The 144,179-nt window shown below is 37.1% G+C and overlaps 2 protein-coding genes across 6 annotated transcripts in view; one reads left to right on the top strand and one right to left on the bottom strand.

Annotated features, from left to right (window-relative positions):
* Positions 1–17,839, bottom strand: part of LOC131034844 (polygalacturonase-like) — a 26,765-nt gene extending 8,926 nt beyond the window's left edge. Inside the window, exon 1 of the mRNA XM_059208556.1 lies at positions 17,705–17,839. Within this exon, the coding sequence (XP_059064539.1) occupies positions 17,705–17,839 (135 nt within the window). The remainder of the gene's footprint in view (positions 1–17,704) is intronic.
* A 7,526-nt stretch (positions 17,840–25,365) lies between these two features.
* On the top strand, positions 25,366–118,354 carry LOC131067292 (uncharacterized). Of its 5 annotated transcripts, none has more exons than XM_058002248.2 (11): positions 25,368–25,909; positions 26,669–26,858; positions 27,676–27,778; positions 41,416–41,528; positions 69,065–69,133; positions 71,301–71,416; positions 72,188–72,242; positions 72,427–72,547; positions 117,512–117,559; positions 117,707–117,801; positions 117,900–118,354. In XM_058002248.2, exons 2-11 carry the CDS (start codon positions 26,712–26,714, stop codon positions 117,999–118,001), a joined length of 969 nt encoding a protein of 322 aa, XP_057858231.2. In that variant the 5' UTR covers positions 25,368–25,909; positions 26,669–26,711; the 3' UTR covers positions 118,002–118,354. The 5 variants fall into 5 exon arrangements, with proteins under 5 accessions (XP_057858234.2, XP_057858233.2, XP_057858231.2 ...); XM_058002249.2 differs by having other exon boundaries at positions 25,368–26,067; XM_058002251.2 differs by lacking the exon at positions 26,669–26,858 and having other exon boundaries at positions 25,366–26,067.
* The last annotated feature ends 25,825 nt before the right edge of the window (positions 118,355–144,179 follow it).

The following is a 144,179-nucleotide window of genomic DNA, read 5'->3' as shown; positions in this document are numbered from 1 at the left end:
TCCTCCCATGTTCTCAATTGGCCATTCTCCAGAATCTGGTCAAAATACTTAATTCCCATATTGTGCCACTTTAGTGCAAAGCAGCCTTGCAGAGCTGCCAATGGTTTCCCATTATGAATTAGAGTCTACCATATATAGAAAGGTCTAGAGCTGAGGGAGACAAAGAGCATGAGGTATAGAGATAGGAAGAGAATGATGATAGGAGCCCACTCATTAATGAAATTTGACTAAGTCTTTATTTATATAATTATAAGATCTCCTAAAATCTAAAATTTGCATTATGACTCTTAGAGATTTGAAACCATTTTCGAATATCTTGGCAATATATACATAAAATATAAAAAAGACAAAGGGAAAATCGAAAAGGGGAGGCAAAGGAATTAATGAAGAACACAAGATACCATTGAGAGGACCCGGGTGAATCAGTGGTTATCAACAACCTTAAGCCTTTTAATCCTAAAAATGTGTACTGGTAAGCAATTCCAAGACTAAGGGAGTATACCAGTGAGATAAAAGAAATGATAAAAAAATCAAGCACACACAAAGACACGTCACACAACATCGGATATACGAGGAAAACCCAAAGTGGGAAAAACCTTGGTGAGAAATGTTGCTGGAGTTTACTGCTCCAATCTAGCCTCACAATGAAACACCAGTTTTAAAAAGTTTAGGCCATCAACCCAAAGGAGAACCAACCCCTACACTAAGAACCAACTCAATGAAATATCAATGAATTATTGAATCAATACAAAAGGAGCACCTTGTTACAAATGAGTTTTGTCACCTCTGTACACTTCACCCTGTCGGTTCAACTATTCTATCTTTCTCTGCTTCTCATCACTGTCAGTTGTGTTCACTCTTCCCAATTTCTCTTCTACTCAGCCTCTACCTTGACTAACATCTTCTCTCTCTCTCTCTCTCTCTCTCTCTCTCTCTTCTCTCTCTCTCTCTCTCTCTCTCTCTCTCTCTCTCTCTCTCTCTCTCTCTCTCTCTCTCTCTCTCTCTCTCATCTCTCTCTCTCTCTCTCTCTCTCATTGCTATTGACTTACAGTTTCAAATTTTGTCAGTTAGATGAACTGTCATACTGTGTAACTGGTTACCTTTTAATCTGTGCCTTAACCGGTTAAACCCCCTCTTACCAGTTCATCTATCAACATTCAGTCGCTTTAGTAAAATGCGATGAACTCTTAGACTGATTACCTCTCTGCTTGCACATTCACACTCTCTTCTTCGACATCTAATTTCCAGCATCTGACCTCCTTCATCACAAACTTAGATCTTCAATCTGCATCTTTATACTCATGCTTTCCCGCCAACACGAGAATTCAAACTTCGTTCCCTAGGGTTTTCTTCACCAACCGCAAATCTTATCAAATCATATCTGATCTTGTTTCTAGAATTGACATCCTGCAACAAATCAGATAACACCGCCATCTTTCATCCTTTCAATACATGTTTTCTAAACTTGGCAAACTGCAACCTATTTTTTGGCCTCGCTCTTTGTCAATCATAATAGATGATCTTGTTGTTTCCTACTCCAAATCAGATCTGTCAACCAGATGTCTTGCATTGATCCTTGCATCACAATTTTTTGTCGTTTGATCTGCTTCAAGCCGCAATCCTCTACACTTGACCCATGATTTTTGTAGTCTGCATTAAATGTCGACCCAATCACCAACTACCTCGATGATGCACCGTTCACTTGCCACTGCATGTTTGCCACCTAGAATCCACACATTATCTTTGTCAACATCCAGCTCAGTTCACTATGTCGGTTCAAGCTCAGACGCCGACCAAAAACTCACTCACTGGTAATCACCTTATACTACCTACCGGTTCATCTGCCCTACCAGTTATATAATAACTGGTTAACCTTCAAGCCATGCTCTTCTTTGTTCGGCTAGTTAGGACACAATACCTTTTCACTGCATATGACCCGATGTCATGTTCCTCTATGTTCTGCTTGTCCCTTGCATGCTTATCAGTGGACATGTTTATCGGTTGATACAACACCTACCTGCATACCAGTAGCATACCATACATACTGGTTGACATCAATGACAACATAATGCCAACAATCTCCCCCTTTGCAATTGATGTCAAGACAATGCCAACAATCTCCCCCTTTGGCATTGATGTCAACACACAATATTTACTATCATATCGGTTCCTTCCTCCCCCTTTGACAACAATGACAAAGAGAACAAACAAAAAGCTTTCTCCCATGGTCAAATCTCCCCCTTTTTGTTCAATCTTATTGACTTACCAGTTCAGATTCTATTGGTTAGATGAACTGCTAGAATGTGTAACTGGTTACCAGTTACTCTATGTGTTACCGGTTAAACCCCTCTTACCGGTTTATCTATCAACATTCAGTCACTTCAGTATTCTGCGATGAACTCTCAGGTTGATTACCTCTCTGCTTGCACACTCACACTCTCTTCTTCGACATCTGGTTTCTAGCATCCAACCTCCTTCATCACAAACATAGATCTTCAGTCTGCATCTTTATACTCATGCTTTCCTGCCAACACAAGAATTCAAACTTCACACCCTAGGGTTTTCTTCACTGACCACGAACTGTATCAAATCATATCTAATCTTGTTTCTAGAATTGATAGCCTGCAACAAATCAGATAACTCAGCCATCTTTTATCCTTTCAATACACATTTTCAAAAATTTGCAAACTGCAACTTGTTTTTTGGCCTCGCTCTTTGTCAATCATAATAAATGATCTCACTGTTTCCTACTCCAAATCAGATCTGTCAACCAGATGTCCTGCATCGATCCTTGCATCACAAGTCAGTGTCATTCGATCTTCTTCGAGCCACAATCCTGAGCTCACTTCAACCTTGGTTTTAGCTCAAAAAGCCAGGACTATAACCTAGTGCCTTAGTCCTCTTGGACTTGGCACCTAACACCCTATTCCAACCTTTTCAGGTCCAAATTTAAACTTCAAATAGTTGGGAAAATGTAGAGTAGTAAAGTGCTCCCCGATATCAGCCTTCTTCAAAATTTAAACACAAAACATGTAAGTTGCATATAAATACAACTCCCTCACCCTCATTTGAACATCTCTTAACATCAAGAAAATTCCAATTAAGCATCACAATCAAGCATCTTCAAGGCAGTGGAGGATTTTTGAAGTCAAGCATTAAAGAATTTTGATTCAATGTGTTTCTCCATGAAAGAAGGCATCCATTAACTCCTATCGAGCAACATTAGTTTTGTGAGGCTTTAAGGAAAGAAGTTCATAGCAAAGGCATCAGTTGTCAATTTTGCATTTCCTTTAAGGTTTTAGCCTTTGCCCTACCATTGGTAATCTCTCTCACACCATATGGTAGCTCTATAGTGTAGGTTAATTCCTACTTGGGATTTGACATAGGCAAGCCTATACATACGAGAAAACATTTCCCCCTCTTTTCCATGTGCAAGTTGTAGATCTAACAACTAGAAGTTGCGAAGTTGTAGAGAGCAGACTGAGAAATATAATTCCAAATTTTGAATAATCAAAAACTCATGGACTATGTCAATTATCACATGTGACCCACACTTTTTAGTTGAATTTCAAAGGAGTATTCTATAGAGCATCCTGATCCAAAATCCAAAGTTTTAGTTAATAGAAAAATCACCAAGGTAAGTGCACCAATATGGTGAACAAAAAGGGGGTATAAGTAGCTACTCAAAATTTGAAGAAACCAAAAGAACAAAAATTGTATTTTTTTTGAATCTAGTTTCTAAACTACTAATTGTTTTCAAAAATGGATAAGATTAAAAGAGGGTAAAATCCTTCCTACACATAAAATTGTTCCTATTTTTAAAAAAAAAATGTAATGTAGTGTCTAGTGTGCAAGTCAAAAAATTTAGAACTTTGCATTTATTATTTTGAAAAACCCATTAGTAGAAATATAGATCTAAAAGTGAGTACCAGAAATTGTTGTGTGTGTTTTTGTAATTGTCTAATAAGTTTTTTTTTTTTCAAAGTAGATACGTCCTAAAAATTATATATTGAGCATGCAAATCACATAAACTTGAGCAACATAATCTAAAATGCAAAAAAATTAAAATGTGTAAGGAATTAAGTGTAGAAGAATAATATATAATAAAAAAAATTTTAAAAATTGGACAAGTAGGTCAAAAGTTTTTAAAAAAATTCAACACGTCTCTAATAAGTGGCAAGTGCAAGGTAATGAGTCACAAATTCGCGGAAGTCCGCGCATTGGAAAATGCGCTCTTATAAACGGGGGCCCGTTTTCAAAAAACGGGGGCCCGTTTGTGCTTCGGGCTCCCGAGCCGAAAGGTAACGGGGGCCCGTTTTGTTTAAAAACGGGCCCCCCGTTTTGTTCTAAAACGGGGGCCCGCTTTAAACAAAACGGGGGCCCATTTTTTAGAAACGGGGGCCCGTTTTTAAAAACGGGGGCCTGTTTCTAAAAAACGGGCCCTCGTTTGTTTAAAAGCAGGCCCCCGTTTCTAAAATGGCATTTTTCCTTTTTTTTCCACAATCCGCCCTTGTTTGAAAACGGGGGCCCGTTTTGTGGAAGTTGATTCCACAACCCACCACTTGGCTCGGGATTAGGGTCGGGATAGGCCTGGGATGGCCACACCTGAGACATGGACCTGCAAATTCAAATCTCCATGAATGAAAGCACAAATATGAACTTCAGAAATAGTTTACGTGCCTCTAATTAGAGAATTTTTATACGAAATTAAAAACCCATTTCAGATTATACTGTCTAGATTCTAAATATGTAAATTTATTTAAAAATTGATTATTTTAACTATTTTTCATTTAATTTATACTAAATCGGGTCCATAAATTTGAAATATTAACTAATTTTGTTAATATAATAACTTTTTTATTTAAAGAATTTTCGAAAAAAAATTATATGTCATCAATCTACACAAAATTCTTTTGTATTTAAAAAAAAAAAAAATCAAAAAATGTTAAGTTTACATCAAATTATGTGGGTCGTACACGTCAAATTTTTAAAAAGATAATTACGGCCATTAAAAAATTAATTAAAAAAAAAATATTAGAAAAAAAAATACAAAAAAATATGCTCATCAATCTTCAGTGTGTTACAAACCATTTCCCAAAACGGTTTGAGAAAATAATTTTAATTGTGTCAAAAAGTGTGGGTCGTACACATGCATGGTATGGTCCTGAAACAGGCATTTTTAAAACATAGTTTTCAGAACTCCATTTAAAAAGTTATTTTTTATTATGTGGGTATTAAAATAAATTATATATTTGGAAACTACACTCAGAGGGCTATCTTTTATATTAATGACTTTTTCCAAGATTCAATCTCTAAGTGTTTCAAAATTTAAGCTCAAATGAGACAAAATCTGAAAATCAGGGAAAACACTTCCACTTTTTGGCCAAAAAGTGGACTCATCTTCTTGCACTGACCCAAGTATGGAAACATTAGTGAAAGAAATTAAAAAATAAATACGTTAACGTAGTTCAAATCTAAATAAAATTATATGGTTAGAAGCTTAAAATATGTGTGAAAACATGGTGGTAATTTTACTAAGACCCATTTTATAATCTATAAACTTGATGCCAAGGAAGTTAAGAAACAAGAATAGGAAAAAAGAAATATCAAAATGAGCCAATATAGCTTACAATCCTAAGACTTGTCATCCAAGCCTAAATACAAGCTCATATATGTGTACATGTTAAGAATAAGATAAATGTTTTGCTCATACTAAGCCACAAAAAAATATGCTCCTACTCAAGTTTTTAGTTCCACAAAGAACGAACGTGTTTTGAATGTTAACTCATTTTGTCCTCCCCTTTTTTATTTTCCCTGTGTCTTTTACCTTTCTTATACTTTAGTTTATATTTTATGTACATATATTGGTAGGATGTTTAAGAATGATTTAGATCTCTAGGAGTCATAATGAAGATTCTAGATTTTGGGAGGTCTTATAATTTTTCATTAGCAGGCTCATATCATCATTCTCTTGCTATCTTTGTATCTCACACTCTTTGTCTCCCTCAAGATCTTAGAGACCTATCTATTTTCCTACTACTCTCCTACCCCCACTCTACCTCTCTCTATCTCACTCTCTCCTCTCTCCCCAAGCTATAGATCAGATTATAATTTTTCAGACAGTCAAATTTCAATAATCACCAAGATCCTAGATCATCATTCTTAGACAAACAAATTTTAATAATCACCAAGATCCTATCATCATTTTCTACCTCTATTTCACTCTCTTTGCCTCCCATGATCTTTAGACCTATCTCTCTTCCTATCACTCTTCCTCTCCTCCTCTCTCCCCCTCTATCTCCTCTCTCCACAAGCTCTAAACTTACCTCTCTCACCCTTCACTATGATCTTTATCTCCCCTCTCTTCTCTACCTACCTCACATACATTATCTCCTCTCTATCTCACCTCTCTCTCCCCCTCCCCACCTCTCTCTCTCTCTATCCCTTACCTCTCTCTACTTATATCTATCTCCTCTCTCCCCTTCCCTACATACTTACCTTCACTCCCTCCCTACCTCTATTTCTCTAAACACCTCCCCCTCTCTCCCTCCCTTTCTCTCCCTCCCACCCTCCCATGTTCCTCATTAACTTATCTCTCCTAGCCTTTCCCTCTCTAGATACTTATCTCTATCCCTTCTCTATCTTTCTCTACATACCTATACCTCCCTCCCTCCCTACCTCTATTTATCTACAATTTATCCCCCTCTCTCATTCCCTCCCTACTTCCCTCTTTATTTCTCTTTATCTCACTTCTTTGTCTCCCTTGATATTCATACCTCTCTCTCTCTCTCTCTCTCTCTCTCTCTCTCTCTCTCTCTCTCTCTCTCTCTCTCTCTCTCTCTCTCTCTCTCTCTCTCTCTCTGTATCCATATATATATACCTTTTATTCCCTCCTCCCCCTCTCTCTCCTCTTATATCTCTACTTATATCCATCTCTTTCTCGCTCTCTTTATACATACCTCTTCCTCCTTTCCTACCTACTCTATTTATCTACATACATCTCCCTCCAACCCTATCTCTTTATACCTCCCTCCCTCCCCTCTCTCTACCTCTCTACCTATCCATCTATCTCTACTCTCAACATTCTCTCTCCCTTTCTCTCTTTATCTCCTATCTATCTACCCTCTTACTATCTTTATCTCCCATCTTGCTCTCTCTACCACCTCTCCTTTGATCCCTCTCTACTTCTATTTCCCCTTACTCTCTACCTCATTCCCTCCATACTACTCTCTATCTCACGTCACTCTCTCTCTCTACCTCTCCCTCCCTCGCTCCTCCCCTCTCCATATTCTACTCTACATCTTTCCCCACTCTCAATATCTCTACTTACATCTTTCTCCCCTCATACCTCTCTCTATCTTTCTCTCCTTTCCAAACTACATGTCTCTATCTCCACTCTCCATCTCACCTTCTCTCTCTCCCTCCAAGATTCTCTGAACACTTCTCTATATCTCACCTCTCTCCCTCCATACCTCTCTCTCCCTCTCTCTACACACCTTTCCTTCCCTCCTTTCTCTTTCTCTCTCTACATACCTTTGTCTCCCTCTACTTCTCTCTACCTACCCCTCCCTCATTCCCTCTCCCCTCTCCCTCTCTCTCTACAAACCTCTCTATCTCCCTCTCATTCCCTCTCCTTCCCTCTCTATCTACCTATATGTCCCTTACTCTATAATCTATTTTTCTATATATGCATATCACTCCCTCCTTCTGTCCCTCTGTCATTACTTCCATCTCTCTCTCTCTCTCTTCTCTCTCTCTCTCTCTCTCTCTCTCTCTCTCTCTCTCTCTCTCTCTTCTTATCTCTATATTATCTCTCCCTCTCTCCCCCTACATACCTCTCCCTCCCTCCTTCCCTCTTCACTTCTCTTTATATCACCTCTCTCTCTCTTGCTCCTTCCTTTTCTAATTCTCTCTATCTCCCATCACTCATTCCTTACCTCTCCCCCCTCTCTACTATGTTATTAACCATAATAAATCCTAAAAAACACTAACCCTAGGATACCTCTCCTTCCCTCCTCTCTCTAATTATCTACTTCTATCTCCCCTTTCTCTACCTCTTTCTCTCCCTCCATCTCTTTCTCTCCCTCTCTCCCCACATTCCTCTCTCTACTTAGCTACCTCTCCCACTTGAGGTAGGGAGGGAGATGTATGTAAAGATAATTTTACTATCTCATTAGTGTTTTTTCTAGGGTTTATTTAGGTTAATGAGGAATTATTTCAGTTTATCAACATTGGCGTTTATTAGGAATTATTAAGCTTATTTAGGGTTTGTTAGGGTTAGTGTTTATTAAGGTTTATTAGGACTAATTCATGTTTATTTAGGTTTATGAACTTAAATTAACCCTAGTTAACCTTAATAAACAATAACTCTTCATCTCTACCTCTTCCTACATGTTTCATTATCCACCTCTCTCCCCCGCTCTAGGTCTCTCACCTCTCTACCTCTACCCCTATTTATCTCTCTATCAATCTTCCCCTTTTCTCCTTCCTCTCTTCTCTCTAGTATTACCTCTATATATGTCCCCTCTCCAAGTCTCTCACTCCCTCCCACTTTACCTCTCTAACTCTCCATCTATGCCTCATTACACACATTTATCACCTCCCCCCCTCTCTCTCTCTAGGTCTTTCATCACTCTATCCTCCTTTAGGTCTCTCACCTCTCTCCCCCTGTCCCTATTTATTGATCCTCTACTTTACCCCTCCCGAGCTATTCTCTCTCACCTCTTTATAATTCCCCTCTCCAACTCTCTCCCTCCCTTCCTCATTACCTCTCTACCACTCCCTCACTATCTCATTACACACATTTCTCACTCCTCTTTATATCTCTCACCTCTCTAGCTCTCTCCCTTTGTCCCTCTTTTTTTATAAGTAGAGAGTGAAGGGGAGAGAAAGAGAGAGAGGTGAGATAGGAAAAGAGAGAGATACATAAATAAATATGGAAGAAGGGAGGGAGAGGCATACATAGATAAAGAGAGTATGGGAGGAATGAGGGAAGGGCATGGAGAGAGAGAGAGAGAGAGGGGGGGGCAGGAGAGGTATGTAGGGAGAGGGAGGGTAAATATAGATAAGTAGTATGGGAAGGAGAGGGAGAGGTAAGGAGGGAGAGACATGTAGTAGAGAGAGATAGGTAGAGAGGTTGAGAGAGAGAGAGAGAGAGAGAGAGAGAGAGAGAGAGAGAGAGATGGATAAATAGAGAGGGAGGAGATAAAGAGGGAAAGGAGAGGGGAGATAGATAGTAGAGGTAGATGGATAAGTAGAGAGGCGAAGAGAGCGAAGGAGGGAGGGAGGTAGGTATAAAGAGAGGGTGGGAGGGAGATGTATGTAGAGAAATAAAGGTAGGTAGGGAAGGAGGGAGATGTATGCATATAGAGAGGGAGATGGGAGATAACTATAAGTAGAGATAGAAGGGGAGATAAATATGGATGAAGGAGCGAAGGAGAGCTACGTAGAGAAATATAGGTAGGGAGTGAGGGGGAGGTATGCAAAGAGAGGGATAGGGTGAGAGAGAGAGGTAGAAAGATAGGTCTATATCTCGGGGGAGAGAGGAGAGAGTGAGATAACACTCAATAGGTAGAGAGATGGAGAAAGAGAGAGAGATAGGGAGAGAGATGGGTATATAGGTCGAGGGAGATAAAGAGAGTGAGATAGGGAGAGAGATGGGTATAAAGCTCGAGGGAGACAAAGAGAGTGAGATAGGGAGAGAGATGGGTATAAAGCTTGAGGGAGACAAATAGAGTGAGATAAAGAGAAATAGAGAGGGAATGAGCGAGGGAGAAAGAGAGAGGGAGATTTATGTAGATAAATAGAGGTAGGGAGGGAGGGTGGTGGAGGTATGTAGAGAAAGGGAGAGAGGAGATAGAGATAAGTAGAGAAAGAAAAGGTTAGAGAGATAAGTGGAGCTCGGGAGCATGGGTGGGTGGGATAGAGAGAAAGGGAGAGATAGGGAGAGCTATGTAAAGAACTAGAAGGAGGGAGGGAGTGAGTGGGGGTATGTAGGGAAAGGGAGAAAGATAAAGATAAGTAAAGAGAGGGAAGGAGAGTGAGAGGTGGGGAGGGGCAGAGAGAGGCGAGATAAAGAGGGGAGAATATGTTTGAGGTAGGTAGAGAAGAAAGGGGAGATAAAGAGTAGACTGAAGGGTGAGAGAGATAGGTTTAGAGCTTGCGGGGAGAGGATAGAGTGAGTTAGAGGTTGAGAGAGGGGGAGAGGGAGAGTGATAGGAAAAGAGATAATTCTAGAGATCGAGAGAGAGAAAGAGACTGAAATTGAGATAAAGAGAGTGATGATAGGATATTGGTGATTATTGAAATTTGACTAAGTTTGAGAAATTATAATATCTAAAGCTTGGGGAGAGAGAAGAGAGTGAGATAGATATAGGTGGAGAGGGGGGAGGTGAGAGATAGGGAAGTAGAAAGGTCTAGAGCTTGAGGGAGACAAAGAGCATGAGATATAGAGATAGGAAGAGAATGATGATAGAAGCCCACTGATTAATGAAATTTGACTAAGTCTTTATTTATATAATTATAAGATCTCCTAAAATCTAAAATCTGCATTATGACTCTTAGAGATTTGAAACCATTTTCGAATATCCTGGCAATATATACATAAAATATAAAAAAGACAAAGGGAAAATCTAAAAGGGGAGGACAAAGGAATTAATGAAGAACACAAGATACCACTGAGAGGGCCCGGGTGAATCAGTGGTTATCAACAACCTTAAGCCTTTTAATCCTACAAATGTGTACCAGTAAGCAATTCCAAGACTAAGGGAGTATACCAGTGAGATAAAAGAAATAATAAAAAAAGAAATCACACACAAAGACACATCACACAACATCAAATATACGAGGAAAACCCAAAGTGGGAGAAACCTCAGTGAGAAATGTTGCTGGAGTCTACTGCTCCAATCTAGCCTCACAATGAAACAACAGTTTTACAAAGTTTAGGGCACCAACCCAAGGAGAACCAACCCCAAATGATTTATGAGCACCAACCCAAACAAGCACCAACCCCTAATGATTTATGGGCACCAACCCAAAGGAGCACCAACCCCTAATGATTTATGGGCACCAACCCCTACACTGAGCACCAACTCAATGAAATATCAATGAATTATTGAATCAATACAAAATGAGCACCTTGCTACAAATGAGTTTTGTAACCTTTGTACACTTCACCCTGTCGGTTCAACTATTCTATGTTTCTCTGTTTTGTTCACTCTTCCCGATTCCTCTTCTGCTCAACCTCTACCTTGCCTAACATCTTCTCTCTCTCTCTCTCTCTCTCTCTCTCTCTCTCTCTCTCTCTCTCTCTCTCTCTCTCTCTCTCACATTGCTATTGAATTACCAGTTTAAATTCCATCGATTAGATGAACTATCAAACTGTGTAACTGGTTACCGGTTAATCTGTGCCTTATCGGTTAAACCCCTCTTACCAGTCCATCTATCAACATTCAGTCACTTTAGTAAACTACGATGAACTCTTAGACTAATTACCTCTCTGCTTGCACATTCACACTCTCTTCTCCGACATCCAGTTTCTAGCATCTGACCTCCTTCATCACAAACTTAGACTTTCAATCTGCATCTTTATACTCATGCTTTCCCGCCAACACGAGAATTCAAACTTCATGCCCTAGGGTTTTCTTCATTGACCGTGAACCGTATCAAATCATATCTGATCTTGTTTCTAGAATTGACATCGTGCAACAAATTAGATAACACCGCCATCTTTCATCCTTTCAATACATGTTTTCTAAACTTGGCAAACTGCAACCTATTTTTTGGCCTTGTTCTTTGTAAATCATAATAGATGATCTTGTTGTTTCCTACTCCAAATCAAATCTATCAACCAGATGTCCTACATCAATCCTTGTATCACAAGTTTGTGTCATTTGATCTTCTTCAAGCCGCAATCCTCTACACTCGACCCGTGATTTTTGTAGTCTGCATTAAATATCGACCCAATCATCAACTACCTCGATGATGCACCATTCACTTGCCACTGCATGTTTTCCACTTAGAATCCACATGTTATCTTTGTCAGCATCCAGCTCAGTTCATTGTGTTGGTTCAAGCTTAGGCACCGACCAAAAAATCACTACTGGTAATCACCTTATACTACTGGTTCATTTGCCCTACCAGTTATATAATAACTATATAACTGGTTAACCTTCAAGCCATGGTCTTCTTTGTTCGGCTAGTTAGGACACAATACCTTTTCACTGCATATGACTCGATGTCATGTTCCTCTATGTTTTGCTTGTCCCTTGCATGCTTATCGGTGGACATGTTTACTGGTTGATACAACACCTACCTGCATAGCAGTAGCATGCCATACATACTGGTTGACATCAATGACAACATAATGCCAACAATCTCCCCCTTTGGCATTGATGTCAACACACAGTATTTACTATCATATTGGTTCCTTCTCCCGCTTTGACAATAATGACAAAGAGAACAAACAAAAAGCTTTCTCCCTTGGTCAAATCTCCCCCTTTTTGTTCAACCTTGTTGACTTACCGGTTCGGATTTTGCCAGTTAGATGAATTGCCAGAATGTGTAACTGGTTACCGGTTACTCTATGCGTTACCGGTTAAACCCCTCTTACTGGTTCATTTATCAATATTCAGTCGCTTCAGTATTCTACGATGAACTCTCAGGTTGATTACCTCTTTGCTTTCACATTCACACTCTCTTCTTCGACATCTGGTTTCTAGCATCTGACCTCCTTCATCACAAACATAGATCTTCAGCCTCCATCTTTATATTCATGCTTTCCCGCCAACACGGGAATTCAAACTTCATGCCCTAGGTTTTTCTTCACCGACTACAAACCGTATCAAATCATATCTGATCTTGTTTCTAGAATTGATAGCTTGCAACAAATCAGATAACACTGCCATCTTTCATCCTTTCAATACACATTTTCTAAACTTGGCAAACTTCAACTTGTTTTTCAGCCTCGCTCTTTGTCAATCATAATAAATGATCTGACTGTTTCCTACTCCAAATCAGATCTGTCAACCGGATGTCCTACATCGATCCTTACATCACAAGTCTGTGTCATTCGATCTTCTTCGAGCCACAATCCTCGACACTCGACCTGTGATTTTTGCAGTTTGCATTAAATGTCGAACCAATCACCAACTACCTCGACGATGCACCATTCACTTGCCACTGCATGTTTGTCACTTGGAATCCACGTGTTAACTTTGTCGGTATCTAGCTCAATTCACTGTGTCAGTTGGTCCAGGAGCACCTAGGACTTAGGCTAATATTCCTTCTTCAATTTTGGCTTGTACTGACCTTAGCCAAGTTAGATTTGTAATAAGGACTCCAGGAGGGTCCAATGTGTGTGATTAGAGTCTAGGTTGATCCAAGTGTATGCCTAGTTTAGTTGGTTTTCTCCTAGGTTTGCACTTTGTTGGTTGTTCTTGGTTTGAGCAGTCAATGATGCCTTCTAGATGGTCAAAAGAGGCATAGTTTGGTTAAAGTATTAGAGGGGTTAAAAATATCCTTAGAAATGTTTAAAAAGAAGTTAGTAATGACTTGTAATAGGATGCCTACGTGGGAAAGGCAAGATGTGGAAAATTGTAAAAGTTGTCATGACAACTTTGGTCCTAAAAGAGCTTAGCGGTGGAGTTAGGGTTAAAACATTGACCTAAGATGCCTCCACACGTGGGGAAGACTATTTAAACCCTCTCTTTCATAGATACCAAGGTTGGAAGCATTGATTTTTGTGAATGACAATCTGAAACCACTCATTTTCGGACTGTTATCATTGTTTTTGTCTTATTTTGCATAAAAGAGTGAATACAAATAGATTTGTGAGATTTTGCCAAGATCAAGAGCTCAATGAAATGTACAAAATAGAGACATAATATGGAACAAGAATAAACTGTATTCTCATCAATAGAAAATGATCAATAATCAAAATTACATACAATGTAGATGAACTTGCTTATATAGGCAAGGCTAGGGATATGTGAGCACACAAACATGACATGTGGCTCCATAAGAAACAAGGGTAGGTAGGAAATAGGTGTGGGTAGGTAGGAGAAATAATATAATAGTCCACATGAGGTGGATCACCCACTGAATGTGGAGTGTAACAACAACAGTGGAGTGTAACAACAAGAGTGGAGTGTAACAACAAGATCAACACAAAAAAGGTGGAATTTCTCCTATACACACTATCCCAATGTGGCACAAACACCCAAGTGTCTCATACCCAAACTACTATGAAATGCATTATCCTAAGTAAATTTAAGTAAGTGTAATAATATCCAAGATGAATAATTATTTACACCAACACCCCCCCTTAAGTGCAACTTAGGGGAATGCACTTAAGTCTACAATGCAACTAAGCAATGCAAGATGGGTGCCGACTACTAGGCCATGTTAGGTACCCATGTACAAATGCAAATGCATGTAAACCAATGCAAAGAAATCTCTCACAAAGTGGGGAAAGAGAGAAAAACCCAATGGGAAAAAACCCTCCCCCAAAAGAGAGATGAAAATCATACAAGAGAACTCTCATAGAAGAATGTGAAGGACAAAACCCCATGTGAGGAAAAAGTCCCCCCCATATGAGAGAAGAAGAGAAGCTAGGAAGCCCCCCCTCAATGTGGAATCTGCACCAATGATAGAAGCTCGATGTATGAAGAAACTGCTCCATGAACGTCGAACAACATTCCTCCCCTTAGGAAGAAACAAAACCAAAGGTGTATCCATGAAGTCTCCCCAATCATGAAGGGAAGATGTATGAAAAAAACTCATGATGAAAGGAATCTCTGAAAACTGCTCAAATGTCCCCATGTCGATGCTAAAAGATACCCCCTCCAAAGGTGGTAAACTGTGCCACACTGTTGAAAAAGGCACTCCAAGATCTAGTGGAGATGGATGTAGAACATTTCCCAAAGACTCACATGTCTCCTCAAAATATAAAGAGACCTCCTCCAACTGTTGTACATAAGTATCCACAATCATGTCAACCTCAAAAGAATGATCATGTAGAGAATGAACAAGAGGGCCAGAGTGTGCCCTCACAACAATTGAAGAAGGATCACCTTCATCAAAGAGAAGATGAATGTCATCAATGATGTCTCCCAAATCTGCAATGTAGGATTCCACAAACAAACCTGCAATGTCTGTCAAGTAATCATCCCATGAATCTGAAGCTAGAAGACAATGAATATCTTGTTGCACTGAATCACATGAAAGCAAAACTGTCGCACTATCCACATTATCAGGTGCAATAGGTGATGTGATATCAATATGAGGAGATGAAATACAAGACTCAAGAACGGGGTCACATGTGAGAATCCCCATGTTCAAGTGTCCAAAGTTCTCCTCAAAATCTGAACCATCATAAGAAGTGTGATCATAATGTGGAGAATCATCAAATGTGAAATCATCATCATCAACAAAATCTGAAAAGGAGTATAACCGAGATGCATGATCAACCACCCCGGTCACAATGATAGCTCTAGTCTCCAAGTCTCTAATGAAAACTGAGTCAGGTGTGAACTCCACAACTCTCTTAGTTGCGCCATGTGTGATTTGATAGATAGAAAGGAGATTGTTTGTCAAGTGGGGTACACACAACACATCATTGAAGGAGTTATCCCCAATGTCAATAGATCCTTTCCCAATCACATCCATGTATGTATGATTGCCCATCAAAATCTGTGGCATGGTGCAAGGCTCAAATGTAGAGAACATAGACTACGAAGATGCCATATGATGAGAAGCCCCTGAATCTAGAAGCCATCTTTCTGAATCATGACTAATAGTAGCACATAGAGCTTTTCCTTTTCTTGTTCCAAAAGAGTGAGTCTTCCCACTTGTAGAAGCCATGAATGCTTGCCCTTTTCCTTTTGAATGTGAGGAAGTGGAAGTTGATGAATCATCCTTCTTATAGACTTTAGGCAAATCAATGTTATGCTTTTTGATGATGTGTGTGAGCTCATCAATCTTCTTAGAATGGCAACGATGCTCCTCATGACCAATCTTTTTACAATAAGCACAAGTAGGTCTCTCCCTCTTTGGTGAATTATCTCTCTTGGAAGAGGATGAATCTCCTTGTTGTGGAGAAGATGGTGCTTTTTCTTTAGGCTTTGATTGCCATTTCTTCTTGTTTGAGTTGTCCTTTCCTTGATTTCCTTTGTTCCCTTGATTTGCCACTAATGCTTGAGACTTAGAAGCCTTAAGAATACCCATGCTTATCAACTTAGTTTGTTCCATCATCAACATTTCATTGAAAGCATCAAATGTAGGCATTTTGTAGCTTGAACCCATTGTCATCCTATGGGTTTGGAAACTAGAAACAAATGCTGCATATTCTTGTGGAAGCTTGCCTATCAAGTTGAATATCAATTGAGTATCCTTCTTATCAATGCCACAATCTTTGAGTTGTGCCCTCAACTCATTTGCCTTAGTGACATAATCTTGTATAGTATCAAAGTTCTTAGGATCTAACATGGTGAGATCACTATCAATTTGATATCCCCTAATCTCATCAACTTGACCATACAAGTCTTGAAACTTTTGCCAAGCATCCTTGATTAGAGTACATTTCTCAATATGAAAAATGAGATCCTTTGATACATACTTTCTTAAGGTACCAATTGCCATGATATTTTTAGTGAGCCAATCCAAGTGACCAATTGGATCAACCTTAGGATCAGCGGGAGCAACAATAGTTCCATCAATGTAATGAGTGAGTCCTTTTTCCATAAGTTTACTCCATGCATCAATTTTCCAAGTAGCATAATTATGTGGAGTTAAGAGAGGAAACTTAGAAGAACCCATAGCAGCAAAAAGGAAGGAACACAAGAGCACAAAAGCACAAGAGACACCCCCCCAAATTCAATCAATCAAAGTACCCCCCCCAAAGTGATGATTTTGGCACTTTATACTTAGTGCGATTACAATGAGCCACTTGCAAAACAAGGCAAAGTGGACTTATGATGCAAATTTTACAACTTCTCAAATGAGATACAAGAGACTTTAATCAATAGTGCAATGAATCTAACTGAGATTCAAGCAAATATACAAGTAACAAGAGAGCCAAAAAAGGCCAAAATCTGAAAGTACAATTTCTACTTACAATGACATCAATCTAATAGCATCATGTGAAAGTAGACAAAAAAATACGCACTTTCAAAAAAAACTGCACCTGAAAAGGAGGTCGTATGACCCCAAACGAAGTCTCTGAAGTTGCAAAAACTAGGATTACTCAGGTACAGTCACCAAAAACTGCATTTTCTGAAAAATCAATGCATCAAAATTAAAAAAATTCTTCACCACTGCGGAGAGCACAAAATTCTAGCCCATTTCAAAAAAAATTGCACCCAAAAAGGAGCAAAAATGAGCAAGTTATGGCCATTTGAAGTTGAACTGCAAAATCAAAAATGCAAATGAGAGAGGCTTGCAAATTTTTTGAAAAATGATGATGTGGCACTGACATCATCAAGTCACTAGGTTAAATTTGACGGTCGTATGACTGTCGCAAAAACTTTGCCTCTCTGTTGAGTAGGCGTCTGTACTGTACGGACTGATGACATGGCAGATGACTGTGCAGGCCGTACCGTACGAATTTGCTGACTGGGCACTATACAGTGGCGTACGGAAAGCTGATTGTGTGAGCCACGTGGCGTCTGCGTGGCGACCGTACGGGTATGACGTGTAAGGGTTGTACCCGTGGGCCAGTGGCTGCCTGCCACGTGGTGGGCGCGGGTCCTCCGATCTGGGTTGTCGCCGGCGGAGGAAGCGGCCGGAGCCGAGGGAAGCCGGCGGCGGCGGGGGAGCTGAGGCACTCAGGCAGTGGCGGCATGTGGTAGCGGGCGTCGAAGAGGAGGAGCGGGCGCAGCGGTAGATGCAGAGCGGCTGGCAAGAAACCTGGGCGCCGGCGACGGACTGTGTCGGGAGGAGTCGACGCGGTGGCGTCGAATTGCGGGACGTTCTGCGAGGTAGCGTGTGGAACGAGGCGACGGGTACGGGCGGCGCCTGCAACGCTGCAGACCTGCAGGTACACTCTGCACGGGGGGGGGTCTGCGGACCCCCCAAAAACACTTTTGTTTTTTTTGATTTTTTTGATTTTTTGAAAAGATTTTTCAGAAAATGAATTTTTTTTTTTGATTTTTGATTTTTTGAAAAAAATTTCAGAAAATGAAATTTTTTTTTCGAAAAATATATAAATTTTTTTTCGAAAATCCGTACAATACTAGCAAAATTGGCGAAAAAAATTTTCTCACCAAAATAGGCTGACTTTATAACCAAAATTCATGGAAACGGCCTTTTGGACGCAATGGCGGGGTCGGATCTGGTCTAGGACGCCTCCAAAAGATGCTGCTCCTCAGATCTGCCTCTTGACATCGCAATAATGCCTCTTCAAGACGAATCAATGAAGCCCCAAAAGCTCTGATACCATGTGAGATTTTGCCAAGATCAAGAGCTCAATGAAATGTACAAAATAGAGACATAATATGGGACACGAATAAACTGTATTCTCATCAATAGAAAATGATCAATAATCAAAATTACATACAATGTAGATGAGCTTGCTTATATAGGCAAGGCTAGGGATATGTGAACACACAAACATGACATGTGGCTCAATAAGAAACAAGGGTAGGTAGGAAATAGGTGTGGGTAGGTAGGAGAAATAATATAATAGTCCACATGAGGTGGATCACCCACTGAATGTGGAGTGTAACAACAAGATCAACACCAAAAAAGGTGGAATTTCTCCTACACACACTATCCCAATGTGGCACAAACACCCAAGTATCTCATACCCAAACTACTATGAAATGCATTATCCTAAGTAAACTTAAGTAAGTGTAATAATATTCAAGATGAATAGTTATTTACACCAACAAGATTGAATCCATCGATCCAAACTTGGATAGTTGTTCTTTGGTGCATTATAGTGCCAATCAATCCATTTCATGCTTTGTACATAGGTCTTGTTAGTTCTTTTACTGTTTTGTTTTCAAACAACCAGTTTTGGCTTGTAAATAGCTTATCAGTGAAAAATGGTTGCCCCATAAAATCCCACTATGCTACCATCACGACCTGTTGGGACATGGTAGGAAATCCAATGTACATTGTAAGTATGTAGGGAGGAGTTCTGGGAGTGAAGTTTACCATTGTTGCCACCTTGCTCTAGGCGAGTCCTGTTGCAACCCGACTAGGAAGATAAGGTGGAGAAATGACAAAAGAATGCAGGGGTGAAACCAAAACCTTAGCCTAAGCATTTGAAATTATTTATTAGGTCCATACAGAGTTTCAGATGGAAGGAGAAGCTTTGACAAATCCATTTGATGCCCTTTTCACAAAGTTGGACAGTCAAAGTCCTAAAAGCCATTGAAACCCTAGCAAAACCTCATTTTTGGGTTAGGGCATTGTACGAACACTTGGGGGTCTAAAACCAACCAAATCTCTTGGGGTTCAATGAGTGATTGAAGAATCATAAAACTCTTTGTAGGGTCATTTGGACCGTATGACCAAAAATCCCTAAAAACCCGGATTAGGACGCCTAACTGGGGCTCTTTCCTCATATCCCTCTTTTGAGCATTTTCTTGAAATCGGTAAGGAAGATGAATTTGGCAATAGAACAAATGGATCTAGTTGACCAAATCCCATGTTGAAAGAACACCTCCACACCTCTACAAAACACATGAGAATATTGGGGGTGAGAGTGACAAAATGTCAGTTTGAAGGATTGAGAACTAGTAGAGAACATTGAATTGGTAGAGTTCCTAGTGAAGACACTTGTTGAAAGTCACCTTAAGGTGGACAAAGCAATAGTCGTAGCAGAGTTTGAGAAGGACTAGTGGGTCTTGAAGCATAGCAAGGCCTAGTGGAGTTGGTGGAGTGAGCAACACCAATAGGAGAAGTGTGAGCAAGCTAGGTAAACCCTATCATTAGTTCAGGCTTAGACACTGACCAAAAACTCACTACCGATAATCACCTTATACTACCAGTTCATCTTCCCTACTGGTTATATAATAACCAGTTAACCTTCAAGCCATGATCTTCTCTGTTCGGCCGGTTAGGACACAATACCTTTTCACTGCATATGACCTGATGCCATGTTCCTCTATGTTTTGCTTTTCCCTTGCATGCTTACTAGTGGACATGTTTACCGGTTGATACAACACCTACCTGCATACTAGTAGCATACCATACATACCGGTTATGCTATACCGGTTGACAACGCCGGTTGACATCAATGACAACATAATGCCAACACTAAGAGGGGGGTGAATCAACGATTATGAACAATTTTCAACTGTGTGTGCAACCGATAAAGTAATGAAAACACTAATAATCAATCACACACAATGAATGCCAGCAATTAACATTCAAAATGCATTTGTACTTTGTGGAACTAAAAACCCAAGTAGGAGCATGTTTTTTGTGGCTTAGTATCAACAAAAATGTATGTGTTTTGCTTGTTCAACATAACACATACTTGTTATTCTTATTGAGCAAAACATGTATGTGTTTTACTCTCATAAAAGCACATACATGTTTTGATTTCAAATAACATGTGTAACATGGTTTTGATTCAAAAACCACATACATGCTTTATGGATAGAATTTTTAAGCCATAACACATATGTGGTGTTTGAATTTTTCAAAACCACATACACATTTAGCTTTTTTTTTCTTTTTTCTTTTTTTTTTGTGAGTGGCCACTTTTTTGTTCACCATCTTGGTGCACATACCCACTAGGTCTAGGGTGCCTAGCAGACTTCACTAACATTTCCAGGCTCATATTTCAATGATAGGTTCCTTCCTATTTTTTATTTCTAGATTTGTACTTCTGTGTTTACTTTCTGATATGTTTATGTCTATTTTATTTTGAATTTGGTCAGTTTCCTAGCATTTTACCTAGTTCTTACATCATTGCTCATTCTAATCACATCCAATCACAATCAATAAAAAATAGAACAGTTGATCCAAGTGTTAGCTCTCTTAAGGGACAAGAGTTGAGCCTAATTGATTGTTCCCTAATGAAAGTGAGGCTGGAAATGATTCGTAGTTTACATGTTTAAGCTAGTGAACCATATTTCCTACATTTCAAAATTACAAAATAATAAAGTTGTTCCAAGATTATAGATGGAGGCCATCAACACCATATCAACAATAAGAAAAAATTGTCTATGGTGTTGTGGTTTAAGCAATTTGCATTACAATAGCAAGAAGGAACAATGATTTGAAATAAGTAATCACTCTAATGCGAGATGAGTTGGCCATAAATTATTCGAATGAATAATGTCTAGTACCTAGTCAAGCTATTGTACCTTGTAATTACCTAGTGAGGGACATATTCACATGTTAAGTTTACTTAGGTCCTAGGTGACATTCTAGAAGTTAATTATAATAGGGTCATGCAACCCTCATTTACTTTTAGTTTTCTAGACATTTAATATTTGCACTAGGCAATTAATGCTTGTGCCATGTTAGTTGTTCTTACTACATCACATATTGCCTTTATAACCAAGGCATCTCATTGTATATTTCATATTCAATCAATCATCTTTAATATACACGTTATTCTTATTATTCTCTCTTGTGGGAGTATTTTCATCTTGTAGGAATTTTGAGGGTTTTGAGGGTGTTGAAGAGTCACCTATCTACTCCTACATAAACAACATGGAGACTTATTCATTCTTTATGACTCATTACGACAACCTTCTCACACCAACACAAATAAAAAGACTACAAGAAATGATCTCCAAATTGTGTATTCTAATCCTTACCAAACTTATGATCAATATTGTATAAATAAGTAACTTTTTGAACCATATTTGTAACTTATAAATATGGTTACAGGCCGTCAATTTCAAGAACCCATTTGTATCCTAATGATGGCTGCCTGTCCTTAATGCCGCATTGTTATCCCACCTATTCCACGTTTCTCATGAAAGCTCTTGTTTTATTTTAGAATTTAGTGAGCTAAGAAGAATTGTACACAATACTAGCATATTTTTTTAAACTTTAGTGATTGATGAAACATTTCCTTAATTACAATGCAAAACAGCATTGCTCTTTTTCAAGATTTCTAGACATAATAATAATAATCAACACAATCAATGCTAAGAATTATGTACATTTAGCTCATGCAAGTTCGAAGCTACCTACTTAAATCAAATGGGACCCCAAAAAATTTGTCATAAGGTGACATCATTGTCCATCATGTACATTCCATGAAATGAAATTTATGAATTTACTTGTCCCCACCTTGAAAACACTTGTCAAACAAAAAAACAAACCTAGAGAGGTGTGTAAATGCTTGTTGGGCTCACTCACCAAACGGCATATAAGAGCCTAGTCATTACACTATTGATTGGACATCTGATTTAAACCGGTTTCAATGTATTGGGATTACAAAAAGCCACCATTATAAAAAGGTACAAGATGAAGAAACGACAAGAAAAAGATAGGATGGTGTGAATATGAGCATTGATTGGACATCCAATCAAGAAATCAGATAACCTTATTTTTAATTGATTAAATTAACAAGGTCATAATTAAGGATCCCTAAGGAATTAAACAATAATATTTTCATTACTGAGAATGATTGTTATTTATTAAAGTTTAATTTTTGTTAAATATGATGTAACCAAATTTGATCTGATTTTGAGGGTCCGATTTACTTAATAGAAATAAAATTCAAATTAAAGATGCTTTATAATATTATAATATAGTAGATGAAAACGAAATGTTAATAAACAATTATTATTATAGAAAAAGTATGGAGAACATTTTTGGATAAATTTGGTCATGGATTCGTTCCGTGCAAGTGCTATGCTCGCATCTTTGTATAGTGGGAGATAAGTCACGCAGCGCTGCTTTTCTGACTTTTGTATTTTAACTTTTGACAGAGTATGTTGTATTTCATAATGCGTCGTCTCATACAAGAATTTATGTTGAGGCTGTATTATTTCAACTTTCTTTTTCTGCCCATACATGGTTTGATTTGTTTTATTTTTTCTCTTTTCTCCTTATATTCATGCATATCATTGGAAAAGGAATAAGCGTGTGAAGCATCATAATATTTATAGCTAATTTTGTGTATTTATAGATTTTAAATGATAAATTGAATTTTGATGATTTTTGTTGTTGTATGTATATGAGGTTTAATTATTTAAAGCTATTATTTTGGTTTTTGGCAGTAAAGATTCATGCTGTGGGATTTGTTATGCATGCAAGGGTCAAAAAGTACACATTTCAATGTGTCGCACAAAACCTACTTAAAGATGTCCCAAAACCGTGCACTTAAAATTGCTAATGCTTATGCACAAATGCTCTAGTAGTTGTGTGCTATGCGTATCAATAAAGATGCAAAAATGGTCAATTATGCACAAATGCTCTAGTAGTTGTGTGCTATGCGTATCAATAAAGGTGTAAAAATGGCCAATTATGATCTAAAAATGCTAAAAAATGAGTGACTCTTGATACATGTGAAATTTATTAATGAAATTTTAGCTGTTTCTGGTTTCTTTAAAGTTAGTAATTAGGAGGTTGGGTGTGCAAGGAGTGAATGATTATTGGAACATGAACGCTAATTGTGTTCTTCCCCTAATTAAAGTGCTAAACAAATGAACAAGAAAGAATGATCATGGAGGTACTCAAAGGGCACCTAAAATTTGTTAACGGTAGTAATAAAAGGAGAAACAGTATATGCTTAGGTTTTTATTTTTTTATACTGAGTAAAGTAAATTATATATATAATATAATAGAGAAAGTTATAAAAGTAGCGAAAGAAATATGTTAAGGTGTGCAAATTTTCGAATGTTAAAGATGTAGTTTTATTTGAGAGAGTTTGAAATGCATTCAATATGATTTAGATTTTAAGATTTTATCTAAAAAGTGTTGTGCAAATTTTTAAATACTAAAGCTGTAGATTTATTTGAGAGAGTTTGGAATGCATTCAATAGGATTTGGACTTTATGTAAAAAATATTGTATGATATTTTTAATAGGAAATTTACATAATTTTAGACAATTCTAATGAATATAGTCAATTAAGTAGACTTATAGACATGAGAATTGTATGAACAAGTAAAGTGTGAATCATATGAATAAGTAATGTGTCTTGATTACAAACTCTTCTTAATTTATATATATTGAAAATTGTAAAGGTATGCTAATAGAGTTTTTTTCAATTAAAAATTTAGATATGTTAATTCTTATAATTAAATAAAGTTGTTTAAAGGCTGATTTATGTGTATTTAATGAGTGCCAATATTAACAATTATTATTATTTTTAATTAATACCCTCACCCCACCCCCAATACCTCCTATTCTCCCCTAAAAAACAAAACAAAAAACAATCAAACACTATTTTGTTGGGTATCAATTATAACATATAAAAATTATTCAAAGATTTTTACATTATGCAATAGAAAAATTAAAGTGATATAATTAAATACAAAATCATAATAATATAGACCTATTATTAAAAAACATAAATATTACAATTAGCCAAAATATATCAAGATCTTCAAATTTATTATAGAATTATGTGAGTCAATATACAAATGGATATAATGATATGTGATTTAAGATACTATTAGATATGTTTTTACTTTAGTAATTTGAATGGGTTAATGAGGTGAGAGTTTGATGTAAACTGTCTTACAATACAATGAAATCTTGGAAAAATTGCAAGCTAAGTTAGATCTGATATAAAAGCTTGAAGAACAAAATAGTTATTTTCAAGTTAATTGCTAACAACTCCATTCTAATAAGAATTACATTCACATCTTAAAATTATTGTTTTGGAAATTTGTCCAATCTTGCAAAGTCATACATCATAATGTTGCGAAAAATTTGTTGGCATATGTTATAGAGCATATCATATGATATCAACTTTGTCACCATCATCTCATTTTATTTATGTTTAGTCAACTACTAATAAGTGAAAGAGATAGACTCAATAATTAAAGTGTTAAAGTGAATCCAACACTTACCAAGATTTGTGATATTACAGAGCTATTTTTTTTTATCAAATTTATAAATATAATTTTCATTATTAATAATTACATAAAAATACTCTTAAATATAATAGAAACCAACTAATAGTATATAAATATATTAAAATAATCATTTACAAATTATAAAGAAGTTTTCTATTAATGGTTTCCGTTGATTGACTTTTTATTGAATAAATAACAAACTGAATAATAAAAGAACTCATTGAAAAAATTTAGAATATTACTTTAATATCCTTTTTAGCTTTTAAAATTTAAAAGTAAAATGGAGCTGATTTATTATAATAACGTTTAAATAAAGTCAAAACTGCATTATTATTAGTTTATTCCATTAGAGAAATTTAATTAAAGATGGAATGTTTAGTTTCTATATGGCGAAGATAAATGCTGCATGAGTGTGCATGGTCCAGGTTTCGAACCTCACCGATGCGTGCATATCTTTTGCCAACCAGAAAGCCCGCAATTTATTTGGCCATTTTTAAAAAGGGTTGGGATTGAGCTTGAATACGGCATAGATGTACCTGTGTCAAATAACCGTATAATCTGTATCAATCGGAGCCATTATTTCCTTCGATCCGGCAGATATACTACAGATTTCTTAATCATCGTTTGCAATTGCAAGGATCCTTTAAACCCTAGCAAAAAAAAGAGATTCCTTTGTAGCTTAGCCTAAAGGCTTGAAATTAGCTTTATTTTGGCTGTCGATTTTATTGCTTATGATGGTAGCATCATCATTTCAGATGCTCGAGGTTTTGACTTTTTGGCCTGAAATTTCATCTACAATGTCGAAATGATGACCTCTGTTAAAAAATTAAGAAAGTAGATACATCTGTAAGAAAGCGGCCACGAGCTTCAATCATTTCTTCCATAGTCCTGTAGCGCTTTGTCATAAAAGTATTATGAGCTTCCTAAACCGTCCTGCCTTTCTTTAAGCTTCTCGATCTTCCATTTTTTTCTGTTTAAATTCTCTGAATTATGATGAATTTTTTGATAAGATGAGAAAAATAGGGCAATGTATGCCTTTGTGTGCTTCCTTCGGATTAACTGAGGGGGTGAGAATACTTCATCTTCATGTTCATCTGTAATATTGATTCTTTACCATGAATTTCATCTTACATTTTTTCTTTGTCTTTTCGTGAAGACTTTTTGCACCAAGATAGTATAAAATCACTACATGCCATTAAAATTATACGTCATTAAGCTAAACCATAGAAGTACACGCTATAAATATATGGAACCTGTATGTAGGTTGTTAACCTGTTATAGACACAGATTCAGTTCAGATCTACTTAGCTGGGAAGAAAATAAGAACAATTTATATGGTTGTTGAGATCCATTTAACATTTGTCCTGCCTGAAACGGAGAGGAATTAGCAACACCAAGCTACATTAATTTGCTTCTAAGTTATTCGTTATTAAATTCCCCATTGCTGAACACCATCCAATTTTGTCTTTCCACAATTCAATGCCTGCTCATTCTGGCGAAAACCGCTAGTGGTTTTGAGTCACGTCTTGTGACATATCTCAGTAGTTAAGGCTTTCGTTCCCTATAATACTCTTAACTAGTTATTTTCAAGACGCCTGAGATCCTTTAGTATAATAATTTATTATAGAATTCTTTTTCCGGTGTTCAGAAGTTTTTTTGGGTGTGCAGAGACAATAATTTATTACCATAATTATATTACTATTTTTGAGATATGACCACTGGCAATTTGAGGAAAAGAGTGTGGCATGGGGGAGGAAAATTTGAGCGGCTTGATTCATCAGATGACTCTGATGGCATAAATGAATCCCTTCTCAACCACAACCACAAATTAGCTGACAGCTCTGGAAGGTGCTTAGATGTAAGTCCCTGCATTTGTAGTGCTTTGAATTTTTTTTCTGCAGAATATGGATTTTTTCCCTATACATTAGTTTTATCCACAGTGCATCATTGTGTAATATCAGTTTGCAGGAATCAGTAGCATTGACATCGAGGCAGTCTTCATGATCCATATCTATGAGTACTACTGTACTAGTTTAATTGAACTCATCTCTTGTGAGCACGAATTATCTATTTAGAACTCATTTCATGTAGGTGATGTTCATAGTCATGAAATACTGAGAATTTCTAAGAGGTCAGTCATCCCAGTACACTCTGACTCAAGGGGTTTAACAATAGATTTCATTTTTCCCTTATAGATCTGTTTATTACTATCCCACAAATATATAGGGATCTTTAGAAAAACTGGTAATTCTTGAACACACTAAGAAAGTTATAAGGTACGGAGATGTCATGTAAATCGACGATTTAAAAGTAAGCTGTGGTCAATAGGACACATAGCTAATGACACTCTCAAAAACTGCTAGAATTTCAAAAATATTGATAATGTAATATTCTTGGCGTAATTCATCAAATGTAATCCAATATGTGAATCTGAATTCAGTATCTTCTCTGATGGGAGATGTATCATTGACATGAAAATCTCTATTCCATGCATATCTTTCTCTCAGTTTAAGTTTTTCCTGGTTGTGGGAATCTTTAAATAACTCAAGAGTTGGTTGCACTTGACATCACTCGATCAACTTGCTTTTTCATCTTACCAAGCAAGGTTTTCTATGTGTTCTTTTGTAGTAAAATGATTTTTTATAAGTTCAAGTATTCTCATATTCCATTTGCAGGTTGACGACGATGAAAGATACTGGCGAGAAAGAGAAAGAAATGCAGAACTGGCATGGACCCGGAATTTCTCTCACTTGTTAACACAATGGGGTCAATGTTTCAGTAAGTGCTTCCAGTTTGTTATTAAATATGGTTGGGCCTTAATACAAGTTATATTTCTAGTTTATGGCTTTTTTCTTGTATCAGTTGGATTTAAATAAATATTTGGCCTGCATCTATGAAGCAATTCCTATAAGAACCTCTTTCTCTTAGCTTGGTAAATGTTAGGAAATGTTATTAGTCAGCTTTAATGAAGTGTGGGATAGAGTTTGGACCACTTAAGACCTTCACACTTGGGCCACCTTAATGTAATGAGGGGAATTTGATCCATATGAATACCATTACCAATTTAACATTACAATAGAACCCCTTGGATTCCATGGACTGCATTTGTTATTTTTTTGCAATTCAATGAAATTCTAACAAAATAGACTAGAGTGCAACTGAGAAAGTTTGCTACTATTCTATCTGAAAGCAAAGCTTATCTGGTATTTGACAATGAACTGAGATGGTATTACACTTTTTGTATTTCTTTTGCATTGAAAACCAGAAATTATGGATATAAAAATGTTGTACAGAACCTCATATTAGATTGAAAATAACTTATATATTTTTACATTTATTGTTTTTACATTTTTTTTGCCAAGTCAAGCAAGTGTTGTTGGGTCCCAAAATCGTAGTTCTAAAATTCTAGAGTAATAACCTGTCCTCAAGGCCAAGGAGTTGTCTTTAAGAGGATAGGACAAGGTCTCATCAATAGATCATCAATGATTAAAGGCCAATTTCTATGAGTGCGTATTCTCTCCTTCATTTTTGGCCTCGCTTAACCCAGCCAGGTGTTCCTAGAGCTATCCTTAATAGGGCATCCAATCAAGTAAGATGAATCATGATTTAAACACGAACAGTTATACCCAACACATGTTTGAACTCTATATTTGTCACTAGGCTAGAGACTAACTAGCTGCCTATAAAACCTCTTATTAATTTAATAACTGTAACAGTGCATATGCGCCTATTGATGACAGCAGTTTTGTTTCTTCACAAGTGAATCCGCTTAACATTTCATACTCTAGTGTAAGGTGTGGGCATGCATGGTATGATTCCTGAATAATCTTATTTGTTTGAGGTTTTTTAGAATGTTCCTTGAGTTATAATACTAAACCGCAACAACAGGTAAGAGTAGTCTACTCCTCTACTAGGACAAAGGAATGATTAAATCAAAGATGTTTGGCTTCTCATCAGACAAACCAATGCTTACTCCGTTGGTCAAAGGAGTCATGACCTGCAAGGAAAAGGGAAATACACTTGCTAAGTGTAAATGGAACCAAATGTGCATATGCAAATAAGTCAAAGATAACACTTAATGCAAATTGACATACTCAATAATCCATCCTAATACTACAAGAACCCACGTGGAACAAACAAGAGACCATCATTAAAGATTTGGAATGAATTAGAAGTTAGTCACACATGCATCTAACCCCTATTGCATTCATACTAATAAATCGGGCAAGAGAGGATTGATTACTAGGCTCAAGCATCCACCTAAATAATTACAAACTGCCATGGAGACACACCACTTACATGCATTGTGTTCATTAAATACCCTTCTTGTGATTTACAAAATGTATCCTCTCCCCTTGACTAGACCTTCATCCCCAAATGCCCTAGAACAATCTTGAGACACTTTAGTCAAGAAATTGGCTCAATGACCAACCCTTGTTACATTTTTCATTCTTGCATTTATAGCATTATAATTACATGCATTTTGGCAACTTGTTGAGGTCGCAAGCTTCTTCTACTAGTCAAACATTTATTGCATCCAGACATCCCTTTGTGATAAAATAGGCCTTGGATTTGGTGCTTGACAATCTAGGACAATTGGAAAATCCTTCTCACATTTAGAGAGTAGCTTAGGATCTATTTGTAATTGGGCAATGGCTAGGGTTTGCATTATGATGCTTAGTCACCCATACGCGTTTTTAGCCCCTTCACATGGCCTTGTGTGGATCTATGCCTTTGATGAGCTTAATGTCATTTTGGCAGGATTTCAGTATGTACATGTCCTTTGCAATCAATTTCGGTCATAAATGACATCCTTGGAGTAGTAGCGGAGGTAGGTAGGGTTTCTAGCTTGAACATTGGGATTCCATGTTTCCTCATGCTTGAAAAATGTGCTTTGGTTAAAATGCCTTAGAAGTGTGATGAATGGAGTTTTAGGATGGTGTGTGCCTAGATGCAAGAAGGATAGGAGGAATTGGAGTCAAAGACATAAGACATTGAATGAATGTTTTCTTTAGGTAGGATGGCAATCTGAATCTCAAGAATTTGAAAAAAAGGTGTAAGAGGAGTGGTGATGTAGGAGATTGCATAGCCACTACCACTATGGAAGAGGGAACGTGGTAGGAGAATCTTAGGGCATCAACAAGAGGAAATAGTGAAGGGGAGTGGGGATTAAGAATGGAGGATGCCAACTACTATGGGAATAAGTGCAAAGAGGAATAGGGAATCCTAGAAGCCCAAAAGAAGAGTGAGAATGAAATGGTGGGGCTCAAGAATCGAGCTCACTAAGTGTCAAATGAACTTTTGGGAAGAAGGGATGCGAGAGATTGAAAACTTGGAATAGAAGGAAAAAGGAATGAGGTCTGGTTTTGGGAATACCAAGTGTCTGACACATTTTTGGGAAGGGGGGACAAGGAAATCCAAAAGCTCAATGTTAGAAAGAAATGGAGCAAGGGAAAGAAGGGGTTAACAAAATTTGGGGTTTGGGGAAAACTTATAGCATAATACATACCTTCTGGGTAAGGCAATAAGGGTAAGCCTACAAGTCTAGATTTGACTAATGAGAAAGAAAGAAAGAAGAAAACAAGTGTGCGGAAATGATGTTGGGGAGACAAGTAGGTAAACTCCTAGAAGCCCAAGATCTTGGGACTTAGAGGAAAATAGATTTTAGGGTTTGGGGATTGGGGATGTGGGACGCAACATGATTATGAAGCATGATGGTAGGAGCAAACCGAAAGCCCGAGAATGAAAACAAAAGAAGTAGGTGATAAGTAGGGATCACAAAAAGTACATGACAAGACACCTACTTAACAAGAATTCCAAAAGCTTGACAAAGTATATAAATAGACACAAACACCCCTAATGCATAGATTTTTCTACACTTTGAGACATTTAGGCATGTGAAAAGTATGAAGGGAGGCAACGCATTTCTACAAGCACATGTTTGACCAAGGGGCCTATTGATGTGCTTTTTAGGCACATGCGAACACAGAATAAAATACCATAAGTATCTTTTCCCTTTGAACAAAATCTCTTGGATGCTGAAGATTTAGCTTAAGGATCATATATGCAGGATCACTACGTGTGGATAAGCTTAGTTGGTCGTTGTGATTGTTGTTTCATCAAGGGGCATTTATGATTCGAAAAGATCTCATGAAGTAATTGGGAGATGGCATGCGATGGGATTTTCTCCTAAGACTACTAAATGATTACCCAAAAAAATGGCAAAAGATGAGGGTTTAGAGGAATTCTAAGCTATTCTAAAATGAATGAATGAAGAAATTGACACAAGTGAAACCCAACTAGTTATAGCTTTGCCATACACAAACAACTCCACTTGAAGTAGTGCAATCTTCTAAGGATGTTTGAAGATTTTCAAATCACTACTAACCATAGACACCATCAATTGAATGCATATCAATGATTAAGCAATAATCGAACTTAACACTTTAAAATGTTCCAGTTGACCACACAAGGCTTGCTTACAATCAACAAGAAAGCTAGTGGTATGGATAACGAGCTTCACAATATATCAAATGCAACATTCCATCATGTAATCTAATGCTTAAAACTAACATAAAAGATTGACTTGAGATGACAAAAGAACCATGCACTAAGCTTCAAGGATTGAGCAAAAACACCATAACTTCAATGTTTCATTAATCCAATAGCCAAACAACAACAATTCTTCAAGTGTTTCTCTTGCCAATATTCTAGCATTATTACTCTCTCTTCTACTCTATTGCTATTACTAACATCATTAACATTGCTATTATTATTAACCTCTTCAAATGAAATGAGTGGAGCTTATATAGGACTCCCAAATATAATGAAGGGCCGAGATCGAATGAAGATCAAGGGCCAAGATCTTGCCACCTAAACCCTAATTAGGGTTTAATACAAATGAAAACCCTATCAAGATAATCACCATCATGAATCAACCAATAAGAAGACAACATGTGCTGACACGGAAATTGAGGAAGCATCCTCCAATAGGGAAATGAAATGCCAAGTGGACTCATAACAAACTTTCTTCTAGAATTTTGTTTCCTTTCTCCTTCTCCTTTCTGGCATATTCAATGAATCTGGACGTCATGCTTTCCACTTCAGAAATTGGAATCTCAGGTAGATTCTTCATACGTTCTTCTAGGTGGATTACTTCATCAAAAGCTGCAAGAAGCGTGACCTCTCATCCATGCTCAAGTTCTTTTGTCTTATCAATAAGGAACATAGTGGCATGCATAAGATCTAACTGTTTTTTTGTGATCGGTCCACCTTCTCCTTGAAAGATAACTTTTATCTTGCCCTCCAGTTCATGAATATCCACATCTATTTCAATTTACGCCCTTTTGTCAAGAATGATGCATATCACCTCAATTATCTTGTCATGAAAAGGATGAACAGTATCTTCGACTTGACTACATTTGTTACTCACATCTTCAAAAAGGAGTTTCTTCATTTGAAGCAATGTCGACCATTGTAACAGATTAGGAGTTGATTCTTTTCTGATTACCCCTTCTTGTGCCAATATTTGTCTAGGTGCTTTCCTTATTGCTTGCAATACTGGAATGGTGACGTCCTTAGCATGAGTGAAGGCATCAATTGTCACCATGAGGTTATGAACTATCTCAAGAACTCGAATGGCTCTACCAAGTATTTTCATCATATTTCTTACAAACTCATTAGCCATTGTGAAGGATTTGCTGATCCATGCATCTAGAAGTTGTGCTTAGTTCCTCATTTATTCCATATGATCAACTGACTCTGCAGGAAGCAAGGGAGGTGGTGTGGCTGCTGGACTTTGATGTGTCAATGGTTGCTGAAATTGTTGAACATAGTTCCTCCATGCATTCACCTCCTTTTCTAACCTTTTGTCCTTCTCTATTTCGGCCTTTAGCTTCTCATTGACCGCCTTTACTAAGTCGGTTGCTTCCTCCATGGCTTGCTTAGAAGTGAGTGGACCTAAGTCAATGTCTCCAAATCATATTCTTCTGCCATAATCTCATCTTCATATTTATCTATTGCTGGAGTGGCAATCTGTATCTTTATAGAGCCTACATCATCTTTTATTATTTTAGACATCTTTGGAGCTTTCCTTCTCTCAATGACTTCTTGAGGTCTGCGTAGAAGACTTTCTAAATCAAATGCTTGTTGTTGTTCTTCTTCTATTACTTCTTTGGTAAGCCTCTCTTTGAGCCATTCGGGAATAGAAGATCTTCCTTCTTTTACTTGCACTTCATCGGGCAATAGTTCATTCCTGGGAGGGGAAGTTACTTCATTATTGTTTCCTTGTTCTTCATCGTCACAAATCTGGATATGAAGGGCTGGATTTGATGATTCTTGAGGCATTTTTTCTTTATCTTGCCTATCATTCTTGTCATTTTGTATTGTAGACTCTATCGATTCATCTACTTCGTGGACCATACCTTCATCCATTCTTTGATCTTCGCCTTGATTTTCTTTCTCGTGTCTAGAAGAAGCACTAGGAGACTGATCAGAATTTGTCTTTTGCTTCTTCTCGGAAGTCTCCTCCTTTCCTTGTTCATTCTTCCTTTTTGATCCTTTGGAATGAGAGGTGTTTTCACTGACACTTGCCCTTTCTTCTTCTTTTGTCCTTGTCTCCAAATTGAATGTCATTGTCACATCTTGCTCCTTCAATTTCTGATGTTGAATATCTACCCATCTCCGTGTGCAAGTTAAAACTTGATTCATCAATTCTCTCAAATCTGTGACTTCCTTTTCATCCCAATCAATCTTTATTTCTTTATCTTCCTTCTCATAGGTGGATTGGATATATTGGCCACTCTATAGATTTTGCATTTCCCGATGAGATCAAGGGGCAGCTGGGAGTGCATCTTTTTCTTTATCTCGAAGTCATCTTGTGTATTCATCCAAAAGTCTTCTACTTGAAACACATGCCTATGCTTCCTTCTAGCCATTTCTTCTACATTGCCATAGGGATCAAAGTTATCTCTAGAAGCAAATGGTGTAAACAAATAGATAGATAACTCTGGCTCGACACTTTCAGCTATTTGAAGGGAAGGACAAACTTCTATTGAATTCCCAAGTGAAATGGAATTAGTGATGATATGTTAATTTTAGAATCAGACTGTTAAATTTAGATAGCAATGACAGAAAATCAACACAAAGAGCACACAGAACACAAGGGTACCCTGGAAAAACCTCCCTCTTGGAGGTGAAAAACCCAGCAACAAATTCTCAGTTTGTACTATGTCAAAATCAGTAGAAGTCTTACAACTTTGCTACACACCTAAAGCAATATAATCAATAGATAATAATCTGAATTAGAGCATATAGTGAGATGAACAACACTCAGACTTATCTGAAGGATTCCTGCTGTAGGTGATTGCTGATCAGACACAGAAGTGCAGATCCTTCGCTTGGCAGGAGGACAGATTGCTATGGTGATTCGCTAGACATGAATATGATTTATTGCATCAAAAGACACCTTCGCTATCCCTGAGAGAGAGTTCGCTGTCCTTGGATCAGGTCACTTGTTGAAGGTATAAGATCACTGCTTGCAGAAAGAATTCGCTAACCAAGAATGCTGCTCCAGGTTTGCTGATCAATGAAGCTGATCAATCACAGCCTCAAGGAGAAGTTCGCTGCCCCTATACATGCATTTCTTGCCCTAGATAATGCAGTCTTCAATCTTGAATGATGTCGCTGATGCAGAGGAACCAATTTGCTGATTACAGGATAGTAGTCGCTGATTGTTGAACAGATGTATTTGATACTTGCAAAAGACTTCAAATATATATGTGTCCAATTCACCTAGACACCTCAGGTCGGCCCTTTCAACTTGGCGCCAAAACATAGGGTTAAATTACAAGTTACAACTATAGGGTCGGACCAATATAAATTCTGAGTTACATGTGATAGGGTCTGCCCTATTTCCATTTACAAGCTACAATGCCCATTATAGGGTTGGACTCATTTACAAGTTACAATGCCCATTATAGGGTTGGATTCATTTACAAGTTACATTAATCATTATAGGGTTAGCCCTATTCACAAGTTACATCGCCCATTATAGGGCCAGACCAAATTACAAGTTACATAATGCGTTAGGGTCCAGCCCAGTACAAGTAATACTTATATTTGATCCGAACTAGCTATTATTTCAACAAATAGGTCCATGTTTGTACCTCAAGGATCTGGTACATGCTAACAATTGTCTTGCCACTTCGAGAAGTACTATCCTGTCTGTGGGATAATGTTGCAACATATAAGGAGGAGAAGGACATCCTTGGATCCTTATATAGGTGAATTTGGGAAATTGAATAAACCATGCACTATATTGTTTGACAAGTTCTTGTGCCTCCGGAGACAATCTTTGATGGATCCCACCTTGTAGAGTCCTAGTGATGTGCATCGTGAAAGTATCATTGACCAATCTATAGTGTTGTTTAGGTGGGTGGTGCAATATTTCATAAGAATCACAAACCCTTGTCTCTCCGGGCCCTCTTCCAACTCAGCCTCTATGTAGTAGCCTCGCATATTCATAACTCCTTGCTAGAGAATATATGATATATGAGCTCATTTGGAATGACTTGGTAGGAATCAACCTTCTCAATTGTACATCTAGGCAATTACTAATGATTCTTGCCCAATTAATCATCCCTTTCCCTTGAATAATTATTTGAATGAAGAAAAACATCCATTTGTCAAAACAAAAGGCTTGAGGAGCACCTATAACTCGACCAAGCAAGGTGATTAAATCCCTAAACTCTTCTTGAAAGCCAATTCAGTGTGGCCCATTAGGTATCTTGTTTAGATGGGGTCTACTCTTTTGCAACCAATCCCTATTGATGATTGATAGGCATGCATCAGGATCATCTTCATAAATCGATTTGGCTCCTTCTAGGCTTCTATAGATCATGTCCCTCTGTTCTGGTAGATGGAAGGCTTCACTTATGGCTCTTTCTGATAGGTAGGCAAGAACGGTTCCATCCTCAGCCACAATTGTCCTTGAGTGTGAATCATAGTGCTTGGCGCATTCGATCATCAATTCATGACATCTAATTGCAGGAGGGAAGCCGACTGCCTTGATGATGCTGCTCTCTATTATCCTCTTGGCTATAGGTGATGGTTTGCCAATGTATGGTGCCTCACGAAACTTCTTCACATTGAAGTTCCCAAGGTTTGTATCTCCAGTGTTGCTCCACCGGGACGTAATCTTGGTCTCCAAGTCATCACTCTTCTGATCTTCTTTGATGAGAGTCTGCCTTGAGGATGATCCGCTTGTCCTAGGCGCTGCCATGGTTTATCTATGAGAGATGCTTCAGTTAGGGTCTTGGTGAATTATCAATGCATTGAAATCTATGAACCGAACCTTGCATCTAAAATATGAAATCAATCACTATATGCATTAAGAGGGTTTAATTGGCTTTAACAAAATCATTACCAATCCTAAATCAGACCTGCTCCTGACCTTATATCAGTCTAAATGACACACTTACTTCTGATTTCAGAACTTTAACCTCAAAATCTGATTGTGACTGCTATCAATGATTCACTGTCTCCTTAATCTTTTGCTGCTCAAATGATGATTTTGCCTTCCAATCTGCTAAAATTTGCCCTTGTGAGAATGATGTTGCTGCTTCTTTGGGTAAATTCGCCTTGCTAATGATTGAATTCTCCTTCCTTAATGTACTTCGCTGTCTTGAATTTGGATTTCGCTGATTGCTGGAGAAGTTCGCTCAACCTGCTAACAAAATTCACTGATAGAGAAAGATAATGTTTTGGTTTGATGTTAAAATGATCTTGCGACTTAGGGTAGAGTTATGTCTTTTGGGATGCAAGGTCGACCTGGTTTAGTGTAAATAAAAATGTAAATTGTCCTTCTTGATGCTGGTCGACTTGATAAATCATACTCTCCCTTCTACCAATTCGAATTTTTGAATTAGTTTAGGCGCCCAAATGCTTGCCTTGTTGAATTTCGCTCTAGGTCTCTTGCAAGGTACACACAATTCGCTTAAGGTAGTGATTTCGCTCTATGCCCTTCCCAAGGACAAGACCTATAATTGAAGTTCGCTCATTGTCCTTGACAAGGACAGTACCTATATCAAAATTCGCTTGATGACCTTTGCAAGGTACGCGCTATCAGCAATTCGCTTTATGTCCTTTGGAAGGACAAGGTCAAGACAAGTGTTTCGCTCCATGTCCTTTCCAAGGACAGACCCTATATGATAAATTCGCCCTCTGTCCTTTGGAAGGACATGACCTATAATTGAGGTTCGCTCTATGTCTTTGGTAAGGACCAAACTTATAGTGCAGTTCCCTCTTTGTCCTTGGCAGGGACAGGACCTATAATGCAGATTTTGTTCTATGACCTTTCTAAGGACAGCTCCAAATGATCAAGTTCTCTCTTGGACTACGGTAAGGACAAGGCATAATTGTAAACAAAGTTCGCTCTAGGACATCAGCAAGGACAAGGCAAGATTCTAATTTCGCCCCACGTCCTTTGGAAGGACAAGACCTATATGGCAATTTTCGCTCCAAGACCTCTCTAAGGACAAGCTTCAAAAATGGAATTCACTCTATGTCTTTAAGGAGGACAGGCCCTATCAAAACTCGCTCCAAGGCCTTTCCAAGGACAAGGTCTAAAAAAAAAAAAAAATTCATTCCAAGTTGATGCTACATACATGATTAAGTGAAGTAGTTCGCTCAATGTCCTTTCCAAGGACAAGACCCAAAACATAATTCACTCACCGTCCTTTGGAAGGACAAGATCACTATATATAAAAATCGCTCAATGTCCTTTCCAAGGACAGGACCTAAATGACAAGACTTGGCAGTTCACCTTTGGATCTTTACAAGGATATGACTTGAAACTCACCACTTCCTTTTACCTCATCGATTTGCAAGCATCATCAATTCAGCCCTTAAGAACATCTATAGAGGAAATTCGCTCTGTGACCTTTGGAAGGATGAGACCTAAAACAAAAATCTCGCTCTAGGGCTTGAGCAAGGTACGGGTCAAGGCATTTAAGCAAATTTCAGTCCAATGACGGCTTTTGATGGAAGCTTGGTTCTCAAATTGGGGCAATGTAGGCGACTTTATGACTAACTCTTGATTTGACTCTTTCACCTAACTTTGGTCGACTTGCTCAATCTTTGAATCCTGATGCTTGATAATCTATTCCACTCATTGGAAAAGAGCATAGAGAGACTACTCCTAGAGAGGGCAAAACCTAAAAAAAGGGGGGTCCCCATCTTGATGGGGTGATGTGTGATGTGGTCACAACAGGGCCCATTGAAGGAATTATTAGATTATTATAGATGATGGGTAAAATAAGGCTAAGGCAACATAGGGAGCACCATACTTAACATAAATTTGCACTTGTTAATTTGACTCCCAACAAGGTTAAGGGCCCTTTTCTTAAGTAAATATATAGTAACAAAAAGAGTATCAGCCTCTTAATAGGGGTAATATTGTGCTTTAGACCTATGATTCAGGGAGCAAGAAATATGATCTAATCTATAGCTTACAAGTAAATTGAAAATTTCATGGCTACTTAATAACCCTTGAAAATCTCTAGAAGAGTCAACTCTTCTTAACATGTGAATGAAGAATTTGTGTTCTTGACTTAAATGCCTTTTGTTAAGGAGGGCTTCTTTTTTTACCACCTTGGTCCAATCATTTGTAGTTTCTAAAAGATTTTCCTTAGGCAGAGTAGCTAGCCTAGGATTGTAATAAGGGGGATTCTCAAAAGTGTTGGTTGAAGAATGAGACTCCCCAACCATTGAGGGGATGAATTCATTGGTTTAGCAAGAGGAGACTTATCCACCATTAGAGAGGAAGCCGATGAAGTTTTGAGAATAGACGAAGACTTATTCCCATAACAATCGTTGTCCTTATAATTGGAGTCCATCCATATGTACCTTTGCTCCACTCCTTTTGACTAGGTGGCTTTCCTTGAGTAAGCAGGGCATTGAGTCAAAGGAGCCACCTTTAGGCATTTGGTGGTGGCTAAATAGTCAGTGGTGAAATAGGATTTGCATCTGAAGGCAATTCTTTTGTAATCAAACTATTGAGTCCGTACCTTGTTTCCAAATTTTAATAAATTTCAGCCAATAATTTGTTTTATAGATCTAGATCCACAATTATCCTTGCCAAGGTGAAATGGCACATCATTTGACTCAGATTAAAGTTGGAGAAAAGGATTCCCAAAGATTTTCTAATAGAGAAAGACACTCTTCATTTCAAAACTGAAGTGAGAGGTTCAGTAACTCACCCAAATTGGGGACATACGGAAAGATTCTATTAGAGGATTAAAATGAGGGTGCCATAGCTTTATTCCTAAAAAAGCCTTGACCTAACATCAAAGGGCTTCCTTGATCAGGGCGAACTTGGATTTGCATTTGACCAAAAATCAGCCTTTTGCACAAGAGAAAAAAGGAATTCCGTTTTGACTGAGTGTTTCTAGTGTATAGTCATCCACTCATGTAGCTTAAGCTAAGTTGGGCCAAAAGTTTTGAAATTTACCGATTATGGTGTATTGCTTTAGTTTGTCTACAAATTCAGCAACATTTCCTCTAAACTTTAAAGTAGGCATTTGATCTAGGAGGGAGCCGTTAATAGCCAAGGTGTTTGAATTTGTATAGCTCACACCATTTGTGGGAGCCCTGTAAACCCAAGCATGATAGGGGCTAGAATTCTTCTCCAATGCTAACCTTAGAATCCTTTGTTGGGAGTTTTGTGGCAGCCCCAAAGGTGTAGTGATCTCTAAGCTCATAATTAACAATTTCAATGCTGTCATAAGAACTTTTCCTGGAAGCCACAGTGTGCCATTTAGAGTGTTTCAGCTCACTCAGTGAACCCTTGTCTTGTGAAAAACTGATCTACTACATATCCTTGGAGTTGTCACCCCTGAGTGGAGTGGGGGAAGTCTAAGAGATGGGGAGGCGAGGCCTTTTCATTGGAGGGGATAGCAAAAGTCCATCAGTAGAGATGGGAAGAAAAATAAGATTTCAGGAGCAACATTGTGGGAGTTTAGCATTTACATTATTTTAAGAAAAAAACTACTTATTCATTTTAATATTCTGCATGTTTGGTATAAAATTCATGACAAGAGTCAAAGGCCATGGCCCTGGTAACATGCGACATAGATATCCCAGTGTGTGTGTTGATACTTTTAATGGGAGAAACATATAGAACAAAACATTAATAACAATGAAACATACGTATGCAGCAATCCAAATTGTGCTTTAAGAGAAAATAAAACTAATATTAGATGATAAACTGCAGCAATGATTGAGAGCTTCAGCTTGTGCAGTAACACTTGTTATGGGAGCAACATTTGTTACATGATATTAGTAACATTCAATATAACTTTTACAGTAATCCAAATCTTTCTTGAATAATTGTAAATTATTATTAACATTCAATATAACTTTTACAGCAATCCAAATCTTTCTTGAATAATTGCAAATTGCAGTAATGAGTGAAATCTTGAGCAATGCTACGTCAGACAAAATGGATTCTATAGTAGTGTAACTGCATCTTGGAATATACAGATATACTAGTATGTGTGCAACACTAATTATGAGGAGAGCAAAATGCAGCACAGAGCATTAATAACAATGGAAGATTACTTTTTCAGAAAGTGAAATTGTGCTTGAAGAAAAACTAAGGATCATATCAGATGATAAACTGGACCAGTGAATGAAATATTCAGCAATGCTATGGCAATACAGGACGAACTCAACAAGAGTAACTGCATCATAGTATACATGGATATTCTAATGTCTGTGCACTAATACTTCTTCGAGGAGGCACACACAGCACTGAACATTAATAACAATTCCAAGATACTTACTTGATTCCATATTTAGATGATAAACTACAATAATGAATGAAATCTTCAGAAATGCTTTGGCAATATAGTATGTACTTTACAATGATTGAATGATCAAATGCATCTATTAGATAATTTAAAATGAATTTAGGAATGAGGGAGAATCATAACTAGGAAATTTGGGTTCCAGAACAAGAACCTCATTCTGTCACTGATAGTTTGTATCCAGATCTCCTAAGGGCTATATTCATATGTAATATAGCTGTACCCTAATTCAAAGAATCCCGTGTCCTACTTCAAAACAATGTACTTGTCTCCATATCCCACATCTCTAGGTAAGTACCCTTTAACACTGTATGTACTATGCTTGTTGAAATACTCTTATAGGAAGTTATAACTCAGGTTGGGACACATCATATCAAGCACATACACACAGAACATTTTGCTTTTATGTGTTTGTTAGCTAGTGGATACAGAAAATGGCTTTGATTTTGTGGGATCATGACACATATTAGACAGCTGAATGTGAGTCTTTTTGGTTGACATAATATATGTTCACATAATTATAAAGGGTTTATTGAATGGTGCCTGCAGCAACTGTTGTGATTGGCTCAGGATCATGGCTGGGAGCGTTTCTTCACCGTTCTTTGGGCAAACGTCAAGGGAGTGATGAAAAGGTCCCTGTTTACGATCTTAGTCCTCTACAGGTATGAATCTACTCTATTTAAACTTTACAAAAAATTTCAAATAAATCATTGCAAAGATACATGTGCTGGATGGTGCCTCTTTTGCTTACTTTGTGGACTCACACAACCTTGTAAATCTTGAGTCAGAGCGGGAGTTAATATTCTGAGTGTACTGTCATTGGAAGTTCTTATAGCGGAATATTGGTACTACTTTTGATAGAAAAACTTATTGAGAATAGAAGAATTTTCATCACCACAATTCCTAACAGAAGAGTGTCAAATCATTTACCATAAGTATTGAAATCTTGCACGATTTACCAAGTTTGAGAGAATTTGGCTTTAGTATCTGTTGATGTGTTTTTTAGGCACATGCGAACACAAAATAAAATACCCAAAAGTATCTTATCCTCTCTTGATCAAAGTCTCTCAAATGCTGAAGATTTTCTTAAGGATCACTTGAGATAACTCCAAGGTTCTTAATATGTTGGGTTACGACATGTGGATAAGCATAGTCAGTCGTTGTGATTGCTGTTTCTTCAAGGGGCCTTACGTACTCTTAGAATATGAATGCGTGATTTTTAAGGAATCGTTTTCAAATGATATGCAATGAAGCTCTTTCCTACTACTAATAGATTTTTATCAAAAATTGCAAAAGATTAGGGTTGAGAGATGCTAAACTATACCTAGGAATGCAAGGATGAAGGACGACTTTAGTGAAACTCAACTAGTCTTAGTTTTGCCATACAATAACAACTCCACTAAGGCTAACACAATCTTCTAAGGAGATCAAATGAATTTTCCAATTATTACCAATCATAAACACCATTAATTGAATGCATATCAATGATTAAATAACAATTGAACTTAAGCACATTTAAATATTCCAATTGACCACACAAGGCGAATTTGCAATCAACAAACTGCTAGTGGTATGGATTAGGAGTTTCACCATAAATCATACACAACATTCTATCATTCAATACTAACACTTGAAAAAAATTCTAAAGCTTAGATTGAGAAGATGAATAACCATGCATATGCTCCAAAGATTAAATAGAAAACACCACACTTCAATGTCTTTATTAATCCAACAACAAAGTAGCAACAATTGTTCAAGTCTTTCTCATCTTTCTCTCTATCTATCCCCGACAAAATGAAAAAAGGTAGCTTATATAGAGCTCCAAAATGAAATAGAGGGCCAAGATTGCCCTGAAATGAATGGCTGAAATTAATACCCTAATTAGGGTTAGTTGCAGCCAGTTAACTAATTACATAATCAACTAATAAAAATCTGGCATGTTTTTTGGCATGAACTTTGAGGAAATTTCCTCCAATGAGAAAATGAACACCACATGTAGCTCATAACAAACTTTCTTCTAGAAGCTCGTTTCCTTGGTCCTCTCTGATGGCGAATGCAATGAATCTGGTCATTATTGGGTTGAGCTCTTCCATGGACAAGTTAGGCAAATTATCAAGTTTGAACTCGATGTAATATCCCTTGCTGATGGTGCAAGGAAATAATGGAGTTTCGGCTCAAGGGATATTGTCAAGCAGTTGACAAACACGCTGAAACTCACAAATTGCTTAATGCAAATGAACAAGATGAATACAAACATCAAAATACACAAGGAATATTCTTCAAATCAGACTCTGCTAGATCATTGACATTTCGTCAAACATATGTCATACATACTTCAGACTTACAATTTAATAACCAGGTCTGTTACAATATGTTTCAGACTTAATTTCAGACCTTATTCCTCCTTACAATAGACTGCTTACAATGTCAAAACCATAGCCAACATTGGTTTACAAACGAAGCATGACTCATAATTTTCTGAGTATTAATGGCAGCAAGAATTCACATATATATTATTAAAAACTGATTGTAACAAAGGCCAAAGAGAACCTGAATGTAGCACCCTGCTGTGTAGATGAAGAAACAAGCAATATCGATGGTCTTTGTGCCTCCTTTGTGCCAAAATGAAGCCTTTACCAAAATCGCCCGTTGCTGCAATGGAGGTCTCAGAATTAACAATTTGACAGCTTCTGAGTCTTCCCCTTTTCACCAAGAATGATCGCTCACTCCCTCAAATCAATATGCTAGTGTCAAGAGCCAAATTCGATACCAATATGGACGCCTAGGAGCAATTTCGTGTGTCCCAGCAGTCTGATCAATTTATCTTCAGAATTGAATTTGGGTTTGATTCTTTCCTTCGAACCCCTTCAAAATACCCCCCAAGGGGTTTGCCTTTTATTGCCAACATTAGTGCTGCCCTCCTTTGTGTGATTGATGCTCCAATGATGGAATAAATATGGAATTGTGGGTTTTGATGGAGAAACCTGATTTGTCTCAGATCTGAAAAGAATGCCGAACTCTGATTATATACCCTTCAATATGCTCCTAGAGAGTTCACCTTGCTTCCTTTAACAAATGATGCACACTTGGATGTCAAAATAACCAATACCTGATGTACTTTCCAAGATCGTGATTTTTTCGTAATTGATGGAAGTCTGAAGATGCCTGCAATTAAATCTCAGATATGAACAGGTGCTAACAGCTTCTTGAGAGGATTGATGAAATCCTCAAGCATTTGCACGATCTTCAATCCCTTCTCAAAAATCGAACCTAAGCAAAGTTGGCCCTTGGCCACAAATTAAGCTCAAATAGGAAGATTGGAATATCTTCCTCTCAGCTGCAAATTTGTCTTCGAAAGAAGACTTCACAAATTAGGCGCTGATGTAGATTCCGTCACGAGTCCACTCCCAAGATGAAGAACTAGGGTTTCGTCCAGCCCTTTTATCAATCTGCTGAAGGTTTGCGTCCTCAGAGATTCAACTAATGCAAAGCGTCAGTCAGTTCATCAAATCCATAATCCAAATCTAATCTATCTCCCAACCGCTTATGTGTCGTGGCAAATTGATTCTGAGTACTTGCAGTAGTCATATTCCTGGAATTTGTGTTTCTGCTGTCTATAACTTTCAAAAGATGTCCAATCTACCCGACAGGTTGGTAGAATTTTGGCTCTGATACCACTATAATATCCCTTGCTGATGGTGCAATGAAATAATGGAGTTTGGGCTCAAGGGATATTGTCACACAGTTAACAAACACCCTGAAACTCACAAATTGCTTAATGCAAATGAACAAGATGAATACAAACATCAAAGTACACAAGGAATATACTTCAAATCAGACTTTGCTAGATCATTGACATTTCGTCAAACATATGTCATACATACTTCAGACTTACAATTTAATAACCAGGTCTGTTACAATATGTTTCAGACTTAATTTCAGACCTTATTCCTCCTTACAATAGTCTGCTTATCAATTGAATGATTGTCTGAAGACTACATGCCAACTGTTTATTGAAATGTCAGCTTGCTGTAGGTACATGTTTGTGTATTCAAATGAATGTAATAATGTCATGGATTAGTTGCATTATCATCTTAGGCGATTGTTCTTTCAATTAGAGTTGTTTGTTGGACATTCTATGATCCTAGACAAAACTGAAATTCTGAAACAACATATCAACAAGACATAAACTTTGTAACGGCAGGTTGGATGGTCAAATATTCCTTGTATTTTTAGTCATACCATTACAGGGGATATTAGAGTGGTATTTATTTGATAACTTTATAAATAATTAATTTAATATTATTAATTGAAATAATTAATCAAACTATCCATAAAATATATCAATAATTTGGACAACTTAATTAATTAAATTAATTAATTAATCCTTCTTCAAAATTGGGGACATTACACTCAATCACCTCCAATGTATCAGCACAAGTAGCAAAGACCCTTTGTCCTGTTTCCGAAACATTCCCATAAAGGCCATGAATGAACATACTCTAGTCAAAACAGCATCTGAGAAACTTGTGGTTGGCAAGAAGATAGATTTTATCTTATTATGTAATTCATCAATGCTAGAACCATCTTCATCCAGCATATCTTGAAGGAACATTTCTCTGGTTGAGATGATAAATTGTTCTTGAATTCCTTTAACTGTTATGCAATCATCCTTTGTCTTATCAATAGTTTCTTTCTAGTCACCAAAATGCAATACCACTTGTTGAAGTCATAATTTGCTTTTGCATCCATCACTCCATCAATTAGTGTAATTTTATACCCTAGGTTTGTTAATCAGATTTATATCCTTTGATTATGCCCTAGATTGTAATCAGATTTGTGGCAAAATAAGTTAACATTCAGTAAAATCAGAAATAAAGTAAGTAACCAGTAGACAAACACACATACCCTGGGAAAACCTCCAAGGAGGAAAAACCCAGCATTAAAGACCCACATGTCAGATTATATATTTTCCTCTTAAACCACAAGTACAATACTTAGCTTCTCTGTCAGATCTGATCCTTTTGTATAGCAGATCTGCACTTCTAAGTTCTCCAAGTCTGTACCAAAACAGCCTATGTCCTCTTGGACACTTTCGCACAAGTCTGGATAATTTCGCTTTCTTCCTTGTGAATTCGCACCTTATTAAGTAGAGCTATTTCACCTTTCTTGCAGAATGAATGAGTGTGTTTGACTTGCAAAGTGTCTCTTATTTATACGCACCTTTAACCTTAATTGCAAGTCGGCCTCCTTTAGATTTTGGCGCCAATATATTTATTATGTGGCGTGTGTATTTAGGATAGCGTGGAGACTGGGCTGGGCATAGATTATGGGTCACGTTACCCTAGGATAGGGCCCAGACCTAAAGGGGTTCAGATGTTGCCTTAAGGCAATCCGAACCCATACATAGCCCTAGTTACAAACAACACTCCCTCTTAACTAGGGAAGAGGAGAATACATAATCTGAACCTTTAAAGTTCCATCTAGCACACAAGCATAGAATGGATCTAGCACACAAGCATAGAATTACATCTTCCACCTAGCACACAAGCATAGGATGGTTCTAGGACACAAGCATAGAAAGTGTAATACACCAGTGGGTCTTTACATCATTACAATTATCCATCTAGCACACAAGCATAGATTGGATATAATTCATTCTTGCACACAAGCAAGGAATGATTCAAAGTGCTACAGATAGAGTCACTGAGATTGAAGCTCCCTCTCAATTAGGGTTCTGTTTTCCACAACACCAAGTCTGTCTCTGAAGTATTCGAACTTCACTCTGGATAAGGGTTTGGTAAGGATGTCTGCAATCTGTTCATCTGTGCTAATGTACTTTAGATGAATGACGCCTCTTTGCACCATATCCCGAATGAAATGATAGTGTGTTTCCACATGTTTGGACCGATCATGGAATACAAGATTTACTGACATCTTTATACAGCTTTGATTATTACAATGAATTGTGGTAGGACAACTAGCTTGACCAAATAGTCCAACAAGGAGCTTACGAAGCCACAATGCTTCTCTGGATGCAACAGATGCGGCAATGTACTCAACTTCTGCAGTGCTTAATGCTACCGAAGATTGCTTTCTACATGCCCAAGAGATCACTGCAGATACCTGAAGTACTTTTCCTGTCCTTGACACTTCCCCCCCAATCTGAATCTGAGTAGCCTTCCAAGAGGATTGAGGTATTAAGTGAATACTTTAGCCCATAGCCAATCGTGCCATGCAGGTATCTTAGAATGTGCTTGGCAGCAACCAGGTGAACAAGTTTAGGTAAGCTCATGAACTGATTGAGAGCATTCACAGCATAACAGATATCTAGCCTAGTATTGACTAGGTACATCAGGGAGCCAATCAACTGCCTGTACTCAGATGGATCTGCAAAACCAGAGTTAGCTGCAGAAACACTTAACTTCTTTAAGTTAGATTCCATAGGAGTATGCATAGGTTTACAATCTATCATCCTAAATCTTTTCAAAATATCAATAAGTATATTTTCCTTGACTTAGAAAAATTTCATTGGATCTTTGCCATACTTCTAACCCTAGGAAGTAATGCATTAAACCTAAGTCCTTCATTTCAAATTCTGAGGCTAATTCCTTCTTACATCTTATGATTAATTTACTTTCACCAATGAGAAATAAATCATCCACATACAGAACTAAAATAAGCATCTCACCATTATAAACTTTCAAGTAAATATTAGCATCATCATCATTCTTGCAAAATCCTAAGTTTAGTAAGTACTTATCAATTCTTTCATACCAAGCACGAGGAGCCTGTTTGAGCCCATATAAGGCTTTCTTCAACCTGCAAACATGAGAATCTCTTTTATGGATTACATAACCTTCTAGTTGCTCAATATAGACTTCCTCTTCAATGACTCCATTGAGGAAGGTTGTCTTAACGTCCATTTGGTGCAGCTCCCAACCTTTGGCTGCAGCAATAGCTATTATAGATCCAATAGAAGTATATCTAGCAACAAGGGAAAAGGTTTCTTCATAATCTATTCCTTCTTTTTGACAAAAACCACGAGCTACAAACCTAGCTTTATATTTTTCAATACTACCATTAGCATTATGTTTAATTTTAAACAACCATTTAGAGGAAACAACAGACTTACCTTTGGGTCTGGATACAATGTCCTAGACATCATTTTTGATCATAGACCCATACTCTTCATCCATGGCTAATTTCCAAGCATGATGGGACATAGCTTCTTCGACATTGTGAGGTTCAGACTCAATGATATTGCACATCACAGAGATGTAGTTGGCGTGATTTTGGAGTTTCTTGCTATCTCTAAAGGTTCCTCTGGGAGCAGCAAATCCTTCAGCATCTTGAATCGTGTTTCTAACCCAAAGTGGTCTCTTCTTGCAGACCACAATATCTTGAGGTATATCAGTAGAGTGCATAGGTTTTGATGGGTCATTTTGAACTTCCTGATCTGTAAGGTCAGTAGACTCCTCCTGTATCTTAGGGTTAGCATCAACTATTGAATCTTGATTTTCAATCATCATATCATTATTGTTGGTTAATGAACCTTTAGATCCTTTGAAAGCAATATCTTCTTCAAAAGTTACATCTCTGCTTACCTCAACATACCTTTGACCTGGAATGTAGATTCTGAAGGCTTTGGAAGATTCGCTGTAACCCACTAAGATGCCTTTCTTTCCAGATGGATCCAACTTGTTTCGTTTTTCTTTAGGCACATGAACATACACCGGGCTCCCGAGTATCCTTAAGTGACTGATGTCAGGTTTGATTCTTGTAAAGGCTTCTTCAAGAGTCACATCCTTTAGGGCGCGATGAGGACATCTATTCTGAATGTAAACTGCTGTTTTGGATGCTTCCGCCCATAGAAAAGGTTGCAGATCTTGATCATGGATCATGGCCCTTGCAGCTTCAACAATGGTCCTATTCTTTCTTTCAGCAACTCCATTTTGCTGAGGATTGTAGGGAACGCAGAACTCCCTCTTAATTCCCGCTTTAACACAAAAGTCATAGAAACTACTTGAGATGTATTCACCTCCATTGTCAGACCTCAAACTTTTAATTTGATTTCCTGTAGTATTTTCAACTAAGGTTTTGAATTCTTTAAATCTGTTTAGGACTTCTTCAGACTCTTTAGATTTAAGAAAATAGATCCTTGTTTTCCTAGAGAAATCATCTATGAAGATAACATAATATAGGAAACCGCTAAGAGATGCTACAGACATAGGACCACATAAATTTGAATGAATAAGTTCTAACCTTTCTTTAGCCCTACTGTCGCTTTTATGAAAGGGATTCTTTACATTCTTACCCATTGCACAACCTTTACAAGCATCATCATGAGATAAACTGAGTTTAGGCATACCTTTAACCATTTTACCGAGAGTGGGAAGAGCTTGGAAGTGTAAGTGACCCAATCTTCTATGCCATAGTTCGCATGATTTAGGGGTCTCATGAATGAGAGCTTGAATTGGATTAGCTGCAAGCTTATATAAACTATCACATCTATTTCCAATAATACGAGCAGATTTGAAATTAGATTTCTTAGGCCAAGCGAGTACTTTCCCTTTAGAAAATGCTATTTGCAAACCCTTATCTTCTAAGGCAGAAATGGAAATCAGATTTCTTTTAATACCAGGTACAAAGAGAATATCACAGAGTTGTAAGGAAATACCAGAATGTAGTTTTAAAGAGGTAGTGCCAGAACCTTTTACCGAGTATCGAGCATCATCACTGATTACTACATGAAGGTTGGTGTCTTTTTCAATCAGATCTGAGAGATGCTCTCGAAATCCTGAGATGTGTCTAGAGGCACCACTGTCAAGTATCCACGTATTGCTGTCCGTAGGAACACTGCTGGATAGAGCAGAGATAAGAAGATAATCTTCACTTTGTTCGGCAACTTCATTTAAGTTGGCTTCCCTTTCCTTTGGGTCATTCTGACAATCTCTGGCATAGCGACCATACTTATCACATCTGAAGCAACGAATGTGAGAGGAATCTCTTGACTTTTTCCTTGGATCATAGGATGAGGATCTAAAATCTTTGCTTCTCTTTTCTTTTTTCCAATGTCCACCTTTCCTAGATTTAGCCAAGAGAACATGATTATCTTTGTGAGAGTTCTTGAGTTTTCCTCTTACCTCAATTTGAGATTCCTCTTTAATGCAATCAGATTGAAGACGTTCAAAGTTGGGACGATCGGCTCTTCCACCAATGCTATGAATGAATGGTTCCCATTCATCAGGTAGACCATTTAATGCAATCATAACAAGATCTTTATCCGAGATTTGGCAATCAAGAGTGCTTAGCTTGTCCCTTAGTTCATTAATCTTGATGAAGTAGGCTATGATTGAGTCTTCTTCTTTCATTTTCATGTGAAGAAGCTGCTGTCTTAGAGCAAGGGCACTGCTGAGGTTGTTGACCTCATACATCCCTTTCAAGTGTTTGATCATTTCCCTGGCAGACACGAACTTTGATATGACAGTGACAAGATGATTCTTGACGGACTCAATTATGATCCTTCTAGCCTTGAGTGAATCTTTCTTGAACTGTTTCAGCTCTTTAGCATCATCTGGAGGAGACAAACTTTCTTCTTCTACAAATTTCAACAGATCATTCTCTTCAAGGATCAATAGAATACGGACTTTCCAAGCAGCAAAATCAATGGCTCCCTCAAGTCTATCTTCAGCCTTCAAACCTGACATTTTAATCTGAAAACAAACAACAACTATATACAACAATTGATTTGCTAAAATCAGAAGTTAGTGACACCTTAGCTTTGATACCATGTAATTTTATACCCTAGGTTTGTTAATCAGACTTATATCCTTTGATTATGCCCTAGATTGTAATCAGATTTGTGGCAAAATAAGTTAACATTCAGTAAAATCAGAAATAAAGTAAGTAACCTGTAGACAAACACACATACCCTGGGAAAACCTCCAAGGAGGAAAAACCCAGCATTAAAGACCCACAGGTTAGATTATATATTCTCCTCTTAAACCACAAGTACAATACTTAGCTTCTCTGTCAGATATGATCCTTTTGCATAGCAGATCTGCACTTCTAAGTTCTCCAAGTCTGTACCAAAACAGCCTATGTCCTCTTGGACACTTTCGCACAAGTCTGGATAATTTCGCTTTCTTCCTTGTGAATTCGCACCTTATTAAGCAGAGCTATTTCACCTTTCTTGCAGAATGAATGAGTGTGTTTGACTTGCAAAGTGTCTCTTATTTATATGCACCTTTAACCTTAATTGCAAGTCGGCCTCCTTTAGATTTTGGCGCCAATATTTATGTGGCGTGTGCATTTAGGATAGCGTGGAGAATGGGCTGGGCATAGATTAGGAGTCACGTTACCCTAGGATAGGGCCCAGACCTAAAGGGGTTCGGATGTTGTCTTAAGGCAATCCGAACCCATACATAGCCCTAGTTACAAACAACAATTAGCACCTGTTTGGGAATTTCTTTCAATATTTGCAAACATGGAATGGTCTTATCTTGGATAAATTGAAATTCCTCCCATATCTCCATAATGTTCTGGATTCTACACAAGAATGTGGTGACTCTATCATAGGTTTGTAGATACTCATGAGTGAATGCACTAGCTTGTTGGAAAGCATTTTCAATCCATGCCTTAGTGGTTTGAGCTTTTACTCTTGTTTCTTCTACTCCTTCAACTGCTTCTTTGGAGAGTATCTGTGGTGGGAGAGGCGTATCTTCTTCCTGTCGGGACGACATACGGTGGATGTAATCTATCAATTGCTTCTTCTTTCTTACCTCAATCTCCAATTGTTCTTCCATGTTAGAGGCCGATCCTCTAAACTCTTCAACAACCTGAGTGAGAGTGATAGGACCAATATCTATCTCCCTTATGTCATAATCTTCTGCTGTGATTTGATCTCTTGGCTTATCAAATTTAGGAATAGCCACTTGTACTTTTCGAGATCCAAATGCATCATTCACAATCCTAGAATATTTCTTAGGCTTCTTTTCTTTATTCTGTTCTACTCTGGCAAGCAAAGTATCCAAATCTCTAACCTCTTCTACTATTGTCACTGATTTCTTCTTCATTCTTTCTCTCAACTATTCGGGTGCTTGATTATCCACCTCTTTTAAACCAGATTGTTGCTGATTACTTTCGGGGGCCATGAATGTGTCTTCATAACGTTCTTGGTAGTCGGTAGGCATATGAAGAGCATCCTTGTATCCTCAAATATGTGAATTTTGGAAATTGAGTATACCAACACCCATACTTCTTTATGAGGTTCATTGATTCCTTAGATAGTCTAATATGAGTGCCCCCTTGTAATGTTCTCACAATATGCATGGTGAATGCATCGTTCACCCTCTTGAAATGAGCAACACTATTGTTCAAGTGCAACTGTGGATATGCATCATATGAGAGAATTTGTCCTTCCACTGGTCCAATGGGTGCTCTACAATTCAAACCTTTGTATTTACCAAATCTTGCCAAAATGTAGATTAAGTATGAGCTCATATAAAATGTTTTTCACTATCTTGGCCCAATTGATTATGTTAGCATCTTTAGTCACTTCCTCTATGTAGTACCACATCCAAGATTCGTAGGATGCAGTCTGTGGGGATCCCATAACTCTGTTCAACATCATTATAAGCTCGGCCACTCCTTCCTTGAAATCTGATTTGAGGAGCGTCTTCTTGGGCACTCTCTTATGACTACTCCATGGTTCTATGATCCAATTTTTGTTAAGGATGTCATTGCATATCTCTGGTTTGCTTTGGTATAGTGCTAATGCATCATCCTTACTCTTGTAAATGAGCTTGTTGTATGTAGGCACATTGAACACTTCAGCTATGGATAGCTCCGTGAGGTATGCTATCTTGCTTCCATCTGGTCCTACTATAATCGTCCTCTCCGGGTCATAATGCTTTGCACATTCTAGAACCAATTCGCTACATTGTACTGCTGGTGGGAAACTTGCCATGTGAGCAATGCCATTCCTTATGAGTTTCTTTGCCATCTTTGAAGCGGTGTATTTGCTTCTACCAAACACTCAATCTTGAAAATCTTCCATATCAGTGTGCCCAAAGTTGGTGTCGCCAATCTTCTGCCATTTGGAGGTGAGTTTAGTCTCAAAGAGTGTATCTTTGAATTCGTTCCTCATTAGGACCTGCCTCTTATTTCCTCGTGTCTTCGCTTCAGTCATTGGCTTGCAAACAAGATAATTTTGTCACCAAATAGATATGGTTCTAGAAGTTTTGAGGGATGAGATGTGATAGATAAGAATTTTTTTGATATTCAAGTTGATCAACACTTATCATACCTTTGCTAAGGCAAACAAAAACTTTTGTTTCTCTTAAAAAAACATCAGACCTGGAAATGAGAAAAGAACTAAGATTTTCAAACCTTTATAGAAAATTATCAAAATTTTAGGGTTTGTAAAAGTGGTTTTGGCAATAAGATGCAATCTTACAAATGTCGATTTGCCAAATGTCAAGGTCTGATTTGATCTTATTTCACTTTTTATATGTAGATGTAGATACAATGATATACAGATTTTCACCAATCTCTGCCCAGGCTGCCTTCAAACTGAACTGAAAATGCTCCTAAGTCAGAATAAAACTCTTTAAGTCAATCATGTCCTACTTGAAAACGTGTTTTGATCAATGAAATGATCAAAATCTGCTGTCAAAATCACTAATATAGATAAGTTCGCCCTTCAAAATCGTAGGTTTAGAGATGCAAATCAGAACTGAATTGCCCTTTGATGCTGGTCTTTTGAATTCGCAGAGCAGAATATTATAGATTGCCTTGAATGATGTCTTGAAATGAACAAGCATACTCTCTTTTATAGGCATTGAGGGCTAGAGATGTGTCTTTTCACTTCTCCTTCCCATAGGCCGACTTGCATCTTAAAAAAAAAACATTTTAATTTGTTCTTTATTTGGTGAGCGCTCACACTTGGGTTATTAGCCGACCTTTGCACTATTTGATCTAGGCGGCATTTTAAAGTACCTTTGCAACTTGATTGAAAGTGGCTTTTGAAGATAGCTTTGCAATTCATCATGATGGCGAATTTCTAAGGGACCTTTGCAATCTTGGTTGGAGGTGGCATTTTGTAGCACCTTTGCAATCTTGGTTGGAGGTGGCATATTGTAGCACCTTTGCAACTTTTGATTTAGGCGGCTCTTCAAGGGACCTGTTGTGACCATTTCACACATCGCCCCATTAAAATGGGGACCCCCTCTTTTTGCTTGGTTTTGCCTGTTTTTCTCTCTGCTTTTAGGATTTTGGGTTAGTGAGTCAGTCGTCTGGATTGGGGTTAAGCCTTAGGGTTTCCGTTTTGATGTTTTCAAGCCGGTGTCTAGTCCAAATTTTGAAGATTATTGAGCTTCCTCTCGTAGGATGCAATTTTGAAATAAGGTGAATCTGTCAGGGGGTCAAATGAGTTTGTCTAGGTTCAGTCAGATTTTTGAGTGCAAGTCCAAATTTTGCCTAAGTGTTAATGTTGGAATTGTGAATTTTTGGCTAATTTTTGAGAATTTTGATAATTGAGCCCGAGCATTGGAAATGGCCTAATTTTGCCTTGTGAAGTGATTGAAGTCTTAAAATCTTGGTATTTTGGCCTATGGAAGTGAAATCGCTCCTGTCCCTCAGCCAGGAACTAGGGCGAAAATGATATTTTATGCATCTTGGTTATTAATTTATTTCATTTGTCTTGTGCAGGGTCGCCAGGAGATGCAATAATTGAAGATTTAGAAGATTTTTGAGACTCAAAATGGCAAATTTTTAAAGTTTAAGGCCAAATCGCTCCTGTCCCTTAGTCAGGGACCAGGGCGAAATGACTTACTTAGATCATTTTGACCTCATTTTGATCAAATCGAAGCGTCAAGGACGCAATGGAAGGTGAAATCAACATGATGGAACGCCAGGATTCAGCCGTTTGCAATGAAAAGTTGAGATTTTGACCTCAAGGACAAAAATCGCTCCTGTCCCTCACTGAAGGACCGGAGCTTGTTTCTTAAAATTCAACTGTCCTTGCAGGACTAAGGCGATTTTTGGATTGGAAGAGGTAAAGGAGGACATCTTTTGTCCATTGAATATAATTTGAAGAAATTTGCAAACAAGGAAACATGCTATGAAGACAAATCGCTCCTGTCCCTCACTGAAGGACCGGAGCTTGAAATCCAAAATTGCCTTGTCCTTGAAAGATTTGAACGATTTCGCGATTTGAGAAGAACAAGGGAGGTACATTTTACTCGTTGAATATAATTTGGTTGTACCTCGAAGGAGGAAATTGGCCCTAGAAGCAAAATCGCTCCTGTCCCTCTGCCAGGGACCAGGGCGAATTTTAATGGTAGCTCCCGTCCCTCTCCAAGGGACCAGAGCGATTCCTCCACAAGACAAGTTTTTGGCGAAGTGAAAAGAGTTTTTAAGTTTGAGGCAAGTAAAAGGAGGCATAACGAATCTATTGGAGATCATTTGAAGAGTGCAAGACACCAAATGAAGCCCATATTTGCCTAGGCGCTCCTGTCCCTCTCTAAGGGACCAGAGCGATTTCCTCCTAAGGCGAATTTCCCACGAAGTTGGAGCAAGTCTCATGTTAAAGATAAGTGAAGGGGAGCATAATGAATCCGTTGAAGACAAATTTGAAAGTTAGCAAAGTACGAATGAGCTTACAAGTGAAAATTCGCTCCTGTCCTTCAGTCAAGGACCAGGGCGAAATCAAGGCTATCTAGTATTCTCCTCCAAGTTTAAACCACTCCAAGCCAAGGTACAAGGTGGCAATGATGTTTGGAACGCCTCGAAGAAGAACAAAGTTGCAAGGACCATGAAAAATGATGAAATTACCCAAGTTCGCTCCTATCCCTCACTAAGGGACCAGGGCGAAATAGTCAAATATGCTTAAACTTTGAAGGCCACTTTCATTTCAAACGTTCAAGAAGGAATAAAGGGCACCATTTTACGCCTTGAAGACAATTTGATATCAATATGATAGAGGATTTGCACCATAGACTAAAGTTCGGTCCTGTCCTTCAGTCAAGGACCAGGGCGATATTCACTAGACTGGTCATTTCTTTCAAAAACCACGTCAAGGCGAGGTCGCGCAAGGTCGAAAATGTCTTTGAAAAGATGATAAACAAGGAACCAAACGTCAAAAGGTGATTAACTTGAGCAAGGATGCAAAATCGCTCCTGTCCTTCAGTCAAGGACCAGGGCGATATTCATAAAATCAATCATTTTTCTTCCTAGATCACATCAAAGCAAGGTTACACAAGATCCGAAATGTCATTTGAAAGGTGATGAACAAGGAGTTAAGGTGAAAAGATGACGAATTTGAGTTAGAATTCAAAGTTCGCTCCTGTCCCTCACCAAGGGACCAGGGCGATATTCACTCAAATATCAAATTCGCCTTGCAAGGGACAAGTTATGTATGCGTAGAATGAATGGATGAAATTATTTCTTGCCTTGTGACGTAAGTTGGCAATTAAAATGATCAAGGATCAAGGAGAAAAGCAAAGTTCGCTCCTGTCCCTCACCAAGGGACCAACGCGAAAATGGTCTAAATGGTATTCCTTCCAAAGATGGAATAGGTCACACTTAAAATACCTAGCGAAAACCTTATTTTGGACGTAGGGGATGAGGTTTCAAACGTGAAAAATGAAAGACGGAGGACCTAAATGCTAAAGCACTCCTGTCCCTCTCCCAGGGACCAGAGCGATATGGTTTGTATCCCTTACATCTCTCATGTGTTTGGCGCCATTAAATTTTGAATTGCATTAAATGCTAAATTTCGATAAACCTTGATATTTTTAATTAAAATTGGCATTTAATGGGTGCGCACAAGGCATTTAATAATTAATTTTGCCTTTTAAAAATCGAAGCTATTAATTACAAGGCATTTAATTTATTAATTATTAATTAATTAAATAAGGAGGTGAGCGCTTGAGTTTTATTTTTTCATATTTTACAAAGTCGGCCTCCCTTTATTTAATATTTTTTGTTTTTTTATTTTGCCTATTCTCAAAAGTCGGCCTATGGGGGATTGAAGAGGTGAACGCCTATATAAGAAAGGCGCGATATTGCATTTCAAATCATCATTTAATCGTTCATTTGCATGCGATTTGGAGAAGACAAGGAGAAAGTGCGAAATCTCATTAAGGAAGAGTGCGAATTTTGTGGCAAGTGGAGCGAATTCTCTATCATCACGTTGGAGACCCCAAGGGTGGTGGAATTGACAAGAAAGGCGCCTTTGCTAAAGGAGGATCACGTTGAAGACTTCAAACTTCGTTTTTTGCCTAGGCGAATTTCATATTTTTGCATCTTTTTAGAGTTAGCTCTCAAGTGAGGTATGGCGAAGTTTTCTTTTGTCTAAATTTTGAATTTTGACCGTCATAGTCTTAATCTAAATTTTGAATTTTGAAATTTTGAATTTCCAATAGCTCAATTGTATTTAGGAAATGATAACTCAAGGACTTATCATAAGGTTTCCTAAATTCAATCTTTAATCTAATTTATGTTTATACATTGCAAAATCTATTTCTTATTATGAAATGTTGTGTAGGTGTTACAATGGAGACCCCAAAGGCGGGAGCATCCACCAGTCGTCCAGCTCTCATGAAGGAAGATCAGAAGAACGAAGAATTGGAGACCAAGATCGTGTCTAAGTGGAGCAACATTGGAGATACTAACTTGGGAAACTTCAGTGTGAAGAAGTTTCGAGAGGTCCCTTACATTGGCAAGCCATCACCTGTCGCAAGGAGAATAATTGAAAGTGGCATTATCAAGGCAGCCGGCTTCCCTCCAGCAATCCAGTGCCATGAGTTGATGATCGAGTGTGCTCGCCATTATGATCCACAGTCCAGATCAATAGTGTCCAAGGAAGGAGACACTTTTGCTTATCTTTCAGAGGAAGCCATCAGTGAAGCTCTTCACTTGCCAGAACATAAAGATATGATTTATAAAAGCTTAGAAGGAGCCAGGTCCATGTACGAAGATGATCCAGACACTTGCCTAAGCATCATCAACAAGAATTGGTTACTCAAGAGTCGTCCTCGCCTGAGCAAGATTCCGAACACACCACATAGGATCGACTTCCAGGAGGAGTACAGAGATTTGATAACACTACTCAACCGAGTTATAGGGGCTCCTCAAGCCTTCTATTTTGAGAAGTGGATGTTCTACTTCATCCAAGTGATAGTTCAGGGAAAAGGAACAATCCATTGGGCTAGAATGATTAGCCATTGCTTGGACGTACAGTTAAGGAGATTGAAGGCTACCAAGTCTTTCCACATGAGTTCATACATCATATATGCCTTGATCAGGAGCTTTGAGTATGCAGGACTACCTCACAGAGGAGTGATTGGAAGAGGACCTGGCGAGGTCAGAGTTTGTGATTCCTATGTTCACTTGCATCATCCGCCAGGAAGTAACTACAAGTTAGTCAATGATACATTCATGATGAACATCACCAGGATATTGCAAGGCGGGATTCACAACCGGCTATCTCAAGATGCACAAGAGCTTGTAAAAAGGTACGGTGCTTGGTTCATCCAATTTCAGAAGTTTACATATATTAGAGTTCATGGATGTCCTTCACCTCCTTATATGTTGCCGAGATATCCGACAGACAGAATTGTGTTACTTGAGGTAACAAGACAGTTGGCAGCTTATGTGAAGGCATTCAGACACAGACATGGAAATGGAGTTCCTGTGCCTATCATATTAGGGAATTCAGTTGAGGTATGTCCTAATGCTCTAGCCATGGATGATGCAGAGAAAGAGTTAGCTTTATATTCATTTTCATTCTTTGCCTTGAGAGAGAACTTTGATCCATATGGGTATATAGAGGAGACAGTCGGAAGAAAATATAAGCATGAGTTTCAGATAGAAGACTTTGTGATGAATCTCTTGGATGACCTTGAAGTGAAAAGAAAGATGCATTCTAGATTGCCTTTAGACTTCATCAGGAAATGCAAGATTTACAGAGTGGCCGACCAAGCTCAGGATAGTGGTAGACATCTCCAATCATCTTATGATCGAGCAAGCAAATCAGTGAGGCTAGATTGGAATGAACCCGAGGTTGTGGATCTAGATGCTTTGATGGCTCCAGTCTTGTCTTGTACTCGCAGATGGGTTGATGTGCAGCATCAGAAGTTGAGAGAGCAAGGCATATCTATGACTTTCACTTTGGAAGAAAGACCAGTTGAAGGAGGAGCAAGTGTAAGTGAGGGTAATCCTAATCCCAGAAATGCAAGCGAAGGCAACCTTCGAAGCGTAAGTGAAGGCAACCCCCATCCTAGAGGCTCGAAGAGGAAAGAGAGACCTGAGAAAAGAGAATCTTCCAAGAAGAAGCAAGAGGCCAATCGAGATCGTTCATCCGGCACGTCTTCTCGACCTGAGAAGAGGACACTTGAGATAGAGGAGTCTATGGAATCAATGGTACAGAACGATAAAGAAGGACAGGTACCTCGAAGGTCACCAAGTGGGTCTCTCCAAGCTAATGAGCTACATGAAGATAAGGAAGATAATGAAGTGACATCTCCTCTCAGAGAAGAAGAAACATTGCCTAAGGAGATACAGGTTAAAGAAACAAGACCGGCCATCCCAGATTGGTTAAAGGAAAGACTTACAAGGGTGATTGTGATCGAAGACGAGGACAGTGTGATTGATTTAGAGAGCCTTGTTGGAAATTCTCAAAAGATGACAGAGAAGAGGAAGGCTACTAAGATGTCCAAGATGATCAGAGATGAGACAGGATCCAAGAAATTGCAGATAGCTACACCAGCAGTGGACAAGTATGAAGGTGAGATCCTCGCAAAGGAATATGATGTAGAGATGTTTGAGCTTGGTCCACCCACAGCCGAACAGACGTTAGATGATGCCACTGATTCATTTGAGGCACTTAAGGACAAGCTTAGAGAAGAAATGGAAAAGAATAGGAAGCTTGAGCGAGAGGTCAGTGCTTGGAGAGGCTACTTTGGCCATCTCAATCAGCCTTTGAGACGTCAGGATCCAGCAGTATCTCCTACACAGGCACTTCCCCTTGAATCAGTTGGCGAGGCAGAGAGAGTCAGGAGTTTGGTTCAGCTTATGAGCTCTTGGATTAACAAATCCCATATAGTTGCTATTGAATTTGCAACAAGGATGATGCAGACCATTCATCGAGCTATTCAAGTTCTTGAGGTCATCCACAACTTGATGATAACGGTAGCTGCCTTTGCTCATACTAAAGATGTTATCATTCCAGTCTTGCAAGTAATCAGACAAACATCAAGGAAGGTCCTAGTGCAAGAAAAGATAATGGATGGAGGACCTCATAGTTTACTTCAGTGGTCGACGTTACTCCAGATGAAGGAAGTTCTCTTCGAGGACATCAGTACTAGATGCAATCATGTTGAGGAGGTTATCCACTCGATCCAGGACAGAGTGTTTGAGGTACTACGTACTATTCTTGGCAGGAGGATCGAAGTTGAGACAGATGTGGATTTGCAAGAATTAGAAGATAGAGTCAAGGTCATCTTTTGCAAAGATGAGAATGTTATTACAAATGAGCAACGAGATCAGATGTTTGCCACCATGCTCCTGATTGAGAAGACCAAGGAACTTGAACCTGAATGGGACGCTGCTCTTCTTAAGGCATTTGATCAGGTCATCCACTTAGAAGAACGAATGAAGAATCTTCCCGAGATTCCAATTGCTGAGATCAAAGGAATCGTGTCTAGATTCATTGCATATGCTAAAAAGGAGCATTGGAAAGGGAATAAGATTCTAGATGAGAGGTTGTTATAGATGATGTGGCACCTTAATTGTCATTGGTCTATGTCTCCTAGATTTTTGTGCCAAATTTAATATTTGGCTATGCATTTAATATTGTTCAGTAAAAAGGGGACTATTTGTAATAAACCCTAATTAGGGTTTAGGTGTCATAATCTTGGCCATTGATCTTCTTTTTGATCTGGACCGTTCATTGTAATTGAGGATGCTATATATACCCTCATTTCTTTTCATTTTGTAACTAGAAACTAGAGAAACTAGAGATTAAGGAGAAATTAGAGAATTAGAGAGATATTAGAGATTAGCAATTTGATTTGTAGCAAGATTGAGCTTTGAGGAAGGAATTTCAAACAATTGTTGTTCATGATGGCTTTGAGATCAATAGAATATTGAAGTTATGGTGTTTTATTGCAATTCTTATGGTTATCTTCATGGTTGTTCACTTTCTTGAATCATTCTCAATCAAAGTAGTATTTTAGTTTGAAGGATAAAGTGTTGGACCTGATCGTCGGTGAGATTCGCTCTCCAAACCACTAGCTTCTTGCTGATTGTAGGAATGCCTTGCGTGGTCAACTGGATAAACTTGAATCACTTAAACCTTCAATCATTGTTGTATCTTGGATATGTGCCTTTGTGGTAGTGTCTATGATCCTTGATGAATTGAAAAAAATCATTTGTTACCTTAGAAGATCGCATCAATTTCAATTGAGTTGTTATTTTATGGCAATATTGAAGTTGGTAGAATCTTGCCAAGTCTCGTCCACATTGAGTCATTCTTAGGGTTAGATTGGACTAGATCTCTTGCAAGCCCTGCGCTTTTGATCTTTTTTTGGAATTCATTAGTATTAGGAAATCTTGTTCCTGCATTTCGGAAACGTACGGCCCCTTGATGACACAGCAATCACAACGACCACTGGTGCTTATCCACACGTAGAGACCCTACTTAAAAGAACATTGAAGTCACCCTAACTGATCCTTCTTGCGATATCTTCAGCAGTTAGAGATTTTATTCAAGAGAGGATAAGGTACCCTTGGGTATTTTATTCTGTGTATGATTGTGTACAAAATACATGTCAACAGGACATTTGCAAGTCATACACTTGGGCAGCTTTTGATAACACCTTTGCAACTTTTGATTTAGGCGGCTCTTCAAGGGACCTTTGCAAGTCATACACTTGGGCGGCTTTTGATAACACCTTTGCAAGATTTCATCATGGCGGATTTTGAAGATACCTTTGCTACTTATCATTTGATCGGTCAACTTAGGTTCCTTTGCAAACCAAAACCATGATCGGCCAATTAGGGGACCTTATCAATCCATTTGTATTCCAAAGTTTTATCAAAATTTTGAGACTAAGTTTACCAAATTTTCATCTCTAAGGCGAATCATGATTCAAAACTTGATCCTTTGTTATCAAAACCTTCTTCACCAAATCGGCCATCTTAGGTTCCTTCGCACTAAGTCTTGACATTTCAACATGTTGATGTTTGTAGCTAGGTCGGATTCCTTCTAAGGCTGACTTAGCATATGTATGACTAATTGGCCTATCGGCCTTAGTCATAATATATGTGCAAAGGATCAAAATATAACTTGTATTACTTGCTATAGGGCCGACCCTATTATGGTTATTGAAATTGTTTTATTCTATATTGCATGTAAGGGCGACCCATGATGGAAGGGTGGCTGAATCATATATATACAAGGAACATTGCCATTCATCAATCAATCAATCAAGCAATCAGCGAATTATAAGTATCATCAGCAGAGCGAATATTCTCAGTGAACTTCATCAATGATTACCTCCAGCGATTCACACTCAGATCAGCGAATTCTTTAGGACAGCAAATTACCTCCTTGGCTAGCGAACTCACACTTTGGTCAAGAGCGAATGTCTTCTGACATCTGCAAATTCAGACTTGAGGATCAGCGATCTCAGTCAAGCAAATACATTATTCAGCGCTGCGGATTCATCCTCTAATTGGAGCACTTCATCTGCATATGCGAATAAGATAGAAGATCATTTTGATGCCCTAGTTCGGTTCAGTTTACATATACTGCTGTGTATGATGATTTAACTTGTGCATATAGCTTCAAGAGTTGAAGCGAACTTGTAGAGACATGTTTGATCTTGTCTAATATATTCTGAGATTTCATTGCTGGGTTTTTCACCTTCAAGAGGAAGGTTTCCCTAGGGTATTCTGGTGTTCTTCGTGTTCTTTGTGTTGTTTTGTTTATTTGCGATCAATCTGATCTAAAAAAACACAACGTAGCTTGGGACAAACCTTGAATCTTGCTCCTCATGCTCTCTTCAAACCCTAATTGACCTAAGCTAAGAGACTTCGATGATCTTAATCCTTTTTTACGTACCTCTTAACTATGAGTTTCATCTTCAGTTACTAAGATCAACAATGCTCTAGGACAAAGGGAATCTTCATCTTGGAGTCTAATCTTAGAATACTAACCAATTGATCAACTGACTACTACTCTTGGAAGCAAAAAAAGAGGGGGTCCCCATATTTGATGGGGTGATGTGTGAAATGGTCACAACAGTATCTATATTTTAAATAGGTCAGCAATACTTTAAAGTTACTACACATGTTGTGTCCATCAGACATCAAAATGTCTAAAGGTTTTCTCTAAGGTTTGAAATAGGAGAGCATTTATTATTAGCATTTCCAGATGAAATCCTAACCAAAAAATTGTTTGCATATCTTACAGGAACACACTCTGCAACATAGCCTGAATCAAGAATTACTTTCACAGGAGCAAAAACTCTTACAAATTTACAATAAGTTGAAGAAGATATATTTATGGGAAGAGACATGAAAAAATATAGGTTAACGTTGGTAAGGAAAGGAGACAACAAGACAATCTCGAGAGACACTATATCAACTGTATCATCATGCTTATTTCTCCTGGTAAAAAGCTTAACGCAGAACAAGACATCTTCTAACTAGTAAGAGATAATGCTCTCGAGTCTAGATCTTGGCAAATATCCAAAATACTAGAGGGTTTTTGATATTTACTTTATATAAATCATTTGGTAGGTATGGAGTTTCACAAACATCACAGTCAAAACTTTGGGATCTCAATCATACACATCTTGTTTTAGCAGCTAAGGAATGTGGAACCCACAAATTGGGGGCTATACACAATATTCCCCTTTTGTGACATTGTCAGAAAGTAGCAACAAAATTCATTGTAACACCCCAAATCCATTCATTTCTCAATCATATGAACACAACAATATTGCTTTGTTTAAGACAGATTTATCATAGACATTATCAGAATATGTATAATAATAATGGTTACTCTTAGGTCATTACCATGCTAGGTGCCAATTTGGTTTAAGAGATGCCTTGTGAAGTGCACAAGGCATTTATTTCTATATATGGTATATATTGTTCAAATTTTTTACCTATGGGTTTGACCTCACAACAATGCTTCAGAGTGAACTGCACCTTGCGAATCCACCTACACCTGGAGAACCATTTACTCTCTCAAAAGCTGACTGTTATTCTGGAATGCTTATCAAATTGGATATGTTTGAAGCCTTTGATAAGTTGACGTGGCAACTTCTACACTGCATATATGTCTAGTTAACTTCAACTGGGAGAGTGCTAATTGCATAACGAATTGTGTTCTTTTTTATTTTTTTTAATCGTCCCCTAGAGGATATTTTTTTAAGTAGGGGATTAAGGTAAAGAGACGCATTATCATGTATTTTTTCCATCAAAACGGCAGAAGCCCATAGTAGAGAACTTATAGCGGCCAGTATGTTTCATAAATCTACATGACTTCCAATTCTAGCAGCAGAAGCCAGTACATATAGTTTGTAGATATTATCTGACTTACATGATAGATGAGTTTCTGGATGATATGCAAATAAAGACAACTTTTCAATATCTTTCAGTGGTACAGGAATTTTTGTGAACTTCACAGAATGACTACATTCAGCTTATCCAAGTTTCCTATGCCTAGATATTCTATTGCAACTATTCCTGTATCGAATTGCTATTTGAAATTGTACCAAAAATTATCTTACCAATGACAACGCACAACAGCAATAAAAAGTTACTTAAGTGTCTTGAAAAGCAAATTTGTCAGACTAAATGGGTAGGTCTGAATTTATGGCACATTGAGTTCTAAATATTGTATTTCGTGGGGCATTAGAGTAATCCAATAAAATAATTTTTCTGTCGGAGACAACTGTATATATTATTATATAGATCTTTTTACTCTATATTTTGAAAAAAATATTTTTTTCTCAATACACAACTGCCTCCAACATTTATTTTCTAAAGTAAATGTAATGTCCCTACTTTGAAATATAACTTAATAATAATAATAAAAATAAAAATACAAAAGAATAATAAAAATAAAATTAAAATATAAAAGAATATAATTAAATATAATTAAGTTAGCATGGAAGGAAAAGTTGTGACTCCCTCAACAATGAGATATAAAAGGGAGAAGAGAACCTCATTTGAGAGGGGGACAATTTGAAAATGAGAAGTTCAAATCTGATTTAAATAAGAAGTGCAGATCTGATTATGAAAGGTTGTGTCCCTTTCAAAAGGGAGAAATAATGAAGACTTGCACTCTTTCAAAGGGTGCTAATGGTGAAAGGGTGCGTCTCTTGCAAAAGGGCATACATGATGAAGAGGTGTGACCTCTCCCTCACATTGAGAGATATAAAGGAAAGGAATCAAAAGCATCCAGTGAGATCACCAACGATTAGATCAGATCAAATCAGATCAAAACTGTTATTAAGTTATAGGCAGTAACATCCTTGCTCTTGGTGGTATGCATGAGGATGTGCTTAATATGTATGCTTAATATATGATGCCTGATAATGTTCTTATGCAGAATTCAATAGTAATATTAATATAGACTGCAATATGTATGACAGTCATATTTAATTTTATATATATTCATAATACATGAGCAGTTAGTATACTTATAGTCTAACTCATGTTATTATTGTCAGTACTTAAGAAGATGGGGATGAGATGTTCCAAAGAGGAGCAGTTTAAATCCAAGCAATAGGTTTAAGTCCCAAGATAGGGTGGGGATCAGCGACCCATAAGCCTTGAGGGTATAGACCCAAGATAGGTAAGGGCTTGGATCTGTAAACTTTGAGGGAACCTCTTGTATTTGGTCTCTAAGTGCTTTGGTAACATACATAGACCCTTCTCCCTTAAAACTGAAGTAGAAGCAGGGTTTGATATCTATATTAAGAACTATGAATAATGAAATTATTCATCTAATGAGAAAAATAAATAAGCACTCGTTAATAACTAATAAATTGAAGAATATCAATGACTGGCTTCATGATTAGTCTCTCAATCAATTTTAGTATATTGAAATAGATTAATTATGTTAATCAAGTAGGGGACATTACAAATGGTATTAGAGCTATGATCCTGCCATCGTGCAAGGTAAAGATGAATCAATGAATCATTCTAGTCAATAAGAAGAAATCTGACAATATGTGTATTCACATGTATGCTTCGTGTTTTTCATGTGTATGCTCTGTGTTTGTGATTCATATTGGTAGATGACTTAGTTTGAGAAAATTAAAATCAACATTGCTTTAGGACAAGCAAATTTGGGAGGGGTGGACTGTAATGTCCCCACTTTGAAATATAATTTAATAATAATATTAATAATAAAAAAAAAAAAAAAAAAAAAATACAAAAGAATTTTAAAAAAATTAAATTAAAATATAAAAGAATATAATTAAATATAATTAATTAAATATAATTAAGTTAGCATGGAAGGAAAAGTCGTAACTCCCTCAACAATGAGATATAGAAGGGAGAAGAGAACCTCATTTGAGACGGTGACAATTTGAAAATGAGAAGTTCAGATCTGATTTAAATAAGAAGTGCAGATCTGATTATGAAAGGTTGTGTCCCTTTCAAAAGGCAGAAATAATGAAGAATTGCACTCTTTCAAAGGGTGCTAATGGTGAAAGGGTGCGTTTCTTGCCAAAGGGCATACATGATGAAGAGGTGTGACCTCTCCCTCGCATTGAGAGATATAAAGGAAAGGAATCAAAAGGATCCAGTGAGATCACCAACGATTAGATCAGATCAAATCAGATCAGAACTGTTATTTAGTTATAGGCAGTAACATCCTTGCTCTTGGTGGTATGCATGAAGATGTGCTTAATATATGATGCCTGATAGTGTTCTTATGCAGAATTCAATAGTAATATTAATATAGACTGCAATATGTATGGCAGTCATATTTAATTTAATATATATTCATAATACATGAGCAGTTAGTATACTTATAGTCTAACTCATGCTATTATTGTCAGTACTTAAGAAGATGGGGATGAGATGTTCCAAAGAGGAGCAGTCTAAATCTGGCAGTCATATTTAATTTAATATATATTCATAATACATGAGCAGTTAGTATACTTATAGTCTAACTCATGCTATTATTGTCAGTACTTAAGAAGATGGGGATGAGATGTTCCAAAGAGGAGTAGTCTAAATCCAAGCAATATGTTTAATTCCCAAGATAGGGTGGGGATCAGTGACCCGTAAGCCTTGAGGGTATAGACCCAAGATAGGTAAGGGCTTGGATCTATAAACTTTGAGGGAACCTCTTGTATTTGGTCTCTAAGTGCTTTGGTAACATACATAGACCCTTCTCCCATAAAACTGAAGTAGAAGCAAGGTTTGATATCTATGTTAAGAACTATGAATAATGAAATTAATCGTCTAATGAGGAAAATAAATAAGCACTTGTTAATAACTAATAATTCGAAGAATATCAACGACTGGCTTCATGATTAGTCTCTTGATCAATTTTAGTATATTGAAATAGATTAATTATGTTAATCAGGTAGGGGACATTACAGTAAACATTATGGACAGTGGAATTCTAAAATATATGATGAGTAAGCTTTTCAGGGTCCATAACGTTTTACATCATTCTATGGGATACTACACTTTCTTATCATAGATATGTGCATCCCAGTACTGGATGTATGTTAATATCAGATTATGCTCTGGATATACCCTAGATATGAACATTGACTTTGTATAAAATCAGACATCTATTTTTTCTGTACAGCATATGCTATTGTGCTGTATTCAAGATGTCTACAAATGAATTGTAGGAGCCCACAATATTAAAACAAAATCCATTAGTTTAGTTACCATTATTTTAAGTTTTATGTCCATGTATCTGTAGAGTGAAATACACTAATCTTATTTTCTTATAATATAAGCTGTATGCCTATCTATATTGATCCCAAAAGCTGAACACAACAGACAAATTGGTCTTAGAAGAAATTTGCAAATTAATTTCTGAAAATTGTTTGTTTAAAGTGCATTGAGTGTGACAGGATAATATTGAAAAGATCTGAAGTGGAGAAATGGGAAAATCTTATACAAGTATGACACAAAGTACTTGTAGAAGCAATGCACTTCTCTTATTTTTCGATAGTTGAATAAGAGGTTCAAGGATCTAGAATTATGCTGGGAAAGACTCTGTCACACTATTTGGACATCAAAATCTTATTTTAAGCACAAAGTTTTGGGACGACCAGAGCCTCGTCAAGGTTTGACAATCAAAACAAGGCTGCAAAAAAATGGGGTTACGGAATTTTCTAGCATTTCATTTTGTGAAGAGTATGCTGTTGATTATGTCTTTTGGAGGTACACCAAAACCTGAGCCTTTTTGGACCTGTTTTCAGGTAGAGTTTCATTTCCTCTTTGTTACTCCTATCTCATGGAGTTAATTAACCCCAACACAAGACACTCCAATATTTAGGGATAGCTACAAATATGTCTAGCAAAGGTTTCAGCTGGCATCCTTGAATTTTCAGTGGAAAGCAAGATGCAAAGCTGTTTTTCAGGAGGATTCCTCCCCACTTAGTATGACTGGCTTGAAATCTTTTAAGCAATATTTGTTTCTTCTGGTCAAAGGTCAGTGGGATTTTTTTGCCAAGATGTTGACTCTTAGCCCATTCTATCATAAGCCTAGATGGTTTTTCTCCTCGGTTTTATTATAAGGGACCTTCCTTGTAATCCTTCTAATCAGCTGTCATAAATTAATTCATCAAGATACATTAAGCATTTTAAAACCTTGATTTGATGTTTAATGATTATTGTTTTAGGTCCTTGTCATATGTTTGCAACATTGCTACCTCATTTATGCGATTCAATTTTCTATTTATTTTGGGGTACTTGACCTTTTTAATATCTTAAATTAGAAATGTTATTTGCTTCTTTAATGATGTATTTATGGGAAAGAAAGTGTATATAAAAGCATAGGATTTAGGAAAGCATGATATATTATTAATAATACATATATTTAGGAATAACAGTTTGTATGGAATCTCATTGTTTAATGACAATAAATAATATTAATCATTTCATCATTTATGATAAATTATGCTATCATATCCAGGAAGAGCGATTACGAAAGCTTCAAATGCGATTGCAAGTTCCCTTTGATGGTACTTGCTTTGAACATCAAGTAAGCGTCTGCCTTTTTCTTTCTTTTAGATTTTTTCTCTAATATAAAGTATAAACATCACATCCACTTAAATCTTTTGGATTGAAGGCAATTGCATCCATTTTCCTATTATGATGAAGTCATCTATAGATTGAGTAATGACACGTATATAATTTTAATGATATGCTTTGAATCAGTGTGACTGGCCTTGTAAATTAGTTATAAGATGCAATATCAAGACTATCTTTATCATTGTAGAGTTATCTAGGATTAGTAATAAGGGTGGAGAATTATAAGAGGTAGAGGTGGTTAGGCAAGGTTCTAGGTGGGGAGATATATTTTAGATTGACGGTTGGGGTGTGTCAAGTGGTGTAGTGATTACTTGTCTTTGAACCCATCGTTGATTGCTTAGCATCCCATTTTTGAGATTAACATCATTTCCCTTTCCTACATTGTTCATGTTGAGAGAGTGCTAGTTTTTATATGGGTACAATGCTCATATGTATAGATTAACACTTTGAATACACCACCAATAATGTCTTTTCTTGATTATTTCATTTGCATTTATGTTCACTAGTGTGTGTCTCTAGGAGAAACTCATGTTATTCCTCTGAACTACAAATAGCTATAATAAAATAAAAAAATATTTAAATATAAATCCTGTGCATATGGGTACATGACTAAATCATTAGAGAGGAAGGGTTTCTATGTCTTAGAAATCCAAAAGTGGAGATCTGCAAGAGTAGGCTAGAACTTGTGGAATCTACAAATCTGCCCTATTTCAAAATAATGCTCCTCTTATTCTATAAAATCCGATTTCAGCTCAAGTAGGGGAATCCTATGAGACTTCTTAACCACATTTTGAACCTTAACACCAATTTGCAAATCTTGGGCAAAACAATTTTAATCTTTCTCATCATAAGACATAGCTAAAAACAACTTCACCATCTCCGAGCTAGGGGGCATAGTGCAGAGGGACAAAGATAGATGGTTCAATTGAAAGCTCGTTGAATCTTTCATTGAAGCACTCATAACAGGATCAAACACCTAAACCCCTCCAACTAGGGTTTTGCTGGACAAATACACTGAATTGCAACCTATAAATAACCACAATCAGCTCCACAAAAGACATAGAGGACAACATTGGGGAAAGAGTAAAACACAACAAGCTATAGAACCACCCCTATTAGTGGCAGAATAGTCTGAACAGTTGGAGACTATGGGCAAGATGCGTAGGACCAGGAGAGGCACAGGCAATGACATCCCGGCTGGAAGCAGACTGTCGAAGCCCTCCAGGAATAACAGAAGAAGTAGCAGCAGCTGAAGGCGCACCCCAACACTATTCAGAGAAAAATAAAGATGTCGAAAATGATGTAGATCAGGAGAAGCGTGAGTTTTCTTAGGAGCAGATGCTTTCATGAGGAGTATAAAAAAACCTAGGATGAATTTGGGGTAGAGCTCATTTATATACTATATTATTAGTGATAAAGGTCTGATGCTAGTGCTGTTTAATAAATGGAATTTTATAGATTATGTCAAATGTAGTGCTAGATATTATTGTATGATCATTTACATGAGATATATCTGATATAGATTGTGAGTACAATGACCTCACTGCATTTGTGCTTATTTCCCTTTGTTTATAGTGTTTGTTGAGAAGTCAAATTTGGCTTTAATCTTCATATTTTCATTCTGATGGTTTCAAAACTCTTTTTTATGGTGCAACTGTATGAGCACATGGTGTTACTGATTATTATACTGGGCTACTGGCTGCACCTTTGGTAATTGTTTCTCTCCAAATGAGAGGACTAGTTGTCTAATGATTAATCCATCCTGGCTATTCCGAAATGACAGCTGGCAGAAACTATGGTTTAGTGTTTTGTTCAAGGCTACATACAATTTTTTTTCTACTTGCTCATTGATTCTCCTAAGAGAAATAATTTATGTTCAATGATGAATGTTGCAAAACTGGTGACTTTTAACAGAACTGCATTAGAACCTTTGGCATAAATTTGTCTCTTTGTCAAACTGTATCAAATCTCACAGCACTCTTCAAAAATGTTTAAAGTGTCATTATACTTGCCTTCCTATCTGCTGATCATTTTTCTTCATTGTCTGTTTCTTTTGTACATTCATAAATGCAAGCTTCTGCAAATTATGCTATTAATTAAGCTTTTTTGTATTTCAGGAAGCTCTCAAAGCCCTATGGCGAGCAGCATTTCCTGATGTGGAACTAGGGGGACTCATCTCAGAGCAGTGGAAAGATATGGGATGGCAAGGTTCAAATCCATCAACAGATTTTAGGTATGGTACTGCAAATGGCTCTCTTCTTCCTTTTGTTTGGTGAATCAATTGAAAGCATACACTTGTCTGTGGGGGTGAATGAATTATATATACTAAAAGATTGTTTCTCTAAGAGTTCATCGACAAGGGGTATTTATTTAATTGACCTTCATGTGGATTTGCACCCAGCCTTTTCTTCATGGATGTGTGTCATCATCACCACATTAACACAAGAAAGATGTCTAGCAAGTCTTGAACTTAGGTCAACATCATGTCAATTGCTCTTCATTTCTACTAAACCAATGGTCTGCAGGGCTGTTCTTGGAAGCTCCTCTCAGATAACAGCAGTTGTCATTTTTCTATATTTCAAAGAGTACTTCCAGTCACTGAAAAATGAAATTTTCTCCCATTGCAAGTACTCTTGGACAAAGATTACCATAGTGACCAATATAAGAGCTAATAGTAACATCACCACACACTCATGGAATCACCTTAACATCCTCTCTCATCATTTGGGTTGGAAGCATAATGTCTTTCTTTCTGTAAGGCCTTATGAACAGTTATTCAATATTAGGAAAGAAGACATTTTTTGATTTCCTACATATGGATTGTACTAAAGAAATATTGCCAAAAATATTACAGTTGATTTTACAGAAACAGCCGCTAGATTTATAATATAATGTCTAATTTCTGAGATTGATCACCACTTATTCTGTCAATATCTTCAAATTTTTGTTGATGAAAAGTGAGTTTAAAGTGATCTGGAAAATGGAAAAAATGTCATATTTTCAGGGGTGGCGGATTTGTTTCACTTGAGAACTTGCTCTTTTTTGCCAAAACATTTCCAGTATGTACACTTCTACTTTTTAAAGTTGCTTTCTTCTTGGCTATTGTAATATATAAGAGTTTCCTTTCCTACCAAAGTGGCATGCTTGTTTGGGATTAGATAACATTTAGCTTGTTTTATATAAACATTGTCCAGTCATTAATGGGAGTGTATTATACTTTTCCTAAATGTCTGTGAAGTGCAGAAATCATTCTGTAGGCTATTGTTGAAACAAGAAGGGAAACGAGCCACCTGGGAGTATCCTTTTGCTATTGCAGGCATCAACATTTCTTTTATGTTAATACAGATGCTGGATCTATACTCAGGTCCGTCTTTACCTTGTCCAGGATTGTCTGATATTTTTTATGAATATTCTATAGAGTATGTTTTTTTGATATTATGCCAAAAAGTGAAAACTAAAATCATCTACATGATAATTTTATTGAGTGGTATGCAAATTCTCTTCTAGTTCTTCATTGTTCTGTAGGGATTTGTAATGTCCCCGGTTGTAGGAGGCTGTCAATTCCCGTCACTTAATAATAGTTCTGATCTGATCTGATCGATCATGTCAGTGGATGCTTTTGACTCCTTTCCTTTATATCTCTAAACATGAGGGAGAGATCACGCCTCTTCATTATGGATGCCCTTTGGCAAGAGACACACCCTTTCATCATTAGCACCCTTTAAAAGAGTGCAATTATTCATTACTTCCGCCCTTTAAAAGGGACACAACCTTTCACAATCAGATCTGCACTTCTTATTTAAATTAGATTTGCACTTTTGATTCCCAGTTAGCCCCTTTCCAAAATGAGGTTCTCTTCTCCCTTTTATATCCCATGTTTGAAGGAGTCACAACTTTTCCTTCCATGTCTTTTGACCATTCATTAACTTAATTAAATTTTTAATTATATTTAATTATATTATTTTATATTTTAATTTTAATTTTATTTTTATTCTTATCTATTTTAATATTATTATTATTTATTATTAAATTCTATTCCAAAGTGGGGACATTACAGTCCGCCCCACTCAAGATTGTTTGTCCTCAAGCAATAATCATGGAATGTTCAAAATGATTCCCAATATGAAATGGCTTTCGAAACACTCATAGAATAAACATGCTGCTACTTTTTTTGTAAAAACCCTAGTTCTTGCCCTAAATCACCATTTTATGTAAAACTACAAATGGAACAAGATGCGTACTTGATTGAGATCCTGCAATAGGTTAGGAAACCATTGAAACAATAAAATATGATACGTACCTGATTGAGATCCTGCAGTAGATTATGTATAAATAATATAAAACTTCTAACTTTCTAAGAGAGATGATTAAGCATAGATTCTTTATGCTTAGTTAGGAACATTAACTTAACCATAGTCTTGTCCAACTCCTTATAGGAGCTCAATCATAAAAAAAAAAGTGGGAGTAAGAGGAATGATGAGGTGTCCAAGAGACCCTCTACCCTAGGCCCAAGAGTGGAGTGAATGCCAGAGCCCTCTTGGCCTCATGGGACCATCGGTTAAACTACGATGAGGTGGGCTACCTAGTGAGGTATCCTATCACCATTCCCCTTCATCACTGCCATCCTTATTCCCTTGTTAATAATCAGTTATGATAGAGTTTGGAAAGATGCAATAGGGTGTTCCCCTCTAAGTCCAAGAGTAGTGGACTCTGTCTTACACTCCCTTGGCCTCATGGGACCATCGGTCAACTACCATGAGGTGGGCTACCTAGAGGAAGACCTTATCACCGTTCTCCCTCTTGCACTTTCTTATACTACATACAAACAACATCTTGTGAGTGTGGGATAGAGGATGTAACTAGGTTTCTTGACTTAGGGTCCTTATGACCTCTTATGAGCCCCCTCGACACCTCCTCCATTACACCTCACACCCTTTCCCATAAGATGGACAAAATTCACATCTCTTTCTATCCTTATACTCTAGATCAAATATGGAGCATACACGAAGTATAACTTGAACGCATGAAGACACAAAGCATACACTTAAAAACACGAAGCATACACATGGATATCTGCGAACACGGAGCATACATGTGAATATACATATTGTTAGATTCTTTTTCCATTATTGATTCATCTTTAGATTCTTTACCCTGCAGGATGGCAAGATCATTGCTCTGATACCACTGTAATGTCCCCTCCTAGGAGGCTATCAGTTCCTGTAAGTTAATAACAGTTCTGATCTGATCTGATCGATCATGTCAGTGAATGCTTTTGACTCCTTTCCTTTATATCTCTCAATGTGAGGGAGAGGTCACACCTGTTCATTATGGATGCCCTTTGGCAAGAGACACACCCTTTCACTATTAGCACCCTTTGAAAGAGTGCAACTCTTCATTACTTCCGCCCTTTGAAAGGGACACAACCTTTCACAATCAGATCTGCACTTCTTATTTAAATCAGATTTGCACTTATGATTCCCCAGTTATCCCCTTTCCAAAATGAGGTTCTTTTCTCCCTTTTATATCCCATGTTTGAAGGAGTCGCAACTTTTCCTTCCATGTCTTTTGACCATTCATTAACTTAATTAAATTTTTAATTATATTTAATTATACTATTTTATATTTTAATTTAAATTTTATTTTTATTTTATCTATTTTAATATTATTATTATTATTATTATTTATTATTAAATTCTATTCCAAAGTGGGGACATTACAGAATCTCTCCAGAAACTTCTTGGGCATACATTTACTCAAAATTGATAGGGCTCCCAAAGAATGAAATGCATTGAAAAGTGAATTTTGTTTACACTTTTTTTAGCATCTTGCAGTAGTTGAGTTCCTCAAAGTAATTGGTATAGGTTAGATGTTTCATTTTCTGGCATTTTTCACTACATGGAGTATGTATACATGAGTTACAAATTTTCATGATTATTTGTCTTGAGTACTCATCTCTTCTATGACCTTTCTCCTAAGTTGCCAGTTTAAGGATGGGCTCATGTTTTGGTTTTGCCACTGTGGCAATTATTTTCCGTAGTATTGGTACAGATGGGTGGCCATACCATTAAAAATCACTAAATGTGTAGTTATATTCACAATAACTTTATAAATGTATTAAAAATAAAGAAATACAAATACAAATATAAATAGGATACATATAAAATATATCTATACATATATATTTATTTATTCATAATATCTATAAACAATAAAAATATAAACTCATAACTTTATAAATAATAAATAGATAATTTATTATTAATTATTTACAATTTTTTAAATAATAATACATCTTGCTTTGTTGAGAAAAAGGACCCCGCTCCATTTTAAAATGCTCTCTACTTTCTTCAAAGCATTACCCAATCGTTATTTTAATACCTGGCTTAAATCATTAAGGATTCCTTTCAAATTTTTGTTTGAAGTGGAAAGATCAAACCAAACATGTCCAAGTAGAAAGGTGTATGAGTAATGATGTGCTGACACTATATGCAATTCTCATTCGTATTTATCCTTTGCCCATGCTATTGGTTGAGCATACAAAGAAAGTTTAATACTAGTAATAATGCAGGAAGTGGGACTTGCCATGTCTTGATCCTCTAAAGAACCTTTGTCACCCTCCATCCACATAGAAGTTGTGTAACGATGCAAGTGACAAAGGGATTATCAATCAGTATATGTTATCAAACATATGCTTTCTACACTATGAAGTGTCTTCCAAGAAGGATTAAGGTAGCAAAGAGCAGAAGTATCAAAGGGTTACGTATTTTCAAATGACCCAAACTATCCCAAGAGGTACATGGAGAGACAATTGTTGTAGATTCCAAATGGATCCATGATAGAATTGGAGGTGCCTAGATTAGATTTTTAATTTCATTTGGGTTTGGAATTTTTTTTATTTTAATTTAAGTTCTAGAAATGGCCAACTCTTTCCCAGGTTTTGAAAAATTGATTGCTCAAAATAGTCGGATAAATTAATTACGAATATACAAGCGTATATAAAGGAATTACAAGACGGTGTTCTAAAAAGAACAAACTGTTAATCTAAAGCTTAAAAAAGCTTAAAACGCTAAATAAAGCTAAAAAGCTTAAACTTAAAAGAAAACTATGCGTTCTTATAAAAGAAGCAATAGTTGACTAATGACTAACTAAATGACCATTAATAGAACCACAAAAGAAGGTAATTGACTAAAAGAATGAATTATTCTAATACCCTCCCTTAATGGTCATTGTATCAACTAAGTACCCGACAGAAGACGCTGCAGGTCTTTTGATCACAAATGCAATGCAAAGAACACTCTGCTGCTACGAAAACCCTCCCAGGATCTGCAAAGTGGTAATGACCAAGAATAGCTGATTCTGGATGATTGATGTAACCCTCACACGTGAATTATAGAACTGGTACACGCAAATTGTAGAAGCCTGAGACCATGATTTTGAGGAAAAATCGGCAAACCCTTTTACAGAAGAGTATTGAGCACACTATTTGCTCCAGCAACTCCAAAACAGATTGCAAGATACCACAGTTGCAAATGTTTGCCCTGGCAAGTCCAAGTGTGACCCAAACTTGACTGCAACAAAGCACAATTTTTATGGAAAAAATCGTCAAACCCAGAAACAAGAACCTTGCAAAAGAGAATTCACGATTTTGAGGAGAAAATCAAAACACCAAGAAATTTGGGGTTACAAATCATCTTTTTTGTGGAAAAAAGGGTAAAACCCTGAAATGATTTTTGAGGAAAAAATCAAACAAAACCCTGAAATGACGCGCAATAAAACCCAAAACATCACGTGGTAAATGTTAATTTTAGTACTTTCAGATTAGATGAAACTCAGAAAATCAGAATTTGTTTCTAACTAGGTTAATTAGATTTATTGGTTTTTCAGATTTAAGCATAGTAAGAAATGAATGCAAAAGAGACAAGACGAAAGTTACCCTGGGAAAACCTCCTAGGAGGAAAAACCCAGCTAGAAAAGATCCTCAGATCTGATTATGGTTTTAGATTCAATTGACAATTACACACTTATCTGGAGTATAGAAGTTGCAGTCACAAGGAAGATGATATAGAAGACTACAGAGCTAGTTTGTTGACAATGATCAAGATTTATAGTCCTTCTAACTTGTCTTGCTGTGCATGCACCTTTCAACTAGTTCGCAGTCCTTTGCTTGAGCCTTCAATGGAGATCCCTGTCTTTGATGATAACTTGTGATCACCAATTAGATCTGCTTCACATACATGGAGTTCGTTGTGATCACCAATTAGATCTGCACATACATGGAGTTTGCTGTGATCACCAATTAGATCTGCACATACATGGAGCTCGCTGTGACCTAACTGATAATCTGCTACCTATGAATGAAGTTCGCTGTGATCTGCTGCTTGCAAAGGAGTTCGCTACACAAGAAGGATATATTTCGCATTTACTTGAGAACTGCATTGATCATATTGTGAGAGGTATATGTCTTATTTATAGGAGAGCAAACACTCCTAATCAAGTTGGCTTGATCCTTTTAATTTCTTTAATTCATTTAATTTCTTTTGTGTGTAGAGGATAGGGTCGGCCCTATCAAGGTGTAGCGTGGGGACCTTTTGGAGAGCCGAAAGGTATAGGGCCTGGCCCTATATATTGGAGAAGGAGCTGGCCCCCTTAGGTGGATTCCAATGTTGCCCAAGGCAATTGGAATCCGCTAGGCCCTAATTATAAACAACACTCCCTCTTAATTAGGGCAGAGAATCATAACCATAATCTTCCATCTTGCACACAAGCAAAGTATGGAACTACATAATCATAATCTAACAGCTTGCACACGTGCATAGATTGGATCCACCTTGCATTGCCCGTAGAGGGTGGAGAGGATCTTTTCTACCATCATACATTGCCCGCAGAGGATGGTCAACAATTACACTAATACCATCTTACATTGGCCGCAGAGGATGGTTTAACAATTACACTTCTCCCTGTGAAGTTTTTACAATACCATCTTACATTGCCTGCAGAGGATGGTTTAACAATACCATCTTACATTGCCCGCAAAGGATGGTTACAAATTACACTTCTCCCTGAGAAGTTTACAATACCACCTTACATTGCCCGCAGAGGGTGGTTAACATTTACAATACCATCTTTCATTGCCCACAGAGGATGGTTAATAATTTCACTTCTCCTTGAGAAGTTTACAATACCACCTTACATTGCCCGCAGAGGGTGGTTTGATACAACACAACGTATCATTGAGATTGAGACTCCCTCTCAATTAGGGTTTCATTTTCCATAATACCAAGTCTGTCCCTGAAGTATGCAAACTTCACTTTGGATAGAGGCTTGGTAAGAATATCTGCAACCTGCTCATCAGTGCTGACATACTTCAGCTGAATAGCTCCTCTTTGCACCATGTCCCGAATGAAATGATAGTGGGTTTCCACATGTTTTGACCTGTCATGAAACACTGGATTGATGGACATTTTAATACAACTCTGGTTATCACAATGAATAACTGTAGGATCCCAAGCCTGACCAAACAGCCCTGTAAGAAGCTTGCGAAGCCACACTGCTTCTCTAGAAGCTACACTTGTTGCAATATACTCAGCTTCAGCAGTACTCAATGCTACTGAGGATTGTTTTCTGCAAGCCCAAGAGATCACTGCGGATCCCAAGCTAAAACAAATGCCGGAGGTGCTTTTCCTGTCTTTGACACTTCCAGCCCAGTCTGCATTTGAATAACCTTCCAAGGTTATTGGAGTGTTAAGTGGATACTTTAGCCCAAAACCAATTGTGCCTCGCAAATATATTACGATGTGCTTGGCCGCAACAAGATGAACATGTTTGGTTATGCTCATAAACTGGTTGAGAGCATTCACAACAAAACACATGTCTGGTCTAGTGTTAACAAGATACATCAGTGAACCAATCATCTGCCGGTACTCTGATGGGTCTGCAAAACCAGAGTTAGTTGCAGAAACACTTAACTTCTTTAAGTTAGATTCCATAGGAGTAGACATGGGTTTACAATCCATCATTCTAAATCTTTTCAAAATGTCAATAGTATACTTTCCTTGACTTAGAAAAATTTCGTTAGATCTTTGCCATACTTCTAGACCTAGAAAATAATGCATTAGACCTAAGTCTTTCATTTCAAATTCTGAAGCTAATTCTTTCTTGCATCTAATAATAAGTTCATCTTTACTAGTAAGGAATAGGTCATCCACATATAGAACTAGAATTAGCATTTCATCATTGGCTACCTTAAAGTATATGTTAGAGTCGGCATCATTTTTACAAAAACCTAGACTTAGCAAGTATTTATCAATTCTTTCATACCAAGCACGAGGAGCTTGTTTAAGGCCATACAGAGCTTTCTTTAACCTGCACACATGGGTTAATCTATCCTGAATCTCATAACCCTCTGGTTGCTCAATATAGACCTCTTCCTCAATGACACCATTGAGGAAGGCAGTCTTAACATCCATCTGATGTAGTTTCCAACCCCTAGCAGCAGCAATAGCTATTATCGTTCTAATAGAAGTATATTTAGCAACAGGAGCAAATGTTTCTTCATAGTCTATGCCTTCCTTTTGAGAAAAACCACGAGCTACAAATCTAGCCTTATATTTTTCAATACTACCATCAACATTATGTTTAATTTTAAATAACCATTTAGAGGAAATAACAGATTTACCTTTGGGTCTTGGCACAATGTCCCACACATCATTCTTGATGATAGACTGATACTCTTCATCCATAGCAAGCTTCTAGGCATGATGAATCAAGGCTTCTTCAACATTGCAAGGTTCAGTTTCAATGAGATTGCACATCAAAGCAACGTAGTTGGAGAATACCTGATGTCTCTTAGTTTCACGGAAGGTGTCATTGGGAGCAACAAATCTTTCAACTTCTTGAATGGTGTTTCTTACCCAAAGAGGCCTCTTTTTGGTAATGACAATGTCACTAGGAATATCAGTGGAGTTCATGGGTTCTGGTGGATCATGATGTTCATCTTGAGGTGGAGGTTCAACTTGCTCCCTCTGAATCTCTGGGTTAGTATCAACATTTATATCTTGATTGTCAATAGCTTCATCAATAACACAAGAACCTTTCAATTTCTTAAAAGCAATGTCTTCTTCAAATGTAACATCCCTACTTACCTCAACATACCTTTGACCTGGGATGTATATCCTGAATGCCTTGGAGGACTCACTGTAGCCGACTAGTATGCTTTTTTTTCCGGAGGGTTCCAACTTTGATCGCTTTTCCTTGGGCACATGAACATAAACGGGACTTCCAAAAATTCTGAGGTGACTAATGTCAGGTTTGGATCCTGTGAAGGCTTCTTCCGGGTCATGTTCTTTAGAGCACGATGAGGACATCTATTTTGGATATACACTGCTGTTCTAGAAGCCTCAGCCCATAGGAAGGTCTGCAAGTCTTGATCGTGAATCATAGCCTTTGCAGCCTCCACAATAGTCCTATTCTTTCTTTCAGCAACACCATTTTGTTGAGGATTGTTTGGAACACAAAACTCCCTCTTAATTCCTGACTCAACACAAAAATCATAAAAGCTACCGGAGGTGTACTCACCTCCATTGTCAGATCTTAAACATTTAATTCTTTTACCAGAGGAGTTTTCAGTTAATGCTTTAAACTCTTTAAATTTATTTAAGACTTCATCAGATTCTTTAGATTTCAAGAAGTAGATCCAAGTTTTCCTAGAGAAATCATCTATGAAGATTACATAATAATGAAATCCACTAGGAGACGCTATAGACATGGGACCACATAAATCAGAGTGAACAAGTTCTAGTTTGTTTTTAGCTCTATTTTCACTTTTATGAAAAGGACTTTTAACATTTTTACCTATAGCACAACCTTTACAAGTGTTATCATGGATTTGACTGAGTTTAGGCATACCTTTGACTAACTTTTCAAGGGATGGAAGAGCTTGATAATGCAAGTGCCCAAGTCTTCTATGCCATAAGTCACAGGATTTAGGAACCTCATTAATGAGGGCTTGAATAGGATTAGTAGAGAGCTTATAAAGACTATCATATCTATGACCAATTATACAAGTAGATTTAAAACTAGCTTTCTTAGGCCAAGCAAGAACTTTTCCCTCAGAAAATGCAATTTGATAACCTTTATCTTCTAGAGCAGAAATGGAAATTAGGTTTCTTTTAATTCCAGGAACAAACAAGATATCACTGAGGTGCAAGGAAATACCAGAGTCTAAATTTAGAGAAGTAGAGCCAGAACCTCTTACTGAATAACAAGCGTCATCACCAATTACCACGTGAAGGCTGGTATCCTTTTCTACTAAGCCTGAAAGGTGATCACAGTAGCCTGTGATGTGTCTGGAGGCACCACTATCAATCAACCATGTATTGCTTTTTGAAGGAACACTGCTAGATAGAGCGGAGATGAATAAGAAGTCATCATTTTGTTCTGAGACTTCATTTAGGTTGGCTTCACTTTGGTTAGGGTTATTCTGACATTCTTTAGCATAGTGACCAAATTTGTCACATCTAAAGCATCGGACACGCGAGGTATCTCTTGGTTTCTTCTAAGGGTGTTGGGAACTAAATGGACTGAATTCCTTATTTCTTTTTGGATAAGGTTTCTTCCAATTTCCTCCTTTCTTGCATTGAGCTGCAAGCATGTGATGATCATCTACATGGGGACTTTTGGTTTGCCCTCTTGTGATGAGGCGAGACTCTTCTTGAATGCAATCATTCTTAAGGCGATCAAGGGTAGGTAACTCGGTCTTGCCACTTATGGTTTGGATAAATGACTCCCATGAGTGAGGTAGACCATTTAGGGCAATCATGACAAGGTCTTTGTCTTCCATGATATGGCCAATTAAACCTAGCTGATTTTTTAGTTCTGAAATTCTCATAAAATAGGAAATAACAGAATCTTCTTTTGCCATTTTGATATTAAGTAGTTGCTGTCTTAAAGTAATTGCCCTACTGAGATTGTTAACTTCATATGTACCTTGTAGATGGCTGAACATTTCCCTTGCAGTGGTAAATGAGGCAATAGAGGTGACTAGGTGGTCTTTGACTGAATCAATGAGAATCTTCCTGGCCTTGACAGCATCCTTTTTGAATTGTTTTAGCTCGGCTGCATCCGTTGTCTCAGTTAGCTCTTTCGCTTCTATGAATTGGAGAAGATCTTCTTCCTCTAGAGCCAACTTGATTCGAACTTTCCATGCTATAAAATTGAGATTCCCATCAAGCCTATCTTCAACTTTCAGCCCCATTAACCTAACCTGCAAATGCTACACCAATCTGAAAATAAAGGAGTACTGAATTCTGAATCTGAAAGTTTGATCTAGCCTATAGCTCTGATACCATGTTAATTTTAGTACTTTCAGATTAGATGAAACTCAGAAAATCAGAATTTGTTTCTAACTAGGTTAATTAGATTTATTGGTTTTCAGATTTAAGCATAGTAAGAAATGAATGCAAAAGAGACAAGACAAAAGTTACCCTGGGAAAACCTCCTAGGAGGAAAAACCCAGCCAAAAAAGATCCTCAGATCTGATTATGGTTTTAGATTCAATTGACAATTACACACTTATCTGGAGTATAGAAGTTGCAATCACAAGGAAGATGATATAGAAGACTACACAGCTAGTTTGTTGACAGTGATCATGATTTACAGTCCTTCTAACTTGTCTTGTTGTGCATGCACCTTTCAACTAGTTCACAGTCCTTTGCTTGAGCCTTCAATGGAGATCCCTGTCTTTGATGATAACTTGTGATCACCAATTAGATCTGCTGCACATACATGGAGTTTGCTGTGATCACCAATTAGATCTGCACATACATGGAGTTCGCTGTGATCACCAATTAGATCTGCACATACATGGAGTTCGTTGTGATCTAACTGATAATCTGCTACCTATGAATGAAGTTCGCTGTGATTTGCTGCTTGCAAAGGAGTTCGCTACACAAGAAGGATATATTTCGCATTTACTTGAGAACTGCATTGATCATATTGTGAGAGGTATATGTCTTATTTATAGGAGAGCAAACACTCCTAATCAAGTTGGCTTGATCCTTTTAATTTCTTTAATTCATTTAATTTCTTTTGTGTGTGGAGGATAGGGTCGGCCCTATCAAGGTGTAGCGTGGGGACCTTTTGGAGAGCCGAAAGGTATAGGGCCTGGCCCTATATATTGGAGGAGCTGGCCCCCTTAGGCGGATTCCAATGTTGCCCAAGGCAATTGGAATCCGCCAGGCCCTAATTATAAACAACAGTAAAACACTAGACATCATGCGATAAAACCCGGATTTTTTGAGGGAAAAAAATCAAGCAAAACCCTTCCATGATATTTTATGGCAAAAAATCAGAAAACCCCCAAAAATAATTTTTTTTGAAGACAAAAAGTTATAAACTCAAAATAATTTTTTTAAAGGAAAAAAAATAATAAAAACCCCCAAAATAATTTTTAATGGGACAAAAATTATAAAACCGAACCACGAAAAACATGTCTGCAGAAATAAATGGTTGAAAACCCTAGCCGCCACCCAGATTGCAAACAAATCGTGGACAAATCATCACTCATCACTGAAGGTTGTGGTAGAAATACCAAAGGCAAAATCACGTGACAGAATTCGAAAAAATCACGTGCAAAAAACGCAGACAAAACATGAAAAAGGCGTCGAAACCCTAGTCGTGGCATAGGAAAAACACTCAACCCAAAAACCATGACATGGCGCCCAAAAAAATCCAACACTTCACGCAAAAAATCATGAAATACACAGTCGCGGCTGCACCACGAAATGAGATTGCAAAACGCAAAAATCCAATGAAATATCCGCGCCGAAAATGATGTGCCCTAGGCACGAAAACATGAAAAACCCAAAAACCTCCCTACAAAAGAAATTTGCCCATGAACTGCCAAATCGCCCAGAAACCTTGCAAAAACCCTTCGAATTTACAATCTGCAAAAAATCACCCAGATAACAGTGTGCCCTAGCTGCGTAGGCACAAAACACGAACACAACGGCAATTTTGATCAAAAATCTTGACAAAAACCCTAGCTTGCGATTCCCAGAAACCCAAAAGCACTAATGATTTTTTTCATAAAAAAAATTCATTTAATTTTTTTTTCTTGAAATAAATTCCAAGTTACACCATTGTGAATTTTTATTAAAAAATTTGCCAAACTCTAAAAAATCCCATTGACCCGCTCTGATACCATGAAAAATTGATTGCTCGAAATAATCGAATAAATTAATTACGAATATACAAGCATATATAAAGGAATAACAAGACGGTGTTCTAAAAGGAACAAACCGTTAATCTAAAGCTTAAAAAAGCTTAAAACTAAAAAGCAAACTATGCGTTCTTATAAAAGAAGCAATAGTTGACTAATGACTAACTAAATGACCATTAATAGAACCACAAAAGGAGGTAATTGACTAAAAGAATTAATTATTCTAATAGGTTTGCCTAGAGGTCTTGGATGAACCCAAGTTGAACCCATGTCCATATTTAGATTTGTTCCATTTAATATGCCAATGATTCTCAAAATAGAAGAACCTAGTAACTTAGCTTGTCTCTCATGTACATTAGTGAGAATCAAGGCATGATGATTCACAAGGGACACAAGCATCTCTAAAAGATTTAGAAAATAGTATTGAAGAAAAGCTAAGTTACTGATTCCGGTATGGTTACAAACGCACGCTTGCGCGCGTGTGTGCATTAATAAAATAATATTAATATACTAGAATAATAAAATGAACATATAATAATAAATAAAATAAATGAATAATAAAATATATATAAATAATAAACAATAAATAATAAAATATGTTTAAAAATTTAATTTTAAATCAAAATTTTATTAATATATTATAAAATTAATCTAATTAAAATTAAATTTTTTTAAAATATTAATTTTTAACGTATTGAATAAAAACAATAGTAAAACTGATGATAATAAATATTGTGTTTGTTGCCTATATACCTGAGGAAGAGATGTCTTGCTGAAGTTCTGCAAAAGAACATGTAGACACGACAAAGCCAAAGACACAGAGCCAAGACTAGACACGACATACAAGAAATTTGAAAAAAAATTCGAATTAGGAAAAAAAATTGAATCTACACCCAAGGTCGGATCCAGTGCAAACCCAGGTTTGCACTCGTATCAGATGCAAACCTGAGCGAAACCTGCACCCAGGCCTTGACCCCCGTACCCGTTAACTTAGAAGAAAAAGATGGATGTTAACAAATCCACCTTGAATCACAATTACTATTAATGTGGGATTTGATAATTGTCCATAAAGAATAACCTAGACTAAGTAAACCTTGGAGATGCAAAAAGAAGGTTTAGAAATTTCCCCGACATCCATGGAGTGTCAACAAGTTGATGCAAAACATGATCTCCTATGCCAAGTGTGATGGTTTTCTTGGACTCTTGTCAGCAATATGACACTTGTGTACAATAAAAATGATGTCCAACTTAGGATAGTGGCATATAATTTGACTCATTGAGAGTAGATTGAGCTCCATTCTCGGAACATAGTATACGTTGAGGAAAATAAGAGATTTCCCTTTAGAGTGTATTTGAACATTGTTTTTGCCAACAACTATATACTCCTCACCACACTGAAGATCACTGAATCTGATCAAGCTATATACTTAGTGAACCAATCCTTGTGTGAAAAATGTCTAGATGTTCCAGAATCAATGTACCACATAGAAGAATTGGAGTGATCTTCTGGTTGTTTGGCCATTAATGCATAGAAGGTTGGCTCCTCCTGCTCAGAATGCTCTACAACATGAGCCTTTGGTGGAGGCCCTCCCTAGTTGGATTTTTGATCAACCAACCTCTTTTTGCAGTGCTTCTTCATGGGTCAATTTTATCACAATAGTGAGATGTGATAGTCTTCAGATTCTTTGAAGTATCTTCCTTTTGTCCTTGACCTTTTTTCTGAGGCCACTTGCCCTTACTCTTGCTCTTGGCGAATCACTGCTGCTACAAAACTGCTTCTTCCATCTATTCTGCTACAAGAGTTTGTTGCATAATTCATCAAACTGTAGATCAACATTGGTAAATGTGATATTGACTGTTTCTATGAAATTCCCATAAGAGGAAGCCTTTCAACATAATGACCACTAGGGCTTTATCCATCATGCGACCGATAGTTGTTAATTGATCATGAATTGTCTTTGATCTTCATCAAATGATCTTGCAAAGACATCTTTTCATCCATCATGATCAAGAATAAAGTATTCTTCAACGAGAAGGCCCTCCCTTTATTTTATGTCTTGTGAAGATCTCAGAGATGTTTCCAAATCTCTAGAGAAGATTTGCTTGAAGGAATCTCTGAAAGCATTTCTTTTGTAACGGATAACTTAATGAGCATAACGATTTCATGTTATGCTTATTAAACTTGTCTTGGTCTTTACCAGTAGCCGTTGGTCATGTCTCTATTTCGAGGGCTATTTGATCAAGCATTTCTATGTGAAGATAGTGAGAATCCTCTATTTCCAATTTTTTTTAGTGAACCTTTGGTTGCCTTCCAACATGATGCTGGTCAATGAAGCTGGGTAACCTCGGGTGGGGCTGGGAGGCCGAATGGCGGGTGTCATTCCGTGCTTGGTTCAAGATTGAGTGATAGAGATTTTGCAATAATTGATTGATTGGGTTTGGTTGTCTACAATGTTCCTCTTGTTCCATGAGAGTATCTGTATGATTAGAGCTTGCTTGGTTTAATATCGAGTGATAGAAATTTTGGAATAATTAATTTATTGGGTTTGGTGGCTTGCAATTTCTCTAATTGGGAACCTTGGGAAATATATGCATTTTTTTTGTATTTTATTATTATAGAAGACTGAAAATAAATGCTAACATATGTAACTAAAACCTACACTAATTATGATTAGTAATAATAAATTTCAGTATTTATTTTAAACATCTGTAAAGAACAGTGATTAATGAGCAGATCCAATGATAAATGATGCCAAATTTATTACAGAAACCTTCAGATCTGATTGCTTATAATAATAATTAGAAATGACAGCCAAAATCACCTGTAATTAACCCTTGAACAGCATGAGATAGAGCAGTAATAACTCAGCTCAGTTACAAATAACAGAAAATTGATTTACAACTCACCATACAATCCATATGGTTGGCAGAAATCCTTGTAAAAATGACCCTTTCTGATGTTGTACAGTCTACACTAGGCGGTGCAGGCTGGAAACATTTAATAAAAGACAAAATTCATATCAAAATGTGTATGGCGCAGTCAAAAGGAGCTGTGAATCTTGTACAGCAGCCTAGGACAGTATGGGAGTGATTTATAGGGAATGGAATGTGCCAACAAATCCTTCTGATCTGGTAACAAATATCTGATTCCAAATGTGGATCAAGCTTAAACTAGGAGCAGCAGTGTATTGATTTCAAAATCTGACAAATAGTGATGATATGCTGATTTTCTTGCAAATATGAATCATTCCAACTGGAATGAATTGCCATGATAAGCTCAAATGCAATTTCTAGATAGAATTGCCACCAATAGACAAGATGGTTTTTGTCCTCAATTCTATAATGGAAATTGTTGTCACGTTTTCACACATCGCCCCATTGCAAATGGGGTGTGGAGTCTTTAGCTATTGGCCTTTCATTTGTAGGAGGTATGATGTCTTAGGTGGCCATGAGGTAATCAAGTCAAGTTTCTCTCTTTGGGATGAAGTGAGGTCAATTAGTTCTGAAGGCTTACGAAGTGAATGATTTATGATGATCATTCCATTTGATCATCTTTTGCTTGCAAAATCGGAGTTGAAGTGCTGAAATTTGGCTAAGGCAAATTTGTCTTAGGGGTCAAAATTTTAAGGAAAGATAGGCTAGAGTTTAAGCCACCATGAGAGGCTTGGAACAAAGGGATCAAGATAGCAAAGTTACCATTTTGGGATCACTTCTTTTGACACCTCAAATCAGTGAACTAAGGATTTCGACTTCCTTCGACCCCCCAAAAGCACAAATTAAGACTTCTAGTGGAGCCCTCAAAACATGAACTAAGCCTTGACTCTTCCTTGACCCCTCAAATCAGCGAACTAAGCCTTGTGCATTTCATTGCTTGAAAGGAGATCATGATCTTGTTAAGTGTGTTGTCAAGGAGTTGTTGCAAGCTTAATTGATAGCAAGTCAAGAAGAGGAATGTATAGCAGGCTGATCAATCTTTCAAGATGACTTCCAATGAAGGCCCAAAAGCACGACCTAAGGATTTTCACTTCCAATGAGACCTTGAAAGTCCAAACTAAGCATTTCCACTTCCAATGAAGCCTCCAATCAGAGAACTAGTGAATGATGACTTCCAATGAAGCCTCAAAAGAACGACCGAAGGATTGATCATTTCCAATGTGGCCTTGAAAGCATGACCTAAGGAATGATGACTTCCGATGAAGCCTCGAAAGCATGACCTAAGGATTTTCACTTCCAATGAGGCCTTCAAAGCACAAACTAAGCATTGAGGCTTCCAATGAAGCCTCCAATCCACGAACTAAGGATTTGATCACTTTCGATGAGCACCTCAATCCATGAACTAAGCATTTGTTACTTCTTGTCAGCACTCAAAAGTGCAACCTAAGGCATAAGCACTTCCTTCCACTTCCGCTTCCATTTCCTTCCTTCCACTTCCTTTGCCACTTGAAACCAATGCAAATCAGGCTTGTCCCACACCTGAAACCTATCAAATCAGGCATATAAAAGTGAGAAATCAAACATAAATCAGGCCTGAGACACAGAATCAGACTCAAATTGATGAGAATTAAGTCAAAAGGAGAGAAATCAGACTCAAAATCAGATGTTTCCATGGTCAGAAAATTCATATCCAGATTTAGAGAAGGTAGTAGGGAGCTTGATTAAGTACTTTTTGCAATGTCTTGATTCAAAATTATGTTTGTTCCAGGTTTGATGCAAGGGGGATAAACATGGAAAGGAATGTGAAGAGGGTCAAGACTTCAAGGTGCGGAAGGAACATCACTCACATGCATGAGGAACATCATCTCACATACAACATCAAGATTTCACCACATAAGCAAAGACAAGAGGCCAAAGAAGACATTGCAGCACTTCAAGTCTCAGGCTCATTCAAGGCAGCTGATGGGATCATCAAGCACACTACAAGGCAAGAGTGGGAGTCATCTAAATCAAGGGAAAGAACAAGAAAACTCCAAGCTTGGAATGAAGGATTTCCACCGCATGAAGAAGATAATATTATATGATGAAGATCAATTCATTCAAGGCAAGAAAGAAAGATCAAGCATAAGCATCACAAGGTCTACATCAAATACAACACTAAGGTGGAATTTCCAAACAAGAAGATGAAAGGTGAGATGATCAAGAAGAAGTACAACCACACCATTGTGATGAGTTACAAAGATTGAGAAAGTTGAGGTGGTGCCCTAGTCATCAATTATCCAATCATATTATTTCAAGCTAAGGTGTCCAAAATCAATGTACCCGATTTATCCAACAAAGAGATAACTACCACATGTGGGCACAAAGTTCGATGCACCTGTCATCATCTATTAGTCGAATAGTCAAGGAAGGCCATGTGTCCCATCAAATGTAATTGTGTCATTGGTCAAGCATTAAATGCTTTGTAATGGGTGTAACAAACCCTAATTAGGGTTTATATCTTTCAATCTTGGCCATTGATTGTGAATCAATCCGAGACCTTCATTGTAATGAGAGTACTATATAAGGTTCCACTCTTTCATTTGTAAAGGTTAATAGTGAATAGTTTATAGATAATAGTGAAAGTAGCTAATAGTTAGAGTAGTATAGGAAGAGAAGGCAAAGATTGTTGCCAAGACATTGTTATAAGAAACATGTAAACTTCATTGAAGATATGGTGGAATTCATATGTTGATTCAACAATTTGCCTGGTCTCTACTTCTCATTTAAATTTCATGTTGTTTAGATGAATGGAAGAACTTTGTGCATGATCAATGGTGAAATTTGTACATCCATACTACTAACACCTTGCTGGTTGTAAAGTGCCTTGCGTAGTCAACTGGATTCATCTTAGCCAAGCTTAACTTCAATTGCTACTCCTGCTTTGATATGCTTCACCTTGAGGGTGTCTATGCTTATAGCGGTGATTTGAAAATCATAAATCTATCCCAAGAAGATTGTACTAGCCTTGTGGAGATGTTCTCTACATGTCAAAGAAAAGCTTAGTTGAGTTCCACCAAAGATTGTCCATTGCGCTTACATTCCTAGGATTAGACTATCTTTCTCAACCCTTATCCTTTTGCTATTTTTTTTTCAATCAAGTTAATTTCCACGTTCCAATGACATTCAAGCATTCAAGATTCAATGTAAGTCCACGTTGTGATTTCAGCAATATCACATCAAACAATTGAGTCTATCCAAGAGCATGTCAAGGCTTGACATTCAAAACCTTGGAGTCATCCCATTTGATCACGCAACTTAGCATTTGGGAGGATTTTGTTCAAGAGAGGATAGAATACTTAGTATTTTATTTTGTGTTGCATAGTGCGTAAAAACTGTTAGGCTCGGACTTGTCATTGATGTCTACCATATTTGTCTTTGTCACAAAGAAACATACACAAATTCTTTTTTAGACACATTTGATGATAATAACAGTTAAAAGTATATCAAGAAATGATGATGATTATACCTTTAATCTGATTACATTCTAAATATGTCTGTCTCTGCACAAAACTGGGTTGGATGCTCACGCCAAACTGTCTATATCATACGGGAGTTATGTTTTTGTTCATTTTGATGATTGAGATCGGTTCAAACTACAACAATATGATCTTTTATGGAGCTTCAAGTTGATCTCGAGATTAATATTTGTTTTCATCATCCATATATATCAAATTATATAGATATAACTCTAGTGGAATAGTTAGAACCAGTGGTAACTATCATTGGTTACATGGTTTTAATAACAAACATTAAAAAGAAGTCGGTTCGATGGTTTCTAAGTTGGTTTGATGGTTAGTTTGCTAACTAAAACAGCTACAAACCAATTCCTAACCATACAACCGATGCATGGTCTTTTTAAGTTCGAGTTTGGCAAACGAAGATTGTGTTGAGTTTTGAAAGAATATTGTTCAAAAGCATTCGCAGAATTCTAAAGGAATGCGACTGTGTTAGTGGTTCGAATGGGATATATAGTCATCAAGGTAGAAGTTTGATAAAATGTTCATGTAACGTCTATACTATTGAAAATTTTAGAGATTATCATTTTGTAATCTGCAACTATGTTGAAGTAGATTTTCTGTTTTGTATTGTGTGGTTGATGCCACAAAAAATTGAAATTGTTGCTCTTATTCTGAAAGATTTGGTGGTTTGGTGCCCTAAAGAGGAGTTGCTCTTATTCTAAAAGATTTGGTAGGTTGGTGCCCTAAAGAGTTGTTGCTTTGAAAGATTTGGTGGGTTGGTGCCTATTGATGTGTTTTTTAGCACAATCGAACATAGAATAAAATGCCAAGGTATTTGATTCTCTCTCAAATGCTATGCTTCGTGATCAAATGAGACAACTCCAAGGTTTCTATTGTCAAGTCTTGACTCGTGGATAAGCTCAATGGTTGATGTAATTGTTGGTAATCCAAGGGGACTTATGTTGAATACTTGAATGTTGAACGTTTGGATATTACTGGAACTTGGATTCTAACTACTTCCTTGGAAAATAAAATGGCAAAAAAGATAGGGTTTAAGAAGTCTACGCTACTCCTAAGAATGTAGGAACGATGGACAATCTTTGGTGAAACTCGACTAAGCCTTGCTTTGACATGCAAAGCAACAACTCTGCAAATCTTAATGCAATCTTCTAAGGAAAGCAAGTGATGTTCAAATCACTATCAACAACAAGGATACCATCAAGGTGATGCATATCAAGGTATGAATAGCAATTGAAGTTAAGCTCATTTAAGGATTCTAGTTGACCACACAAGGCAAACTTACAATCAACAAATTGCTAGTGGTATGGATAAAAGAAATTCACCATTAATCATTCACAATTCCTATTATTCATCTAATCGACATGAAAGCAAATGAATTGAGAAGCAGAGGCCATGCAACTTGTTGAAATGACTCATTAATTCATCATAGCTTCAATGAAATCATATGCTCTTTACAACAAGATTTTGGCAACAATTTGCCTTCTCCTAATCTAACTTCTATTATGATTGCTCACTATTGATTGCTATCTATGAACTATTATCTACTACTCTACTCTTGTTATACTGCTATTATTAACCCTTTACAAATGAGAAAATTGAGCCTTTTATAGATAGCTCTTTGCAATGAATGGCTTAGATTGATTCACAATCAATGGTTGAGATCACATGATAGAAACCCTAATTAGGGTTTTTTACAATAAACTCCTTTGACCAATGAGAAAATTACATTTAGGTTTAATATTGAATGTGAACCAATGGAATATGATGGTAGGTAGCTCAAAGTTTGTGCCTCCATATGACGAGTCATGTGCATTGTATCTAGACATGCTGATGTAGAATTCCTTTGATTGGTGGAATGATGACGAGGATGCCATCTCAACTTGCTTGTAGACTTGATAGATCATCATGAAGGAATGTTGAGCAATATCTCTTGATACTGAACATTATTTAGTTTGCTGAATGTGATGATGATGGTTGATCTTCCCTTATTCATGATCAACTTGATGAATGATACACTTGGTTTGAATTAACTCCTCAATGTACTAACTTTAATTCTTGGATTCCCGAAGGGAATTCAAGATTGTAAAATGTTCCTTCGTCAAATAAGCTGTCTCCTTCATTCTCTTGACTTTGATCTTTGCTTTACATGACTTGAGCTTGATCTTAATGTTGACTTGTCTTTGATTCCTTACTTAATCACCTGCAAAGAAAACAAAAGGGTGTTAAATACATAGAATACATACTAATTTCACTTACCTTCCACTTTTATATGCCTGATTTTGTTCTTGGTATAAGTCTGATGTAATGTGAATCCTCACAGAATTCTGCCCTGATTTCCTTTTTTTAAAATGAATACAACTGCCTTCAATTTGACCTTGAAACCTTCTCTTCAATTGAAATCATCCTCTTCAAGAAAATTTTGATCAAATGCAATGATCGAAATAGTTGTCAAATCGCTACTTCCAAACAAAATACGCTGTGTCTCAGATCAGAACTGGAAATCACTTTGAATGATGTTTGAAATGAGTTTAAGGCATCTCCATTTACATGCGTTGCATTCTAAGAGTTAATCTTTTTACTTTAGCCTCATTAGGCTGACTTGCATTTTTAAATAAAACATTTTATTTTGTTCTTTGCTGAGCGCCTATACATCATTTAGGATGTGATAATCGACTTCTTCCCCTTGTGCTGTTTGTTATTCATTCACCTTAGTCAAAGGCAATTTACCTTTCAATTGCACAAGAATTTTGGTATTTGTTTAAAGATTTCGGTTTCAAGCCCTTGATTTGTCCAATCGACATTTTGATTTTTATTTGCATCACATAATTCTTTGCTTGATTACATTTCGGTCATTTTGTTGTCATCTTTGCTAGGCGGCAATTTCATGTTCATTTCTATTAACTTTACCTTGACCGGTGTTTAGCCTTTCATTTGCACAAGATCACTTTTGGCTTTATGAGCTTTATTTGCATAAGCAAATCGGTGTTTCCTTGTTCATTTGTACTTCGGGAGTTTTTATTTCAATTGCATCATGACTTTGCCTTTGTGAAATTCCTTAACTCAATTGGCCATCTCTCTTTCATTTGTATCACAAAACCTTGATCGGTATGTAGACCTTCATTCGTAGCACACAACATTGACTGGATTTAACCTTGCATTTGTAGTTCAATTGCATTAGCAAATTTGGGCGGCATTTTTGCTTCCATTTGTAGTTGATTTTGGTCTCAAGGGCTTCATTTGTAGCACTTTGCTAGCTGGGCGGTGTTTTACCTTTCATTTGTATTAGCAAACTTGTTTGATCAATTGTTGATCATCCTATTACATCAAGGATGAGTGGTTATTAGAGGGTCATTTGTAGTTGACACGTTGAGCAGCTTTTTGGGGTTCGTTTGTAGTAGGCCTGCCTTGGCGGAAATTTGGGGTTCATTTGTAGTAGACTTGCCTTGGCGGAAATTTGAGGTTCGTTTGCACTTTGAAACTTGGGTGGAAATTTGAGGCTCATTTGTAGTTGACATCCTTGGCGGAAATTTCAGTCTCCTTTGTACTTCGGCATTTGCAATTTCAATTGCACTTATAATCAAATCGGTCTTAGACTCTTCATTTGTACTTCAAGCCTTGATCGGTTTTTAGACCTTCATTTGTACTTAGTTGTTTTGCACTTCGTTTGCACCATTTTCATTTCACCCAAGTCAGACTTGATGTGGTAGCTTTTGAGGCTCCATTTGCACTAGATGATTGTGGTAGTCCTGCAAAATGACCTAGCAAAAATTTGATGTTCTTGGGAAAACTTTGGTCATTTTGAATTAATTATGCTCTGTTATTGCCCTCAAGCATAGGGTTTAGGGTTTATGCCTTTTTGAGTAAGTCCTATAGTTAAACCCCTTAAACCTGTTATAATTTTGCGTTACTTTATTAACTTAAGTCCAAGGGTCATCTTGTCGTTGAAGGGGCCATGTCTTTTTCCTAGGTATTAATTTGTTTGGTCAGCCCTTCATTATTTTTCCGAAGTCCAACGTGCTATATTTTATTAGCCCCATGATGGGTCCCCCTTTATTTCCTAACGTTATGTCTATCTCTATTGTCCTAGGCGAGTCCCTTTTGATTTTTATTAGTGAGCGCTTTAAATTTTTCCTAAGTCTGAGCCTTATATTATTTCTGCTGGTGTCTTGATGCTAAAGATTGAGCTACTAAAGATTCTTCTATTTGCACATGCATTAAATGGATGGTGATGTTTTAATCGCAATCAAAAAGGTGCTCTATGGTTAAGCGGCTAAAGTTGGCGATCACCGTGGCAGGAAGATAACGTTCGAGCATATCAGACGGTCCTCGCGACCCCGCGGTCGAAGATGTGAGGAGGATAATCACTGTGGCATCACGAGATGATGCCACGTCTCTAAGGCGGGCCGAGATAAGCCGATGGTGGGACCGATTTACCATGGTGAGATGGCAGTGAGATGGATGTGCTACGTCATACTTTTGATGGGCTCGCTTGCCACATATGATAGTCAATGTTAGATTGACCAGTATGGTTCGTACGATTTTCCAGTGTGGAAATGATCAACGATTGAGATTTAAATTTGATTCAAATGCAAATGGAGCTGTTTTCTACACTCACGCGAGCAGTAATGGCGGATAGGACGGTGAATCTTAGTTCCAGAAAGAAATTAAAGGCATTTTCTGAGTTATTTTGAGTCACCAAAGCATTCAGAGGAGACTGAAAAGCGATTCCAGAGCCAAAGGAGATTTGAATGATTTCTTGTAGTGCGAAATTAGGGTTTTTTGGTGCGTTTAAAGCAGTAAGTTTGTTTGAGCTTTTCTCATCCGTTTTAAATAAATTAAAGTTGTGAATTGCATGCAAATCGTAGGGAAAGAGTTATAAATTGTTCTAGGGCTAGAGATTAGACAGAAAGAGGTGAGAATTTTCCTGAATTGTTGTTGCAATTAAGTTTTCATGCTAGCCCTAGTCTTTTCCTTCCGGATTCAAAGAATTATACTAGAAACCCTAGTCTAAGAGATGGCACCTCGAAGAAATCATTCGAGACAAACAAAATACTTGAAAAGAAATCTTTATGATGATTTCTTGGATCAATTGAAACTTTTGACTAATGACAGATATCAAGGACAAAGATTGGTGATGGGTAAAACCCTAGGGGAGGGTTTGGTAGATAAGGCTTTTAACATTGCGGATGCCTGGGTGCCTATGTCTAGAGTTGACATGTTCAAATTGTGGTTCGGGCAAAGGAATTTAGCTTCTCCATTGTCTAGTGCATGGCAGTATGACTTAGGCAAATCGGTGGTGCCTAATGTGTTCATGGATGTTGATCTACTTAGAGAAGTTGCAGATAGACATGACCCAATTCTGAGGGTCATAAGAGGCAATGAGGGTGAAAATTTGTTGTCTATCACAAGAGAGGAATTTCAGGAGGTATTTGATTTATATGAGCCCTTTTCTCTCTTGGTACCTATAAATTTGGAGGAGTTGAAGGCAAAATACCAGAGAATGAAATTTTTTATCAGACCTAACCTTCTTCCAGCCCATTTGGCAAAGGTAGGTGAAACAAAATTTTATGTTGGCCCCAGTTTAGTCGAGTCATTTCCAATTGATGCCTTTGCCCCATATTTCAAAGCAACATTTTATTCACTATGTCAATTCTTAGGATTCCATCCTATTACAGTTATGCCTATGGAATTCATGCACATGGCAATTCAGATTCAACATCTTGATTTCATAGTGATTTTTGACTATGCCCAATACCTTGAAGACAAGATTCATGAGGGACTGCAGGACATTGAGAGTGGTGAGTTGGGCAACCATTTCTTCTAGTATTCATTGTTGATGCACATGTTCTTATACAGGAATGCAGATTATTTTGAAGACACCATGAATTTAAGAAGGACAGTTGGTGGTGAAGAAATGCCAATGCAACTTTGGAGTATGGACATGTCTTGGAATAGGCCAGAAGCTAGCTTTGTCAGATTTGACAACTATTTTGCATCTAGATTAAGGGGAAGATTGACAGTGAATCCACCTAGGATTCCAACACAGTTGCATGATTTTTTAAGACCTAAGGAAAGGTTGCCACTTTTGAGAATTGAGCACAATTGGGTGGATGTTATCCCTTACCCTGTCAGTACAATGATTAGAGTGTATGGTTTCCTTGGTGAGCCTCATGTGCTGCCTTTTCATGTGCCTTTTAGATTGGGATTTGCAAAGGTAATTTGGCAAATTGGATATATTCATGACAAAGAATTGAAAGGGAGAGGTAAAGGAACTATTTTCCATGATTACACAGTCATCCCATATTTTGTGATCACTAAGGGATGGTGGATTCATTTTGACAAATTATTTGCACCATATCATATGGGGGTCAACTCAGCAAGACACAGTGACCCTGAAGGTTTCTACATTTTGTTTAGGACTAGAATCAAAGGAGGTCCACTTCCCCATGAGCACAATTTCTCTGAGGATATAATCAGGAATGAATTTGATTTTATGGTTAAGGATGAAAAGAAGGAAAAGTGGGTTGCTTATAGGAAACTATGGAATATTGTTCAATGGATGGATCCAAGTTATGATCCATTAAAGATTTTAGCCCATTCTTTGCCAAAATTGATTTTTTGATGAATAACTTTGAGGAGGTAATGCTTGCCCTAAAAGATAAAAGAGCTAGGCTAGAAGAAATTCATGGCAAGCAAGTTGAGAGAAGAGTTCAACAGGCTCCAACACCACAAGAAGCAACCTTTCTACAACAAATGAGAAGAAGACCACCAGGCCCACCACCTCTGCTACCACATAGAACTGACGGATTAGGAAGAGGATAGACCTGTTTGCTCACCTTCAACCAGTAGGCCCTTTTTCAAGAGGGTAAGGAAGGAAACAGACAGTGAGGAAGAAAGCAGCAGTGAGAGTGATGAAATGTTGAAGAGAAAATGGAAGAAAATAATGAAGAAGGAACCACCCCCTAGAATGCAAGCAAAGCCACTTAAGGGGATTAAGATCATTGATCTTGAGGAACCAAATAGGAGCTCTTCACCACCACATGTGCCCCTTTCACCTCCAAGATAGGCAGAAGAACAAGTTGTTGAACAAATGGAGGAATCACATATAGAAGAACGACAAGAGGAGGATACCATTGTTGTAACATATGCAGATTTGCAGGTTGGTATCCCTCCTATGCCAAGGCCTTTGGAATTAGATTTAACTCCTTTGGATATCTAAGGCGGAGCTTTCAGAGATGCAAGAAAAGAGGCCTGTGATAAATTTATTGAAGATGAGGCTTTTGTACAAAGCCAATCTTTCTTGTAGCTAGTATGGAAGATGAAGATTGGTGAACACAAAAGGAGATATGAAGAAAGGAAAGCTCAAAAGCTAGATAAATCTGATCAGGAGAATCAGGATGAAGTAAAGGGTGAGATGATGGAAGAATTTAGAAGAATCACTGCTGAAGAAGGCATAAGAATCATCAGCCAAGCAGGGGTCCTAATTCTGCCTGAATGGGATATTGCTGATGCAATGGCCTTTGATGCCATCAAAAAATCAAAACAACCACCTTTCAATTCTGAAGAAGAAGCTAGGTTGGCATTAAAAGGATTTGAATTTGTGCAAGATTATGCCACACTAGCCATTTGGTCATTGGAACAAGGGCCTAGAAGACCTGATATTGGTGATATCAACCCTAATTCAAGGGGAAGCCTAATAATTAAGAGAGCTACAAATACTTCAAATGTGGAAGCTTCAATGTCAGCTATGGATGTGGCCCAATTGGCCCATGAGACCGCTAAGAGAAAAGAGATAGAGAAGTAGGAACTTATGAAGAAGTTTGAACACCTTTTTGGTGAATATAACAAGGTGCAACAAAGATGTATTGAGTTGCAGTCTAAGGTTCAATTTCTGGAACAGAAACAATTGGAAGCATCCCCTGCTGCCCCTATAACTACTTCAGCACCTTCAACATCAAGGTCTCCTCCTATTACCCTTGTTGATGCAGCAACTCAATGTTCTTCATTGGAGCCATTTGTTGAAGAACCAACTAGGTCAACTGATCCAACAAAGGCTCAACTGTTGGAGAAGATCACAAAATTGGAGAATAAACTGAAGGAATCAAAGGATCAGTTTGCCTTCGAGCAAAGAGAAATAGTTAGCTCTGTGTTAACTCATTTAAATGAAAAAGTTGACAACAAGTTGAATAGCATTCATTCTTTATATTCTTTTATGTTTAATATTCAAGGTTTTGATTAGGATAAAGAGGTGGCAATACCTCTGTTTACCAAATGGTTACAAAGGGCAAATGAGCTTAGACTAATGTCAATGGTTTCTAAATATCATGCTGAGAGGCCACCTACACTTCAGCCAACCTATTTGTTGGTGAAGTCAATGCAAGAAGCTCAAATCCAACCAGAAAGAATAGAGAGAAAAATAGGAGAGTTGATGAGGAGTTTCAATGAGTTAAATAATACAGTTTTGCCAGGGATTTTGGATGAGAATGGAGTTGTCAAGCCTTTGCAGCTATGGAAGGAAGAGGCAGAGAGAATCATCAACACTCAAGTGGAACTAATTTGTGAGGATTTGGATACTGATTTGTTGGAGAACAGTATGGATAAAATTGTATGCACAACGACATTCTTTGAGTCCTTTGAAAGAGAAGCAAATCAAGTTGCTGTAAAGTATACTCCGTATAGGGCAGAAGTTGACGAGGTCATGAGTTTTAGGTGGCCATCTGATGAAGAATACAACAAATGGAGCAAGAAATATTTGAACGAGGAATAAAGATTGCAAACAGCTAGCTAGCCAACTTATTGATGTGACAGTTTGGTAAACGGTTTTGTCTTCTTGTAGCGATTACCTTTTTGAACACGAGCAACAGTAAGGTGGGCCCGTATTAGGATCTTTTTCAGCAATAACAAGGAAGACAGAGTGCATGAAGTGTTATGATGAAGCAGTTAAAGATATTTGGTGTTGGTTGTGACATTCCTAAAAGGAATATTTTGTAACAAGAATCATGTATGTTCGATCATTTTGATGATAGGTGTCTCCTCTGGCCCGAAGCTTGTTTGCTCCCTTATTTTCTATAAAAGGGAATTCAAGGCCAAGAGACAAGGGTGCCAGTTTGAGCTCTATACCAAGTTTTCTAAAATCAAAGTCATAGGTTCCATTAGCAAGTTTTAGGTGCAAATGAGCAAAGTGTAAAGTCTTTTTTGTAGAGCAAAAATAGAATGAGTCTTATGTCATATTTTGTGCAAGTTTTGAAGGACTGAATTGTATATCCTCTTATGACAGATATAGCATTTGAGTTAATGAAATAGAATCCAAACCTATTTCTCTCCATTGTATAATTCTACTATCTTTTGAATGAAATATAATCAAGGGTTTCTTTCATTCATTGCATTGTTGTGATGTATGTGGTTTGTGTTTATGCTATGATCTAAGGGATCAATTAAATGCTTGAACAAAACTGTAGAGTGGTAGGGCTTGTGCAAAGATTTTGATAAGTAGTTCGGGTTTGGGTCATAGTTGAGATATATTGTAATGCAATATACTCTTAGCTCAACAATGCTATCAGATAAATTCTGTTGTAATTCATCTTACATTTCATGAATTTGACTCCCCAATGGAATAAGGCACTGGTTATAGCTTGTCTTAGTCTTTACAACCAGTTTTGTGCTTTGTTCATCTATATTTTCTATAAATTGTTGATTATCAGAATATATTTTATTTCATGTCTATTATTATATGTTTTCTCTATCTCATGCTCCAATAGATTGAGGATCGCTGAAGAATTTGTCATTCTTGAGCATTCTCCCTCTTTGTTGAGCTCATATATGAGATTATCTGCTTTGTTTTAGTGCAATTTGTGAGTATGGCGCAGAGATTATAAATTCACTAAGGGATCACCCTGCCGGATCTTGCAGAGCCCAAAGTGTAGAAGGATCTATTGAATCCTTGTCAGTTGGTCCAAGTTCTAGAGGATATTGATAGTTAGAGTTGGCTTCTCCATAGATATTTGAAGAATCAACTTGGTTTCTGCCTTTTGCAGTGTAAACCCTTTGGGGAACCAACAGATTGGATTTATCAAGCTTTAGTTGCCCCTTTCTCAATTGATCAAATCCGCTTTCAAAGGTTCATCTGCACTAATATGGTTGGATTGATCAACTATGATCACTGAGTTGTCCTTTAGGTGAATCAGCCTTAAAGACTTGATTCGCACTAATTGATATGCTTGATCAAGTTCGATCCTTTTGTTGCCCCTCATCAAATCGGCTCTTAAGGCTTGGTTTGCACAAAACCAAAGTTTGATGAACACATTACTTATCTCCTCAAGATCTGAATACATTACTTATCTTCTCAAGATCTGATTCCTTCATTGCTAATCAGTATTTCTGCCCTCATTTGTATGAGCAGGTTGGATCTTTTGGTCACTTTGCAGCGACTTATTCAAATCGGTCTTAAGGGCTTCATTGATGTAATCTGAAATGTGCATCCTGTTGTTTCTATTTACTTCTGCTATGTTGAAATCATTCTCTGCCCTTGGAATTTGCCTTAGGCCATGTTCTGATTTGGGTTTGATCTTCAATATCTTAGGCCTGGTTACTTGTTTTCTCAGATCTGAAACCCTTACTCAAAGTTTGATTTACATGCCTTTTCACTTAATTTTCACTTCCTAAGTCTGGTTTTAATCTCGTGTAGGTCTGAACTTACATCTTCCAGGTCTGATTTGATTGCTTTTAGGCCCGAGTTCAGCATTGCAGGTCTGATTTTGTATCTCCTCAAGATCTGATTGCTATGCTTACTTCTGATTCTGAGCATTAATCTCTTCCAGATCTGTTTGACATATTTGGAAACCTGATTTTATATGTTACCTTGGTCTTATCAGATTTCTGCTTCTGATTCACCTTATTTCAAATATGAATTTGCACCTTTGTATTGTTATTTGCTTTTGCTCTTTTATAAGCTGATTTTGAATTTAAATCCTCAATTTTCTTGTCTAAGTGACACGTCTTTTATTTCAAAGGCCAGCTTCCTACTTATTTAGAGCTACACCTTGCCTAATGGTTCAACGTGGATTAAAGGGGCTTATGCATGTGCTGGGGATGGTGAGGTGGATGCTCTCCTTTTTGTTTAAAATGCCTTAAACAACTTTTTCTTTCATTCCAAAGTTTTGGTGGGGCCCAAGCATAAGTGAAGAGTGGTAGGGAAAGTGCCACATGAGGAAGGGAAGAAGAGGATGTTGGGGAAAAGGGAGACATAAGGGATATGGATGATGAACGTAGGAGATACGTGGGGTAAGGTAGATTTAGGATGTGGGAGGCATAAGGGGTAATGAAAGGAGTTAGGATATGTTGGGAGTAAAGTGGAGTGGGAGGTATAAGGAGTAGTGGAAGGGTAAGGGGGTGTAGGTTAGGATGGGATGGAGCTTAGGCTAAGGGAAGGAAGGTGGGTTAGGATAGGATAGGGGTAGGGGTGGTGTGGAAAGGGAGTGTGGGTAATGTAGGAGATGGGATAGGATGGAAGGTAAGCTTATGGAAATAAGGGAGGTAAAGGCCATGAGGTGTTGGTTAGGATAGGTAAGTTTAGGGGTGTGAGGTATAAGTTAGAAAATGTAGGGAATGGAGGGTATGAGGTATTTAGGGAAGGGAAGTTAGGAAATGGAAGGAGATGGGAGTGAAGGGTATAAACTATAAAGTAAAAGGTGTAGGTTAGGAAAATGGGAGTTGGGGAATGAAGGTAGGAGATGAGGATAGGATGGGGTATAAGGGGTAATGAAGTTTAGGATATGTTGTAGGTAATGGAAGGGTAGTGGTAGGTAGGAATTTGAGGGTAGTGGGGTGGGGGTATGAAAGGTAGATGGAGGATAGGAAGGCATGTGGGTTAGAAGATATGGTAAATGGAAGTTGGGAGGTGCAAGGGTTGGAATAAAAGTAGGTAGTGGGGTGAGATGGAAGGAAGGGTGTAGGGATGAAATGTTAGGAAGGTGAGGTGGAGAGGGATGAATGATGGAGAGGTAGTGAAAGGAGACGGGAGGGAAGCGATCAGGCTTGGGCATCCACTGGTAGTGTTGGGAAAGGCAGGTTGGAAGCTTTGGAGCGCAAAGGATGTGTTGAACCACATTTCATCCTAAAGAAAGAGACTTGATCAGCTCTTGAGCAACTACAAATAAAAGGCTAATAGCAAAGACTTGACAACCACCAATGGCTAAGCAAAGACAACTAACCTAGAAAGCTAAAAAGTGGGGGTCCCCATTTGCAATGGGGTGATGTGTGAAAACATCACAACAGTGCCCTCAGAGAATTGTAATCAGTTTACTTGTGTTGATGCATAGTAGCTTCATTCAGATATAAGGGTGACCATTAATATTGATTATACATATATAAGCATGTATGTATGTATGTCAGTCCACTATATACACACATACTCCTTCCTTGTGTTTATAAGAATAATCACTTTGAATACTTTGAAAGCCGTCATCCTTATGTCTGATCGAAACTCTACATTAGTCTGTGTGTGATCAAATTCTATTCTTCTCTTGCCTTGTATCGTGTAATGATCATTAAGGCATCATTGTATATAACAAGATCAAAGTTTACATGATCGTATTCATTAGATCGAACTTATACGTTTGTATTTGATAAATCGAACTTGATAATGTGTTTTGCACAGATTGACGACTTTAATTGGTTAAGAGTTAAGTTAACTAACATAAATAAAGTTCGCATCCCTTGGTATGTAAGGGACACATTATGAGTGGACATGCCTCCACATTGTGGAGACATGTCCCCTCATAACATGTCCCACTAAACATATATATATATATATATATATTCGCCGATTTCAAGAGAGAAGAATATAGAAATCAATAAATGCTCTCTCTCCCTTGATCGACGAATTTCAGACTTGAAGAAAACCCCTGCACTGTCCTTGATACATTATCATTGTTGACATTCATATTTTGGAAGGATTAAATTCTGAATACTCCGAATTGAAAGGGAAATCTGCACATTGAATGAATTGCATCAGTCTGATATAAATTTAATTTCTTAACAACTTGTGAGGCCGGATTAGGATAGTAGATCCTAGGCATTTCTCCCCGTGTTTTTCCCACATTGGGTTTCCATGTAAAATCTTGTGTGTTGTGCTCTTGATGTTGCATCTTTTTCAGTTTTTGCTGTTGCATCTTTCAAATCTTTCATTTTCAGATTAAAGTTTGATAAAATCTTAAGTATTGAGTTTTATCTTGTACTACTAATTCACCCCACCCTCCCTCTCAGTAGTAGTACTGTGTTCTACAAAAACACCATCAACAGAAACCAAGAGGGTTTTTATCATATTTGGATCTCACACACCAAGGGTTTTTGTCCTTGAATGCTAAAATTTGAAAATTGAATTCAATACAATGAAAAATAGATAATTTGCTTTGAGCAACTGCCTTCCGTTTTTTGTGCCCTCAATTTAATTACTACTTTTTCCCTCTTAAGTGTTTTAAAAACACTTGTTAAATAGAGTATTATAGAGGCCTTGTAATGTCTCATTTAGATGGTCGCCATAATAATAATATTCAATTTTCCTTTTTGAAGAGATGATTGGGCCAACTTAAGATACTATTATTAAATGAGTTCCTTTATTTTGCCTCTTAGCCTATGAGATATAAAATAGGCTACAAGTCTTCAATGTATTCCTTCATTTTTGAGAAGCAGGCATGACATTATCCACATCTGGATTATCAATTTGACTACTTTGTTTTGGTCATCTTAAGTGTCTACAAATTCACTTGTGTTCACATGTTTCTCTTTTGATTCTTGTCTCTTGGCATTTGTGGCTCATAGATCTTGAGGCTCTGGGGTTTTAAATCTTATAATGAGGGTGGTTGTTGTTGCCATTCAAATTTATCCTTGTAATGGGCATAAACTGATTTTGAGATGGTTGTAAATTTCAGTACTTCCATAGTATTTTTGTTGGATTTTGAACCTGCTTATGTTTCTAGAAGGATTGGATTGGGTTCTTTCTTCTTCTTGTTTCCTTTCAGGCTTTTTGTGTTAAGATTTTTGGAATTCATTTTCATTATTGCTGCTCTGACCTTGTGTTTGTAGGTGTGTGCAGTCATTTTCTCCATTCACAAGCTCTTCCTCTTTTCTGTTTGCTAGGTTTCATGCAATACAAGTGTTTCCTAGTGGTCTTGACTTCGACATGTCTCTAAGAGAGAGTTGTGCTCATGACCGGTTTGGCATCTAGAAGGGATGTTCTTAGAGTCAAGCAGTTGCAGTCATTAGGAGTTCCATTTCTAGAATGAACCTCTTCAATGACAATGATTGATCTAGGTTGGCATTGATGCATAAGTGAGAATAGCTTAGTATTCCTACGTTTCTCATGAGTTTAGAGGCCACTATGTATTCCTTAATTTCATTGCCAAACTTTTCTAGTGAGGAATTTTACCACAATTCATTGGTAGGGAGACAAAAGAAGACCCAGTACTAAATCATTGAAGTGCTGAACATCTCTCTAGCAGACTTCATCTTGGAGATAGATGACACAATATGGTCTTTGACGGAATCAATGATCAACCTTCGAGCTTGAAAGTCCTCCTTCCATTCTTCCTTTTCTTTTTCATCAGTAGGTTCTTCAGCATCCTTGCTAACGTATTCAGCAAGATCATTCAAGGCCATCATCATACGAACCTTCCAAGAGGTGTAATTCGTAGAACCTTCCAACCTGTCTTCAACCATAAGAGAAGAAGCCATGTAGTCTAAGCTTTGAACAGTAAGTTAGACTGAAAGACAATTAAAGATTGACAAATCTGATCACAACTATTTACGAACCAAGCTCTGCTTAGTGATCAGAATTAATTAAACTCAGAAAGTAAATGAAACGAACATACACATAGCACAAAGGACACCAAAAATACCCTGGGAAAACCTCCCTCCTGGAGGAAAAACCCAGCATCAAAGATCCAGATCAACCTTTCTATTCATGAGCAAATTACAAGCATTATTTAGATCAGATTACTTATCTGATTTAGTCATCCAACTAGGGCAAAATTCATCCAAGACAAATTGTTGTAGTACAGGTCCAAATTCGATGATTGTGTTATCCGAGTTTCAGTCTTGTAAGGAATAGAGATCACTATCTCAAATGACTGGAAGTCGCTCAACACAATGATTATAAGTTCTCCAAGCTTTCGCTGTGCTAGAAGACCACTTCGCTCAGCTAGAAGACCAGATGACAAATTCGCTATAGGAAGTCGCTGAAATGCTTGAAGAAGAATTCGCTTGAGAAAGGATTTTTGCTTGTAATTGATATGTTTGAGATCTAGGACGAATCTTGTTTATATACAAGATTCATCCTTATAATTTCTTCAAGTTGGCTACTTATTTTAAATTACATTTTTACAATTTAGCTTTTTAGTGCTCAATTTAGAGCCTACCTTAATTTTACAAGTTACAATATTGTCCAATTTGGGCCCTATTGTGAAGTTTCCACGCATCACCCCATTGCAAATGGGGACCCCCTACTTTTTAGGCCCTTCCGGTCTTTTGGCTTTGTTTTTTGGGTCTTTTCGCAGCAGTCTTGTCAATCTCTCTGCTTTGCAAGTGTTTGGGGGTCATATTGATTAAGTTTGCTTTTCGTTTGAGCAAATTTGGTGAAGTCTAGGGCCTGTTTTGTCTTTTTTAGGGTTTCTACCTTTAGTCCTAGATTTTAGGGGTTTCTGTTAGGGTTTTGAAGGAAATAAACATACAACTGGAATCAGGACCCTTCAAGGAACCTCCCAGTAAAATTTGAGCCAAAACAAAGCAACTTTCTATTTTTAGAAAGTTCCTATTTTTTAGGGATTTTGCTGAGTCCCGAAATGTCGTCATTTTGCCAAAAATCAAACTTACTATTTTTAGTAAGTTTCTATTTGTAGTAAGTCATTCATGTGTCCTGTCTAGGGATCTAACGCTGACGTTCTAAAGGTTTCTATATTTGGAAAGTTTGTTCTAACCGGACCATTCGGGCAAGGTGATGAAGATCAAGCATTCGTAACTACTTCTAATTCCGGAAAGTCAGAAAGTAGACAGGGGGAATCAGAAAATGGTTAAGTGCTGGAAGCCCATTCCTAAAGTGGAAAGCCTGAGAAATTTGTCTCTGTCTGGGAAATCACCCCCCAAATTCATATATGGTGCCCTAATCCGAAAGAAGCTAAAAAATCCATCCAAGTCCACGAAGACACTTCTAAATCACAAGGAGTTCAAAATGTTCTAAGATTGAATGATGAATTTCCATGCCAGGGAGAAATCCACACATGAACTCGGAACAAGGCGCCAAATCCAATTAAGTCCGGAATTCATAAAATAATGAAGAATCCTCCATCATATGAGTTTAGAGCTCAGATGTGCAGATGGGCGCTAAATCTAGGTGCACTTGGAAAGTTTGAAAAACGAGTGAATCCTTCCACAGGGTGAAATGGCGCCATGAAATGGAGTTGGGCGCTAAAGTTCATTTGCCTTGGAATTCACAAAAGAATCAAATTCCTCCTCTGAGGCAAATTTGCGCCCTAGACCAAGGATGGGCACTAGAATGGAAGAGTCATGGAAGGAGAAAAAACTGTTGAATTCCTTCCTTAGGGTGAAATAGTGCCCAAGAGAGGGAATGAGCGCCAAATTCACATGATCTGGAATTCATAGTGAATTAAGGAATTTCCTGCCTAAGTCAAAATTGCGCCTAAGCACTAAGGAGGGCGCCAGATTGGGGGATGCAAGAAATCCATGGAAATGTTAAAATTCCCCACCAAGTGCAAAATGCCGCCTAGGAACAAGGGAGGGCGCCAAAGTGGTATGCTCATGGACAATGGACAAAATGATGAAATCCTCCTCCATGGTGAAATTCCGCCCTACTCCTCAGGTCAGGAGGGCGCTAAAACACCCAAGGCATGGAATGCGCAGAGAAGTTAATGAATCCTTGAGCAAGTCAAAATACCGCGTGGGAGTGAAGAAAGGCGCCAAATTGAGGAATGCTTGGAAGGAAGGAAAAATGTTGAATTCCTCCTCCATGGTGAAAATCTGCCTAACACTCAGGGAGGGCGCTAGAGAGGGATAATGAAGGAAAATCCTCTAAATCATGAATTCCTCCCCATGAAGAAATTCCGCGACGAGACAAGGAAGGGCGCCAAAAAGAGATGTGCATGGAGAGATGGAAAAAGGAGTGAATTCCATGCCAAAGATGAAATAACACCCTAGATTGGAGGAAGGCACTAAAATCAAGATGCCTTGGAAATGGAGAAAATGTTGAAATTCCATGACAAATGCAAGATTGCGCCTAGCAAAGATGAAGGCGCTAAAGATGGGGTCCCGTGGAAAACTCATGAATTCCTTCGCAATTGAGAATTGCACTCTGGCCAAAGAAAGAATGTTGAAATGACTAAGTCAAGGAGAATCAGGGAAGTGATGAATTTCACCATGAAGAGTGAATTCCATGCTCAGGATTGAAAACTCAAAAAAATTGGCTAAGACATGAAGAATTTCCTTCCTCAGGGGTAAGGAACAAATTTCTTTCCAAAGGAGAATTCCTTCACAGCATAAATTCCATGTCGGGATGAATTGAAGGTAAAAAAACAATTTCTAAGGCAAGGAATAAATCAAGGATGAATCGAACAAGAAATTTTCCCCCGGGAAATTTCTTGAAAAATCCATTTTCGAGCATAAAAAATCATACAAGTTTCAAAATGATGATAAATTTGGAGTCGTGAGGGAATTTCCTCTCTCTTGGACCATGGAACCCTAATTTGAAAATTTTCCTAAAAAATAGGAAATGTGCAGAATTGATGAAAGATCTTCTCCAAGGCAAGGAAAATTCAAAATCTTAGGAAAATTCTTCCCATATAAAATTCTTTCTCTCCAAGGGTTTCTCGCTAAGTGATGGTCCGGTCAATGCATGTTGAATGCATGAGGAATCTTCTTGCATGTAGCCGTCTTATTAATGATTCTATGACAGATTCTCCGTGCATGATGGGCATTTATTTATTCCATTTTGGGCTCATGGAATAATTGTATATGGGCTTTATGGGGTATTTATTGCTGATTCCCACCTTGTTGCATCTTGAGTGGGAATCTTCTAGGGTGAAACCCTAATTAGGGTTGGCACGGTCTGAGGCCTATATAAAGGGGTGACCCCCCTTATTTGTAAGGGAGGGAGATTTGTATGAAATTGTTGCGATAAGTTTTTGAAATAATAACAGTGAAACATTGTTCTCTGATGGTGTCCACTTAAGTTATTTTTCAAAACTTGCTCGGTTTCACCTTCCTCACTTAGAGTAGAATTTTATTTTCTCAGTTGTTAGATAAAGTGCTTTGATTTCAATGGAGAATGTAATGGTGTTTGTTGAATTTCCATGGTTCATACTTTTTGCATCTTGCTGATTGTAAGTTGCAGTGTAAAGTTAGCCCGAGCCACCAAATTTGTGCTAAGTTCGATTGTGAATGGTCGTTTGGATTGCACCGTGTTGGGTATTCAAATGCACCTTCTCAATATGAAAATCCTTCATCATCCTCAGAAGATTGCACCGGTTCTTGCGGAGTTGTAGTTTATCTTGGTGAAGCAAAGCTTGGTTTGTTTGGAATTTATGCACCAAAGCATTAGTTGTTGATATCACTGCCCTTAGGAGTAGATTTAGATCCTTCTAACCCTTTACCCCTTTATTTTCAGTTCATTTCAGTCGTTCAAAGCAAAAGCACCACCAAATTGCTTTATCTGATGATGAAGTTCCACACCATGTCAAAGAAGTGAAAGAATGATGCAAACGTAAGGCCCCTCGGATTACCAACAATCACATCAGCCAACTAAGTCACGCCCGTAGCATAAAGGAACCTTGGAGTCGATTGTTTGAACTTCTTGCAATCTTAGCATGCAATCGCACTTTGATCAAGAGAGAGTGAAGTGACCGTTAGGCAACTTTATTCTGTGTTCGATGTAGTCATAAAAAACACGTCAACAATCCCAGCCCAATAACACATGTAATCGCTCAAGTTATTACAATATGTATTTAAATTTTAATTGCCACTAGGCAACATTAGAATTTAATCAAGTATAATCCGAACTGGCTATTTATTTTCAATAGTGTGCAGTCATTTTCTCCATTCACAAGCTCTTCCTCTTTTCTGTTTGCTAGGTTTCATGCAATACAAGTGTTTCCTAGTGGTCTTGAGTTCGACATGTTTGTGAGAGAGAGTTTTGCTTGTGACAGGTTTGGCATCTAGAAGGGATGTTCTCAGAGTCAAGCAGTTGTAGTCATTAGGAGTTCCATTTCTAGAATGAACCTCTTCAATGACAATGATTGATCTAGGTTGGCATTGATGCATAAGTGAGAATAGCTTAGTATTCCTACGTTTCTCATGAGTTTAGAGGCCACTATGTATTCCTTAATTTCATTGCCAAACTTTTTTAGTGAGGAATCCTACCACAATTCATTGGCAGGGAGACGAAAGCACACCCAGTACTAAATCATTCTTGGAAGATCTTTTAATGGGTTGACAGCTAGCGGCTATTGTTTCATGAAAATGACATTCTTTCATAAATTAGGGGTCTCCTTGAAAAATGAGTTATGTTGTGACCACATCATACATCGCCCCATCAAGATGGGGACCCCCTTCTTTTTAGGTTTTGCCCTCTCTAGGAGTAGTCTCTCTTTCTCTCTATGCTCTTTTCTAGTGAGTGGAGTAGAATAGATTCTCAAGCATCAGGATTCAAAGATTGAGCAAGTCAAGCAAAGTTAGGTGAAAGCGTCAAGTCAAGAGTTAGTCATGAGGCCGCCTACCTTGCCCCAATTTGAGAATCAAGCATCCGTCAAAACCGTCACGGGACTCAAATTCACTTAAATGCCTTGACCCTTACCTTGCTCACATCCTAGAGCGAGATTTTGTTTTAGGTCTTGTCCTTTCGAAGGTCACAGAGCGAATTTCCAATATAGGTGTTCTTAGGGGGCCGAATTGATGATGCTTTCACATGAAGGGTTGAAAAACTCAAGATGAGGTAAAAGGAAGTGGTGAGTTTCATGTCCTTGTAAAAGTCATAAGGCGAGCTGCCAAATCTTGTCATTTAGGCCCTGTCCTTGGAAAGGAGGGTGAGCGAAATTTTACCTATCTTGACCTTGTCCTTGGAAGGGACGGTGAGCGAATTGCACTTTAAGTCTCGTCCTTACCAAGGGCATAGAGCGAAATTCCATCAAGGACATTGAGCGAGCTTCTTCACTTAATCATGTATCTTGCATCAACTTAGACCTTGTTCTTGGATAGAGCATGAAGTGAATTTTGACATAGGGCCTGTCCTTAGAAGGGTCATAGAGCGAAATTAACACTATAGGTCCTGTCCCTGCCAAGGACACAGAGCGAAATTTTTTTATAGAACCTATCCTTCCAAAGGACATGGAGTGAAACATTTATCTTGACCTTGACCGCCCAATAGACATGAAGCAAATTGATGAGAGCGTACCTTGCAAAGGTCAGCCAACGAATTTTGATATAGGTCTTGTCCTTACCAAGGACAAAGAGCGAAAAATTTCATTTATGTCTTGTCCTTCCAAATGACAAAGGGCAAAATTTTGACTTGAGTCTTGTACTCTCAAAGGACGATGAACGAGCTTCATTATAGGTCCTGTCCCTGGGAAGGACAAAGAGCGAATTTGTGATATAAGTCCTGTCCCTAGCAAGGACATAAAGCAAAGTCACTACATCAAGCAAATTACACGTACCTTGCATGAGACATAGAGCGAAATTTAATAAGGCAAGCATTTGAGCGCCAAAACTAATTCAAAAATCCGAATTGATGGAATGGAGAGCATGATTTACCAAGCCGGCCAGCATCAAGAAGGATAATTTATATTCTGTTTACACTAGATCAAGTCGGCCTTGCATCCCGAAAGACATGTCTCTACCCTAGGCTGCATATATACGGGAGCTCATTAGATCATTTCAACATCAACCCAAAACATTATTTCTCCATCAGTGAATTTTGTTAGCAGGTTGAGCAAACTTTTCCAGCAGTCAGCGAATTTCAAATTCAAGGAAGAAGAATTCAATCGTTAGCAAGGCGAGTTTATTAAAGAAGCAGCAACAGCAAAGGCGAATTCTAGCAGATTGGAAGGCAAAATTCATCATTTGAGCAGTAAAAGACTAAGGAGACAGCGAATGCTTGAGCATTAGCAGTCACACCATTAATCAGATTTTGAGGTTAAAGTTCTCAAATCTGAGGTGAAGTATAGCATTTTGCTTGATAGAAAAGTCATCTTAGGTCTGATTATAGTTAAATTTTGATTGAATTGCATTGAATCAGATCTACATTAACCACAAAATCAATCTTGTTCAGTCATTAAGCTCATATTCATTAAGAAGATTGATTTGAAATTTTCATTTCACCTACCTTTCACCACGAGTCTAACTTAAGCATCTCTTATAGGTAAACAATGGCAGCGCCTAAGACAAGTGGATCGTTCTCAAGGCAGGCCCTCATCAAAGAAGATCAGAAGAGTGATGACTTGGAGACCAAGATTACGTCCCGGTGGAGCAACATTGGAGATACAAATCTTGGGAATTTCAATGTGAAGAAGTTTCGTGAGGCACCATACATTGGCAAACCATCACCCATAGCCAAGAGGATAATAGAGAGCGGCATCATCAAGGCAGCCGACTTTTCCCCTGTAGTTAGATGTCATGAACTGATGATCGAATGTGCCAAGCACTATGATTCACACTCAAGGACAATTGTGGCCGAGGTTGGAACTGTTCTTGGCTACCTATCAGAAAGAGCCATGAGTGAAGCTTTCCATCTACCAGAACAGAGGGATATGATTTATAGAAGCCTAGAAGGAGCCAAATCAATTTATGAAGATCATCCTAATGCATGCCTATCGATCATCAACAGGGATTGGTTGCAAAAGAGTAGACCTCACCTGAACAAGATACCTAATGGGCCACATCAAATTGACTTTCAAGAAGAGTTTAGGGACTTAATCACCTTGCTTGGCCGAGTTGTAGGTGCTCCTCAAGCCTTTTGTTTTGACAAATGGATGTTCTTTTTCATTCAAATAATTATTCAAGGAAAAGGAATGATTAATTGGGGAAGAATCATTAGTAATTGCCTAGATGTACAATTGAGAAGATTGATTCCTACCAAGTCATTCCACATGAGCTCATATATCATATATTCTCTAGCAAGGAGCTATGAATATGCAGGGCTACCACATAGAGGTAGAGTTGGAAGAGGACCAGGAGAGATAAGGGTTTGTGATTCTTATGAAATAGTGCACCACCCACCTAAACAACACTAAAGATTGGTCAATGATACTTTCACGATGCACATCACCAGGACTCTACAAGGTGGGATCCATCAAAGATTGTCTCGGGAGGCACAAGAACTTGTCAAACAATATGGTGCATGGTTTATTCAATTTCCCAAATTCACATATATAAGGATCCAAGGATGTCCTACTCCTCCCTATATGTTGCCATGTTATCCCATAGACAGGATGGTACTTCTCGAAGTGGCAAGACAATTGTTAGCATGTACCAGATCCTTGAGGTACAAACATGGAGCTGTCATCACTAATTCCATTTCACTTGGGAATTCAATAGAAGTTTTCCCTTCCCTTCAAATAGCTGAAAGTGTCAAGCTAGAGTTATCTCTCTATTTGTTTACATCATTTGCTTCTAGAGATAACTTTGATCCCTATGGCAATGTAGAAGAAATGGCTGGAAGGAAGCATAGGCATGTGTTTCAAGTAGAAGATTTTTGGATGAATGCATAGGATGACTTCGAGATAAAGAAGAAGATGCACTCCCGGTTGCCTCTTGATCTCATTAGGAAATGCAAAATCTATGAAGTGGTCAATCAAGTGCATGATAGTCGCCGATATATCCAATCTACCTATGAGAAGGAAGATAAAGAAATAAAGATTGATTGGAACGAAAAGGAAGTCACAGATTTGAGATAATTAATGAATCAAGTTTTAACTTGCACAAGAAGATGGGTAGATATTCAACATCAGAAATCGAAGGAGCTAGATGTGACAATGACATTCAATTTGGAAACAAGGACATAAGAAGAAGAAAGGGCAATTGTCAATGAAAACACTTCTCACTCTAAAGGATCAAAAAGGAAGAATGAGCAAGGAAAGAAGGAGACTTCCAAGAAGAAACAAAAGACAAATTCTGATCAGCCTCCTAGTGCTTCTTCTAGACATGAGAAGGAAAATCAAGGCAAAGATCAAAGAATAGATGAAGGCATGGTCCACGAAGTAGATGAATCAATGGAGTCTACAATACAAAATGACAAGAATGATAGGCAAGACCAAGGGAAAATGCCACAAGAATCATCAAATCCAGCCCTTCATATCCAGATTTGTGATGATGAGGAACAAGGAGATAATAATGAAGCAACTTCCCCTCCCAGGAATGAACTATTGTTCCAAGAAGTGCAAGTACGAGAAGGAAGATCCTCTATCCCCAAATGGCTTAAAGAGAAGCTTACTAAACAAGTAATAAAGGAAGAAGATGAACAAGCATTTGATTTAGAAAGTCTTCTAAACGGACCTCAAGAAGTCACTGAGAGAAGGAAAGATCCAAAGATGTCTAAAATAATAAGAGATGATGCAGGTTCTAGAAAGATACAGATTGCCACTCTAACGGTAGATAAATATGAAGATGAGATTATGGCAGAAGAATATGATTTGGAGACATTTGACTTAGGTCCACTCACTTTTGAGCAAGCCATGGAAGAAGCAACACTCAGTAAAGGCAGTCAATGAGAAGCGAAAGGCCGAAATAGAGAAGAACAAAAGGTTAGAAAAGGTGGTGAATGCATGGAGGAACTATGTTCAACAATTTTCCTTTTTTATGGGGAAATTATGTCACTCAAAGCCTATTTTGCGTGATAATTGTTGTGGCTTAGTTTCTTTGTCTTGGACTTGGGGGCATTGGAGACTTTAAGGAGGGCATGGTGTCCTCACTAGGCTATATTTTTTTCATGTTGAAAGAAGGAAATTTACAAAGAATAGAAGCTACTAGGCTATTAGGTATTGAAAATCAACTAAAAGTAATTTTGGTGAAGAGTGGACGGGAGGTAATGGTTTGGCTGGTACTGATGAAAGGAATTTTCAATTTTCTATCATGTAAGACAAATCCATGTATTACGAACATAACAGAATAGCTACCTCTTCACTAAATATTTAGTTGAATCAACCTGCAAAATATTTACACCACAAGAAAACCACACATATCAAGAAATACAACTACTCTGTCACCAATTTGATCCATACATAGAATATCTATTCTATAGCTAATTCAGAAAAAACCTAAAATGTATGAGAATATGATTTAGTTGATTGTTCTTGTTGTCTTAGCATTTTTCATGTGAATATGCTATTTTCCTAGAATTGATCATAGGCAGTTGTTTACATAAAATAAAACAAGAAATAACTGAAACATGCTGACTGTGAAATTTGATGAGCATACCTTGGAGAAACCCAATATACAATATTTCAAGAAATATGACTACTCTGCCACCAATTTGATCTATTCATAGAAAAGATATTCTGTAGCTAATCCAGAAAAGCTAATTTTAATGTATGAGAATTTGATTTAGTTGATTATTGTTGTTGTCTTAGCATTTATCATGAGAATATGCTATTGTCCTAGAATTGATCATAGGCAGTTGTTCTTCTAAAATAATACAAGAAAGAACTGAAGCATGCTGACAGTGAAAGATCGAGAGAAGATCATACCCTGGAGAAACCCAATGTATGATATTTTTAGAAGAGTAAGGTTATGCCTTCTCCTTCAACATTTCTTGCAACATTGCAAGCCAGTTTACCTTCTTTCTGGTCCAACAATATTTTCCTAGCTTTCCCTGGTTTGTGTCTTGTTTCTATGCACTCTCCAATACTCTACTTGCATATTACAACTCCAAAACATTCAGTCAAGAAAAATTACATGACCCCCAAGGGGTTTACACACACAAACTAAGTGAATGGACTGAATGGAAATGCCAAATGGTATCAACCTTTGAAAGGATGCAACCTCAAGATTTTAAGCTTCCTTGGATCCATAAATGTCTGCCATTCTAACTTTTTTTTTTCTGAAGGTTCAGCGATGCATGATTAATATAGTTGTTATTTTTTATACTGTATTGCTACATTTCAAGCCTAACCAATTGTCAACTTTTTTCATCTGCTTATTCCCTTAATTTCCTCATATTGCCTTAGAACTTCATGCATTTGCTTTATTCAATACTTGCACTAATCTACATGTTCAATAATTTTTCATAATATAATATTGGGAGTGTCTCAATCTTCCTTAATCATTTTGATTAGAAGCGAGATTAGCATTGTAATTGAACTGAATTTAACTTACATTCAGATCACAACACTTAAATTGACTATGAAACTTAATGTCATATTCAACCTGAATTTTCCAATTCTTTCTTGTCCATTCATCAGACCATTTGCTGAAAATTTCATGTCAAGGAAATAATAGAGCAACCCCTAGTACACACCCTGCAAATATTGTTTTCTAACTACTTCATCTCTATTTCAAGAACTGGGCTATAATCCTTTGTCTCAAGGAAAACACCCTGAATTTTCTGTATTGGCACCTTCAGCATTTCTGCTGATTGTATATCAGTTGAAATATGCTTCTGGGAGATGCCTGATCTCCTTGAAGTCCCTGTTGTCACCATGTTTCCGAATTTCCCCCTGCATTGCTATATTAATCATACATGTATTTTAGCAGAAATAAATCTTGAATTCATTTCTGAATTTTGGAGGACTCGAGTCTATTTTTTGAAGCAGAAGTCTCTTGCCTTAGGGTTCACTGAGGGGAGAGATTTGTTGAAGCAGCAATTTGATGAACCAAAGAATTTCAAAGCTAGGAGTAAATTTATGAGGTACCAATGTGCTGTATACAAACACCAACTTAGAAATAATAAAATTAACTCAATCTAGATATGAAGCCTAACACTAGCAGGAAATGTTAAGTGCCTGAAAGTAAATATAAGGTAGGAAGGAAAATTTAGAAGGAAAAACAGTTTGATCCATGTTCTTCTAAAGAGAATATTCCCTCTGATGAGGGTTTTGAGGGATAGAAGGATCTTGACATGGAGATTGTGTCTCCTTAAAAAATGGTTGGACAACAATAGATAACAGTAAAGAAAAATCAAAGAAAAATGCCTCTTCTCAAAAGATTTTAAGATCTGGTATAAAATAGGTAAAAATATGTAGTGTTGCTTGGATTGTTTTTTCAAGGGTGGAGGCCTCATTAGATCCCCCAAGTAATTAATCTAGAAATGATAATAAAACTGTAAAACCATTTTACAGTGTGACAAGGAGTTCCCCAAGGAGGTTGTCCGTGTTGTATACTATTTGTTATGCCATATTCTCCTTTCTCGATTGATGCAAATTTCTTTTTCCTTTTTGCTACATCAATATAGATTCCAAAAAGAAGAAAGTTATGGAGGGTTAGGAAATCCAAGTCTAATCCTTTGGTGCCTCATTAAGCATCTTGAAATGCTAAATTTTATGTTAACACAATGTAGTTTAATGCATATTTGACAGTGTAGTCAATTTGACCCGACAAGACTAAAATTGATTTATTTATGAATCCTTTCTTACATGCCACTGAAGCAACATTTTTTCATTTCCAGTTAAACCAAAGACTCTAGCTGGGATAAACTTTTTGAAGATCCTTGCAGGTACGTATGAAAGCATTTGGAGACTTACATCATGAATTATTGGCCAGAGAAATATCTTGAAACAGATTGAGCTGAATGGTATCTGTGGCTGTTCAACTTATGGATATCTTCACTTTTATAACTTCTTCTAGATATGATGTTTTGCAGAAGAGGAGATGGCTTTTGATTTACTTTATTGTGTAGCATTCGAGATGATTGATGCTCAATGGCTTGCTATGTGTGCTTCATACATGGAATTTAATGTACAGTTTCTCTTCTCTTTTCTTGTATAATTGGCATGCATTTTAAAAGTTAGATGATCAGTACATGACTTTCTGGATTTGGATACCTTTTACTGCAGGAGGTTCTGAAAGCTGCACGGAGACAACTAGAACGAGAACTCTCTTTAGATGATATTAATCAAATTCAAGATCTGCCAGCATACAATCTCTTGTATCAGTAGCACATTCCATTTTTTTTTTGTCAATGATATATAAGAAACTTGTTAGAATAGAGTAATGACTTCACTTATGTTTGTGGATGTTTTGCTCACCATCTTGTATTTAGATTTAAATTCAACCTAGTCCAAGATGATTAGGATTACTTCTTACCTCAATGTTTCTGTCAGAACCTTATATAGGTTTAGGGCATGTATATCATGTGATTGATTTCATAAAATGTAGAACTTACCATATTTGTTATCTGTTTCTATCATGTAATATTTAATGATTGTACATAAATTCTTCTCCTTTTTAAGGAGGATAGTCTGACATTCTAGTCTTGTTCCGATTGCAAATTCTTTCTATTTTGAATTCACTGAACTGTACTTGTAGGAAGATGCTTCTGATTTCTCTCTTGTTTTTCAGTATGATAGAAAAAACTTCTTGGCACTACGTGTCATGTTATGACCAAATTACAATAGTTGATCTTTTTCTGTCAAATTCTCGGATATAAAATTGTTGAATTTTAGGACACCTAATAATCTTAATTTTCTCAGAACAATCTTGAAAACTGACAATTTCTGTGCGTTTACTCATAAGATGGTATAGCAGCAGAGATAGAACACTGAGTGGAAACAGATGAAAAATTATTTAGTTTTTATTTTTAAATTTCCTAAACAATTTGCCACATTCATGTGGTCTGTGACTCTGTACAACTCTTTAACTACATATTTATTTAGTTAATTTTTCTTTACAAAGAAATAAGCATTAGGTAAGCTTTCCAGTGTATCAGAAAAAAGGCTAATTAATTGCACGTATTACAATATCTTGTTAAATGAGTTTTTTCTGAGAAATAAAAATTAGAAGAAAGGCTTTCCAGTAGTTGTATATGGTCTTCGGGAGACTCTGCAAGCTTCTGGATTATGCATAAGCCCTTTAGTTTGTCGAATACTCATGCTAAGTCTTACCATTCCATTGTTAGCCATTTGAAAGCCAACAGGCTTTTGTATAAGGTTGCCGGGAAAAATGCATGTAACCCATCACTAAAACTTGTATGAAGTACTTTCCCCTGCAACAAGTTCTTTAGAATGCAGGAGATTTCTGTCTAACTGAAATGTGTTGTGATGGATAAATAATGAATAAGAATTTTCAAATACTGGGTTTCTCCATTTTATATTTGAGGTTAGTAATGTGAACCCTCTCACAGTATACATTTGGAGTGTATTAGTAACGTTTCTAACTCGTTCAAGGAAGTTGGCCTCTTAAATAAATACCCAGGGCCACAACTTCATTAGAAAACTGCGAGTTTATATTAAAAATCAACTCATTTCAATAAATTTTGTTTACATAACAATTTTGTTCAGGCACAATGGATCCACAGATGTGCTAAGAATTACAACTGTCTTGCATACACGGTTTAATTTCTATACCACTATGCATAATCCATAAGCTAGATCAAAATGCATGTTCCATAAGCTAGATCAAAATGCATGTTCCATGTTATACATAGTCCATGCAGAAACAATTGAAGTATAAACATTCATTAGCATCCACCTGTTCTAATTTTTTCCTATTTCATACACACTCAATTATTGTGAGCTGCGATTATAATACCACTTAAGACATGGTTGCATCATAGTCTTCTTAAAACCACGAGCAATTTGTAAGGCAAGACTTTCTATTATATAATAATATTACTTAGGACAGGGTGGCATGTTTGGATATCAGGGTTATGCTTATAGCCCTGTTTATTGACTGTCTTACGCAATATATTAGTTCTTAAATGGGCAATGAACAGACTTTAATTTAGAACCAAGGAAAATCAAACTTGTTATTGTCCAAAAACCTCCACGACAATACCTAATGGTCCCAACGAGCTTTGAAATGAGGCTTGCACTGAGGATCTCTTATATCAGCAGTGAGCTGTCTATACTTCACTGAATATTCATTTTGTGCCTTATGATCCCCACTCCACCATATGATATGAAGATGTATCACAAATTTCTATGTAAAGAAAGGTTATAAGAATGCCTTGCCATTCCATTAGGCCTTAGAATTGTTGTTGTGACATTCTTGAGGTTTATTAATGATGTTTTTGATTAACTATAGGGGAAAACAAGGGATACCTAGCCTTACAAGAGTCAAACGACAAAGTCAAAACAGGTCCCAAAAAGGATATCACCAAAAGAGACCATTAAGCAAACAACAAAAGAAGAAAAACACTAACAACCAATACTAGGAATGTACCACATCACAAAATCAACACCAACCACTAGAACCACAAAAACAAGGTAAGTGAGAACAACCTGACCCTTCAAGATTAAGGGCTAACTCCCTTTCTTCAAAAAGTTGATGTAGAGCATCCTCGAGAAAGTCAATATCGCTACTAGAATCACAAGCAACCATGGCCATATTCACTTTGGCTTTGGCCATCTTTTCTAAAAGGGTTTTCATGCTAGAAGTGGTGTTCTTTAAGCATTGTTTGCTCAACTTGAGAACACTAGCAATTGACCCTTTAGTTCTCAACTTTCTTTTTGAGTGGGACCATCTTGTTTTGCATATAGCATTTATTATCTTGTAGCTGGAATAGTAAGTACTATAGACAAAATGTTCTTTGTTAACTTTATCAAACACATTGCTTTCATTGTCTTTTACTAGATAGAATTAATAGTTTGATTTTCATCTTTCTCTAGCTCCTTCCTCTCCTTTTTATTTTGCTTCTAGGGGAGATGCTTAACCTTGTCTCTTTTCTCTTTCGTATGAGCCTCTTCTTTCTTCTCAACAACAACAAAGTCTTTCTTCTTCTTATTCTCCCTATTGTCAATACTCCTAGGGATAGTAGACTACTACACATATAATCTTCACTTGAATCCATGATATTAACCTTTTCACTAGGAGGGGGGTATAGATAGTATGACATTTTCGGGAAACAATAGGGAATCTTCACTTTCTAGTAGTAGCAAAATTCTCACAAACTCTCTTTGTGTGACCTTGGGTTCTAGGACTGCTAGCAGTCACATTACATTTCTTTCTCTTTTTGGTCAATTCCAGTCTTCCCTTCTAAGATGGGGTGGAAAGTGGAGCTAAGAAGTCATAATTTGAAGGTTTCACATTCCCTTGTTGAAGCTTGGGAATCTTGGAAGGAGAGGGGATCTTAAAGGTCAATGAAGGGGAAGGGATAGTTTTTTTTCTCTCCTTCCCCATGGGGCTAGGGCTATTCACCTCACGTTGATGACAAAACTGGAGGGTTATTAAGACAATAGTGATGAAGACAAAAAATGAGACTTTGATGTAGCAACAATCTCACCATATTGCACTTTACTTCATTGGAATTTTTTTCAATAGAGGACGAGATCAAATGGAAAACTCACAAATTGTGATGAAGTTGGCACAATAGAGGAAAATGTGTGTAGATGCATTAGAACAACCTTTTCAAGGATGATACTCAGTTAAAAATGGGCTCACTTCATTCTAGCGAAGAGATCTTTTCTTTTAAAACTATTTTGGTGTTGAGTGAGTCATTTATCACTAAGGAAGGAATTAATATAGTCCCTCACCTTGCTCTTGAGTGCGACTTCTCACCATCAAACCATTGGTGCCCAATCCTATAGCATCACTTGCCAATCTTTCAATGACTTCACACTCTACGCTAACAATTTTCACCTTCCAAAAGATCCAAGCTTGAGAAAACTAAATGGAAAGAATTAGGTTAAGACCTTGCATAGACTCAAAATATATAGCAATACTCCCCTTACTAAAAAATTCCAAATCTCTTGGTTCAAATTAATATCTTCACAAGAAGAGGGCTCAATGTTCGCTTTATCTCCCATTGATGGTATAGAAAACTATAGCAATAGCTTCAAAATATAATATCATCCAAGTTATAGAATGGAGAATGAGGAAAACAAAATGGATAATTGTGATGGATAATTGTGAGGTTAACTATTAGTTCTATGGGAAGGACAATCATTGTTAGCCTATTATTGCCAACTTCAATAATCATATGATCAACAACACACAATACATGCCATAGAGTAATGACTATATGAATACTCCCTTGGGACTTTAGGTTCTTTTTTCCCTTGTGAAGAAAACACCCAAACCCAACTTTCAAAGTTATGATGGTTTCAAAATAAGGGGAAGGATCAACTAATTCAATCAATGCCATAGGGTGCTTAGTGTCGCTAGATTATAGCTATCAAGGTACATGATGAGCTTGAAAAGTCCATTAGCCACCCATAAAGTCTTCATCATGATTTGTCCTTGCGGTATACTATTTGTAATATGTACACAATTTTTAGGATGCCTCCCATAGGGACAAATAATATGTATACATTTTTTATGATGCTTTATGTATACACCTAAAAATGGTCTGAAGATAATTAATTAAATACACGACTATTTAATTAATCTCCCTTCCCAATTAATTGAATTCACAAGCAGTTTGATTAATTTCCCTATTCATCTACTAATAAATAAATTTACATGATTTATTTATATAGTTCATTTCATATTCCTTTTGATTAACTAATTCTAAATTAATTAATTCCCCCCCACCGGTTTCATTCTTCTAATCCCATAATTAGTTAAAACAAATCAAATCATGATTTGTTGAAATTAATTACTTTGTCTTATTATTTGAATTTCTAAATTCAAATAGGAGCTCCCTAACCTAACCCATTCTATCTAATCTTGGGTTTAACTAACCCTATCCCATCTTGCACATCCTAACCTCTTTTATCCTAACCTCTTATGGTTTGGATATTCTCCCCTTGAGACACATGGCACTTTTGCCACATGTCTCCTCCTTTGGACACTTGCCCTCTCATGAGAAAAGGTTCCTTGACACTTGTCACCACAGAGATGACAAGTGTCCCTTCCTCCAACCTCTTTTCCAACTTCCTCAATCTTAGCCCTTGATATTTTCAGATCAAATCTGGACCGTCAATTCCTGCAACCTCAACTTTGGCCTTGGAATTCCTATAAATACCCCTCACTTTGGAGCAATAAAGATCCCTTGCATCCTAGATTTTAACATCATTATTATAGGCATTTTTATCTCAATCATCTAGCATAATTAGAATTTTAGATTAATCATGCATACAATTATGCTTCTCATATCATTTTAGATTATTCTAGCTTAATTTGCTTAATCTTGCATTCATTTAGTTTGCATTCATATAGATTAAATCATTCGTCTTGGTGTAGTCTAGTCATTGGTATTGCTTAGATAAATCTGAGAGCAAATCTATACTTGCATCCTTTAGGAGGCAATAGGTCGATTTGTTATGGTTTTTAAATTTATTGATTTTGATCAACTAACTATGCATGCAATGATTTATTGAGTGTTTGTGTTTCAGATACAGATTCCAATTTTCACACATACATTAATTGGCGCCCACTGTGGAGCCAAAAACTCAATTTTCAGCCTCACAGATCATCAAATTCTCATCTTTCGGATTTTGTCTGTATATTCTTTGCAAAATCTCATATGGCATTCTATTCATTACAGTACGATATTCTATCTTCAGTCGTATGTGTAGGTGAGAATTCTCGTATGGTCAGGTGAGAAAGTTCGTACGTTTTTCTGCTTTTTCACATGAAAAACAAAGTACTTTTAGGGGTTATTATGATTTGATTTTTTTGGCACTAATGCTAACCTTGATCTGTTTTTTGTCTATTTAAGTGATTTTCACAACCTGACAAGTTTCTGCAGAACGTTTGTCCAAGAATACGTTTGTATCGCTCAAAAACAATATGATTACTAATTTGTTGTTTTTGCAAGTTGCCTAAGGAGATTCAAGCAAACTTTGTGTATTCTTAATTGTTTTCTAGGCATTTAAATTGCGATGTGGTAAATAAACAAATTTGTTTTTCGTGTTTGAGAAAAGCCTAAAAGGTAGGAGAGTACGCTCTTGTTTGCATAGACAATCAAAAATACCGATACATGAAGCTTTTCTAGTTTGAGATTTGTGTTCCTTTAGCAGGCCTGTCACAGTGGGAAAAAATAATCACCCTGTGAGAATGATCCAAGAGAGTACAACTAGACCCAAGCATCACTATAATAAATAGGCCTTCTTGAGATTAAAGTCTCAGAGAACGGAGTTATTTGAGTTTTCTCTTTGAGATTTCTCATATCAGGCATTCTGTAGGGCCTCGCGGTCTCAATCACACTTGCGTGACTACATCTTGCTTAGTACCTTGTCGGGCTATAGGCCTCAATCGTGCTTGCGTGATTTCAAGGGGTAACTTCGAATGAAAACCTTTACTAAGAACTCTAGGATATAAGCTACATGGTTCACCTTCAAAAGGGGGATAATCTTTATGCAAGAGAGATAGTAACTCTCCTAAGATACTTGTCATATCGTGCCCCCATTAGTGTTTGGAGTTGGCTAATATGACGTTGAGAATCCATTGCGTGAGACTTAGTGATTATATTCTGATTAGTTATTGGGTGTGTACCTAAGTCTGCAAACAAAGGTTTTCTCTCTCAGCCAACTTCCTTAGGATTAGAATGTTGTGCTTGAATTCACTTTGCATCTTGTGTGTCTGTTGTGTCTTTATCCTTGAACTATCTGAAACTATCACTGAACAACTTGAAACTGAAACTGGAAAACCTGAATAATCAACTGAAGCATCAAACTCAGTGGTCAAAACCATGTTTATTGTCAAAACTCATTTCTTATCTGATCTTATTCTGTACAAGTCAAGACCTCAATTGCCCAGTTTGTCGTACTGCTATTTGAGAATTGTCATATGAGCCTCTGTATATTGTTGTACGAGCTTGAAACTTTCACTGCGTGCTTTGAACAACTTTTGAACACTTAGAACATCTCGTACGAGTAAAACCTAGTTTGTCATCTGGTTACCTTAGAATTGTCGTATGAGCCTCTGTGTATTGTCGTACGAGCTTGCAACTTTCAATGTCTGCTTTGAACAACTTTTGAACACTTATAACAACATCTTGTACGAGTAACCTAGTTTGTCGTCTGGTTACCTATAGTTTGTCATATGGTCTTAGGCATTTTGTTGTACAAAAATTTGTCTTCCTGAGTCCAGAAAACTTTGTTTGCATGATTCTGATATCTTTTACAGACCTTTGTCATACTTTCCTGGTCAGTCCTGATACATCACATGACAACATATACCTGGTATTTTTCATCTTGATAGCATGCCTCTGCCGTTGTGATACATGATTTTGTTGATTATATCCTAGTTGGTTCAATCAATCATCCATCAATCTGATCCGCTTAGATCACGTCTTATACATGATAGATCGTTCTTGAAGCTGGACTTGATCTCAAATCATCACCGCAAACAAACATCTATTTTCGATTTAATCTTGACATCTGTATCACTTCTAGCTCTCGGTCACATCAATTGTACATGCCCGTTTTAACCAGGGCTCAGAGACGAAAGATCAAAGAAACAAAAATAGAAACACTTGAAATGACAGAAAATTATGAGGAAATGAAATACAAGAAGAAGAGATAATTGATCAACACATCATAAAAATCCAACAAGATCCTAAATTTGATAAATTCATGGAGAAAATATTGGAGGGTGCAAAAGAAAAATACTTCCTAATGTTAGCAAAATCTGGTGCTAAACTTTCCCAAGATTTTGACGTAAACAATTTAAGACAAAGGGGAAGATCAAGTGACACTTACAATGACAATGAACAAAATGAAGAAATTTTCAGTCACACAAAGGATGACACAAGAATACTTGATGATACAAGAAATCATGAAGACACACGAAGAACTAAGGATGACACAAGAATTCCTGATGATACAAGAAATCATGAAGACACACGAAGAACTAAGGATGACACAAGAACTCATGAAGGCACATGACGAACTAATGATGACACAAGAAGGAATCATGATGATACAAGAAGAGATCATGATCACACAAGAACTCATGATGATACGCAGAGAAATCATGTTGACGATCCTCTCCTAGCTCTCACGCAACATATACAAACTCTTCAAATGCAAATTCAAGATATACAAAGGGAAACTACTAAGAGATATTCACTTTAAAAAAATTATCCTTATCCATTTGACATAAGTCTCAACATGATACCTTTTCCTCCAAATTGTGAAACTCCTAGATATGACAAATATAATGGAAGAATTGATCCCCAAGATCATATAAGAGAATTTTGCATAATGAGCAAGGAATTCGCACATGAGGACACATAATGAGTTTATTTCCAAAGAGCTTAAGTGGACAAACTATGGAATGGTTCTCGAAACTTCCACCCAGAATTAGATCATTTGCAAAATTGGTGGACAAGTTTGTTTCACAATATGCGTACAACATACAACATGAGATCACAATGCTAGATTTGTGTCACACCAAGTAAAAGAGTGGAGAACCTTTCATGATGTTTCTACAAAGGTGGAGATGATTAGTTGCACAATATCCTCGTACGATGCCAGAATATGAAAAGATGGACATATTCATTGACAATCTAAATGAACAAATGAGTTATAACCTAAAAAATGCAATGTCATCCAAGTTTCAAAAAGATGATTGATAATGGAATCAGGATTGAGGGAGCTATGGTAAAGAAAGGAGAATTGAAGATACACAAAGGAGTTAATCCTCCTCCCAGCAACACTACTAATAATAACAACAATGATAAGCCCAAATGTTGAAACAGAAATAAAAACATCATTAATGATGGGATAGTGAATAATAATAATGTGAAACCAAAGCAACCGGTTTTCAATTTATCAAATCACACAACAATGATTCAACAAGATAACAATAAACCAAAATCATCATTTAATAATTTCTTTCGTAAGAAATTTACCAACACTGGTGTATCACTTGGGTTAGCATTAAAGACACTTCTTGCAAACAAGTTGATTACCTTGCTAGAAGCAAGAAACTTTGAGCCCAAGGTAAAACCTGCTTGGTGGAACGACAACCATTATTGTGATTTTCATCGAAACTAAGGACACCAAATAGATGATTGTTAGTGGTTAAAACATGTCATCCAAGATTTGATTGACAATGGCGTAATAAATGTGGATGGGCATAAGACAAACAAATTGCACACAACTTTCAAAACTCCGCTTCCTAATTATGAGAAGGGTGAGTAATCAGCAACGCAAAATGGCAAGGGTAAAGAAAAAGTGAACTATACTCATACTTATGATAACGTGGTTAATGTGATTGTGGTCAAAGAGAAACAACAACAAGAACCCGCTCATGTTATCACAAGAAGCAAAGCCAATGTTACTTTTTCGGGTTCTACGATTGACACATAATCCACTTTAAAACAATATAGTATAGTGGATCAACTACAGAAAACTCCCGCCCAAATATCAATTTTAGAACTTTAAAACTTTCACTCACACATAAAGAAATTTTAGAAAAAGCGTTAGTAGATCCGACGGTATCCAAATATCTTGGTGTAGATCAATTCCAAACTATGGTGGGACACCTCACAATGCCTTAATGATTATCATTCACATAAGTAGATGACATGTCTTTGCAACATCCCCATAACACTCCATTGCATATTGAAGTCCTTATTCATAAAATGCGTGTTAAACATGTCCTAATAGATGGAGGAGCTAGCTTGAATATTTGCTCATTAAGTCTTGTTTGTGCTTTAGGTTATTCTGAAGATGCAGTTGATCCCCATAAAAAGATCAGAATCAAAGCACATGATGAAGAAGAGTGTTCCTCCAAAGGAATTGTGGTGTTACCAATCAGAGTAGGACCCTTGCAGAAAGATACAACATGCCAAATTCTAGACTTGGATTTATCACACAACATACTTTTGGAAAGACCATGGATTCATGACATACAAGCTATTCCCTCAACTTATCACCAGTGCTTGAAGTTTCCGTACAATGGGCAGGAAATCACAATTTCAGCAGACTCAAATCCATTCTAATATTGTAGTAATTTGAAACTGGCACAAGAGGTCATTGTTCCACGCAATAGAGAGGCATCACCTTCAAGCACACAATCAAAGGAAATTTTTTTTTCCTCAATCTTGTCAAGTTTTGAAAAGAAGCTATAACTGAGAGATCAAGGGAAGGAGAATAGTCACTGTCACAATTACCTCTTTCTCCCAAATCTTATGGCAAACCATCAAACTCAAAACCTCAACCAGTTGTAAAACCTCTTCCAATATTTGATGGAGCATTTGTTAGTGCTGAGACATTATCTGAAGAAACGTAAGACAAAGATGTGCTACAATGGCTATACAAGGATGAATAAGTTCAACAAAAAATTAATAATGTCAAAATACCCACAGAGAAATATGGAAAATGATTTAACATCCTTCAGAAAATGGGATACACTGGAATAGGTCCTGTAGGAAAAAGAAAAGAAGGTATCTTAGAACCCATACAACCTCATACTCAACACGCTATAGACAAATCAGACTTAGGGTATGGACAAGTTACTCCACAAGAAGAAACATCTTCTAGGCAACAAAAAGATAAACATGACAAAAGACATGAACAACCTGCAATCGAAAGAGAGGAAGCATCTTCCAAACAACAAGAACAAGAAAACATAAGATCACAAAAAGAGAGAGCTTCTAATCAACAAGAAAGACAAAATAATGGCACTTCCCAAGTAGAGTCAACTTCTAATCAAAACAGAGAAGAAGCCGATATAAAGCAACGAGAACTAATAGCAAGACTAACAAAACTAAATATCATCCCAGAGGAAGCTAAATATGAGAGAAGAAAAGAGATAGCGAGGAGAACATAAGAAACAAACCAAAAGCTATATGAACAAATCTGCATATTGCAAGTTGTTAGTGAGATAGATTCCAATGAATGGGAATTGGGATTCCTATCATTCTGAACATTCAGTTGAAGAAAAATGCTATGAAGAAGATGTGGGTGTCGATGTAGTTCATGCATACGCAGGATGAATGTTAGGAACTAGATCACTTGAATTAGAATCACATTTGGTCAACCTGGATTTAATCGAGGACGATCAAGAACTACTTGTGAGAGGTCATTCTGACAAGAGTATCGTCCTATATATTGAAATACATATTAAAGACTTTAACGTTTCTATCATGACTCTTAATGCCTTTGAAACATCTCACACTGAGGATCCCTTACCTTTAATGCATCTTGAACTTATTGATTGTGATAATGAAGGACATACTGAAATTGATACTTGTTCTAATGACCACACTATTGCCTTATACCTCAATGCAATTGAGCCCACAACAACTTCCACCAGGGATTTCACCAACGCATCTTCCAGTCAAGTGGGTGCCAAATCTCCTAGTTGCAAAAGTAAAAATAAAGAAAAAAATATCAGGTCTAATGTTGAAAACCATTTATTGGCAACATTAGACCAAGAAAAAGTAAAAAGAAAGGACACATCTAATGGTGAAAACCTCCTTGAGGTGCTGAAACATGGGAGATTTGACACCTTACCTGAATATTATCAAGAGAGATCATCTATACTGATTGAACTAACAGAAGAAGTCAACATTGGAACAACAGATTAACCAAACATTCTACATCCGACAACCTCTCTACCAAAACAAGAAAAGCAGAAATATCTCGAATTTTTCAAAAGATGACAAATCAATTTCGCCTAGTCATATGCAGACATGATAGGGTTAGATCCAGATCTTATAATGCATCACCTAAATGTCACTCTAGGAGCCAAACCAGTAAAATAGAAATTGAGAAAGATGCATCCTCATATAGCTCTCCTTGTCAAAGCAGAACTGAAGAAATTACTGGACGTGGAATTCATCAGACCTGTGGCATATCCTTAATGAGTATCAAACATAGTTCTTGTTTCTAATCTAGATAAAAGTATCAGAGTATGCACAGACTTCAGAGATCTGAATAATGCATGTCCAAAGGATGACTTTCCTTTGCCTGATATTGACATCATTGTAGATTTAACTACTAGACATTCCATGTTTTCTCTAATGGATGGATTCTCAGGATATAATTAGATTAAAATAGCTCTAGAAGATCAAGAAAAGACGGCTTTCACATGTCCATGGGGTACTTTCTGCTAGAATGTAATGCCATAAAGAATGCAGGTGCTACCTATCAGAGAGCTATGACAACAATATTCCATGACATGATGCATACATTCATGGAAGACTATGTAGATGACATATTGGCAAAATCATACAACAAAGATGAACATCTAGAAATACTGGAAAAGATCTTTGACCGGTTAGAAAAATACAGGCTAAGGCTCAATCCCAAGAAATGTGCCTTTGGTGTCACTTCAGGTAAGCTATTGGGATACATTGTTTCAGCTAGAGGTATAGAAGTAGATTCGGATAAAGTTAAAGCAATCATGAAAATGGCATATCCCCAAAATATCAGTCAACTCAGATCACTTCAAGGAAGATTGGAGTCAATTAGAAGATTTGTTGCTCAGTTGACAAATAAGTGTCAACCATTTACTCATCTGTTGCACAAGAATGTTCATTTCAAATGGGACAATCAATGTGAAGAATCATTCAACAAAATCAAGGAATATCTCATGCAACCACTAGTCTAATGTCACCAATTCAAGGTAAGTTGTTGTTATTATATGTATCAACCACAAAAGTATCATTAGGAGTTCTTCTCTCACAACAAGATAATGAAGGAAAAGAACAAGCTATTTACTACATCAACAAAACATTAGCGGGATACAAGCTCAATTATTCACCAATAGAAAAATCATGCTTAGAAATAGTATTCGCTTCTCAAAAATTGTGACACTATCTACTCTCCCACTCAATCAAATTGATTGCTAAAATAGATCCATTAAAGTATTTGCACGACAAGGCGACATTAATAGGAAGATTAGCAAAATGGGTCATGATCCTGAGCGGATTTGATATTGAATATGTGGACAAAAAAGCTATCAAGGGACAAGTCATTGCAGAGCAGCTGACAGAAGCACCACTTCAAGATGATCATCCCTTAAACATTGAATTTCCAGATGCTGATATACTCACAGTCACCTAATAGACATGTCAGTTGTACTTTGATGGTTCATATACCCAACATGGATCAGGAGGACGCATTTTCTTCATCACACCACAAGGTCACACAATTCCAAAGGCATATAAATTGAGTTTTTCATGCACCAATAGTACAACATAATATGAAGCTTTGGTCACAGGAATCAAAATGGCCATACAATGGAACATCACACAACTACAGGTTTTTGGAGACTCTTAGCTCATCATTAATATAATTAATGATGATTATCAAATAAAATATGACAAACTAATGCCTTATAAAAATATGGTAGATGATTTCAAAAAGTATTTTATAGAAATCACTTTTGAGTAGATTCCAAGAAATGACAACAAAGCAGCAGACGCCATGGCAACAATTGCTTCTCTACTTCAGACATAGGAAAATCAAGAGCGTTACGAATTCCTGGTGGAAGAGTTGTTTTACCATGCCCATAATTGTCCTAATTGCCAAATTATTTCACTTTGTTGGGCATGATTCCTCCTGCTATGGCCAAATTTATACATACTTGAAAGATAATACCCTCCCTTCTAATTTGTCAAAGAGCCACAAGTGAAATTTCATCTGCCAATGATAGTTCTGATACTAAATGTTTAGTACAGATGCCAAGCTAACAAGATGAGAGGGGGGGGGGGGTGAATCATACACACTTAATCTTCCATAAAAACAATAGATTCAACCTTGGTAACCTTATCAAAAAAATAGTAAAGCATGCAGACTCATAAACAGATAAGATTACAAAACATATAACACCAGATTTAACGTGGAAACTCAAATAGGGAAAAACCACTGTGGGATTTCAGACCCGCTAAGAAATATACTCTTCTAGAGTATGCTCGGTTAAAAGCAAATCTTGTTAAAGATTACAAACACATTGCTAGATGTGACCCTGTTAAGGGATTTCCCTCAGATCTGTTAGGATCTTCACCTTGTTAGAAGTGACCTTGTTAAAGGATTTCAAACACTCACTCAGAATGTCACCTTGCTAGAGGGTTTTACAAATAAGACTGTTAAGTCCACTCGGTTAAGAGATTTTCTGTTACTTCACAAAATAACAGTAGTAAAAATATATCTGCAACTTCACATCTAAAAATGCTAAAGCAGATTCTTATTTGCTCAATACAATCTGGTCATAGGACTTATCTTGTCCCTCTACTGGGCTCTATACTCTGTTAATCAAACAGGTCTTCAAGCTTCTGTGCTCGGTAATCACTATGTAGTATCCCTGTGCTTACATTTGCCCGCATGCATTGTTTATCAACAGTTCCTTATTTATAAACAATTTGCTAACCACTTAATCTCCTTGATCACATTTCCCATGATCAATCATAGCCATCAGATCTTGAAACTTGACCAGGTTCAATGTATCCTTCGATCTGAAAATGTTTTACCTTACCTTGGAACTTGCATACATTTCTTGGAACTTGTGCTAAGGTATTGCGGTTCAATCTGAGCTGTAGATCTTCCTGCCGATCTTTCATTGCCATAGATTCTTAACAAACTTCATACACGTTGTATCAATCATTTAACCATAACCAGCTCATCAGCTTCCATCATTAAATAACGCTTTTATTCATTCAATGCATTCTGTTATTACTCGGTTGCAACTCGGTGAATACTAAACTTCACTCGGTAGACATTCCGCCTTCATTAACCGATAGCGATAACCTTAGGGTTTATCGACTAGGTTCCTTAGGGTTTACCGACTAGGTTCTTTGCTCAGTAACATAGTATAGTATTAACCTTACAATCAACAACATATGTAGGATATCAAAACAATCTAATCATCATGATCTCATCATTGTCTAACTCGGTAATAGTTGCCCATTGAATAACTTATTCCTCCCCTTATTTATCACATTCTCTCTATGTATTTTACCGACATCTTAATTCTCTTCAAAACATACTTCTTAAGATATGGCAACATCATACTGAATTACAAAATCAATTTCTTGACATCAATGACAAAATAATAATATTAAGACAGTAAACATCCTTAATCAGTTATATCCATAATCATCAACAACCTTCTCAATATCCTTATTGAAATGCCAACAATCTCTTATTGTAATTGGAATGCCAACAATCTCCCTTTGTCTGTTATAATGCCAACAGCCAATCCTCTCATTATACTCTTGTGACAGATACCCTTTTTGAATGAGGTTTGGACAATACTCTCTTAAGATGTCTCAAGCAAGAAGAATTAGAAAAAGGCCTTAAACGAAGTCCATAATGACATTTGTGGCACTCATTCAAATGGTCTTACCCTTTCAAAAAAACTCATATGCTTGGGCTATTATTGGCCAACTATGGAACAAGATTCTTTTAAGATAGCTAAAACATGCAAGCAATGTCAGATCCATGGTAATTTAATTCATGCACCAACACAAGAGCTTCATGCTTTGGCAACATCTTGGCCTTTCTTCTAATGGGGTCTTGTTCTAGTAGGAAAGATAAATCCTCCTTCATCCAATGGTCACCAATTCATCCTTGTAGCTACAAAATATTTTACAAAATGGATAGAGGCAGTACCTCTCACAAATATCACAGGAAAACAAATTTCTTCATTTATCTTGAACTACATCATATGTCAATATGACATACCCATGACCATTATCATTGCTAATGGGCAACTGTTCAAGAACTAGGACGTACAGGAGCTTTATGAGAAATTTCAAATCCAACACAGGTTCTCCACACCCTACTATCCACAAGGGAATGGAAAAGTAGAAGCATCAAACAAAACAATTTTGAAGATCCTAAAAAAGATAGTGAATGATGCTGGCAAAGATCGACATGTTCAATTGAACCCTTCTCTATGGGCCTACTGTACCAGTATCCACACTCCTATAGGAGCCACACCTTTCTCTCTTGACTATGAATCAAAAGAAATACTGCCAATAGAAGTAGAGATACCTTCTCTATGACTATCGTTAAAAGGCCTTATCCTAGATGAAGAGCAACGAGTATCTAGACTGCAAGAGCTCGAATTGATCCATGAATGATGACAAAATGCATTTGATCATTTGAAGGTGTATCAACAAAGAATGTGCTGAAGTTATAATCACAAGGTCAAACCAAGAGCATTTCAAGTTGGAGAACTAGTGCTAAAGGAAAATCCACGCAATGAGTCATATCGAGAAAAGAAAGGAAAGTTTGAACCAAACTGGTTGGGTCCGTTTGTGGTCACAACAACATTTGGGTCAGGAGCCTATTGGTTATCAACACTAGATGGGGATTAGTTCAAGGAACCTATCAATAGCATGCATTTGAAATTTTTTTATGTCTAAAAGCAGAAAAATCCAAAAACAGTGAAAAAACAGAAAATCCACAAAAAAGTGAAAAAACAAAAAATAGTGAAAAAGAAGAAAATCCCCAAAAACAGTGAAAAAGCAAAAAAATCCAAAAAAAGTGAAAAAGCAAAAAATTCAAAAATAGTGAAAAAACAGAAAATACAAAAACAATAAAAACAATAAAATAAAAATTCAAATATGAGAAAAAGTGCAATAAAAACAGATGGTGAAAACCTGGCAACATGCACTATCTGTCAGCTAGCTCTTCCATCTAATAGTTCATGCATCCATCCGCTTGCATTAATTTTCATCAATGATGTTCATATCCATAATAATGTCTTTGTACATACACAGACATCGTAGGTGATTTCTCACCATGGTTTGGATCATTGTCTATACCATAATAAAGTTTGTTTCTAGACTGGGGACAAAATCCTGAACCTAGCTAGGAGCAAAATTTCGTTGAGCTTAATCAAATAAGTAGAACAACAATTAGGCAACACTTGTCAAGTGAAAATTGAGACACATCCAACGTTGAACACAAGATCAAATTATCTACCATCAACTATCAACTATCAGTCTAAACATGGCAAACACATATCAATGGATGATATCTTTTGACTAATGGTTTTAAAATGTTAATTAACAATGGTTCAACTTTTATATCTTGATTTTCGCTATCAGGATTCATGAGTGACTCAAGGATGTCTCCGACTAGAGGAACAATGAAGGAACATGATATTGTCTTTGTCTACTGTCTGTAAATTAATTAATATGTGCAAATTTGTCTCAAGACATGATCATTGGAGTATCATCGAAGATATTTTGGATTTGCATATAGAAATGGTTAATACTGCTTGTTTTATGCAAGCAACACTCAGGTCATCTTGGTTCAATTATACCTCGATGTTGTACTCACTTAATATATCAAAACCCAGTAAAGTAGTGCTCGGGTCATTATGGTTCAATTATACCATCGATGTTTGCACTCACTTCCCACATTCTAAAGGTTCAATGATGACAAAAAGAAATGACCAAGTGACTGATCTGATCGCAACATTTCATTTGCATTGGCATATTTAAAGTAGATTGCATTTCATTTTGCATGGGATCACAAAAGCTCATCTTTTCCAAGGCCAAATGCTTCAACATGTGTTATCAATGATCAATCTCTCATATCAATGTCAACTAGGATGATTACCAAAATTTTCTCTATATGTTCTCAGCCTAAACGAATCTCATGCTCCTCCCTCGAATGCACCAACATTAGCACATCTAAATCTTCCTGCAATAGGCTATCAACAAAATGTCAGTTCTTTATCCAATCAATCGCTTTGCTCAATTGATCTGTTATCCTATCTACTCACTGGAGATTTCCATCAATCTCTTTGAGCACCCATCAGTGATGCTCATTCATCATGAGGTCACGTATCTAGTCTATCCAATCTTGATTTTACATCATTGACGCTCATCAATCATGAAGTCAATCAAACTCATCCTATCAGATCATCCAATCTTGAGTTTACATCATTGACCCTCACCAATGATGAGGTCAATCAAATTCTACCAATCATCAATTCAGGCAAAACATCAAAGTAATTGGAGAACTGACACTTTCATCAACCAAAGGTATAGGAATCAAATAAATTTTGTCAAGAAATCAATTTCGCAAAAATCCAAACAATCTAATCGTCAATTCTCTCAATTGATCTCCCGAGAGGGCATCATCGCATCATAATCTATCAGTCAGTGTCTGGAGCATCATATCAAGATTTATCATCTCAAAATCGAAACCACATCATATTAAATCAAATCCGCATCATATCGAGATTTATCATCTCGAATCAAATCAATATCATATTGAAACCAAACCCGCATCGAAATCAAGATTGAATCCGCATCGAATCATATCATCAACATCATCAAATCAAGTTTTCTTTGAACCAATGCGTCGTCACACATCACTTCAAAGAGGGGCAAAATGCATACACCTAAAAATGGTCTAAAGATAATTAATTAAATACGTAATTATTTAATTAATCCCCCTTCCCAATTAATTGAATTCACAAGCAATTTGATTAATTTCCCTATTCATCTACTAGTAAATAAATCTACATGACTTATTTATATAATTCATTTCATATCCCTTTTGATTAATTAATTTCTCCCCATCAGTTTCATTCTTCTAATCCCATAATTAGTTAAAACAAATCGAATCATGATTTGTTGAAATTAATTATCTTTTCCTATTATTTGAATTTCTAAATTCAAATATGAGCACATGGCTCCTAACTTCTAACCACCTAACCTAGCCTCCCCCTAACCTAACCCATTCTATCTAATATTGGGTTTAACTTACCCTATCCTATCTTGCACACCCTAACCTCTTTATCGTAGCCTCTTATGGGTTGGATATTCTCCCCTTGAGACACATGGCACTTTTGCCACATGTCTCCTCCCTTGGACCTTGCCCTCTCATGAGAAAAGTTCCTTGACACTTTTCACCACAAAGATGACAAGTGTCCCTTCCTCCAACCTCTTCTCCAACTTCCTCAATCTTAGCCCTTGATATCTTCAGATCAAATCTGGACCATTGATTCCTACCACCTCAACTTTGGCCTTGGAATTCCTATAAATACCCCTCATTTTGGAGCAATAAAGATCCCTTGCATCCTAGATGTTAGCATCAATACTATAGGCATTTTTATCTCAATCATCTAGCATAATTAGCATTTTAGATTAATCATGCATGCAATCATGCTTCTCATATCATTTTAGATTAATATAGCTTAATTTTCTTAATCCTACATTCATTTAGTTTGCATTCATATAGATTAAATCCTTCATTTTGGTGTAGTCTAGTCACTGGTATTGCTTAGATAAATCTGAGAGAAAATCTATACTCGCATATTTTAGGAGGTAATAGGTCAATTTGTTATGTTTTTTACATTTATTGATTTTGATCAACTATCCATGCAGGCAATGATTTATTGAGTGTTTGTGTTTTAGATACAGATTCAAAATTTCACACACACACACTTTACACCGATCTCCAACACTACCAACACTCCAACCTTAAGCCTTCATTTGCAAGTCCATCCAACATGATACTACCTCTTTTAAAGGAATTTCCAACAAGGAAGTGAGGAATCATTTAGTAGCTGTCTAACATAAAAAATGAACTTACCTAACTTCCAACTAGGCTTAGGGACATTGTTCATGCAATCAATAATTAATTTTGGAGTCATCCTCAACCAATAGAAGAGGCAAGATGAAGGCTTCAACAAAATCTTAACCTTAGTTTCATTATTGTTTATGACCCCTTGTCTTCTAACAAAATAAACAATACACTCTCCTTTGTCATTTTTTGATAGCCCTCCTCCATTGGTGTCACTAGGCTTTCCTTTGGAAGCCCCATGGACGTTCAATTTTGTCCAATTAGTTAGGGGAGGCAACCATTTTGTGTTTCTCTACATCCTTTATTTAACAAAGTCAACATTATCAATCTCTCTCATTACTCCCCAATCCCTTATGATTTTGGATTCATGTTGGGAGGCCAAGAAAGTGATTTTTCTAACACCAAACTCCATAAATTTTTCAAAATAGCCTTCTTGATCAATTGAAAGAAATTTTCATAAATAAGCACCTTATCAATATCTAGGTGTAGAGTTGTACATAGGAATCTTGGGTATGTCACACAAGCCTAGAAGCTATTTAATTTTTTTTTAAATATGTAGGGAAAATGGTGCGATGGTGGTGCACTCATAACTTTTGGGGTTGACATGGTCATGTACATACCATGCTAGTAGTGAAGAATTTGACAATCATGTTGGTAGGGACATGCCTAGTTTAATTAGTTTGTTTTTAGCTTTGTATGACTCATCAAACATGTGGAGGGGGGCAAAAAGTGGAATTTGTTTTTGAGTGGCTCAAAATTATGGTAGACCAAAGGTGATACATGTGGAGCCTCGATTGTAGAACACCAAACCCACCACACGTTCACCTTGGCTTGTTTTTGGCATGAAACTAAACATGTTATAATCAAATGTAAATGAATTAAACTAATGTGACTCCACATTTAAATCCCATGCAACCACATTTAATAATTGCATCTCCATACTTGTGTGTATGATATGGCCTAGAGATACAAAAGGACACCATCTTGAATGGTACACTGTACAATGTTAAATAATGCATAAGTGTTCAACACCATCTTCTACCCTAATTCTTATCACATTTTCAACCCATAGTTGTTTAATTTTTCTTTGCTTTCCTGATGGCCTTTAAGGGATTGGATGGAAAGAATGTGGAGGTTTGTGATAGAGGATGTGGAGGTTTTCTTAGTGCTCATTCTCAATGCCCTTGTTTGTTTTGTTTTGGATGGAAGGTGAGGTCATCATACCCTACTGTAATGAACTGATGCATTCTTTTTGTTGTTGCTAGTTTCTTCCTTGTTATGTATTGTTTAGGTAGATTTTTATGTATTATTTAGTGTTTGTGATGATGTTTGTCAATTCATCCCATCTAGATTAAAATGGAGGACAAGGTCATCATACCTCACTAAGGAAATGATCCACTACATTTTTTAATTTCCATTTTGAAAATTTTGAATATTTTACTATCGATTATTTATAAAGTTGTAATCAGATAATTGATGGTTTTAGTGTCTGTGAAACACACTATGAAGTTCAAAAGAGTGTCAAATATCTCTAAAGACATAATAATGGTTAATACATTATTGAGTTGAATGACTATTTCATTAGCCTTTACTTGAATACATATATAGTCGTCATTTTTTATTTTTTGATTGGCTACTTTCTTGCAACATATAATTTTTAATAAATTATAGTCCATTTTGTTGTGTTTATGAACATAGTATGCACCCCCTTTTTTTTGGCAATAGAACATTCATTACTTATAGAAATTTAAATCTTCTATTTAACCGTCACTATTACTTGTTTTGATTAGATAAGAATGGAAAGGGCACATACACATTATATATCAGCCATCAAGGCAAAAGAAGCAATACTCACAATATGTGTGATTGGAAAAACAACAAACTAGAAAATATAAATCTTTTGATTAGAGCCAAGAACTAGAGGGAAAAAAATTATTGACCCTAAACTAAATACTTCTCTATCACATCACACGAAAGAGGTAGAGAGAGAATAAAAAGAACCTTTCCTCCTCCTACAGACCACAATCCAAGAAATTCTATCGTCTTGGAACCCATTACCATGGGGAACAAGAGGAGACCCCTCACTAGAGAATCAACAACCACCTAATGAGGGACAAGAAGAAGTCAAATTGGAGGATAGCTGACAACCACATGAGAAGATTGAATCAGAGAGGAAGCAATAGGAGCAACAAGAGTCAAACATGTAGTAGAGGCATTTGAATATGAAACATGAGGAACCACATTAGGAGCATTATGACACCACAAGGGCTCATCAACAACAAGGCATTGATTAGATTTATGGGAGGAGTTATCCTTTGAAGAGGCAAGAACCTTGATAGTAAAGTGGCAATTACTTTTTGATGTAAATGAGAGCAATCTGAAGCCTACAACTGATAGCGAAGCAATGACAACATTTAAAGGGAAGCCACCTATAATCTAGAAGCTATGTCCAAGGCCTATCCACTACCATTAGAACCACATCTCTATGAAGGTATTTGGAGATTTCAATATCAACCAAGATGTTAGTGTAGGTGGAATGCCCCATGTGTGAAGTAGAATTGTTAACCTTTAGAAAATGACCAATTGAGTTGTATTGAGATTAAGGTGTCTCAACCTTTGCAAATACTAACATTGATTTTGCATTTATTTATTTATTATTTTACTTGTTATTTTCTTACAAATGTCTAGTCATCTAGTGGGAGCCACATGCTTGGTGGCATCCTACTTGATGATGATTGTATGCCATATATGTTGCATATGTGGAGGTAGGCTTCCCACTTTGATGGTCTTGACAAATGCTAGCCTATGAAAGATTCTATTACATATTAGACAAGTAGCAAGAGATACATTTTGCATGAGGAAGGTGGGTGCCCAAGTTGGGTTATGACAAGTTGTAAGAGAATAAGCTAATATTATTTATTTATGAGGGATTATCTTATACATAAGTGTTGTAAGTTATGATGGTTGTAAGATATATGAGAGCATCAGTCATGCCTCCAAATAATAAATTTAGGGTGCCCAACTTAGGAGGTTTGAATGGGGAGTCATTTGGAGATGTACATGTATCATTTGCATGCTTTTTGGTGGCCAAAAAATAGGGTCAAATTCTTTGCAAGATCCCATCTTGTTGCTTCATCTAGAAGCTTCCTTCTTGGATTTATTTCTCTATAACAAGTATCCTTGGAGAGTAGTAGAACATATGTGAAGTTTGCAGGTGAAGTGTTATGCTATTGGAATTAATCTAGATTGTCGGTTGTAGTTGTAGGATCTTGTTGAAAAAGCTAATTGCTGGTTTTGTAGTGTAAGAATTTGATTACTAGAATACAAAGTATTGTGCTTTTGGAGTGTGGGGGTTTTCACCTGAAAGGGTTTTCCCCACAATATATCTTGTGTTCATTGTGTTTATCTTTATGTATGTTTATTATTTACTTGTGAAAGTGTTTTTTATTATGTAATAGAAGATTTATAACAAAAATTTGCACACTCTCCCCCACTAGATTAGTGTTAGGAAGCATTTTCTACACCTTAAATTCCTTTCAATTGGTATCAAATCCTGAATAGTTTTGGTTTCGTTGTTGGGTAGCGGTTTTTGTACGGATCTCAGTTTGAGTGGGAGTTTTTGTGGGGTATTTAAAAAAATATTGTTTCAAGAAAAAGAGATAAAGAACATCAACAAAAGTTGATATGGAGAAGTTTAATAGCACCAAATTCAAACTTTGGAAGTTGAAAATGGAGGATACACTCATGGACTGATATCTATGGGCAACAATATCTAGAACAAAAACCCATAACACAGTGCAAGATGTTTGGAGTATGATGGATAAAAAAGCTAAGGGCCTCATAAGGATATGTTTAATGCAATCTGTTTTGTTGAATGTCCATGAAGAGAAGACTATGAAAGATCTTTGGAAGAAGCTTGAAGATGTTTATCAAGCTAAATCCCTGGTACACAAGCTTTTTTTAGAAATAAGATGCATTCTTTGAAGATGGAAGATGGAGGATCCATTGCTGATCATCTCAATGCATTCAATATGATTGTTGCTCAGTTGAGTTCTATTGGTGATAAGATTGAGGAGGAGGATCGTTGCATGCTTCTATTGTGTTCTTTGCTTGACTCATAGGAACATCTTGTTATGGCAATTGGGAGTACAACCACCAAGTTTAAGATGGATGAGGTGGTAGCATCATTACTTTCTAAGAGATCCAGAGGAAGAATTTTGAGTCATCTAAGGAGGCTCTTGCAGTCCGTGGTAGATCAAAAGAGAAAAGCAAGAAAAAGGAGAAGAAAGATGAAAGAGGCATATCCAAATCTCGTGGGAGATCTAAGTCTCTTGGAAAGTCCAAGGCAAAGTGTTGGAACTACGACAAAAATAGTCATTTCTGTAAAGAATGTAAGGAGGAGAAAAAGAAGAAGAGACACTTTGATTCAAATTTAGACAAATCCTCTCAAGATGATGGTGAAGTATTTGTCGCAGCCTTGGGAACACATGCATTTGAATATGTGTGGTTGATTGATTTGGGTACATCTTTTCACATGACCTCTCTGTTGAACTCACACCGAATGCTAAGAGGGGTGGGGGGGGTGGTAAATCAACATTAAACTAAATTCTGAACCTCAAGTTAACAATTAACAACTTTATTCCAGACATGAACATTATCAAGCATTAAAAAATCCATCATAAACAATCACACAAGAACACCAATATTTTATATGTGGAAAATCTGAATTGGAAAAAACCATGGTGAGCACTTGCTCATAGAAATGATCGACTATATAAAATGATTTATAGAAAAGGGAGGTCACTACTATAGACTTGCAGACCAAGGCTAACTGCTCTTGCGGTAAGATAGAAAAGAGGACTTGCAAACCTGCAGCTAACCACAATAGGGCAAGATATTGATTCACAAATTTCAACAAAATAATTGTATGAATAAGAGCATCTTGGTATGTTGATTAAAGTCATTGTTATAGCATAATCACTGACCTTCTTGAAAAATTGGAACCACCTGATCTTCTGGATCACTGCATCTACATCCACTGTTACTTCTGCACTACAATACCATCTGGCACTGGAACTCAAATCACATCGTCATCCTTACATCAAGTTGCACATACTCACTGCCAAATTCCACACACATGTCTCACATATTCATTATCATCAAACTGCTCACATCTCTCTCATATATTCTTTTCAACAAATCATCATGTATATATAGAAAACCAGAACAAAAATATTCTCATCAAGTTGACCAAAAGATAGATTGTAATATGTATGCACATTTTTGACTCAACTTATACAACTAGACCAAAATATAAAATATGGAACATAAACCGGATCTAAACCAACATCCAACATGCAACATCGGACTTCACATGCAATCACTAGACCAAAAGTATATGTTACATCTAACTCCAAACACATGTATCAATTAGACAACACCTAGACCACGTAGATAAAGCTCCCAACTCTCCTTACCATAAAAACCAAGTTGATATCAATTAGATCAATTGCCAACACAGCTTGTTTACATCCAAACCATAGAACCAGTCAAAGTAACCTGCAAATACATCAAAACCATATTCAAATCAACTAATGTCTAGACTAGAACCCATCCAGACCACACTATTTGACATCAATGACAACAAAGCATACATCTGTAACAATCTCCCCCTTTATCATTGATCACAAACAATCAAAAATGTTTTCACAACAAGCATTTGAATAACAACCAATAATAACTCCCCCTAACAACAAAATCTCCAAAACAAATATAAAACATTTTTTAGTATCTTTCTCCCCCTTTTCCATCAAAGACAAAGGCCAAAACACAAAAAAATATGAATATTGAAATCATTCAGAGTTACTCGGCCAAATATCTTTGAACTATTTCTTCAATCTGATTACCAAAGCATCCCAAGCATGAATAGTAGTAGCTAGAATTCTACTTTGGCATTCATAGTCAATACACTTATTTACCGCATCATCAAAATAATTATCTCCTTAGCAACCTTCTCAACACACTCTGCATCAACCAACATCCTTATTTAAGAGGAAAGATTTAATTCAATGTTGGCTCTTAGTTCTTCAAACATTCTCATATACTCATCTCTTTGACTTCTTATCAACGCTAACCGCACATGCGATTCTTGAGCCTTATCTCTTTTCTTGCCATAAACATCTTCATAGATTTTGTAATTCTTTGCCATTTCCACCAACTAAGACTCAATCCGGTCAATTTAATCTTTGAACTTTTGTGTGGCAGTAGGCCACCTCAAGAAAAAAATTGTATATCATTTCAACTACTTCCATAGACTTCCTAAAATTCATCAAATTACGAATTAGCACCTGATATCCTATCTTGCATTTCTCTGTAATCTTCTCTTGCGAATTTAATTTTGTAAAACCTTCTTTAGGACCACTGCCTTCACCTTCAACCATTCTTTCTATAAGTGTTTCTATAAGCTCCTCTAGAAGATGATCAACAACTAGCAGCAACCAAATTATTCTGAACAAAATATTTCACAAACGCTTTCTCAATGGCATATTGTTCATAAGAAACATAATTATGATACAAATCATCAACAGACTACACACTGCCATACTTCCTAATAATTTCAATCACTTTTCCCTCTGTAAGCTCATCATCATCAAATACTTCTTTAGAATCATATTGCTCCTTTTCTACTTCCTCAATTTGAGCAACTTTCTTTTCCAGTTTCATCTC

This window comes from Cryptomeria japonica, chromosome 7, assembly GCF_030272615.1.
Source record: "Cryptomeria japonica chromosome 7, Sugi_1.0, whole genome shotgun sequence".
Classification (NCBI taxonomy): domain Eukaryota; kingdom Viridiplantae; phylum Streptophyta; class Pinopsida; order Cupressales; family Cupressaceae; genus Cryptomeria; species Cryptomeria japonica.
The sequence above is the reverse complement of the archived record's forward strand: the minus strand, read 5'-3'. Positions and strand labels throughout refer to the sequence as shown.

What these genes read in the sequence shown, in the direction of transcription:
- LOC131067292 (XM_058002248.2), top strand. Translation starts at nt 26,712, where the DNA reads ATGACCACTGGCAATTTGAGGAAAAGAGTGTGGCATGGGGGAGGAAAA. An exon ending in ACAATGGGGTCAATGTTTCA is followed by an intron (nt 27,779 to 41,415) that starts GTAAGTGCTTCC and finishes TGGTGCCTGCAG; the next exon opens with CAACTGTTGTGATTGGCTCA. An exon ending in GATGCTGGATCTATACTCAG is followed by an intron (nt 72,548 to 117,511) that starts GTCCGTCTTTAC and finishes TTTCATTTCCAG; the next exon opens with TTAAACCAAAGACTCTAGCT.